The 144179-nt window shown below is 49.8% G+C and overlaps 1 long non-coding RNA gene across 1 annotated transcript; it reads right to left on the bottom strand.

The window, feature by feature from the left end:
- Nucleotides 1–47881: 47881 nt before the first annotated feature.
- Nucleotides 47882–122385, bottom strand: LOC143932970 (uncharacterized). The gene is made up of 4 exons (XR_013262986.1): nt 122315–122385; nt 118161–118209; nt 113914–114040; nt 47882–48109 (listed from the first exon to the last, which is right to left on the bottom strand). It is a non-coding gene; the product is annotated as an uncharacterized LOC143932970 (long non-coding RNA).
- Nucleotides 122386–144179: the final 21794 nt, after the last annotated feature.

Genomic DNA, 144179 nt, shown 5'->3' with positions numbered 1-144179 from the left:
AAATGGGCTAACTTTACTGGTTTTCTTTTTTTAGCACAAAACTGTTTAAAAAATAAAACTTGTTTGAAAAATTAATACTCAAATACCACACGAGATACAAAGTTGCAACCACCGCCATTGTATTCTCTAGGGTCTTTGCTAAAAAAACATGTTTGGCGACTTGATGATAAGCCAATGGGCTTGCGACTTGATATTCAGCCAATGGGCTTGCGACTTGATATTCAGCCAATGGGCTTGCGACTTGTTCGGCCAAACGGCTTGCGGCTTGAAGTTTCGGCCAATCGGCTTATGGCTTGAAGTTTCGGCCAATCGGCTTGAGGCTTGGAGTTTCGGCCAATCGGCTTGCTGCTTAAAGTTTTGGCCAATCGGCTTGCGGCTTGAGGTTTTCGGCAAATCAGCTTGCGGCTTGAAGTTTTCAGCCAATCGGCTTGCGGCTTGAAGTTTCGGCCAATCAGCTAGAGGCTTGGAGTTTCGGCCAATCGGCTTGCTGCTTAAAGTTTCGGCCAATCGGCTTGCGGCTTGAAGTTTTCGGCCAATCGGCTTGTGGCTTGAAGTTTCGGCCAATCGGCTTGCGGCTTGAAGTTTCGGCCAATCGGCTTGCGGCTTGAAGTTTCGGCCAATTGGCTTGAAGTTTCGGTCAGTCGGCTTGCGGCTTGAAGTTTCGGCCAATCAGCTTGCGACGTGACATGCTAGTTATCTATTTACTCGGCATAACTTCATCTTTCACATTATGCGAAAAAATGGGCTAACTTTACTGTTTTTTTTTTTTTTTAGCACAAAACTGTTTAAAAAGAAAAGTTGTTTGAAAAATTGATGCGCAAATACCGCACGAGATACAAAGTTGCAACGACCGCCATTGTATTCTCTAGGATCTTTGCTAAAAAAACATATGTTTGGCGACTTGATCAGCCAATTGCGACTTGAAGTTTTGGCCAATGGGCTTGCGACTTGATATTCAGCCAATGGGCTTGCGACTTGATGTTCGGCCAATGGGCTTGCGAATTGTTTGGCCAATGGGCTTGCGGCTTGAAGTTTCGGCCAATCGGCTTGCAGCTTGAAATTTCAGCCAATCGGCTAGCGGCTTGAAGTTTCGGCCAATCGGCTTGCGACTTGAAGTTTCGGCCAATCGGCTTGCGGCTTAAAGTTTCAGCCAATCGGCTTGCGGCTTGAAGTTTCGACCAATCGGCTTGAGACTTGAAGTTTCAGGCAATCGGCTTGAAGTTTCGGCCAATCGGCTTGCGACTTGAAGTTTTGGCCAATCGACTTGCGACTTGAAGTTTCAGCCAATCGGCTTGAAGTTTCGGCCAATCGGCTTGCGGCTTAAAGTTTCGGCCAATCGGCTTGCGGCTTAAAGTTTCAGCCAATCGGCTTGCGGCTTGAAGTTTCGACCAATCGGCTTGAGACTTGAAGTTTCAGGCAATCGGCTTGAAGTTTCGGCCAATCGGCTTGCGACTTGAAGTTTTGGCCAATCGACTTGCGACTTGAAGTTTCAGCCAATCGGCTTGAAGTTTCGGCCAATCGGCTTGCGGCTTAAAGTTTCGGCCAATCGGCTTGCGGCTTAAAGTTTCGGCCAATCGGCTTGCGGCTTAAAGTTTCAGCCAATCGGCATGCGACTTGAAGTTTCGGCCAATCGGCTTGCGACTTGAAGTTTCGGCCAATCGGCTTGCGGCTTGAAGTTTCCGGTAATTGGCTTGCGGCTAGAAGTTTCGGCCAATCGGCTTACGGCTTGAAGTTTCGGCCAATCGGCTTGAGGCTTGGAGTTTCAGCCAATCAGCTTGCGGCTTAAAGTTTCGGCCAATCGGATTGCGGCTTGAAGTTTCAGCCAATCGGCTTGAAGTTTCGGCCAATCGTCATGCGACTTGAAGTTTCGGCCAATCGGCTTAAAGTTTCGGCCAATCGGCTTGCGACTTGAAGTTTCGGCCAATCGGCTTGCGGCTTGAAGTTTCCGGTAATTGGCTTGCGGCTAGAAGTTTCGGCCAATCGGCTTACGGCTTGAAGTTTCGGCCAATCGGCTTGAGGCTTGGAGTTTCAGCCAATCAGCTTGCAGATTGAAGTTTCGGCCAATCGGCTTGCGGCTTAAAGTTTCGGCCAATCGGATTGCGGCTTGAAGTTTTCGGCCAATCGGCTTGCGGCTTAAAGTTTTGGCCAATCGGATTGTGGCTTGAAGTTTCAGCCAATCGGCTTGAAGTTTCGGCCAATCGTCATGCGACTTGAAGTTTCGGCCAATCGTCATGCGGCTTGAAGTTTCGGCCAATCGGCTTGTGGCTTAAAGTTTCAGCCAATCGGCTTGCGGCTTGAAGTTTCGACCAATCGGCTTGAGACTTGAAGTTTCGGCCAATCGACTTGCGACTTGAAGTTTCAGCCAATCGGCTTGAAGTTTCGGCCAATCGGCTTGCGGCTTAAAGTTTCGGCCAATCGGCTTGCGGCTTAAAGTTTCAGCCAATCGGCTTGAAGTTTCAGCCAATCGGCTTGCGGCTTGAAGTTTCGGCCAATCGGCTTGAGACTTGAAGTTTCGGCCAATCGGCTTGCGGCTTGAAGTTTCGGCCAATCGGCTTGAAGTTTCGACCAATCGGCTTGCGGCTTAAAGTTTCAGCCAATCGGCTTGCGGCTTGAAGTTTCGACCAATCGGCTTGCGACTTAAAGTTTCGGCCAATCGGCTTGCGGCTTAAAGTTTCGGCCAATCGGCTTGCGGCTTAAAGTTTCAGCCAATCGGCTTGCGGCTTGAAGTTTCGACCAATCGGCTTGAGACTTGAAGTTTCGGCCAATCGGCTTGCGGCTTGAAGTTTCGGGTAATCGACTTGCGGCTTGAAGTTTCGGCCAATCGGCTTGCGGCTTGAAGTTTTAGCCAATCGGCATGCGACTTGAAGTTTCGGCCAATCGGCTTGCGACTTAAAGTTTCGGCCAATCGGCTTGCGGCTTAAAGTTTCGGCCAATCGGCTTGTGGCTTAAAGTTTCGGCCAATCGGCTTGCGGCTTGAAGTTTTCGGCCAATCGGCTTGAGACTTGGAGTTTCGGCCAATCGACTTGCGACTTGAAGTTTCAGGTAATCTGCTCGCGGCTTGAAGTTTCGGCCAATCGGCTTGCGGCTTGAAGTTTTGGTCAGTCGGCTTGCGGCTTGAAGTTTCAGCCAATCGGCTTGAAGTTTCGACCAATCGGCTTGCGGCTTAAAGTTTCAGCCAATCGGCTTGCGGCTTGAAGTTTCGACCAATCGGCTTGCGGCTTGAAGTTTCGGGTAATCGACTTGCGGCTTGAAGTTTCGGCCAATCGGCTTGCGGCTTGAAGTTTTAGCCAATCGGCATGCGACTTGAAGTTTCGGCCAATCGGCTTGCGACTTAAAGTTTCGGCCAATCGGCTTGTGGCTTAAAGTTTCGGCCAATCGGCTTGCGGCTTGAAGTTTTCGGCCAATCGGCTTGAGACTTGAAGTTTTGGCCAATCGACTTGCGACTTGAAGTTTCGGCCAATCGGCTTGCGGCTTGAAGTTTCAGGTAATCTGCTCGCGGCTTGAAGTTTCGGCCAATCGGCTTGCGGATTGAAGTTTTGGTCAGTCGGCTTGCGGCTTGAAGTTTCAGCCAATCGGCTTGAAGTTTCGGCCAATCGGCATGCGACTTGAAGTTTCGGCCAATCGGCTTGCGGCTTAAAGTTTCAGCCAATCGGCTTGCGACTTAAAGTTTCGGCCAATCGGCTTGCGGCTTAAAGTTTCAGCCAATCGGCTTGCGGCTTGAAGTTTCAACCAATCGGCTTGAGACTTGAAGTTTCGGCCAATCGGCTTGCGGCTTGAAGTTTCGGCCAATCGGCTTGAAGTTTCGGCCAATCGGCTTGCGGCTTAAAGTTTCGGCCAATCGGCTTGCGGCTTGAAGTTTCGGCCAATCGGCTTGCGGCTTAAAGTTTCGGCCAATCGGCTTGCGGCTTGAAGTTTCGGCCAATCGGCTTGCGGCTTAAAGTTTCAGCCAATCGGCTTGCGGCTTGAAGTTTCGACCAATCGGCTTGAGACTTGAAGTTTCGGCCAATCGGCTTGCGGCTTGAAGTTTCGGCCAATCGGCTTGAAGTTTCGACCAATCGGCTTGCGGCTTAAAGTTTCAGCCAATCGGCTTGCGGCTTGAAGTTTCGACCAATCGGCTTGCGGCTTGAAGTTTCGGGTAATCGACTTGCGGCTTGAAGTTTCGGCCAATCGGCTTGCGGCTTGAAGTTTTAGCCAATCGGCATGCGACTTGAAGTTTCGGCCAATCGGCTTGCGACTTAAAGTTTCGGCCAATCGGCTTGTGGCTTAAAGTTTCGGCCAATCGGCTTGCGGCTTGAAGTTTTCGGCCAATCGGCTTGAGACTTGAAGTTTTGGCCAATCGACTTGCGACTTGAAGTTTCGGCCAATCGGCTTGCGGCTTGAAGTTTCAGGTAATCTGCTCGCGGCTTGAAGTTTCGGCCAATCGGCTTGCGGCTTGAAGTTTTGGTCAGTCGGCTTGCGGCTTGAAGTTTCAGCCAATCGGCTTGAAGTTTCGGCCAATCGGCATGCGACTTGAAGTTTCGGCCAATCGGCTTGCGGCTTAAAGTTTCAGCCAATCGGCTTGCGACTTAAAGTTTCGGCCAATCGGCTTGCGGCTTAAAGTTTCAGCCAATCGGCTTGCGGCTTGAAGTTTCAACCAATCGGCTTGAGACTTGAAGTTTCGGCCAATCGGCTTGCGGCTTGAAGTTTCGGCCAATCGGCTTGAAGTTTCGGCCAATCGGCTTGCGGCTTAAAGTTTCGGCCAATCGGCTTGCGGCTTGAAGTTTCGGCCAATCGGCTTGCGGCTTAAAGTTTCGGCCAATCGGCTTGCGGCTTGAAGTTTCGGCCAATCGGCTTGCGGCTTAAAGTTTCAGCCAATCGGATTGCGGCTTGAAGTTTCGGCCAATCGGCTTGTGACTTGAAGTTTCGGCCAATCGGCTTGCGGCTTGAAGTTTCGGCCTATCGGCTTGAGGCTTGAAGTTTCGGCCAATCGGCTTGCGGCTTAAAGTTTCAGCCAATCGGCTTGCGGCTTGAAGTTTCGACCAATCGGCTTGAGACTTGAAGTTTCGGCCAATCGACTTGCGACTTGAAGTTTCAGCCAATCGGCTTGAAGTTTCGGCCAATCGGCTTGCGGCTTAAAGTTTCGGCCAATCGGCTTGCGGCTTAAAGTTTCGGCCAATCGGCTTGCGGCTTAAAGTTTCGGCCAATCGGCTTGCGGCTTAAAGTTTCGGCCAATCGGCTTGAGACTTGAAGTTTCGGCCAATCGACTTGCGACTTGAAGTTTCGGACAATCGGCTTGCGGCTTGAAGTTTCGGGTAATCTGCTCGCGGCTTGAAGTTTCGGCCAATCGGCTTGCGGCTTGAAGTTTTGGTCAGTCGGCTTGCGGCTTGAAGTTTCAGCCAATCGGCTTGAAGTTTCGGCCAATCGGCTTGCGGCTTGAAGTTTCGGCCAATCGGCTTGCGGCTTAAAGTTTCGGCCAATCGGCTTGCGGCTTAAAGTTTCGGCCAATCGGATTGCGGCTTGAAGTTTTCTGCCAATCGGCTTGCGGCTTAAAGTTTCGGCCAATCGGCTTGCGGCTTAAAGTTTTGGCCAATCGGATTGTGGCTTGAAGTTTCGGCCAATCGGCATGCGACTTGAAGTTTCGGCCAATCGGCTTGCGGCTTAAAGTTTCAGCCAATCGGCTTGCGGCTTGAAGTTTCGACCAATCGGCTTGAGACTTGAAGTTTCGGCCAATCGACTTGCGACTTGAAGTTTCAGCCAATCGGCTTGAAGTTTCGGCCAATCGGCTTGCGGCTTAAAGTTTCGGCCAATCGGCTTGCGGCTTAAAGTTTCGGCCAATCGGCTTGCGACTTAAAGTTTCGGCCAATCGGCTTGCGGCTTAAAGTTTCGGCCAATCGGCTTGCGGCTTAAAGTTTCGGCCAATCGGCTTGCGGCTTAAAGTTTCGGCCAATCGGCTTGCGGCTTGAAGTTTCGACCAATCGGCTTGCGGCTTGAAGTTTCGGCCAATTGACTTGCGACTTGAAGTTTCGGCCAATCGGCTTGCGGCTTAAAGTTTCAGCCAATCGGCTTGCGGCTTGAAGTTTCGACCAATCGGCTTGAGACTTGAAGTTTCGGCCAATCGGCTTGCGGCTTGAAGTTTCGGGTAATCGACTTGCGGCTTGAAGTTTCGGCCAATCGGCTTGCGGCTTGAAGTTTTAGCCAATCGGCATGCGACTTGAAGTTTCGGGTAATTGGCTTGCGGCTTGAAGTTTCGGCCAATCGGCTTGCGGCTTGAAGTTTTAGCCAATCGGCATGCGACTTGAAGTTTCGGCCAATCGGCTTGCGGCTTGAAGTTTCGGGTAATCGGCTTGCGGCTAGAAGTTTCGGCCAATCGGATTGCGGCTTGAAGTTTCGGCCAATCAGCTTGCGACGTGACATGCTAGTTATCTATTTACTCGGCATAACTTCATCTTTCACATTATGCGAAAAAATGGGCTAACTTTACTGTTTTTTTTTTTTTAGCACAAAACTGTTTAAAAAGAAAAGTTGTTTGAAAAATTGATGCGCAAATACCGCACGAGATACAAAGTTGCAACGACCGCCATTGTATTCTCTAGGATCTTTGCTAAAAAAACATATGTTTGGCGACTTGATCAGCCAATTGCGACTTGAAGTTTTGGCCAATGGGCTTGCGACTTGATATTCAGCCAATGGGCTTGCGACTTGATGTTCGGCCAATGGGCTTGCGAATTGTTTGGCCAATGGGCTTGCGGCTTGAAGTTTCGGCCAATCGGCTTGCAGCTTGAAATTTCAGCCAATCGGCTAGCGGCTTGAAGTTTCGGCCAATCGGCTTGAGACTTGAAGTTTCGGCCAATCGACTTGCGACTTGAAGTTTCAGGCAATCGGCTTGAAGTTTCGGCCAATCGGCTTGCGACTTGAAGTTTCAGCCAATCGGCTTGAAGTTTCGGCCAATCGGCTTGCGGCTTAAAGTTTCGGCCAATCGGCTTGCGACTTAAAGTTTCGGCCAATCGGCTTGCGGCTTAAAGTTTCGGCCAATCGGCTTGCGGCTTAAAGTTTCAGCCAATCGGCTTGAAGTTTCGGCCAATCGGCTTGCGACTTAAAGTTTCGGCCAATCGGCTTGCGACTTAAAGTTTCGGCCAATCGGCTTGCGGCTTAAAGTTTCGGCCAATCGGCTTGCGGCTTAAAGTTTCAGCCAATCGGCTTGCGGCTTGAAGTTTCAACCAATCGGCTTGAGACTTGAAGTTTCGGCCAATCGGCTTGCGGCTTGAAGTTTCGGCCAATCGGCTTGAAGTTTCGGTCAGTCGGCTTGCGACTTAAAGTTTCGGCCAATCGGCTTGCGACTTAAAGTTTCGGCCAATCGGCTTGCGGCTTAAAGTTTCGGCCAATCGGCTTGCGGCTTGAAGTTTCGGGTTATCGACTTGCGGCTTGAAGTTTCGGCCAATCGGCTTGCGGCTTGAAGTTTTAGCCAATCGGCATGCGACTTGAAGTTTCGGCCAATCGGCTTGCGGCTTAAAGTTTCGGCCAATCGGCTTGCGGCTTGAAGTTTTCGGCCAATCGGCTTGAGACTTGAAGTTTCGGCCAATCGGCTTGCGGCTTGAAGTTTTCGGCCAATTAGCTTGCGGCTTGAAGTTTTCGGCCAATCGGCTTGCGGCTTGAAGTTTCAGCCAACCGGCTTGAAGTTTCGGCCAATCGGCTTGCGGCTTGAAGTTTCGGCCAATCGGCTTGCGGCTTAAAGTTTCGGCCAATCGGCTTGCGACTTAAAGTTTCGGCCAATCGGCTTGCGGCTTGAAGTTTCAGCCAACCGGCTTGAAGTTTCGGCCAATCGGCTTGCGGCTTGAAGTTTCGGCCAATCGGCTTGCGGCTTAAAGTTTCGGCCAATCGGCTTGCGGCTTGAAGTTTCGGCCAATCGGCTTGCGGCTTAAAGTTTCAGCCAATCGGCTTGCGGCTTGAAGTTTCGACCAATCGGCTTGAGACTTGAAGTTTCGGCCAATTGACTTGCGACTTGAAGTTTCGGCCAATCGGCTTGCGGCTTGAAGTTTCGGCCAATCGGCTTGCGGCTTGAAGTTTCGGCCAATCGGCTTGCGACTTGAAGTTTCAGCCAATCGGCTTGAAGTTTCGGCCAATCGGCTTGCGGCTTAAAGTTTCGGCCAATCGGCTTGCGACTTAAAGTTTCGGCCAATCGGCTTGCGACTTAAAGTTTCGGCCAATCGGCTTGCGGCTTAAAGTTTCGGCCAATCGGCTTGCGGCTTAAAGTTTCAGCCAATCGGCTTGAAGTTTCGGCCAATCGGCTTGCGGCTTGAAGTTTCGGCCAATCGGCTTGCGGCTTAAAGTTTCGGCCAATCGGCTTGCGGCTTAAAGTTTCAGCCAATCGGCTTGCGGCTTGAAGTTTCGACCAATCGGCTTGAGACTTGAAGTTTCGGCCAATCGACTTGCGACTTGAAGTTTCAGCCAATCGGCTTGAAGTTTCGGCCAATCGGCTTGCGGCTTAAAGTTTCGGCCAATCGGCTTGCGGCTTAAAGTTTCGGCCAATCGGATTGTGGCTTGAAGTTTCGGCCAATCGGCTTGCGGCTTGAAGTTTCGGGTAATCGACTTGCGGCTTGAAGTTTCGGCCAATCGGCTTGCGGCTTGAAGTTTTAGCCAATCGGCATGCGACTTGAAGTTTCGGCCAATCGGCTTGCGACTTGAAGTTTCGGGTAATTGGCTTGCGGCTAGAAGTTTCGGCCAATCGGATTGCGGCTTGAAGTTTCGGCCAATCGGCTTGTGACTTGAAGTTTCGGCCAATCGGCTTGCGGCTTGAAGTTTCGGCCTATCGGCTTGAGGCTTGAAGTTTCGGCCAATCGGCTTGCGGCTTAAAGTTTCAGCCAATCGGCTTGCGGCTTGAAGTTTCGACCAATCGGCTTGAGACTTGAAGTTTCGGCCAATCGACTTGCGACTTGAAGTTTCAGCCAATCGGCTTGAAGTTTCGGCCAATCGGCTTGCGGCTTAAAGTTTCGGCCAATCGGCTTGCGGCTTAAAGTTTCGGCCAATCGGCTTGCGGCTTAAAGTTTCAGCCAATCGGCTTGCGGCTTGAAGTTTCGACCAATCGGCTTGAGACTTGAAGTTTCGGCCAATCGGCTTGCGGCTTGAAGTTTCGGGTAATCGACTTGCGGCTTGAAGTTTCGGCCAATCGGCTTGCGGCTTGAAGTTTTAGCCAATCGGCATGCGACTTGAAGTTTCGGCCAATCGGCTTGCGACTTGAAGTTTCGGGTAATTGGCTTGCGGCTTGAAGTTTCGGCCAATCGGCTTGCGGCTTGAAGTTTTAGCCAATCGGCATGCGACTTGAAGTTTCGGCCAATCGGCTTGCGGCTTGAAGTTTCGGGTAATTGGCTTGCGGCTAGAAGTTTCGGCCAATCGGATTGCGGCTTGAAGTTTCGGCCAATCGGCTTGTGACTTGAAGTTTCGGCCAATCGGCTTGCGGCTTGAAGTTTCGGCCTATCGGCTTGAAGTTTCGGCCAATCGGCTTGCGGCTTGAAGTTTCGGCCAATCGGCTTGCGGCTTGAAGTTTCGGCCAATCGGCTTGCGGCTTGAAGTTTTGGCCAATCGGCTTGCAACTTGTTCGGCCAGTCAGCTTGCAACGTGACATGTTAGGTATCTATTTACTCGACATAACTTCATCTTTCACATTATGCGAAAAAAATGGGCTAACTTTACTGGTTTTCTTTTTTTAGCACAAAACTGTTTAAAAAATAAAACTTGTTTGAAAAATTAATACTCAAATACCACACGAGATACAAAGTTGCAACCACCGCCATTGTATTCTCTAGGGTCTTTGCTAAAAAAACATGTTTGGCGACTTGATGATCAGCCAATGGGCTTGCGACTTGATATTCAGCCAATGGGCTTGCGACTTGATATTCAGCCAATGGGCTTGCGACTTGTTCGGCCAATCGGCTTGCGGCTTGAAGTTTCGGCCAATCGGCTTGAGGCTTGGAGTTTCGGCCAATCGGCTTGCTGCTTAAAGTTTCGGCCAATCGGCTTGCGGCTTGAAGTTTTCGGCCAATTAGCTTGCGGCTTGAAGTTTTCGGCCAATCGGCTTGTGGCTTGAAGTTTCGGCCAATCGGCTTGCGGCTTGAAGTTTCGGGTAATCGACTTGCGGCTTGAAGTTTCGGCCAATCGGCTTGCGGCTTGAAGTTTTAGCCAATCGGCATACGACTTGAAGTTTCGGCCAATCGGCTTGCGACTTGAAGTTTCGGCCAATCGGCTTGCGGCTTGAAGTTTCGGCCAATTGGCTTGAAGTTTCGGTCAGTCGGCTTGCGGCTTGAAGTTTCGGCCAATCAGCTTGCGACGTGACATGCTAGTTATCTATTTACTCGGCATAACTTCATCTTTCACATTATGCGAAAAAATGGGCTAACTTTACTGTTTTTTTTTTTTTAGCACAAAACTGTTTAAAAAGAAAAGTTGTTTGAAAAATTGATGCGCAAATACCGCACGAGATACAAAGTTGCAACGACCGCCATTGTATTCTCTAGGATCTTTGCTAAAAAAACATATGTTTGGCGACTTGATCAGCCAATTGCGACTTGAAGTTTTGGCCAATGGGCTTGCGACTTGATATTCAGCCAATGGGCTTGCGACTTGATGTTCGGCCAACGGGCTTGCGAATTGTTTGGCCAATGGGCTTGCGGCTTGAAGTTTCGGCCAATCGGCTTGCAGCTTGAAATTTCAGCCAATCGGCTAGCGGCTTGAAGTTTCGGCCAATCGGCTTGAGACTTGAAGTTTCGGCCAATCGACTTGCGGCTTGAAGTTTCAGGCAATCGGCTTGAAGTTTCGGCCAATCGGCTTGGGACTTGAAGTTTCAGCCAATCGGCTTGAAGTTTCGGCCAATCGGCTTGCGGCTTAAAGTTTCGGCCAATCGGCTTGCGACTTAAAGTTTCGGCCAATCGGCTTGCGGCTTAAAGTTTCGGCCAATCGGCTTGCGGCTTAAAGTTTCAGCCAATCGGCTTGCGGCTTGAAGTTTCAACCAATCGGCTTGAGACTTGAAGTTTCGGCCAATCGGCTTGCGGCTTGAAGTTTCGGCCAATCGGCTTGAAGTTTCGGTCAGTCGGCTTGCGACTTAAAGTTTCGGCCAATCGGCTTGCGACTTAAAGTTTCGGCCAATCGGCTTGCGGCTTAAAGTTTCGGCCAATCGGCTTGCGGCTTAAAGTTTCAGCCAATCGGCTTGCGGCTTGAAGTTTCGACCAATCGGCTTGCGGCTTGAAGTTTCGGGTTATCGACTTGCGGCTTGAAGTTTCGGCCAATCGGCTTGCGGCTTGAAGTTTTAGCCAATCGGCATGCGACTTGAAGTTTCGGCCAATCGGCTTGCGGCTTAAAGTTTCGGCCAATCGGCTTGCGGCTTGAAGTTTTCGGCCAATCGGCTTGAGACTTGAAGTTTCGGCCAATCGTCTTGCGGCTTGAAGTTTTCGGCCAATTAGCTTGCGGCTTGAAGTTTTCGGCCAATCGGCTTGCGGCTTGAAGTTTCAGCCAATCGGCTTGAAGTTTCGGCCAATCGGCTTGCGGCTTGAAGTTTCGGCCAATCGGCTTGCGGCTTAAAGTTTCGGCCAATCGGCTTGCGGCTTAAAGTTTCGGCCAATCGGCTTGCGACTTAAAGTTTCGGCCAATCGGCTTGCGACTTAAAGTTTCGGCCAATCGGCTTGCGGCTTAAAGTTTCGACCAATCGGCTTGAGACTTGAAGTTTCGGCCAATTGACTTGCGACTTGAAGTTTCGGCCAATCGGCTTGCGGCTTAAAGTTTCAGCCAATCGGCTTGCGGCTTGAAGTTTCGACCAATCGGCTTGAGACTTGAAGTTTCGGCCAATCGGCTTGCGGCTTGAAGTTTCGGCCAATCGGCTTGCGGCTTGAAGTTTCGGCCAATCGACTTGTGACTTGAAGTTTCAGCCAATCGGCTTGAAGTTTCGGCCAATCGGCTTGCGGCTTAAAGTTTCGGCCAATCGGCTTGCGACTTAAAGTTTCGGCCAATCGGCTTGCGACTTAAAGTTTCGGCCAATCGGCTTGCGGCTTAAAGTTTCGGCCAATCGGCTTGCGGCTTAACGTTTCAGCCAATCGGCTTGAAGTTTCGGCCAATCGGCTTGCGGCTTGAAGTTTCGGCCAATCGGCTTGCGGCTTAAAGTTTCGGCCAATCGGCTTGCGGCTTAAAGTTTCGGCCAATCGGATTGCGGCTTGAAGTTTTCTGCCAATCGGCTTGCGGCTTAAAGTTTCGGCCAATCGGCTTGCGGCTTAAAGTTTTGGCCAATCGGATTGTGGCTTGAAGTTTCAGCCAATCGGCTTGAAGTTTCGGCCAATCGGCATGCGACTTGAAGTTTCGGCCAATCGGCTTGCGGCTTAAAGTTTCGGCCAATCGGCTTGCGGCTTAAAGTTTCAGCCAATCGGCTTGCGGCTTGAAGTTTCGACCAATCGGCTTGAGACTTGAAGTTTCGGCCAATCGACTTGCGACTTGAAGTTTCAGCCAATCGGCTTGAAGTTTCGGCCAATCGGCTTGCGGCTTAAAGTTTCGGCCAATCGGCTTGCGGCTTAAAGTTTCGGCCAATCGGCTTGCGACTTAAAGTTTCGGCCAATCGGCTTGCGACTTAAAGTTTCGGCCAATCGGCTTGCGGCTTAAAGTTTCGGCCAATCGGCTTGCGGCTTAAAGTTTCGGGTAATCGACTTGCGGCTTGAAGTTTCGGCCAATCGGCTTGCGGCTTGAAGTTTTAGCCAATCGGCATGCGACTTGAAGTTTCGGCCAATCGGCTTGCGACTTGAAGTTTCGGGTAATTGGCTTGCGGCTTGAAGTTTCGGCCAATCGGCTTGCGGCTTGAAGTTTTAGCCAATCGGCTTGCGACTTAAAGTTTCGGCCAATCGGCTTGCGGCTTAAAGTTTCGGCCAATCGGCTTGCGGCTTAAAGTTTCGGGTAATCGACTTGCGGCTTGAAGTTTCGGCCAATCGGCTTGCGGCTTGAAGTTTTAGCCAATCGGCATGCAACTTGAAGTTTCGGCCAATCGGCTTGCGACTTGAAGTTTCGGGTAATTGGCTTGCGGCTTGAAGTTTCGGCCAATCGGCTTGCGGCTTGAAGTTTTAGCCAATCGGCATGCGACTTGAAGTTTCGGCCAATCGGCTTGCGGCTTGAAGTTTCGGGTAATTGGCTTGCGGCTAGAAGTTTCAGCCAATCGGATTGCGGCTTGAAGTTTCAGCCAATCGGCTTGAAGTTTCGGCCAATCGGCTTGTGACTTGAAGTTTCGGCCTATCGGCTTGAGGCTTGAAGTTTCAGCCAATCAGCTTGCAGATTGAAGTTTCGGCCAATCGGCTTGCGGCTTAAAGTTTCGGCCAATCGGATTGCGGCTAGAAGTTTTCGGCCAATCGGCATGCGGCTTAAAGTTTCGGCCAATCGGATTGCGGCTTGAAGTTTCAGCCAATCGGCTTGAAGTTTCGGCCAATCGGCTTGCGGCTTGAAGTTTCGGCCTATCGGCTTGAGGCTTGAAGTTTCAGCCAATCAGCTTGCAGATTGAAGTTTCGGCCAATCGGCTTGCGGCTTGAAGTTTTGGCCAATCGGCTTGCAACTTGTTCGGCCAGTCAGCTTGCAACGTGACATGTTAGGTATCTATTTACTCGACATAACTTCATCTTTCACATTATGCGAAAAAAATGGGCTAACTTTACTGGTTTTCTTTTTTTAGCACAAAACTGTTTAAAAAATAAAACTTGTTTGAAAAATTAATACTCAAATACCACACGAGATACAAAGTTGCAACCACCGCCATTGTATTCTCTAGGGTCTTTGCTAAAAAAACATGTTTGGCGACTTGATGATCAGCCAATGGGCTTGCGACTTGATATTCAGCCAATGGGCTTGCGACTTGATATTCAGCCAATGGGCTTGCGACTTGTTCGGCCAAACGGCTTGCGGCTTGAAGTTTCGGCCAATCGGCTTATGGCTTGAAGTTTCGGCCAATCGGCTTGAGGCTTGGAGTTTCGGCCAATCGGCTTGCTGCTTAAAGTTTTGGCCAATCGGCTTGCGGCTTGAGGTTTTCGGCAAATCAGCTTGCGGCTTGAAGTTTTCGGCCAATCGGCTTGCGGCTTGAAGTTTTCGGCCAATTAGCTTGCGGCTTAAAGTTTCGGCCAATCGGCTTGAGGCTTGGAGTTTCGGCCAATCGGCTTGCGGCTTGAAGTTTTCGGCCAATTGGCTTGCGGCTTGAAGTTTTCGGCCAATTAGCTTGCGGCTTGAAGTTTTCGGCCAATCGGCTTGTGGCTTGAAGTTTCAGCCAATCGGCTTGCGGCTTGAAGTTTCGACCAATCGGCTTGAGACTTGAAGTTTCGGCCAATCGACTTGCGACTTGAAGTTTCGGCCAATCGGCTTGCGGCTTAAAGTTTCAGCCAATCGGCTTGCGGCTTGAAGTTTCGACCAATCGGCTTGAGACTTGAAGTTTCGGCCAATCGGCTTGCGGCTTGAAGTTTCGGGTAATCGACTTGCGGCTTGAAGTTTCGGCCAATCGGCATACGACTTGAAGTTTCGGCCAATCGGCTTGCGACTTGAAGTTTCGGCCAATCGGCTTGCGACTTGAAGTTTCGGCCAATCGGCTTGCGGCTTGAAGTTTCGGCCAATTGGCTTGAAGTTTCGGTCAGTCGGCTTGCGGCTTGAAGTTTCGGCCAATCAGCTTGCGACGTGACATGCTAGTTATCTATTTACTCGGCATAACTTCATCTTTCACATTATGCGAAAAAATGGGCTAACTTTACTGTTTTTTTTTTTTTTAGCACAAAACTGTTTAAAAAGAAAAGTTGTTTGAAAAATTGATGCGCAAATACCGCACGAGATACAAAGTTGCAACGACCGCCATTGTATTCTCTAGGATCTTTGCTAAAAAAACATATGTTTGGCGACTTGATCAGCCAATTGCGACTTGAAGTTTTGGCCAATGGGCTTGCGGCTTAAAGTTTCGGCCAATCGGCTTGCGGCTTAAAGTTTCGGGTAATCGACTTGCGGCTTGAAGTTTCGGCCAATCGGCTTGCGGCTTGAAGTTTTAGCCAATCGGCATGCGACTTGAAGTTTCGGCCAATCGGCTTGCGACTTGAAGTTTCGGGTAATTGGCTTGCGGCTTGAAGTTTCGGCCAATCGGCTTGCGGCTTGAAGTTTTAGCCAATCGGCATGCGACTTGAAGTTTCGGCCAATCGGCTTGCGGCTTGAAGTTTCGGGTAATTGGCTTGCGGCTAGAAGTTTCGGCCAATCGGCTTATGGCTTGAAGTTTCGGCCAATCGGCTTGAGGCTTGGAGTTTCAGCCAATCAGCTTGCAGATTGAAGTTTCGGCCAATCGGCTTGCGGCTTAAAGTTTCGGCCAATCGGATTGCGGCTAGAAGTTTTCGGCCAATCGGCATACGGCTTAAAGTTTCGGCCAATCGGATTGCGGCTTGAAGTTTCGGCCAATCGGCTTGCGGCTTGAAGTTTCGGCCAATCGGCTTGCGACTTGAAGTTTCGGCCAATCGACTTGCGACTTGAAGTTTCAGCCAATCGGCTTGAAGTTTCGGCCAATCGGCTTGCGGCTTAAAGTTTCGGCCAATCGGCTTGCGGCTTAAAGTTTCGGCCAATCGGCTTGCGGCTTAAAGTTTCGGCCAATCGGCTTGCGGCTTGAAGTTTCGACCAATCGGCTTGAGACTTGAAGTTTCGGCCAATCGGCTTGCGACTTGAAGTTTCGGCCAATCGGCTTGCGGCTTGAAGTTTCAGCCAATCGGCTTGAAGTTTCGGCCAATCGGCTTGCGGCTTGAAGTTTCGGCCAATCGGCTTGCGGCTTAAAGTTTCGGCCAATCGGCTTGCGGCTTAAAGTTTCGGCCAATCGGATTGCGGCTTGAAGTTTTCTGCCAATCGGCTTGCGGCTTAAAGTTTCGGCCAATCGGCTTGCGGCTTAAAGTTTTGGCCAATCGGATTGTGGCTTGAAGTTTCAGCCAATCGGCTTGAAGTTTCGGCCAATCGGCATGCGACTTGAAGTTTCGGCCAATCGGCTTGCGGCTTAAAGTTTCGGCCAATCGGCTTGCGGCTTAAAGTTTCAGCCAATCGGCTTGCGGCTTGAAGTTTCGACCAATCGGCTTAAGACTTGAAGTTTCGGCCAATCGACTTGCGACTTGAAGTTTCAGCCAATCGGCTTGAAGTTTCGGCCAATCGGCTTGCGGCTTAAAGTTTCGGCCAATCGGCTTGCGGCTTAAAGTTTCGGCCAATCGACTTGCGACTTGAAGTTTCAGCCAATCAGCTTGAAGTTTCGGCCAATCGGCTTGCGGCTTAAAGTTTCGGCCAATCGGCTTGCGACTTAAAGTTTCGGCCAATCGGCTTGCGACTTAAAGTTTCGGCCAATCGGCTTGCGGCTTAAAGTTTCGGCCTATCGGCTTGAGGCTTGAAGTTTCAGCCAATCAGCTTGCAGATTGAAGTTTCGGCCAATCGGCTTGCGGCTTGAAGTTTTGGCCAATCGGCTTGCGGCTTGAAGTTTTGGCCAATCGGCTTGCAACTTGTTCGGCCAGTCAGCTTGCAACGTGACATGTTAGGTATCTATTTACTCGACATAACTTCATCTTTCACATTATGCGAAAAAAATGGGCTAACTTTACTGGTTTTCTTTTTTTAGCACAAAACTGTTTAAAAAATAAAACTTGTTTGAAAAATTAATACTCAAATACCACACGAGATACAAAGTTGCAACCACCGCCATTGTATTCTCTAGGGTCTTTGCTAAAAAAACATGTTTGGCGACTTGATGATAAGCCAATGGGCTTGCGACTTGATATTCAGCCAATGGGCTTGCGACTTGATATTCAGCCAATGGGCTTGCGACTTGTTCGGCCAAACGGCTTGCGGCTTGAAGTTTCGGCCAATCGGCTTATGGCTTGAAGTTTCGGCCAATCGGCTTGAGGCTTGGAGTTTCGGCCAATCGGCTTGCTGCTTAAAGTTTTGGCCAATCGGCTTGCGGCTTGAGGTTTTCGGCAAATCAGCTTGCGGCTTGAAGTTTTCAGCCAATCGGCTTGCGGCTTGAAGTTTCGGGTAATCGACTTGCGGCTTGAAGTTTCGGCCAATCGGCTTGCGGCTTGAAGTTTTAGCCAATCGGCATGCGACTTGAAGTTTCGGCCAATCGGCTTGCGACTTGAAGTTTCGGGTAATTGGCTTGCGGCTTGAAGTTTCGGCCAATCGGCTTGCGGCTTGAAGTTTTAGCCAATCGGCATGCGACTTGAAGTTTCGGCCAATCGGCTTGCGGCTTGAAGTTTCGGGTAATTGGCTTGCGGCTAGAAGTTTCGGCCAATCGGCTTACGGCTTGAAGTTTCGGCCAATCGGCTTGAGGCTTGGAGTTTCAGCCAATCAGCTTGCAGATTGAAGTTTCGGCCAATCGGCTTGCGGCTTAAAGTTTCGGCCAATCGGATTGCGGCTAGAAGTTTTCGGCCAATCGGCATGCGGCTTAAAGTTTCGGCCAATCGGATTGCGGCTTGAAGTTTCAGCCAATCGGCTTGAAGTTTCGGCCAATCGGCTTGTGACTTGAAGTTTCGGCCAATCGGCTTGCGGCTTGAAGTTTCGGCCTATCGGCTTGAGGCTTGAAGTTTCAGCCAATCAGCTTGCAGATTGAAGTTTCGGCCAATCGGCTTGCGGCTTGAAGTTTTGGCCAATCGGCTTGCGGCTTGAAGTTTTGGCCAATCGGCTTGCAACTTGTTCGGCCAGTCAGCTTGCAACGTGACATGTTAGGTATCTATTTACTCGACATAACTTCATCTTTCACATTATGCGAAAAAAATGGGCTAACTTTACTGGTTTTCTTTTTTTAGCACAAAACTGTTTAAAAAATAAAACTTGTTTGAAAAATTAATACTCAAATACCACACGAGATACAAAGTTGCAACCACCGCCATTGTATTCTCTAGGGTCTTTGCTAAAAAAACATGTTTGGCGACTTGATGATAAGCCAATGGGCTTGCGACTTGATATTCAGCCAATGGGCTTGCGACTTGATATTCAGCCAATGGGCTTGCGACTTGTTCGGCCAAACGGCTTGCGGCTTGAAGTTTCGGCCAATCGGCTTATGGCTTGAAGTTTCGGCCAATCGGCTTGAGGCTTGGAGTTTCGGCCAATCGGCTTGCTGCTTAAAGTTTTGGCCAATCGGCTTGCGGCTTGAGGTTTTCGGCAAATCAGCTTGCGGCTTGAAGTTTTCAGCCAATCGGCTTGTGGCTTGAAGTTTCGGCCAATCAGCTTGAGGCTTGGAGTTTCGGCCAATCGGCTTGCTGCTTAAAGTTTCGGCCAATCGGCTTGCGGCTTGAAGTTTTCGGCCAATCGGCTTGTGGCTTGAAGTTTCGGCCAATCGGCTTGCGGCTTGAAGTTTCGGCCAATCGGCTTGCGGCTTGAAGTTTCGGCCAATTGGCTTGAAGTTTCGGTCAGTCGGCTTGCGGCTTGAAGTTTCGGCCAATCAGCTTGCGACGTGACATGCTAGTTATCTATTTACTCGGCATAACTTCATCTTTCACATTATGCGAAAAAATGGGCTAACTTTACTGTTTTTTTTTTTTTTTTAGCACAAAACTGTTTAAAAAGAAAAGTTGTTTGAAAAATTGATGCGCAAATACCGCACGAGATACAAAGTTGCAACGACCGCCATTGTATTCTCTAGGATCTTTGCTAAAAAAACATATGTTTGGCGACTTGATCAGCCAATTGCGACTTGAAGTTTTGGCCAATGGGCTTGCGACTTGATATTCAGCCAATGGGCTTGCGACTTGATGTTCGGCCAATGGGCTTGCGAATTGTTTGGCCAATGGGCTTGCGGCTTGAAGTTTCGGCCAATCGGCTTGCAGCTTGAAATTTCAGCCAATCGGCTAGCGGCTTGAAGTTTCGGCCAATCGGCTTGCGACTTGAAGTTTCGGCCAATCGGCTTGCGGCTTAAAGTTTCAGCCAATCGGCTTGCGGCTTGAAGTTTCGACCAATCGGCTTGAGACTTGAAGTTTCAGGCAATCGGCTTGAAGTTTCGGCCAATCGGCTTGCGACTTGAAGTTTTGGCCAATCGACTTGCGACTTGAAGTTTCAGCCAATCGGCTTGAAGTTTCGGCCAATCGGCTTGCGGCTTAAAGTTTCGGCCAATCGGCTTGCGGCTTAAAGTTTCAGCCAATCGGCTTGCGGCTTGAAGTTTCGACCAATCGGCTTGAGACTTGAAGTTTCAGGCAATCGGCTTGAAGTTTCGGCCAATCGGCTTGCGACTTGAAGTTTTGGCCAATCGACTTGCGACTTGAAGTTTCAGCCAATCGGCTTGAAGTTTCGGCCAATCGGCTTGCGGCTTAAAGTTTCGGCCAATCGGCTTGCGGCTTAAAGTTTCGGCCAATCGGCTTGCGGCTTAAAGTTTCAGCCAATCGGCATGCGACTTGAAGTTTCGGCCAATCGGCTTGCGACTTGAAGTTTCGGCCAATCGGCTTGCGGCTTGAAGTTTCCGGTAATTGGCTTGCGGCTAGAAGTTTCGGCCAATCGGCTTACGGCTTGAAGTTTCGGCCAATCGGCTTGAGGCTTGGAGTTTCAGCCAATCAGCTTGCGGCTTAAAGTTTCGGCCAATCGGATTGCGGCTTGAAGTTTCAGCCAATCGGCTTGAAGTTTCGGCCAATCGTCATGCGACTTGAAGTTTCGGCCAATCGGCTTAAAGTTTCGGCCAATCGGCTTGCGACTTGAAGTTTCGGCCAATCGGCTTGCGGCTTGAAGTTTCCGGTAATTGGCTTGCGGCTAGAAGTTTCGGCCAATCGGCTTACGGCTTGAAGTTTCGGCCAATCGGCTTGAGGCTTGGAGTTTCAGCCAATCAGCTTGCAGATTGAAGTTTCGGCCAATCGGCTTGCGGCTTAAAGTTTCGGCCAATCGGATTGCGGCTTGAAGTTTTCGGCCAATCGGCTTGCGGCTTAAAGTTTTGGCCAATCGGATTGTGGCTTGAAGTTTCAGCCAATCGGCTTGAAGTTTCGGCCAATCGTCATGCGACTTGAAGTTTCGGCCAATCGTCATGCGGCTTGAAGTTTCGGCCAATCGGCTTGTGGCTTAAAGTTTCAGCCAATCGGCTTGCGGCTTGAAGTTTCGACCAATCGGCTTGAGACTTGAAGTTTCGGCCAATCGACTTGCGACTTGAAGTTTCAGCCAATCGGCTTGAAGTTTCGGCCAATCGGCTTGCGGCTTAAAGTTTCGGCCAATCGGCTTGCGGCTTAAAGTTTCAGCCAATCGGCTTGAAGTTTCGGCCAATCGGCTTGCGGCTTAAAGTTTCAGCCAATCGGCTTGCGGCTTGAAGTTTCGGCCAATCGGCTTGAGACTTGAAGTTTCGGCCAATCGGCTTGCGGCTTGAAGTTTCGGCCAATCGGCTTGAAGTTTCGACCAATCGGCTTGCGACTTAAAGTTTCGGCCAATCGGCTTGCGGCTTAAAGTTTCGGCCAATCGGCTTGCGGCTTAAAGTTTCAGCCAATCGGCTTGCGGCTTGAAGTTTCGACCAATCGGCTTGAGACTTGAAGTTTCGGCCAATCGGCTTGCGGCTTGAAGTTTCGGGTAATCGACTTGCGGCTTGAAGTTTCGGCCAATCGGCTTGCGGCTTGAAGTTTTAGCCAATCGGCATGCGACTTGAAGTTTCGGCCAATCGGCTTGCGACTTAAAGTTTCGGCCAATCGGCTTGCGGCTTAAAGTTTCGGCCAATCGGCTTGTGGCTTAAAGTTTCGGCCAATCGGCTTGCGGCTTGAAGTTTTCGGCCAATCGGCTTGAGACTTGGAGTTTCGGCCAATCGACTTGCGACTTGAAGTTTCAGGTAATCTGCTCGCGGCTTGAAGTTTCGGCCAATCGGCTTGCGGCTTGAAGTTTTGGTCAGTCGGCTTGCGGCTTGAAGTTTCAGCCAATCGGCTTGAAGTTTCGGCCAATCGGCTTGTGACTTGAAGTTTCGGCCAATCGGCTTGCGGCTTGAAGTTTCGGCCTATCGGCTTGAGGCTTGAAGTTTCAGCCAATCAGCTTGCAGATTGAAGTTTCGGCCAATCGGCTTGCGGCTTGAAGTTTTGGCCAATCGGCTTGCAACTTGTTCGGCCAGTCAGCTTGCAACGTGACATGTTAGGTATCTATTTACTCGACATAACTTCATCTTTCACATTATGCGAAAAAAATGGGCTAACTTTACTGGTTTTCTTTTTTTAGCACAAAACTGTTTAAAAAATAAAACTTGTTTGAAAAATTAATACTCAAATACCACACGAGATACAAAGTTGCAACCACCGCCATTGTATTCTCTAGGGTCTTTGCTAAAAAAACATGTTTGGCGACTTGATGATCAGCCAATGGGCTTGCGACTTGATATTCAGCCAATGGGCTTGCGACTTGATATTCAGCCAATGGGCTTGCGACTTGTTCGGCCAAACGGCTTGCGGCTTGAAGTTTCAGCCAATCGGCTTATGGCTTGAAGTTTCGGCCAATCGGCTTGAGGCTTGGAGTTTCGGCCAATCGGCTTGCTGCTTAAAGTTTTGGCCAATCGGCTTGCGGCTTGAGGTTTTCGGCAAATCAGCTTGCGGCTTGAAGTTTTCGGCCAATCGGCTTGCGGCTTGAAGTTTTCGGCCAATTAGCTTGCGGCTTGAAGTTTTCGGCCAATCGGCTTGTGGCTTGAAGTTTCGGCCAATCGGCTTGCTGCTTAAAGTTTCGGCCAATCGGCTTGCGGCTTGAAGTTTTCGGCCAATTAGCTTGTGGCTTGAAGTTTTCGGCCAATCGGCTTGTGGCTTGAAGTTTCAGCCAATCGGCTTGCGGCTTGAAGTTTCGACCAATCGGCTTGAGACTTGAAGTTTCGGCCAATCGACTTGCGACTTGAAGTTTCGGCCAATCGGCTTGCGGCTTAAAGTTTCAGCCAATCGGCTTGCGGCTTGAAGTTTCGACCAATCGGCTTGAGACTTGAAGTTTCGGCCAATCGGCTTGCGGCTTGAAGTTTCGGGTAATCGACTTGCGGCTTGAAGTTTCGGCCAATCGGCTTGCGGCTTGAAGTTTTAGCCAATCGGCATACGACTTGAAGTTTCGGCCAATCGGCTTGCGACTTGAAGTTTCGGCCAATCGGCTTGCGGCTTGAAGTTTCGGCCAATTGGCTTGAAGTTTCGGTCAGTCGGCTTGCGGCTTGAAGTTTCGGCCAATCAGCTTGCGACGTGACATGCTAGTTATCTATTTACTCGGCATAACTTCATCTTTCACATTATGCGAAAAAATGGGCTAACTTTACTGTTTTTTTTTTTTTTAGCACAAAACTGTTTAAAAAGAAAAGTTGTTTGAAAAATTGATGCGCAAATACCGCACGAGATACAAAGTTGCAACGACCGCCATTGTATTCTCTAGGATCTTTGCTAAAAAAACATATGTTTGGCGACTTGATCAGCCAATTGCGACTTGAAGTTTTGGCCAATGGGCTTGCGACTTGATATTCAGCCAATGGGCTTGCGACTTGATGTTCGGCCAATGGGCTTGCGAATTGTTTGGCCAATGGGCTTGCGGCTTGAAGTTTCGGCCAATCGGCTTGCAGCTTGAAATTTCAGCCAATCGGCTAGCGGCTTGAAGTTTCGGCCAATCGGCTTGAGACTTGAAGTTTCGGCCAATCGACTTGCGACTTGAAGTTTCAGGCAATCGGCTTGAAGTTTCGGCCAATCGGCTTGCGACTTGAAGTTTCGGCCAATCGACTTGCGACTTGAAGTTTCAGCCAATCGGCTTGAAGTTTCGGCCAATCGGCTTGCGGCTTAAAGTTTCGGCCAATCGGCTTGCGACTTAAAGTTTCGGCCAATCGGCTTGCGGCTTAAAGTTTCGGCCAATCGGCTTGCGGCTTAAAGTTTCAGCCAATCGGCTTGCGGCTTGAAGTTTCGACCAATCGGCTTGAGACTTGAAGTTTCGGCCAATCGGCTTGCGGCTTGAAGTTTCGGGTTATCGACTTGCGGCTTGAAGTTTCGGCCAATCGGCTTGCGGCTTGAAGTTTTAGCCAATCGGCATGCGACTTGAAGTTTCGGCCAATCGGCTTGCGACTTAAAGTTTCGGCCAATCGGCTTGCGGCTTAAAGTTTCGGCCAATCGGCTTGCGGCTTGAAGTTTTCGGCCAATTAGCTTGCGGCTTGAAGTTTTCGGCCAATCGGCTTGCGGCTTGAAGTTTCGGCCAATCGGATTGCGGCTTGAAGTTTTCTGCCAATCGGCTTGCGGCTTAAAGTTTCGGCCAATCGGCTTGCGGCTTGAAGTTTTAGCCAATCGGCATGCGACTTGAAGTTTCGGCCAATCGGCTTGCGACTTGAAGTTTCGGGTAATCGGCTTGCGGCTTAAAGTTTTGGCCAATCGGATTGTGGCTTGAAGTTTCAGCCAATCGGCTTGAAGTTTCGGCCAATCGGCATGCGACTTGAAGTTTCGGCCAATCGGCTTGCGGCTTAAAGTTTCGGCCAATCGGCTTGCGGCTTAAAGTTTCAGCCAATCGGCTTGCGGCTTGAAGTTTCGACCAACCGGCTTGAGACTTGAAGTTTCGGCCAATCGACTTGCGACTTGAAGTTTCAGCCAATCGGCTTGAAGTTTCGGCCAATCGGCTTGCGGCTTAAAGTTTCGGCCAATCGGCTTGCGGCTTAAAGTTTCGGCCAATCGGCTTGCGACTTAAAGTTTCGGCCAATCGGCTTGCGACTTAAAGTTTCGGCCAATCGGCTTGCGGCTTAAAGTTTCGGCCAATCGGCTTGCGGCTTAAAGTTTCAGCCAATCGGCTTGCGGCTTGAAGTTTCGACCAATCGGCTTGAGACTTGAAGTTTCGGCCAATTGACTTGCGACTTGAAGTTTCGGCCAATCGGCTTGCGGCTTAAAGTTTCAGCCAATCGGCTTGCGGCTTGAAGTTTCGACCAATCGGCATGCGACTTGAAGTTTCGGCCAATCGGCTTGCGGCTTGAAGTTTCGGGTAATTGGCTTGCGGCTAGAAGTTTCGGCCAATCGGCTTACGGCTTGAAGTTTCGGCCAATCGGCTTGAGGCTTGGAGTTTCAGCCAATCAGCTTGCAGATTGAAGTTTCGGCCAATCGGCTTGCGGCTTAAAGTTTCGGCCAATCGGATTGCGGCTAGAAGTTTTCGGCCAATCGGCATGCGGCTTAAAGTTTCGGCCAATCGGATTGCGGCTTGAAGTTTCAGCCAATCGGCTTGAAGTTTCGGCCAATCGGCTTGTGACTTGAAGTTTTGGCCAATCGGCTTGCGGCTTGAAGTTTCGGCCTATCGGCTTGAGGCTTGAAGTTTCAGCCAATCAGCTTGCAGATTGAAGTTTCGGCCAATCGGCTTGCGGCTTGAAGTTTTGGCCAATCGGCTTTCGGCTTGAAGTTTTGGCCAATCGGCTTGCAACTTGTTCGGCCAGTCAGCTTGCAACGTGACATGTTAGGTATCTATTTACTCGACATAACTTCATCTTTCACATTATGCGAAAAAAATGGGCTAACTTTACTGGTTTTCTTTTTTTAGCACAAAACTGTTTAAAAAATAAAACTTGTTTGAAAAATTAATACTCAAATACAACACGAGATACAAAGTTGCAACCACCGCCATTGTATTCTCTAGGGTCTTTGCTAAAAAAACATGTTTGGCGACTTGATGATAAGCCAATGGGCTTGCGACTTGATATTCAGCCAATGGGCTTGCGACTTGATATTCAGCCAATGGGCTTGCGACTTGTTCGGCCAAACGGCTTGCGGCTTGAAGTTTCGGCCAATCGGCTTATGGCTTGAAGTTTCGGCCAATCGGCTTGAGGCTTGGAGTTTCGGCCAATCGGCTTGCTGCTTAAAGTTTTGGCCAATCGGCTTGCGGCTTGAGGTTTTCGGCAAATCAGCTTGCGGCTTGAAGTTTTCAGCCAATCGGCTTGCGGCTTGAAGTTTCGGCCAATCAGCTTGAGGCTTGGAGTTTCGGCCAATCGGCTTGCTGCTTAAAGTTTCGGCCAATCGGCTTGCGGCTTGAAGTTTTCGGCCAATCGGCTTGTGGCTTGAAGTTTCGGCCAATCGGCTTGCGGCTTGAAGTTTCGGCCAATCGGCTTGCGGCTTGAAGTTTCGGCCAATTGGCTTGAAGTTTCGGTCAGTCGGCTTGCGGCTTGAAGTTTCGGCCAATCAGCTTGCGACGTGACATGCTAGTTATCTATTTACTCGGCATAACTTCATCTTTCACATTATGCGAAAAAATGGGCTAACTTTACTGTTTTTTTTTTTTTTAGCACAAAACTGTTTAAAAAGAAAAGTTGTTTGAAAAATTGATGCGCAAATACCGCACGAGATACAAAGTTGCAACGACCGCCATTGTATTCTCTAGGATCTTTGCTAAAAAAACATATGTTTGGCGACTTGATCAGCCAATTGCGACTTGAAGTTTTGGCCAATGGGCTTGCGACTTGATATTCAGCCAATGGGCTTGCGACTTGATGTTCGGCCAATGGGCTTGCGAATTGTTTGGCCAATGGGCTTGCGGCTTGAAGTTTCGGCCAATCGGCTTGCAGCTTGAAATTTCAGCCAATCGGCTAGCGGCTTGAAGTTTCGACCAATCGGCTTGAGACTTGAAGTTTCAGGCAATCGGCTTGAAGTTTCGGCCAATCGGCTTGCGACTTGAAGTTTTGGCCAATCGACTTGCGACTTGAAGTTTCAGCCAATCGGCTTGAAGTTTCGGCCAATCGGCTTGCGGCTTAAAGTTTCGGCCAATCGGCTTGCGGCTTAAAGTTTCGGCCAATCGGCTTGCGGCTTAAAGTTTCAGCCAATCGGCTTGCGGCTTGAAGTTTCGACCAATCGGCTTGAGACTTGAAGTTTCGGCCAATCGGCTTGCGGCTTGAAGTTTCGGGTAATCGACTTGCGGCTTGAAGTTTCGGCCAATCGGCTTGCGGCTTGAAGTTTTAGCCAATCGGCTTGCAGATTGAAGTTTCGGCCAATCGGCTTGCGGCTTAAAGTTTCGGCCAATCGGCTTGCGGCTTAAAGTTTTGGCCAATCGGATTGTGGCTTGAAGTTTCAGCCAATCGGCTTGAAGTTTCGGCCAATCGTCATGCGACTTGAAGTTTCGGCCAATCGGCTTGCGGCTTAAAGTTTCGGCCAATCGGCTTGTGGCTTAAAGTTTCAGCCAATCGGCTTGCGGCTTGAAGTTTCGACCAATCGGCTTGAGACTTGAAGTTTCGGCCAATCGACTTGCGACTTGAAGTTTCGGCCAATCGGCTTGCGGCTTAAAGTTTCGGCCAATCGGCTTGCGGCTTAAAGTTTCAGCCAATCGGCTTGAAGTTTCGGCCAATCGGCTTGCGGCTTAAAGTTTCAGCCAATCGGCTTGCGGCTTGAAGTTTCGGCCAATCGGCTTGAGACTTGAAGTTTCGGCCAATCGGCTTGCGGCTTGAAGTTTCGGCCAATCGGCTTGAAGTTTCGACCAATCGGCTTGCGGCTTGAAGTTTCGGCCAATCGGCTTGCGGCTTAAAGTTTCGGCCAATCGGCTTGCGGCTTAAAGTTTCGGCCAATCGGCTTGCGGCTTAAAGTTTCAGCCAATCGGCTTGCGGCTTGAAGTTTCGACCAATCAGCTTGAGACTTGAAGTTTCGGCCAATCGGCTTGCGGCTTGAAGTTTCGGGTAATCGACTTGCGGCTTGAAGTTTCGGCCAATCGGCTTGCGGCTTGAAGTTTTAGCCAATCGGCATGCGACTTAAAGTTTCGGCCAATCGGCTTGCGGCTTAAAGTTTCGGCCAATCGGCTTGTGGCTTAAAGTTTCGGCCAATCGGCTTGCGGCTTGAAGTTTTCGGCCAATCGGCTTGAGACTTGGAGTTTCGGCCAATCGGATTGCGGCTTGAAGTTTTCGGCCAATCGGCTTGCGGCTTAAAGTTTTGGCCAATCGGATTGTGGCTTGAAGTTTCAGCCAATCGGCTTGAAGTTTCGGCCAATCGTCATGCGACTTGAAGTTTCGGCCAATCGTCATGCGGCTTGAAGTTTCGGCCAATCGGCTTGTGGCTTAAAGTTTCAGCCAATCGGCTTGCGGCTTGAAGTTTCGACCAATCGGCTTGAGACTTGAAGTTTCGGCCAATCGACTTGCGACTTGAAGTTTCAGCCAATCGGCTTGAAGTTTCGGCCAATCGGCTTGCGGCTTAAAGTTTCGGCCAATCGGCTTGCGGCTTAAAGTTTCAGCCAATCGGCTTGAAGTTTCGGCCAATCGGCTTGCGGCTTAAAGTTTCAGCCAATCGGCTTGCGGCTTGAAGTTTCGGCCAATCGGCTTGAGACTTGAAGTTTCGGCCAATCGGCTTGCGGCTTGAAGTTTCGGCCAATCGGCTTGAAGTTTCGACCAATCGGCTTGCGACTTAAAGTTTCGGCCAATCGGCTTGCGGCTTAAAGTTTCGGCCAATCGGCTTGCGGCTTAAAGTTTCAGCCAATCGGCTTGCGGCTTGAAGTTTCGACCAATCGGCTTGAGACTTGAAGTTTCGGCCAATCGGCTTGCGGCTTGAAGTTTCGGGTAATCGACTTGCGGCTTGAAGTTTCGGCCAATCGGCTTGCGGCTTGAAGTTTTAGCCAATCGGCATGCGACTTGAAGTTTCGGCCAATCGGCTTGCGACTTAAAGTTTCGGCCAATCGGCTTGCGGCTTAAAGTTTCGGCCAATCGGCTTGTGGCTTAAAGTTTCGGCCAATCGGCTTGCGGCTTGAAGTTTTCGGCCAATCGGCTTGAGACTTGGAGTTTCGGCCAATCGACTTGCGACTTGAAGTTTCAGGTAATCTGCTCGCGGCTTGAAGTTTCGGCCAATCGGCTTGCGGCTTGAAGTTTTGGTCAGTCGGCTTGCGGCTTGAAGTTTCAGCCAATCGGCTTGAAGTTTCGGCCAATCGGCTTGTGACTTGAAGTTTCGGCCAATCGGCTTGCGGCTTGAAGTTTCGGCCTATCGGCTTGAGGCTTGAAGTTTCAGCCAATCAGCTTGCAGATTGAAGTTTCGGCCAATCGGCTTGCGGCTTGAAGTTTTGGCCAATCGGCTTGCAACTTGTTCGGCCAGTCAGCTTGCAACGTGACATGTTAGGTATCTATTTACTCGACATAACTTCATCTTTCACATTATGCGAAAAAAATGGGCTAACTTTACTGGTTTTCTTTTTTTAGCACAAAACTGTTTAAAAAATAAAACTTGTTTGAAAAATTAATACTCAAATACCACACGAGATACAAAGTTGCAACCACCGCCATTGTATTCTCTAGGGTCTTTGCTAAAAAAACATGTTTGGCGACTTGATGATCAGCCAATGGGCTTGCGACTTGATATTCAGCCAATGGGCTTGCGACTTGATATTCAGCCAATGGGCTTGCGACTTGTTCGGCCAAACGGCTTGCGGCTTGAAGTTTCAGCCAATCGGCTTATGGCTTGAAGTTTCGGCCAATCGGCTTGAGGCTTGGAGTTTCGGCCAATCGGCTTGCTGCTTAAAGTTTTGGCCAATCGGCTTGCGGCTTGAGGTTTTCGGCAAATCAGCTTGCGGCTTGAAGTTTTCGGCCAATCGGCTTGCGGCTTGAAGTTTTCGGCCAATTAGCTTGCGGCTTGAAGTTTTCGGCCAATCGGCTTGTGGCTTGAAGTTTCGGCCAATCGGCTTGCTGCTTAAAGTTTCGGCCAATCGGCTTGCGGCTTGAAGTTTTCGGCCAATTAGCTTGTGGCTTGAAGTTTTCGGCCAATCGGCTTGTGGCTTGAAGTTTCAGCCAATCGGCTTGCGGCTTGAAGTTTCGACCAATCGGCTTGAGACTTGAAGTTTCGGCCAATCGACTTGCGACTTGAAGTTTCGGCCAATCGGCTTGCGGCTTAAAGTTTCAGCCAATCGGCTTGCGGCTTGAAGTTTCGACCAATCGGCTTGAGACTTGAAGTTTCGGCCAATCGGCTTGCGGCTTGAAGTTTCGGGTAATCGACTTGCGGCTTGAAGTTTCGGCCAATCGGCTTGCGGCTTGAAGTTTTAGCCAATCGGCATACGACTTGAAGTTTCGGCCAATCGGCTTGCGACTTGAAGTTTCGGCCAATCGGCTTGCGGCTTGAAGTTTCGGCCAATTGGCTTGAAGTTTCGGTCAGTCGGCTTGCGGCTTGAAGTTTCGGCCAATCAGCTTGCGACGTGACATGCTAGTTATCTATTTACTCGGCATAACTTCATCTTTCACATTATGCGAAAAAATGGGCTAACTTTACTGTTTTTTTTTTTTTTAGCACAAAACTGTTTAAAAAGAAAAGTTGTTTGAAAAATTGATGCGCAAATACCGCACGAGATACAAAGTTGCAACGACCGCCATTGTATTCTCTAGGATCTTTGCTAAAAAAACATATGTTTGGCGACTTGATCAGCCAATTGCGACTTGAAGTTTTGGCCAATGGGCTTGCGACTTGATATTCAGCCAATGGGCTTGCGACTTGATGTTCGGCCAATGGGCTTGCGAATTGTTTGGCCAATGGGCTTGCGGCTTGAAGTTTCGGCCAATCGGCTTGCAGCTTGAAATTTCAGCCAATCGGCTAGCGGCTTGAAGTTTCGGCCAATCGGCTTGAGACTTGAAGTTTCGGCCAATCGACTTGCGACTTGAAGTTTCAGGCAATCGGCTTGAAGTTTCGGCCAATCGGCTTGCGACTTGAAGTTTCGGCCAATCGACTTGCGACTTGAAGTTTCAGCCAATCGGCTTGAAGTTTCGGCCAATCGGCTTGCGGCTTAAAGTTTCGGCCAATCGGCTTGCGACTTAAAGTTTCGGCCAATCGGCTTGCGGCTTAAAGTTTCGGCCAATCGGCTTGCGGCTTAAAGTTTCAGCCAATCGGCTTGCGGCTTGAAGTTTCGACCAATCGGCTTGAGACTTGAAGTTTCGGCCAATCGGCTTGCGGCTTGAAGTTTCGGGTTATCGACTTGCGGCTTGAAGTTTCGGCCAATCGGCTTGCGGCTTGAAGTTTTAGCCAATCGGCATGCGACTTGAAGTTTCGGCCAATCGGCTTGCGACTTAAAGTTTCGGCCAATCGGCTTGCGGCTTAAAGTTTCGGCCAATCGGCTTGCGGCTTGAAGTTTTCGGCCAATTAGCTTGCGGCTTGAAGTTTTCGGCCAATCGGCTTGCGGCTTGAAGTTTCGGCCAATCGGATTGCGGCTTGAAGTTTTCTGCCAATCGGCTTGCGGCTTAAAGTTTCGGCCAATCGGCTTGCGGCTTGAAGTTTTAGCCAATCGGCATGCGACTTGAAGTTTCGGCCAATCGGCTTGCGACTTGAAGTTTCGGGTAATCGGCTTGCGGCTTAAAGTTTTGGCCAATCGGATTGTGGCTTGAAGTTTCAGCCAATCGGCTTGAAGTTTCGGCCAATCGGCATGCGACTTGAAGTTTCGGCCAATCGGCTTGCGGCTTAAAGTTTCGGCCAATCGGCTTGCGGCTTAAAGTTTCAGCCAATCGGCTTGCGGCTTGAAGTTTCGACCAACCGGCTTGAGACTTGAAGTTTCGGCCAATCGACTTGCGACTTGAAGTTTCAGCCAATCGGCTTGAAGTTTCGGCCAATCGGCTTGCGGCTTAAAGTTTCGGCCAATCGGCTTGCGGCTTAAAGTTTCGGCCAATCGGCTTGCGACTTAAAGTTTCGGCCAATCGGCTTGCGACTTAAAGTTTCGGCCAATCGGCTTGCGGCTTAAAGTTTCGGCCAATCGGCTTGCGGCTTAAAGTTTCAGCCAATCGGCTTGCGGCTTGAAGTTTCGACCAATCGGCTTGAGACTTGAAGTTTCGGCCAATTGACTTGCGACTTGAAGTTTCGGCCAATCGGCTTGCGGCTTAAAGTTTCAGCCAATCGGCTTGCGGCTTGAAGTTTCGACCAATCGGCATGCGACTTGAAGTTTCGGCCAATCGGCTTGCGGCTTGAAGTTTCGGGTAATTGGCTTGCGGCTAGAAGTTTCGGCCAATCGGCTTACGGCTTGAAGTTTCGGCCAATCGGCTTGAGGCTTGGAGTTTCAGCCAATCAGCTTGCAGATTGAAGTTTCGGCCAATCGGCTTGCGGCTTAAAGTTTCGGCCAATCGGATTGCGGCTAGAAGTTTTCGGCCAATCGGCATGCGGCTTAAAGTTTCGGCCAATCGGATTGCGGCTTGAAGTTTCAGCCAATCGGCTTGAAGTTTCGGCCAATCGGCTTGTGACTTGAAGTTTTGGCCAATCGGCTTGCGGCTTGAAGTTTCGGCCTATCGGCTTGAGGCTTGAAGTTTCAGCCAATCAGCTTGCAGATTGAAGTTTCGGCCAATCGGCTTGCGGCTTGAAGTTTTGGCCAATCGGCTTTCGGCTTGAAGTTTTGGCCAATCGGCTTGCAACTTGTTCGGCCAGTCAGCTTGCAACGTGACATGTTAGGTATCTATTTACTCGACATAACTTCATCTTTCACATTATGCGAAAAAAATGGGCTAACTTTACTGGTTTTCTTTTTTTAGCACAAAACTGTTTAAAAAATAAAACTTGTTTGAAAAATTAATACTCAAATACAACACGAGATACAAAGTTGCAACCACCGCCATTGTATTCTCTAGGGTCTTTGCTAAAAAAACATGTTTGGCGACTTGATGATAAGCCAATGGGCTTGCGACTTGATATTCAGCCAATGGGCTTGCGACTTGATATTCAGCCAATGGGCTTGCGACTTGTTCGGCCAAACGGCTTGCGGCTTGAAGTTTCGGCCAATCGGCTTATGGCTTGAAGTTTCGGCCAATCGGCTTGAGGCTTGGAGTTTCGGCCAATCGGCTTGCTGCTTAAAGTTTTGGCCAATCGGCTTGCGGCTTGAGGTTTTCGGCAAATCAGCTTGCGGCTTGAAGTTTTCAGCCAATCGGCTTGCGGCTTGAAGTTTCGGCCAATCAGCTTGAGGCTTGGAGTTTCGGCCAATCGGCTTGCTGCTTAAAGTTTCGGCCAATCGGCTTGCGGCTTGAAGTTTTCGGCCAATCGGCTTGTGGCTTGAAGTTTCGGCCAATCGGCTTGCGGCTTGAAGTTTCGGCCAATCGGCTTGCGGCTTGAAGTTTCGGCCAATTGGCTTGAAGTTTCGGTCAGTCGGCTTGCGGCTTGAAGTTTCGGCCAATCAGCTTGCGACGTGACATGCTAGTTATCTATTTACTCGGCATAACTTCATCTTTCACATTATGCGAAAAAATGGGCTAACTTTACTGTTTTTTTTTTTTTTAGCACAAAACTGTTTAAAAAGAAAAGTTGTTTGAAAAATTGATGCGCAAATACCGCACGAGATACAAAGTTGCAACGACCGCCATTGTATTCTCTAGGATCTTTGCTAAAAAAACATATGTTTGGCGACTTGATCAGCCAATTGCGACTTGAAGTTTTGGCCAATGGGCTTGCGACTTGATATTCAGCCAATGGGCTTGCGACTTGATGTTCGGCCAATGGGCTTGCGAATTGTTTGGCCAATGGGCTTGCGGCTTGAAGTTTCGGCCAATCGGCTTGCAGCTTGAAATTTCAGCCAATCGGCTAGCGGCTTGAAGTTTCGACCAATCGGCTTGAGACTTGAAGTTTCAGGCAATCGGCTTGAAGTTTCGGCCAATCGGCTTGCGACTTGAAGTTTTGGCCAATCGACTTGCGACTTGAAGTTTCAGCCAATCGGCTTGAAGTTTCGGCCAATCGGCTTGCGGCTTAAAGTTTCGGCCAATCGGCTTGCGGCTTAAAGTTTCGGCCAATCGGCTTGCGGCTTAAAGTTTCAGCCAATCGGCTTGCGGCTTGAAGTTTCGACCAATCGGCTTGAGACTTGAAGTTTCGGCCAATCGGCTTGCGGCTTGAAGTTTCGGGTAATCGACTTGCGGCTTGAAGTTTCGGCCAATCGGCTTGCGGCTTGAAGTTTTAGCCAATCGGCTTGCAGATTGAAGTTTCGGCCAATCGGCTTGCGGCTTAAAGTTTCGGCCAATCGGCTTGCGGCTTAAAGTTTTGGCCAATCGGATTGTGGCTTGAAGTTTCAGCCAATCGGCTTGAAGTTTCGGCCAATCGTCATGCGACTTGAAGTTTCGGCCAATCGGCTTGCGGCTTAAAGTTTCGGCCAATCGGCTTGTGGCTTAAAGTTTCAGCCAATCGGCTTGCGGCTTGAAGTTTCGACCAATCGGCTTGAGACTTGAAGTTTCGGCCAATCGACTTGCGACTTGAAGTTTCGGCCAATCGGCTTGCGGCTTAAAGTTTCGGCCAATCGGCTTGCGGCTTAAAGTTTCAGCCAATCGGCTTGAAGTTTCGGCCAATCGGCTTGCGGCTTAAAGTTTCAGCCAATCGGCTTGCGGCTTGAAGTTTCGGCCAATCGGCTTGAGACTTGAAGTTTCGGCCAATCGGCTTGCGGCTTGAAGTTTCGGCCAATCGGCTTGAAGTTTCGACCAATCGGCTTGCGGCTTGAAGTTTCGGCCAATCGGCTTGCGGCTTAAAGTTTCGGCCAATCGGCTTGCGGCTTAAAGTTTCGGCCAATCGGCTTGCGGCTTAAAGTTTCAGCCAATCGGCTTGCGGCTTGAAGTTTCGACCAATCAGCTTGAGACTTGAAGTTTCGGCCAATCGGCTTGCGGCTTGAAGTTTCGGGTAATCGACTTGCGGCTTGAAGTTTCGGCCAATCGGCTTGCGGCTTGAAGTTTTAGCCAATCGGCATGCGACTTAAAGTTTCGGCCAATCGGCTTGCGGCTTAAAGTTTCGGCCAATCGGCTTGTGGCTTAAAGTTTCGGCCAATCGGCTTGCGGCTTGAAGTTTTCGGCCAATCGGCTTGAGACTTGGAGTTTCGGCCAATCGACTTGCGACTTGAAGTTTCAGGTAATCTGCTCGCGGCTTGAAGTTTCGGCCAATCGGCTTGCGGCTTGAAGTTTTGGTCAGTCGGCTTGCGGCTTGAAGTTTCAGCCAATCGGCTTGAAGTTTCGGCCAATCGGCTTGCGGCTTGAAGTTTCGGCCAATCGGCTTGCGGCTTAAAGTTTCGGCCAATCGGCTTGCGGCTTGAAGTTTCGGGTTATCGACTTGCGGCTTGAAGTTTCGGCCAATCGGCTTGCGGCTTGAAGTTTTAGCCAATCGGCATGCGACTTGAAGTTTCGGCCAATCGGCTTGCGACTTAAAGTTTCGGCCAATCGGCTTGCGGCTTAAAGTTTCGGGCAATCGGCTTGTGGCTTAAAGTTTCGGCCAATCGGCTTGCGGCTTGAAGTTTTCGGCCAATCGGCTTGAGACTTGAAGTTTCGGCCAATCGACTTGCGACTTGAAGTTTCGGACAATCGGCTTGCGGCTTGAAGTTTCGGGTAATCTGCTCGCGGCTTGAAGTTTCGGCCAATCGGCTTGCGGCTTGAAGTTTTGGTCAGTCGGCTTGCGGCTTGAAGTTTCAGCCAATCGGCTTGAAGTTTCGGCCAATCGGCTTGCGGCTTGAAGTTTCGGCCAATCGGCTTGCGGCTTAAAGTTTCGGCCAATCGGCTTGCGGCTTAAAGTTTCGGCCAATCGGATTGCGGCTTGAAGTTTTCTGCCAATCGGCTTGCGGCTTAAAGTTTCGGCCAATCGGCTTGCGGCTTAAAGTTTTGGCCAATCGGATTGTGGCTTGAAGTTTCGGCCAATCGGCATGCGACTTGAAGTTTCGGCCAATCGGCTTGCGGCTTAAAGTTTCGGCCAATCGGCTTGCGGCTTAAAGTTTCAGCCAATCGGCTTGCGGCTTGAAGTTTCGACCAATCGGCTTGAGACTTGAAGTTTCGGCCAATCGACTTGCGACTTGAAGTTTCAGCCAATCGGCTTGAAGTTTCGGCCAATCGGCTTGCGGCTTAAAGTTTCGGCCAATCGGCTTGCGGCTTAAAGTTTCGGCCAATCGGCTTGCGGCTTAAAGTTTCAGCCAATCGGCTTGCGGCTTGAAGTTTCGACCAATCGGCTTGAGACTTGAAGTTTCGGCCAATCGGCTTGCGGCTTGAAGTTTCGGGTAATCGACTTGCGGCTTGAAGTTTCGGCCAATCGGCTTGCGGCTTGAAGTTTTAGCCAATCGGCTTGCGGCTTGAAGTTTTAGCCAATCGGCATGCGACTTGAAGTTTCGGCCAATCGGCTTGCGACTTGAAGTTTCGGGTAATTGGCTTGCGGCTTGAAGTTTCGGCCAATCGGCTTGCGGCTTGAAGTTTTAGCCAATCGGCATGCGACTTGAAGTTTCGGCCAATCGGCTTGCGGCTTGAAGTTTCGGGTAATTGGCTTGCGGCTAGAAGTTTCGGCCAATCGGCTTGAGGCTTGGAGTTTCAGCCAATCGGCTTGCGGCTTGAAGTTTCGGGTAATTGGCTTGCGGCTAGAAGTTTCGGCCAATCGGCTTGCGGCTTAAAGTTTCGGCCAATCGGATTGCGGCTTGAAGTTTTCGGCCAATCGGCATGCGGCTTAAAGTTTCGGCCAATCGGATTGCGGCTTGAAGTTTCAGCCAATCGGCTTGAAGTTTCGGCCAATCGGCTTGTGACTTGAAGTTTCGGCCAATCGGCTTGCGGCTTGAAGTTTCGGCCAATCGGCTTGCGGCTTGAAGTTTCGACCAATCGGCTTGAGACTTGAAGTTTCGGCCAATCGACTTGCGACTTGAAGTTTCGGCCAATCGACTTGCGACTTGAAGTTTCAGCCAATCGGCTTGAAGTTTCGGCCAATCGGCTTGCGGCTTAAAGTTTCGGCCAATCGGCTTGCGGCTTAAAGTTTCTGGCCCATCGGCTTGCGACTTAAAGTTTCGGCCAATCGGCTTGAGACTTGAAGTTTCGGCCAATCGGCTTGCGGCTTGAAGTTTCGACCAATCGGCTTGAGACTTGAAGTTTCGGCCAATCGACTTGCGACTTGAAGTTTCGGCCAATCGGATTGCGGCTTGAAGTTTCAGCCAATCGGCTTGAAGTTTCGGCCAATCGGCTTGTGACTTGAAGTTTCGGCCAATCGGCTTGCGGCTTGAAGTTTCGGCCAATCGGCTTGCGGCTTGAAGTTTTGGCCAATCGGCTTGCGGCTTGAAGTTTTGGCCAATCGGCTTGCGACTTGTTCGGCCAGTCAGCTTGCAACGTGACATGTTAGGTATCTGTTTACTCGACATAACTTCATCTTTCACATTATGCGAAAAAAATGGGCTAACTTTACTGGTTTTCTTTTTTTAGCACAAAACTGTTTAAAAAATAAAACTTGTTTGAAAAATTAATACTCAAATACCACACGAGATACAAAGTTGCAACCACCGCCATTGTATTCTCTAGGGTCTTTGCTAAAAAAACATGTTTGGCGACTTGATGATCAGCCAATGGGCTTGCGACTTGATATTCAGCCAATGGGCTTGCGACTTGATATTCAGCCAATGGGCTTGCGACTTGTTCGGCCAAACGGCTTGCGGCTTGAAGTTTCGGCCAATCGGCTTATGGCTTGAAGTTTCGGCCAATCGGCTTGAGGCTTGGAGTTTCGGCCAATCGGCTTGCTGCTTAAAGTTTTGGCCAATTGGCTTGCGGCTTGAGGTTTTCGGCAAATCAGCTTGCGGCTTGAAGTTTTCAGCCAATCGGCTTGCGGCTTGAAGTTTCGGCCAATCGGCTTGAGGCTTGGAGTTTCGGCCAATCGGCTTGCTGCTTAAAGTTTCGGCCAATCGGCTTGCGGCTTGAAGTTTTCGGCCAATTAGCTTGCGGCTTGAAGTTTTCGGCCAATCGGCTTGCGGCTTGAAGTTTCGGCCAATCGTCTTGCGGCTTGAAGTTTCGGCCAATCGGCTTGCGGCTTGAAGTTTCGGCCAATCGGCTTGCGGCTTGAAGTTTCGGCCAATTGGCTTGAAGTTTCGGCCAATCGGCTTGCAGCTTGAAATTTCAGCCAATCGGCTAGCGGCTTGAAGTTTCGGCCAATCGGCTTGCGACTTGAAGTTTCGGCCAATCGGCTTGCGACTTGAAGTTTCGGCCAATCGGCTTGCGGCTTAAAGTTTCAGCCAATCGGCTTGCGGCTTGAAGTTTCGACCAATCGGCTTGAGACTTGAAGTTTCGGCCAATCGACTTGCGACTTGAAGTTTCAGGCAATCGGCTTGAAGTTTCGGCCAATCGGCTTGCGACTTGAAGTTTCGGCCAATCGACTTGCGACTTGAAGTTTCAGCCAATCGGCTTGAAGTTTCGGCCAATCGGCTTGCGGCTTAAAGTTTCGGCCAATTGGCTTGCGGCTTAAAGTTTCGGCCAATCGGCTTGCGGCTTGGAGTTTCAGCCAATCAGCTTGCAGATTGAAGTTTCGGCCAATCGGCTTGCGGCTTAAAGTTTCGGCCAATCGGATTGCGGCTTGAAGTTTTCAGCCAATCGGCTTGCGGCTTAAAGTTTTGGCCAATCGGATTGTGGCTTGAAGTTTCAGCCAATCGGCTTGAAGTTTCGGCCAATCGGCATGCGACTTGAAGTTTCGGCCAATCGGCTTGCGGCTTAAAATTTCGGCCAATCGGCTTGCGGCTTAAAGTTTCAGCCAATCGGCTTGAAGTTTCGACCAATCGGCTTGAGACTTGAAGTTTCGGCCAATCGACTTGCGACTTGAAGTTTCAGCCAATCGGCTTGAAGTTTCGGCCAATCGGCTTGTGGCTTGAAGTTTCGGCCAATCGGCTTGTGGCTTAAAGTTTCGGCCAATCGGCTTGCGGCTTAAAGTTTCAGCCAATCGGCTTGCGGCTTGAAGTTTCGACCAATCGGCTTGAGACTTGAAGTTTCGGCCAATCGGCTTGCGGCTTGAAGTTTCGGGTAATCGACTTGCGGCTTGAAGTTTCGGCCAATCGGCTTGCGACTTGAAGTTTCGGCCAATCGGCTTGCGACTTGAAGTTTCGGCCAATCGGCTTGCGGCTTGAAGTTTCCGGTAATCGGCTTGCGGCTAGAAGTTTCGGCCAATCGGCTTACGGCTTGAAGTTTCGGCCAATCGGCTTGCGGCTTAAAGTTTCGGCCAATCGGCTTGCGGCTTAAAGTTTCGGCCAATCGGCTTGCGGCTTAAAGTTTCGGCCAATCGGCTTGCGGCTTAAAGTCGAGTAAATAGATACCTAACATGTCACGTTGCAAGCTGACTGGCCGAACAAGTCGCAAGCCGATTGGCCAAAACTTCAAGCCGCAAGCCGATTGGCCAAAACTTCAAGCCGCAAGCCGATTGGCCGAAACTTCAATCTGCAAGCTGATTGGCTGAAACTCCAAGCCTCAAGCCGATTGGTCGAAACTTCAAGCCGCAAGCCGATTGGCTGAAACTTTAAGCCGCAAGCCGATTGGCCGAAACTTTAAGCCGCAAGCCGATTGGCCGAAACTTTAAGTCTCAAGCCGATTGGCCGAAACTTTAAGTCGCAAGCCGATTGGCCGAAACTTTAAGCCGCAAGCCGATTGGCCGAAACTTTAAGCCGCAAGCCGATTGGCCGAAACTTCAAGCCGATTGGCTGAAACTTCGGCATGCGAAAATCGGCATGCGACTTGAAGTTTCGGCCAATCGGCTTGCGGCTTAAAGTTTCGGCCAATCGGCTTGCGGCTTAAAGTTTCAGCCAATCGGCTTGAAGTTTCGACCAATCGGCTTGAGACTTGAAGTTTCGGCCAATCGACTTGTGACTTGAAGTTTCAGCCAATCGGCTTGAAGTTTCGGCCAATCGGCTTGCGGCTTAAAGTTTCGGCCAATCGGCTTGCGACTTAAAGTTTCGGCCAATCGGCTTGCGACTTAAAGTTTCGGCCAATCGGCTTGCGGCTTAAAGTTTCGGCCAATCGGCTTGCGGCTTAAAGTTTCAGCCAATCGGCTTGCCGCTTGAAGTTTCGGCCAATCGGCTTGCGACTTGAAGTTTCGGCCAATCGGCTTGCGGCTTAAAGTTTCAGCCAATCGGCTTGCGGCTTGAAGTTTCGACCAATCGGCTTGAGGCTTGAAGTTTCGGCCAATCGGCTTGCGGCTTGAAGTTTCGGGTAATCGACTTGCGGCTTGAAGTTTCGGCCAATCGGCTTGCGGCTTAAAGTTTCGGCCAATCGGCTTGCGGCTTAAAGTTTCAGCCAATCGGCTTGCCGCTTGAAGTTTCGACCAATCGGCTTGAGACTTGAAGTTTCAGCCAATCGACTTGCGACTTGAAGTTTCGGCCAATCGGCTTGCGGCTTGAAGTTTTAGCCAATCGGCATGTGACTTGAAGTTTCGGCCAATCGGCTTGCGACTTGAAGTTTCGGGTAATTGGCTTGCGGCTTGAAGTTTTAGCCAATCGGCTTGAAGTTTCGGCCAATCGGCTTGTGACTTGAAGTTTCGGCCAATCGGCTTGCGGCTTGAAGTTTCGGCGTATCGGCTTGAGGCTTGAAGTTTCAGCCAATCAGCTTGCAGATTGAAGTTTCGGCCAATCGGCTTGCGGCTTGAAGTTTCGGCCAATCGGCTTGCGGCTTGAAGTTTCGGCCAATCGGCTTGCGGCTTGAAGTTTTGGCCAATCGGCTTGCGGCTTGAAGTTTTGGCCAATCGGCTTGCGACTTGTTCGGCCAGTCAGCTTGCAACGTGACATGTTAGGTATCTATTTACTCGACATAACTTCATCTTTCACATTATGCGAAAAAAATGGGCTAACTTTACTGGTTTTCTTTTTTTAGCACAAAACTGTTTAAAAAATAAAACTTGTTTGAAAAATTAATACTCAAATACCACACGAGATACAAAGTTGCAACCACCGCCATTGTATTCTCTAGGGTCTTTGCTAAAAAAACATGTTTGGCGACTTGATGATCAGCCAATGGGCTTGCGACTTGATATTCAGCCAATGGGCTTGCGACTTGATATTCAGCCAATGGGCTTGCGACTTGTTCGGCCAAACGGCTTGCGGCTTGAAGTTTCGGCCAATCGGCTTATGGCTTGAAGTTTCGGCCAATCGGCTTGAGGCTTGGAGTTTCGGCCAATCGGCTTGCTGCTTAAAGTTTTGGCCAATCGGCTTGCGGCTTGAGGTTTTCGGCAAATCAGCTTGCGGCTTGAAGTTTTCAGCCAATCGGCTTGCGGCTTGAAGTTTCGGCCAATCGGCTTGAGGCTTGGAGTTTCGGCCAATCGGCTTGCTGCTTAAAGTTTCGGCCAATCGGCTTGCGGCTTGAAGTTTTCGGCCAATCAGCTTGCGGCTTGAAGTTTTCGGCCAATCGGCTTGTGGCTTGAAGTTTCGGCCAATCGGCTTGCGGCTTGAAGTTTCGGCCAATCGGCTTGCGGCTTGAAGTTTCGGCCAACTGGCTTGAAGTTTCGGCCAATCAGCTTGCGACGTGACATGCTAGTTATCTATTTACTCGGCATAACTTCATCTTTCACATTATGCGAAAAAATGGGCTAACTTTACTGTTTTTTTTTTTTTAGCACAAAACTGTTTAAAAAGAAAAGTTGTTTGAAAAATTGATGCGCAAATACCGCACGAGATACAAAGTTGCAACGACCGCCATTGTATTCTCTAGGATCTTTGCTAAAAAAACATATGTTTGGCGACTTGATCAGCCAATTGCGACTTGAAGTTTTGGCCAATGGGCTTGCGACTTGATATTCAGCCAATGGGCTTGCGACTTGATGTTCGGCCAATGGGCTTGCGAATTGTTTGGCCAATGGGCTTGCGGCTTGAAGTTTCGGCCAATCAGCTTGCAAGCTTGAAATTTCAGCCAATCGGCTAGCGGCTTGAAGTTTCGGCCAATCGGCTTGCGACTTGAAGTTTCGGCCAATCGGCTTGCGGCTTGAAGTTTCGACCAATCGGCTTGAGACTTGAAGTTTCGGCCAATCGACTTGCGACTTGAAGTTTCAGGCAATCGGCTTGAAGTTTCGGCCAATCGGCTTGCGACTTGAAGTTTCAGCCAATCGGCTTGAAGTTTCGGCCAATCGGCTTGCGGCTTAAAGTTTCGGCCAATCGGCTTGCGACTTAAAGTTTCGGCCAATCAGCTTGCGACTTAAAGTTTCGGCCAATCGGCTTGCGGCTTAAAGTTTCGGCCAATCGGCTTGCGGCTTAAAGTTTCAGCCAATCGGCTTGCGGCTTGAAGTTTCGACCAATCGGCTTGAGACTTGAAGTTTCGGCCAATCGGCTTGCGGCTTGAAGTTTCGGGTAATCGACTTGCGGCTTGAAGTTTTAGCCAATCGGCATGCGACTTGAAGTTTCGGCCAATCGGCTTGCGACTTAAAGTTTCGGCCAATCGGCTTGCGGCTTAAAGTTTCGGCCAATCGGCTTGTGGCTTAAAGTTTCGGCCAATCGGCTTGCGGCTTGAAGTTTCGGCCAATCGGCTTGAGACTTGAAGTTTCGGCCAATCGGCTTGCGGCTTGAAGTTTCGGGTAATCTGCTCGCGGCTTGAAGTTTCGGCCAATCGGCTTGCGGCTTGAAGTTTTGGTCAGTCGGCTTGCGGCTTGAAGTTTCAGCCAATCGGCTTGAAGTTTCGGCCAATCGGCTTGCGGCTTGAAGTTTCGGCCAATCGGCTTGCGGCTTAAAGTTTCGGCCAATCGGCTTGCGGCTTAAAGTTTTGGCCAATCGGATTGTGGCTTGAAGTTTCGGCCAATCGACTTGCGACTTGAAGTTTCAGCCAATCGGCTTGAAGTTTCAGCCAATCGGCTTGCGGCTTGAAGTTTCGGCCAATCGGCTTGCGGCTTAAAGTTTCGGCCAATCGGCTTGCGGCTTAAAGTTTCGGCCAATCGGCTTGCGGCTTAAAGTTTCGGCCAATCGGCTTGCGGCTTAAAGTTTCGGCCAATCGGCTTGCGGCTTAAAGTTTCAGCCAATCGGCTTGCGGCTTGAAGTTTCGACCAATCGGCTTGAGACTTGAAGTTTCGGCCAATTGACTTGCGACTTGAAGTTTCGGCCAATCGGCTTGCGGCTTAAAGTTTCAGCCAATCGGCTTGCGGCTTGAAGTTTCGACCAATCGGCTTGCGGCTTGAAGTTTCGACCAATCGGCTTGAGACTTGAAGTTTCGGCCAATCGGCTTGCGGCTTGAAGTTTCGGGTAATCGACTTGCGGCTTGAAGTTTCGGCCAATCGGCTTGCGGCTTGAAGTTTTAGCCAATCGGCATGCGACTTGAAGTTTCGGCCAATCGGCTTGAGACTTGAAGTTTCGGCCAATCGGCTTGCGGCTTGAAGTTTCGGGTAATCGACTTGCGACTTGAAGTTTCGGCCAATCGGCTTGCGGCTTAAAGTTTCGGCCAATCGGCTTGCGGCTTAAAGTTTTGGCCAATCGGATTGCGGCTTGAAGTTTCAGCCAATCGGCTTGAAGTTTCGGCCAATCGGCTTGCGGCTTAAAGTTTCGGCCAATCGGCTTGCGGCTTAAAGTTTCGGCCAATCGGCTTGCGACTTAAAGTTTCGGCCAATCGGCTTGCGACTTAAAGTTTCGGCCAATCGGCTTGCGGCTTAAAGTTTCGGCCAATCGGCTTGCGGCTTAAAGTTTCGGCCAATCGGCTTGCGGCTTAAAGTTTCAGCCAATCGGCTTGCCGCTTGAAGTTTCAACCAATCGGCTTGAGACTTGAAGTTTCAGCCAATCGACTTGCGACTTGAAGTTTCGGCCAATCGGCTTGCGGCTTAAAGTTTCAGCCAATCGGCTTGCGGCTTGAAGTTTCGACCAATCGGCTTGAGACTTGAAGTTTCGGCCAATCGGCTTGCGGCTTGAAGTTTCGGGTAATCGACTTGCGGCTTGAAGTTTCGGCCAATCGGCTTGCGGCTTGAAGTTTCGGCCAATCGGCTTGCGGCTTGAAGTTTTAGCCAATCGGCATGTGACTTGAAGTTTCGGCCAATCGGCTTGCGACTTGAAGTTTCGGGTAATTGGCTTGCGGCTTGAAGTTTTAGCCAATCGGCTTGCGGCTTGAAGTTTCGACCAATCGGCTTGAGACTTGAAGTTTCGGCCAATCGACTTGCGACTTGAAGTTTCAGCCAATCGGCTTGAAGTTTCGGCCAATCGGCTTGCGGCTTAAAGTTTCGGCCAATCGGCTTGCGGCTTAAAGTTTCGGCCAATCGGCTTGCGGCTTAAAGTTTCGGCCAATCGGCTTGCGACTTAAAGTTTCGGCCAATCGGCTTGCGGCTTAAAGTTTCGGCCAATCGGCTTGCGGCTTAAAGTTTCAGCCAATCGGCTTGCGGCTTGAAGTTTCGACCAATCGGCTTGAGACTTGAAGTTTCGGCCAATCGACTTGCGACTTGAAGTTTCGGGTAATTGGCTTGCGGCTTGAAGTTTCGGCCAATCGGCATGCGACTTGAAGTTTCGGCCAATCGGCTTGCGACTTGAAGTTTCGGCCAATCGGCTTGCGGCTTAAAGTTTTGGCCGATCGGATTGCGACTTGAAGTTTCGGCCGATCGGCTTGCGACTTAAAGTTTCGGCCAATCGGCTTGCGGCTTAAAGTTTCGGCCAATCGGCTTGCGGCTTAAAGTTTCAGCCAATCGGCTTGCGGCTTGAAGTTTCGGCCAATCGGCTTGCGGCTTAAAGTTTCGGCCAATCGGCTTGCGGCTTAAAGTTTCGGCCAATCGGCTTGTGGCTTGAAGTTTCGACCAATCGGCTTGAGACTTGAAGTTTCGGCCAATTGACTTGCGACTTGAAGTTTCGGCCAATCGGCTTGCGGCTTGAAGTTTTAGCCAATCGGCATGCGACTTGAAGTTTCGGCCAATCGGCTTGAGACTTGAAGTTTCGGCCAATCGGCTTGCGGCTTGAAGTTTCGGGTAATCGACTTGCGGCTTGAAGTTTCGGCCAATCGGCTTGCGGCTTGAAGTTTTAGCCAATCGGCATGCGACTTGAAGTTTCGGCCAATCGGCTTGCGACTTGAAGTTTCGGCCAATCGGCTTGCGGCTTGAAGTTTCGGGTAATTGGCTTGCGGCTAGAAGTTTCGGCCAATCGGCTTGCGGCTTAAAGTTTCGGCCAATCGGCTTGCGGCTTAAAGTTTCGGCCAATCGGATTGCGGCTTGAAGTTTTCTGCCAATCGGCTTGCGGCTTAAAGTTTCGGCCAATCGGCTTGCGGCTTAAAGTTTTGGCCAATCGGATTGTGGCTTGAAGTTTCAGCCAATCGGCTTGAAGTTTCGGCCAATCGGCATGCGACTTGAAGTTTCGGCCAATCGGCTTGCGGCTTAAAGTTTCGGCCAATCGGCTTGCGGCTTAAAGTTTCAGCCAATCGGCTTGCGGCTTGAAGTTTCGACCAATCGGCTTGAGACTTGAAGTTTCAGCCAATCGACTTGCGACTTGAAGTTTCAGCCAATCGGCTTGAAGTTTCGGCCAATCGGCTTGCGGCTTAAAGTTTCGGCCAATCGGCTTGCGACTTAAAGTTTCGGCCAATCGGCTTGCGACTTAAAGTTTCGGCCAATCGGCTTGAGGCTTGAAGTTTCAGCCAATCAGCTTGCAGATTGAAGTTTCGGCCAATCAGCTTGCGGCTTGAAGTTTTGGCCAATCGGCTTGCGGCTTGAAGTTTTGGCCAATCGGCTTGCGACTTGTTCGGCCAGTCAGCTTGCAACGTGACATGTTAGGTATCTATTTACTCGACATAACTTCATCTTTCACATTATGCGAAAAAAATGGGCTAACTTTACTGGTTTTCTTTTTTTAGCACAAAACTGTTTAAAAAATAAAACTTGTTTGAAAAATTAATACTCAAATACCACACGAGATACAAAGTTGCAACCACCGCCATTGTATTCTCTAGGGTCTTTGCTAAAAAAACATGTTTGGCGACTTGATGATCAGCCAATGGGCTTGCGACTTGATATTCAGCCAATGGGCTTGCGACTTGATATTCAGCCAATGGGCTTGCGACTTGATATTCAGCCAATGGGCTTGCGACTTGTTCGGCCAAACGGCTTGCGGCTTGAAGTTTCGGCCAATCGGCTTATGGCTTGAAGTTTCGGCCAATCGGCTTGAGGCTTGGAGTTTCGGCCAATCGGCTTGCTGCTTAAAGTTTTGGCCAATCGGCTTGCGGCTTGAGGTTTTCGGCAAATCAGCTTGCGGCTTGAAGTTTTCAGCCAATCGGCTTGCGGCTTGAAGTTTCGGCCAATCGGCTTGAGGCTTGGAGTTTCGGCCAATCGGCTTGCTGCTTAAAGTTTCGGCCAATCGGCTTGCGGCTTGAAGTTTTCGGCCAATTAGCTTGCGGCTTGAAGTTTTCGGCCAATCGGCTTGTGGCTTGAAGTTTCGGCCAATCGGCTTGCGGCTTGAAGTTTCGGCCAATCGGCTTGAAGTTTCGGCCAATTGGCTTGAAGTTTCGGTCAGTCGGCTGCCGGCTTGAAGTTTCGGCCAATCAGCTTGCGACGTGACATGCTAGTTATCTATTTACTCGGCATAACTTCATCTTTCACATTATGCGAAAAAATGGGCTAACTTTACTGTTTTTTTTTTTTTTAGCACAAAACTGTTTAAAAAGAAAAGTTGTTTGAAAAATTGATGCGCAAATACCGCACGAGATACAAAGTTGCAACGACCGCCATTGTATTCTCTAGGATCTTTGCTAAAAAAACATATGTTTGGCGACTTGATCAGCCAATTGCGACTTGAAGTTTTGGCCAATGGGCTTGCGACTTGATATTCAGCCAATGGGCTTGCGACTTGATGTTCGGCCAATGGGCTTGCGAATTGTTTGGCCAATGGGCTTGCGAATTGTTTGGCCAATGGGCTTGCGGCTTGAAGTTTCGGCCAATCGGCTTGCAGCTTGAAATTTCAGCCAATCGGCTAGCGGCTTGAAGTTTCGGCCAATCGGCTTGCGACTTGAAGTTTCGGCCAATCGGCTTGCGGCTTAAAGTTTCAGCCAATCGGCTTGCGGCTTGAAGTTTCGACCAATCGGCTTGAGACTTGAAGTTTCGGCCAATCGACTTGCGACTTGAAGTTTCAGCCAATCGGCTTGAAGTTTCGACCAATCGGCTTGAGACTTGAAGTTTCGGCCAATCGGCTTGCGGCTTGAAGTTTTAGCCAATCGGCTTGCGACTTGAAGTTTCGGCCAATCGGCTTGCGGCTTGAAGTTTCCGGTTATTGGCTTGCGGCTAGAAGTTTCGGCCAATCGGCTTACGGCTTGAAGTTTCGGCCAATCGGCTTGAGGCTTGGAGTTTCAGCCAATCAGCTTGCAGATTGAAGTTTCGGCCAATCGGCTTGCGGCTTAAAGTTTCGGCCAATCGGATTGCGGCTTGAAGTTTTCGGCCAATCGGCTTGCGGCTTAAAGTTTTGGCCAATCGGATTGTGGCTTGAAGTTTCAGCCAATCGGCTTGAAGTTTCGGCCAATCGGCATGCGACTTGAAGTTTCGGCCAATCGGCTTGCGGCTTAAAGTTTCGGCCAATCGGCTTGCGGCTTAAAGTTTCAGCCAATCGGCTTGCGGCTTGAAGTTTCGACCAATCGGCTTGAGACTTGAAGTTTCGGCCAATCGACTTGCGACTTGAAGTTTCAGCCAATCGGCTTGAAGTTTCGGCCAATCGGCTTGCGGCTTAAAGTTTCGGCCAATCGGCTTGCGGCTTAAAGTTTCGGCCAATCGGCTTGCGACTTGAAGTTTCGGCCAATCGGCTTGCGGCTTAAAGTTTCAGCCAATCGGCTTGCGGCTTGAAGTTTCGACCAATCGGCTTGAGACTTGAAGTTTCGGCCAATCGGCTTGCGGCTTGAAGTTTCGGGTAATCAACTTGCGGCTTGAAGTTTCGGCCAATCGGCTTGCGGCTTGAAGTTTTAGCCAATCGGCATGCGACTTGAAGTTTCGGCCAATCGGCTTGCGACTTGAAGTTTCGGCCAATCGGCTTGCGGCTTGAAGTTTCCGGTAATTGGCTTGCGGCTAGAAGTTTCGGCCAATCGGCTTGCGGCTTGAAGTTTCGGCCAATCGGCTTGCGGCTTGAAGTTTCGGCCAATTGGCTTGAAGTTTCGGTCAGTCGGCTTGCGGCTTGAAGTTTCGGCCAATCAGCTTGCGACGTGACATGCTAGTTATCTATTTACTCGGCATAACTTCATCTTTCACATTATGCGAAAAAATGGGCTAACTTTACTGTTTTTTTTTTTTTTAGCACAAAACTGTTTAAAAAGAAAAGTTGTTTGAAAAATTGATGCGCAAATACCGCACGAGATACAAAGTTGCAACGACCGCCATTGTATTCTCTAGGATCTTTGCTAAAAAAACATATGTTTGGCGACTTGATCAGCCAATTGCGACTTGAAGTTTTGGCCAATGGGCTTGCGACTTGATATTCAGCCAATGGGCTTGCGACTTGATGTTCGGCCAATGGGCTTGCGAATTGTTTGGCCAATGGGCTTGCGGCTTGAAGTTTCGGCCAATCGGCTTGCAGCTTGAAATTTCAGCCAATCGGCTAGCGGCTTGAAGTTTCGGCCAATCGGCTTGCGACTTGAAGTTTCGGCCAATCGGCTTGCGGCTTAAAGTTTCAGCCAATCGGCTTGCGGCTTGAAGTTTCGACCAATCGGCTTGAGACTTGAAGTTTCGGCCAATCGACTTGCGACTTGAAGTTTCAGGCAATCGGCTTGAAGTTTCGGCCAATCGGCTTGCGACTTGAAGTTTCGGCCAATCGACTTGCGACTTGAAGTTTCAGCCAATCGGCTTGAAGTTTCGGCCAATCGGCTTGCGGCTTAAAGTTTCGGCCAATCGGCTTGCGGCTTAAAGTTTCGGCCAATCGGCTTGCGGCTTAAAGTTTCAGCCAATCGGCTTGCGGCTTGAAGTTTCGACCAATCGGCTTGAGACTAGAAGTTTCGGCCAATCGGCTTGCGGCTTGAAGTTTCGGGTAATCGACTTGCTGCTTGAAGTTTCGGCCAATCGGCTTGCGACTTGAAGTTTCGGCCAATCGGCTTGCGACTTGAAGTTTCGGCCAATCGGCTTGCGGCTTGAAGTTTCCGGTAATTGGCTTGCGGCTTGAAGTTTCGGCCAATCGGCTTGAGGCTTGGAGTTTCAGCCAATCAGCTTGCAGATTGAAGTTTCGGCCAATCGGCTTGCGGCTTAAAGTTTCGGCCAATCGGATTGCGGCTTGAAGTTTTCGGCCAATCGGCTTGCGGCTTAAAGTTTTGGCCAGAACCACAGTGAGTAGTGGGTGAGAATATGTTGGGGGCTTTGAAAAAGGGGCAAAGCCCCGAAACATATATGCCCTTTGGAGTTCTGGCTTGTAGCACAGAGATAAGAAGGGAGCTCACATGGACACCGACAGAGGCATGGTGGCCCCGTTCACCTCCATTCAGCTCAGTGATCTTTGATAACTAGGAAAGCAGCAAGCCACACCTCATGTGTGGATGGAGGAATCTTACTTATTTCAATCTTTGAAATATATAAAATAAGAAAACTTTACACAACTAAGAAAACTGTCAACTATTCAAACTAATCTCACAATCATTCTCACCTAATTTGAACAGTGACCTCTTCATTCACTATTTCAACGGAGCTCTGGTCTGCAAAAAAAGGTAACACATTAAAGAAGAATTAAAATGTAACGTTAATCAAAAAATTAAGTCCTAAATAATGCAATAAGCACGTCTTAAACTACGGGAGATGGTTCCTCAGTGCTTTGTCCTACCAATGCTCATCCCAGGTCAGCAAGCACTTTTACCATTATGTCAAAATAAATTAAGACATTACGCCATCCATCGTTTGCACAGAAAGACTTTGGGAAACCAGCAGTGGAGGCTTTTTCTTCCTGAACTAAAAGCCAAAGCCCTGCATTAAAGTGATTCTAAAAGAGTTGCGATAAAAAAATAAATAAATAAATAAATAAAAGCAGGGAGCAGATACCTGTCAAATTCAGGAATTTGCTCCCACTTCCGGGCATAGATCGCTGCACTTTCTGCTGCAAGCTACGCCATGTCCTGCAAGAGTGAAGCCGCCAACGTATTTTTTTTTCCCAGGTGGAACTCCGCTTTAAAGTGGTAGTAAACCCGCTAATTTTTATTTTATTTTTAACACCTGCAAAGCAAAAGGCATAATGAGCTAGTATGCACCGCATACTAGCTCATTATGAAATACTTACCTTAGAACGAGGCCCCGACATCTGGCCCGATCCACGCCGAGGGAGCTGACATGCTCCCTCAGCGTTTCTTCCGGGTATCGCGGCTCCAGCGCTGTGAGTGGCCAGAGCCGCGATATCGTCACTCCCATGCATGCGCGCTGGAGATTTCATTCCGGCCGGTCGGCCACTGCCAGATTTTCAGGCCGAGAATCCCCTTGTGCGCATGCGCCGCTGCAGTCAGCGGCGCATACCGAGGGGAATATCTCCTAAACCGTACAGGTTTAGGAGATGTTTTTTTTTACCTACAGGTAAGCCTTATTATAGGCTTTCCTGTAGGTAAAAGTTAAAAAAATGAGTATACAACCACTTTAAGCATCTCTATAAAATGGAGCCTCACTAAGACACTGTTTTCTGAGCTGGATATAGAGCTTTAAAGGTGAATTTATCAGGTGACCACATTTCTAGTGTCAAAATAAAGAAACTAAATAAAGGGCTAACTGTACAAGCTTGTAAACCCTTACCTATGCTAAAGAACTAAATTCTTGTTGCTGCAAGGGAGACTGAACATCACCTTCACTAAGCAAAGTATGCCAAGGCACCCCAGACCTTGCCTCTTCTTGCTACAACAAAACTACATCACATGAATGTGTCAATAATGCTCACATGACTGAAGATTTAAGTGAGCAAGTGGCACACACTGCTTAGTCATAAGGTACTTTTTTTCTGCTCCTGGGCAACCCTCTGATTCCAGGCCCACACCTTACATAAGTTCTTGACTTTTGTCTGTAGTGATTGATGAGCTCCGTCCACCTCAGATATAATCTCTCTGCTGTTCAAAGATCCAATATAAGCACCTTGACTATAAAGGCTTCCACATGTAGGCTGGCAAGACCGGGCTTATTATTAGCACCAGGCTGTAGGTATAGCCTGGGATTTAGGCACTTCCAAGGCTCTAAGAAAACTAGTTGAAGTGAAATCTAAGTGCCATCTCCACAAGGTGCCCGCACATGTGTCAGTATTATTAGTTTGAAGACCTAAAGTGTTCACTATATCATTGTAAAGCACAGCTGTTGTGGAACTTTAGACCTGGTTATAAGTAGCACAGTGAGTCAAAGATAAACAGAAAGTGTTGTGCATAAATGATCCAATAGTATCATCACTGCTGCAGCAGCAGGGCCGATATCAGGGGTTACAGGCAGTTCTACTATAAGGGGCCCGAGAGTCCTAAGGGGCCCCACTAGCCAGGCCCGCTGCCCGTTCATCAAGACATGACATTAATCTGTCATGCACTGGCCGGGCCCCTGCAGGCCGTCCGATATTGAGGAGAGAGAAGCCTCCAACGCCTTTCACTAGCAACCCCCGCCCCCCCCCCCATTCGCACGCAATGGAAGGAGAACGGCGCTTACTAGTCTGAGCCCACCACCGCCTTTCACGAGCAGACCAGGCCCGCCATCAGTGTGCGGGGGCAGTAGGAGGGCCCCATGGAGGAAAAGGTCAGGGCAGAGGAGCCTGCAGCGCCTGGGCTCCTGCAGCTGTGGCCCATAGAGCCTGGTGGAGATGGGGCACAGGGTCAGCTATCCCTCCTGGTACTGCTGGACAGGTGAGAGATGGGAGGACTGGTGCGTCCCAAGGTGTGTGTGACACTGCCCCCCCCACCTGTCCTGCTGTCCCCTATCTGTGACACCTACCCTCCTGTCCCGCTGACCTCCTCCCATGACACCTCCTCCTCCAGTTCCGCTGTCCCCTACCTGTCCTGCTGCACCCTTTTTATCCGGCTGCCCCCTTTTCTGTGACATTTCCCCCTCCTGTCTCTCTGCCCCCCTCCTAACACACTGGCCCCCACCTGTCCCACTGCTCCCTTCCTGTCCCACTTCCCCCCTCCTGTGGTAGGAGAAGATGGGACTGGAGAAGGAAGAGGACATGGGATGGATGAATTGGGACTGGAGGTGGAATGGGATGGAGGAGGAAGAGGACATGGGATGGAGGAGATGGGAATGGAGGAGGAGGATGAGGATATGGGATGGAGGAGATGGGACTGGAGGAGGATGAGGATATGGGATGGAGGAGATGGGACTGGAGGTGGAATGGGATGGAGGAGGAAGAGGACATGGGATGGAGGAGATGGGAATGGAGGAGGATGAGGATATGGGATGGAGAAGATGGGACTGGAGGAGGATGAGGATATGGGATGGAGGAGATGGGACTGGAGGAGGATGAGGATATGGGATGGAGGAGATGGGATTGCAGACAAAGGAGGACATGGAATGGCCAGTGGGCGAATTTGGTGGTACAGCCAAGGGGGAGACTCTGGGGAATGTTGGTGGTTAGGCCCGGGGGGGCAGGCCTAAAGCTGTGTAAGGGGCCCAAAAATGTCTGATGGCTGCCCTGTGCAGCAGTTCCCTGCACCCACTCGGGTCCCTATTTTCATCTGGCACAATAGAGATTCTTTTCTTTCTGTGTCTCTTCTGAGACGGTGTCTTTGGCATCAGTTGTGGCACAGCAGTGAAGTCATTGTTGGCAAAGTAGACAGCTGAAAATATTATGCAGACAATAAAGCCACTGATTGCAACAACCTGCACAAATCAGGACAATCGACACAAAAAACACGTTTATTGAACGGACATGTGGAAAAGGGACGGGACTGTTGCTGTACAGAAGAGAAGTGAGTTTTGCAGGACATTTCCATCAGTGTTTGAATTACAATGAAGATGTAGACAACTTGGCCATAATAAAAACATTTGCAGCTTGAGAGGTTATGTGATAAGTTGCTGATCTGCTATACTCACTTGCTGAACATCTTCCTGGCTGCCTCCTCTATCTCCATCGCACATACCATGTGCTTGCTGTCCAGATGCCGCACAAAATCTTCTGTTTTGTGGGCACATACTGGCAGAAGACGTCACACAACTGCGCAATTGGAACTTATAGTAACGCAGAGCCGTATCGAAAAAAATGGCCTGGTCATGGGGTGGCGGGTAAATCTTCTGGGGCTGAAGAGGTTAATCTTGGTTTCATGTTCTGTTCTATGACTGAGGATAATTTTTAATGACATTCTTGTAATGATAAGGTATAGATCTACATGGATGGGAGAAGCTTTATTCTGGAGAAAGACAGACAGTGCCGAGCACAGAAATCGTCTCTTATCACACAGAACAATCTAGTAGTGTGACCTCCATGTGTTATAGTGAGCCCTGAGCTCTGAGAGAGGAGCAGAGAGGGAAGGTCTGTGGTAAGTTGTCCCCCCTCCCTCCTTCTAGTACCTACTGATAAGTGAGAAATATCTTCTTCTTCCTCCCTCCAGTCATGTGACAAGGGCATAGAATGAGTGAGAACGGGCACAGCCTTCCCTCACTTCACTTCACAGCGGCGCTCTCTATTGTCACCTGCAGGCTGGAGGGAGAAGAAAGCAGAATTCTCTCTCCAGCTATCTGTCTTCTCCCGTTAGTACATCGGGGCTGAGCGGTGCACACAGCCCGCACATGCCCTGTGCGGCGGGGGGGGGGGGGCGGTTTACTCTGATTGGCGGAGGGGGCGGGGGACGCGCTTACGCTGATTGGCGCAGGGGACAGGCGGATAACGATCATACCAGGCACGCGCCAGCTGACCGGCGCCATTTTCTTCTGTGTATTGAAGGCGTCTTATCGGCTCTCGTCACAGAAGAGGAACAGCGCCATACAGTGGATTTTTTGGAGATTACAGGCACAACTTTTTCATCGGAGATATAGTAAGTGTCATTAGCAGTGATGTCACCTTAGTAGTGAGATCGGGTCCAGTGTCGGGATGTGTGGGGGGGTGGGGAGAATAGAGAAGGGGAGCGGCTTGTACTGTAATGATCTTTCAGTGTTTTCTCTCCTCCTTTCTAATCCTGAGGATTCACACAGCATCAGAGCTGCCATTAGAGATCACAGGGGCCCCCAACACCCCACTGACAGGGGCCCCCAACACCCCACTGACAGGGGCCCCCAACACACCACTGACAGGGGAAGGAGGTGACAGGAGGAGCTGGTAGTGTCTGGTGGTGGCAGAAGGAGGTGGTGATGGTGGTAGAAGGTGAGGGGGTAGGAGGTGAGGGGGCAGGAGGAGTTTGTGGCAGGAGCTGGTGGGGTCAGGAGGAGCTGATGGTGGCAAGAGGAGTTTATGGCAGGAGCTTGTGATGGTGGCAGGAGCTGGAGGGGGCAGGAGGAGCTTGTGGCAGGAGCTGGTGATGATGGCAGGAGCTGGTGGGGGCAGGAAGTGCCAGGAGCTGGAGGGGGCAGGTGGTGACAGGAGGAGCTGGAGGTGGCAGGAGAAGCTGGTGATGGTGGCACTAGCTGATGGGGGCAGGAGGAGCATGTGACAGGAGCTGGTGGTGGCAGGAGGAGCTTTTTCCGGAGCTGGTGATGTTGGTAGGAGCTGGAGGGGGCTGGTGGTGGCAGGAAGTGATGGGGCAGGAGCTGGTGTGGCAGGAGGAGCTTGCGGCAAGAGGTGATGGTGGTGGCAGGAGCTGGTTGGGGAAGGAGGTGACAGGAGGAGCTGGTAGTGTCTGATGGTGGCAGGAGGTGAGGGGGCAGGAGGAGATGGTGAACAAAATATGATGGACTATTTTTATATTGAACCTTAAAGAGGAAGTAAACCCTGATGAGTTTACTTCCTCTTTCATTCCCTGCAAAGTAAAAGCATAATGGACTACTATGCATCGCATAGTAGTCCATTATGTGTCACTTACCTGACACAGGAGCCAGCGAAGTCACCGCTGTCCCCTGTAGTCCGGCGCATCCATCTTCACGGTGGGGTCTCGCAGCTCCGCCGCTGTCATTCGGCGCAGCCACGATGACGTCACTTGTGCGCATGCGCACGGGAGCCGACACGCGCGGCAGCTCCGTTGTTGAAAATGCCGCGCTCAGTGCGCCTGCGCGCCGCCGTCGACGGCGCATGCGCTGTCGACAGCGATGCCTCTATTTGGGCAAATATCTCCTAAACCGTATAGGTTTAGGAGATATTTCTTGGACCTACAGATAAGCCTTAACCACTTCCCGACCGCCGCACGACGATGTACGTCGACAGAATGGCACGGGCAGGCATACGGGCGTACATGTACGTCCCTGCCTTCCCGCGGGTCGGGGGCCCGATCGGGCCCCCGCCCGGTGCCTGCGGCGGTCGGTATTCGTTCGGGAGCGATCCGAGATGAGGGGGCGGCCATTCATTCATGGCCACCCCCTCGCGATCGCTCCCGACGAATAGAAATCCTTCGTGACATCACTTCCTCTCCTGTAATGTAAACACAGGAGAGGAAGTGATGTAATCTCTCCTCCGTGTCGGTATTTTTCGTTCCGACACCGAGGAGAGAGGATCGGTGAGTTGCACCAACACGACACTTCACAGTAGAACATGCCAGGCACACTCACACCCCCCCGATCACCCCCCCCAATTACCCCTGACCCCCAGTCACAGTAACACCAATGTCATTTTTTTTTTTTGCATTGGTGTCATTTGTGACTGTAATAGCTGTTAGGGCAGTTAGGGTTAGCCCCCTTTAGTTCTAATGTACCCCCCTAACCCCCCCAATAAAGGTTTAACCCCGTGATCACCCCCCGTCGCCAGTGTCACTAAGGCTGGGTTCACATTGCAGCGGTTTATGAGAACGAATGTGATTCGCACCGCACTGCAGTGCAAATCATATCCGATCTCTGTGCGATTCGAGTTCAGCCATACAGATAGTATGGCTGAATTCGCATTGCACCCGCCGCACCCGCCGCAAATTCGCACGGGACCCTTTTTTTGGTCCGCAGCAGAATCGGATCGCATGGGTGTTCACTAACATTTGGGGGTGTCATTAACATTTCACTGACACTCCCAGCAGTTTGCATAGGGCAGTGTGAACTGCCGCCGGGAGGCATGCGATGCGGGAACCCGCCGCGGATTCGTGGCGTTCCCGCATCGCTCCAGTGTGAACCCAGCCTAATAAGCGATCATTTTTCTGATCGCTGTATTAGTGTCACAGGTGACGCTAGTTAGGCAGGTAGGTATTTAGGTTCGCTGCAGCTTTTTATAGCGCCAGGGACCCCCATATACTACCGCATAAAACCCCCTGATTGCCCCCTAGTTAACACTTTCACCAGTGATCACCATATAACTGTTACAGGTGACGCTGGTTGGTTAGTTATTTTTTTATAGTTTCAGGGCACCCGCCATTTATTACCTAATAAAGGTTTAACCCCCTGATCAACCGGCGGGTGTCATTTGTGACTGTAATAACTGTTAGGGCAGTTAGGGTTAGCCCCCTTTAGTTCTAAGGTACCCCCCTAACCCCCCAATAAAGGTTTAACCCCGTGATCACCCCCCATCGCCAGTGTCACTAAGGCTGGGTTCACATTGCAGCGGTTTATGAGAACGGATGTGATTCGCACCGCACTGCAGTGCAAATCACATCCGATCTCTGTGCGATTCGAGTTCAGCCATACAGATAGTATGGCTGAATTCGTGTCGCACCCGCCGCAAACTCGCACGGGACCCTTTTTTTGGTCCGCAGCAGAATCGGATCGCATGGGTGTTCACACCATGCGATCCGAGTTTGCAGATCGCACTGCGATATGCGAACTGAACCGGGGGGTGTCATTAACATTTCACTGACACTCCCAGCAGTTCGCATAGGGCAGTGTGAACTGCCGCCGGGAGGCATGCGATGCGGGAACCCGCCGCGGATTCGTGGCGTTCCCGCATCGCTCCAGTGTGAACCCAGCCTAATAAGCGATCATTTTTCTGATCGCTGTATTAGTGTCACAGGTGACGCTAGTTAGGCAGGTAGGTATTTAGGTTCGCCGCAGCTTTTTATAGCGCCAGGGACCCCCATATACTGCCGCATAAAGCCCCCTGATTGCCCCCTAGTTAACCCTTTCACCAGTGATCACCATATAACTGTTACAGGTGACGCTGGTTGGTTAGTTATTTTTTTATAGTTTCAGGGCACCCGCCATTTATTACCTAGTCTCACTAGTGTACCCCTAAATTTAGGGGTGTCTACTTTCCAAAATGGGGTCATTTGGGGGGGGGGGGTTGTGCCATCTTGGCATTTTATGGCCTTCAAAACTGTAACGCCCTTAGAAAGCCTGAAGGCGGTGCTTGGTTTTCGGGGCCCCGTACGCGGCTAGGCTCCCAAAAAGTCCCACATATGTGGTATCCCCGTACTCAGGAGAAGCAGCAGAATTTATTCTGGGGTGTCATTTCACATATGCCCATGGCATGCGTGAGCAATATATCATTTAGTGACAACTTTGTGAAAAAAAAAAAAAATAATAAAGTTTGTAATTTTCCCGCAACTTGTGGCAAAATATAAAATATTCCATGGACTCAACATGCCTCTCAGCAAATAGCTTGGGGTGTCTACTTTCTAAAATGGGGTCATTTGTGGGGTTTTGTGCCATCTTGGCATTTTATGGCCTTCAAAACTGTAATAGGTAGTGAGGAGTGAAGTCAAATATTTACGCCCTTAGAAAACCTGAAGGCGGTTCTTGGTTTTCGGGGCCCCGTACGCGGCTAGGCTCCCAAAAAATCCCACACATGTGGTATCCCCGTACTCAGGAGAAGCAGCAGAATTTATTTTGGGGTGTCATTTCACATATGCCCATAGCATGTGTGAGCAATATATCATTTAGTGACAACTTTGTGTAAAAAAAAAAAAATTTTTTTTTTTGTCATTATTCAATCGCTTGAGGCAAAAAAATAATATAATATTCAATGGCCTCAACATGCCACTTATCAATTTCCTTAGGGGGTCTACTTTCCAAAATGGGGTCATTTGGGGGGGTTTTGTACTGCCCTGCCATTTTAGCACCTCAAGAAATGAGATAAGCAGTCGTAAACTAAAAGCTGCGTAAATTCAAGAAAACGTACCTTAGTTTGTAGATGTGACAACTTTTGCGCAAACCAATAAATATACAATTATTGACTTTTTTTTTACCAAAGACATGTGGCTGAATACATTTTGGCCTAAATGTATGACTAAAATTGAGTTTATTGGATTTTTCTAATAACAAAAAGTAGAAAATATCATTTTTTTTCAAAATTTGCGGTCTTTTTACGTTTATATCGCAAAAAATAAAAATCGCAGAGGCAATCAAATACCATCAAAAGAAAGCTCTATTTGTGGGAAGAAAAGGACGCAAATTTTGTTTGGGTACAACATTGCATGACCGCGCAATTACCAAATAAAGCAGCGCAGTGCCAAATTGTAAAAAGACCTCTGGTCATTGACCAGCAAAATGGTCCGGTCTGAAAGTGGTTAATCTAGGCTTACCTGTAGGTCAAAGTGTGTTGTAAGGGTTTACAACCACTTTAAATTGCATTGCTATTCAGATAGTGTACTTGTTTGTAACCTAAATACTGAAATTTGCAATTAAAACTGTAATTTTGTAACTTTTTTAAAATGCTAGTAAAAATTTGGCTTTGCCAGTAAATTTTGGGTGTCGTGCCAGTAAATTTCAATCTGGTAGGTTGGCAACACTGGCACACACTACCCAATGGGGCACAGGGATCCCCACCTGGGGGCACCCACACTACCAAGTGGGGGCACAGAAATCCCTGATGGGGGCACACACTATCCAGTAGGGGCACAGAGATCCCCCACCAGGGGGCACACACTACCCAATGGGGGCACAGAGATCCCTGCCAGGAGGGCACATACTACCCATTGGAAGCACAGTTCCCCCTTTACATGTGAATCCACAGAGTTCTCTTACACTGTAAGGGGGGGACTCTGCAGACTCTGATATAAGGGAGAACTCTGGGGACTCTAACATAAGGGATGCTCTGGGAACCCTGATTTAAGGGGGAACACTGAGTACTCTGATGCACGGTGAGGACTCTGGTGTAAAGGGGAACTGTGATATAGAGGGTGCTCTGAGAGCCCTGATTTACCTCAGTGTACTCACTCAGCCGCTTGATCGTTCTTATGGGTGGTGAGAGGGGACATCCCCCCCTCCCGCCACCCTCCGGTGCTTCTACCGACTTACCGCTGTGGAGAACAGATCCGCCAGGCCCGGATGTTTACCATAGAGATTTCCGGCGGACCAGATGGTCGCCAGAGTCTATGATTGTTTAGAGGCTGGGCACGATGTTATGACATCACGCCCAGCCTCTGCATTTAAACAGCGCCGCCTCGGCTGGGAAGCTGAGATCGTTTTATTGACCCCATATCTCATTGTAAAGAGGACCGCTCATGCCATATTCCTATTACATGGGATGTTTACATTCCTTGTAATATGAATAAAAGTGATCAAAAATGTTTTTTTTTTTTTTTTTAAGTGTCAAACTAAAAAATGTAAAGTAAAATTAACAAAATAGAAAAAAGTTAAAGTGCCCCTGTCCCCGTGTGCTCGCACGCAGAAGTGAATGCATACGCAAGTCCCGCCCACATATGAAAACGGTGTTAAAACCACCCATGTGAGGTGTCACAGCGAACGCTAGAGCGAAAGTAATAATTCTAGCGATAGACCTCCTTTGTAACTCAAATATTTAAAGCGTCGCCTATGGGAATTTTAAAGTACCGAGGTTTGGCACCATTCCACGAGCGTGTGCAATTTTGAAGCATGACATGTTAGGTATCTATTTACTCGGCATAACTTCATCTTTCATATTATGCAAAACAAAATGGGCTAACTTTAATGTTGTGCTTTTTTAAAGCATGAAACTATATTTTTTTTTCCAAAAAAAACACGTTTGATAAATACTGTGTGAGATAAAAAGTTGCAATGACCGCCATTGTATTCTCTATGATCTCTGCTAAAAAAAAATCTATAATGTTTGGGGATTCTATGTAATTTTCTAGAAAAAAAATGATGACTTTTATATGAAGGAGAGAAATGTCAGAATTGGCCTGGGTGGCAAGGGGTTAAAGGAGAAGTACAGCCAAAGCTCGTTTTGCACTCCTGTGACACGTCACAGAAGTCAATCCAGGAACCCGTGTCATCACAACAATGGAAGTTGGGATCCACCAGGTCCCTGGACCAACACCCAGATCAGCTTCTCAGTGAGCCGCTGAAAGCCTGAGCCGACCACTCCACCCCCTCCACAGCCCAGTGATCCAGAGAGTGAGGAGGAGGCAGAGCAGAGAGCGGTGACTGACAGTCTGAAGCTCTCTGCTCACTGAGAACCAAGGGATCAACAGTTTTTGATTGCTCAGTTCTCCATGTAGAGTGGCCGGGGGACAGATGCAGCATTCACCTAGGTAAGTATGATACTGGGAAAAACTCCCAGCATACGGAACAAGAGAAGTGGTACTGTGCAGAAAAAGAATAAGAATAACACAAACAGAATAAAAACAGATACTGAGAATTATGCCCAGCATACCCAGCCATTAAAATGACCATAGTACAGTTTAATTATATGTAAAATCTATGAAATGATATAAAATGTATTTGGCTACAGTGTTACATGGCCGAGGTATTCCCAGTCAAAGTTTTCATACTAGAAAAGTGGCAGTTGGTATGAGGTGTGTGATGCCACAGTGGGCTGCAAACCGGTTCAAACCGGACTTCAGTTGTTTCAAAACATTTCTGCACTGGGAGCTGACCGGGTCATATCGTCAGATTGTGTCTCCTGGGATTATTAGCTTTTTTATTCAAATATATTGCTATTGTACTATTATTGTATATATTAGTATTATTAGTATTTAACAAATTTTGTTTTTTCCAGGCACACCGGCATCAATCACCACCACCATGCCACGAGCTTCACGCCGTCCATCCCGTGGAAGGTGATCCCGTCAGGAGGGAGAAGAGTCTCCAGTTGCTCACTGGACAAGAGGACAACTTCGGAGGAGACGGGAGGAGGCAGAAAACAACCGGAGCCGTTCCCCCGGAGACAGAGCTGCAGAACACCGCCCAGCACCACCGAGACCACCGGCAGTGGAGCAGCCTACCTGTTCCATTTGCCTCGGTGAGTACAATGCAGGGACCACCAGAACATTACCATGTGCTCACAGTTTCCATTCTGTTTGTATTTACAGATGGCTTCTACAAACACCAACTTGTCCTCTGTGCCGAGCACCGACTTCCCCATACCAAGACCCTGCCTTCCAGATTCATCAGTGGGCGAGGCTTCGTAGAAATCTGGGCATCCAAATGTTTATCCACTAATGTACCACCTTTCTCTTATTACAGGCCTCAAAAACAGCATGGGGTAACGTACAGTATACCAATATGTATGTTTTTTTTTTATATTTCCTGCATATAAATGTGATGAAATAATGGACCAGCAGGTAATATCAACAATATAGTAGATTGTGTAATACAATGAAAACTATAAAATGCAGCGCTGTGAAAAGAAAATTTTAGTGAAACTGGTGGGAGACTGGCACCAAAAATGCCGACAGGTAGATGTCCCTACATGGGAAGGCGATCACCAGCTGGAATGGTCTGCGGTACTCCCGATAGCATCCAGTCAGGGTTTAAAATTATGAAAAAAACAAGAAAAGAAAAAGGGCCTCCACACAGTGCATGAATCCAAGTGAAAAAGATTTTTGTTTTATTTAAAAAATAAATAAAAATGTACAATCACCAATCATGATGGGTACATAAAGAGATCACATAAAAAATGGTGTGGTAACGACAGCATAATAGGCTAGCAACCTGAAAAAAAAAGGGCATATGCCCCAGTAGATGGAATATTGTCCGAAATATGTTGGGTTGCTGGCCCATTGTGCTCTCGTTACCACACCATTTTTTATGTGATCACTTTATGTACCCATCATGATTGGTGATTGTACATTTTTATTTAAAATCTTGCATGAATCCAAGTGAAAAAAGATTTCTGTTTTATTTAAAAAATAAATAAAAATGTACAATCACCAATCATGATGGGTACATATATAGCAACAGTTGAACTGTCCTGTGGTCTCGGCCGCAACATCTACAGCGGCCCATCGATTCCCGAGCCCGCCATCAATGTACACTGTCACATACTGCCTGTGCAAGAGCTGGGCAGCGGGCTCCCTCTGACTGGCTGAATGAGTTATGTGCGTGGGCACTCGAGTCTGTGATTGGCCTGGTGGAGCTGGTAAGTGGTCACATGTGGTGGCGGGCTGGACTTGGGGTGATCGCAGCCGCCCGGAGTCCCACCTTCCTGCCTGGCACACTGTGTTTCTCCTAACTGAGGTGAGGTTTCTCTGCAATCCGCTCTTCCACCCGCCCGTCTGTCAGCCCGCCCCTCTCTGTCAGCAACCCCCCCTCTATCAGTCCCCCTCTCTCTTAGCAACCCCCCTGTCAGCCCCCTTCTGTCAGCCCACCCCTCTCTATAAGCCACCCCCCTCTGTCAGCAACCCCCCCCCTATCAGTCCCCTCTCTGTCAGCAACCCTCCCCTTCTGTCAGCCCCCCTCTCTCTCAGCCACCCCCGTCTGCCCCCTTCTGTCCGCCCACCCCTCTTTATAAGCCACCCCCCTCTGTCAGCAACCCCTCCTCTATCAGTCCCCTCTCTGTCAGCAACCCTCCCCTTCTGTCAGCCCCCCTCTTTCTCAGCAACCCTCCTGTCAGCCCCCCCCTCTGTCAGCGCCCCCTCTCTGTCAGCATCCCCCCTCTGTCAGCCCCCCTCTATGTCAGCAACCCCCTGTCAGCCCCCATCTGTCAGCCCACCCCTCTCTGTAAGCCACCCTCCTCTGTCAGGAACCCCCCTCTATCAGCAACCCCCCTGTCAGCCCGCCCCTCTCTATAAGCCATCCCCATCTGTCAGCCCGCCCTTCTCTGTAAGCCGCCCCCCTCTCCCTCAGCAACGCCCCCTTATGTCAGCCCCCTTCTCTGTAAGCCACCCCCCTCTGTTAGCCCGCCCCTCTCTATAAGCCACCCCATCTGTCAGCCCACTACCTTCTCTGTCAGCAGCCCCCCTCTCTGTCAGCAGCCCCCCTCTCTGTCAGAAGCCCCCCTCTCTGTCAGCAACCCCCCTCTCTGTCAGCAACCCCCCTCTGTCAGCCCCCCTCTGTCAGCCCCCCCTCGGTCAACAACCCCCCCATCAGACCCCTTCTGTCAGCCCGCCCCTCTCTGTAAGCCACCCTCCTCTATCAGTCCCCCTCTCTGTAAGCAACCCCCCTGTCAGCCCCCTTCTGTCAGCCCACCCCTCTTTGTAAGCCACCCCCTCTGTCAGCCCGCCCCTCTCTATAAGCCATCCCCATCTGTCAGCCCGCCCTTCTCTGTAAGCCACCCCCTCTGTCAGTAATCCCCCCATCAGTCCCCCTCTCTCTCAGCAACCCCCGTCAACCCCCTTCTGTCAGCCTGCCCCTCTCTATAAGCCACCTCCATCTGTCAGCCCGCTCCCTTCTATGTCAGCAGCCCCCCCCCCCTCTGTTAGAAACCCCCCTCTGTCAGCAACCCCCCCATCAGCCCCCTCTCTGTCAGCAACCCTCCCCTTCTGTCAGCCCTCTCTCTATCAGCAACCCCCCTTCTCTGTAAGCCACCCCCTCCTCTGTCAGCTAACCCCTCCCCTCTGTCAGCTACCCCCTCTTCTGTCAGCTACCCTCCTCCTATGTCAGCTACCCCCTCCTCTGTCAGCTACCCCCCTCCTCTGTGAACTATCTGACCCCCCCCGTCAGCTTACCCCCAAACAGCATGCAAAACCCCCCTTTCTTCCCCGCTCCAGTGGGGCTAATGTCCTGCAGCTGGGTCACACTGCACTCTCTATCTGTGCAGTTTCTCTCTCCCACCCAGCCGCCGGCGACAATGCAACCAGACACTTTCAGGAGAAAGCATGGTATTACAGACTCCGCCCCTAACAGGTTCACACACATCTTTGCAGCGGCTCCTGGAAGGTAAGGTTTTTTGTCTCGCTGTAATGGAGGTATCTATTGAGGGGGCACTGGATTGCTTTGCATTTTTTTGGGCTTTTTTTGTAATTAAAAAGGTGCTTGAAAGGGTTGTAGAATGCACAGTGCCACATTGTGAAAAGTTTATATGGGGTTGGGTTCAGTAGAGCTGATTCAGGTTTTTGGATGGAGGTCCACTGCTCTACTGACACCGTCCTCTGCTCTACTGACACCGTCCTCTGCCCTACTGACACCGTCCTCTGCCCTACTGACACCGTCCTCTGCCCTACTGACACCGTCCTCTGCCCTACTGACACCATCCTCTGCCCTACTGACACCGTCCACTGCCCTACTGACAACGTCCACTGCCCTACGGACACCGTCCACTGCCCTACTGACACCGTCCACTGCTCTACTGACACCGTCCACTGCCCTACTGACACCGTCCACTGCCCTACTGACACCGTCCACTGCCCTACTGACACCGTCCACTGCCCTACTGACACCGTCCACTTCTCTGACACTGTCCACTTCTCTACTGACACCGTCCTCTGCCCTACTGACACCATCCACTTCTCTACTGACACCGTCCACTTCTCTACTGACACCGTCCACTTCCCTACCGACACCGTCCACTGCCCTACCGACACCGTCCACTGCTCTACCGACACCGTCCACTGCCCTACCGACACCGTCCACTTCTCTACTGACACCGTCCACTGCCCTACCGACACCGTCCACTGCTCTACCGACACCGTCCACTGCCCTACTGACACCGTCCACTTCTCTACTGGCACCGTCCACTTCTCTACTGGCACCGTCCACTTCTCTACTGACACCGTCCACTTCTCTACTGATACCGTCCACTTCTCTACTGACACCTTCCACTTCTCTACTGACACCGTCCACTTCTCTACTGACACCGTCCACTTCTCTACTGACACCGTCCACTTCTCTACTGACACCGTCCACTGCTCTACTGACACTGTCCACTGGCACCGTCCACTGCTCTACTGGCACTGTCCACTGCTCTACTGACACTGTCCTCTGCCCTACTGACACCGTCCACTTCTCATATTACTACTCATATTTTAACTGACATTTCTTTTATTAATCAAATCATATTTTATGGGTACATGAATGCTTTTGTTTTATTTAACCACGTGCCTTTAAGTCCTCCACCCCACTGTTAATGCAATTTGGCCACAGCCACTGTTCACCGTAGCACACCTCATTACTACTCTCTATGGGTAACCCAAAAGGTGTCCCAGGTATTTTACAATGCTGTAGCGTGTACTACAAAAAAATTGCCGTGCACCGCAAAAGTGTTCGGGTTTGGCTTGAAGAAAAGGTGGCAACCCTATCTACAATAGAGATGCTGCGGCGTCGCCCACCCCCGCTGCCAGTGTCTATGGAAGGTGGGCGGCACTGCAGTTCAAACTGAAAGGTGTGGCAACGGCGGTGTCTGGAGGATCTGTCAGGGGTCAGTCTCAGTTTGGAGGATGTCAGAGGGGGCCAGTCTGGAGGATGTCAGAGGGGGCCAGTCTGGAGGATGTCAGAGGGGGCCAGTCTCAGTCTGGAGGATCTGTCGGGGGCCAGTCTCAGTCTGGAGGATGTCAGAGGGGGCCAGTCTCAGTCTGGAGGATGTCAGAGGTGGTCAGTCTCAGTCTGGAGGATCTGTCGGGGGCCAGTCTCAGTCTGGAGGATGTCAGAGGGGGCCAGTCTCAGTCTGGAGGATCTGTCGGGGGCCAGTCTCAGTCTGGAGGGTGTCAGAGGGGGCCAGTCTCAGTCTGGAGGGTGTCAGAGGGGGCCAGTCTCAGTCTGGAGGGTGTCAGAGGGGGCCAGTCCGGATGTCAGAGGGGCACCAGATGTTGAGGACTGATGGGGACACCAGATGTAAGGAGGAATGATGGGGACACCAGATGTAAGGAGGGGCTCCGCTGATGGAGACACAGATGTGAGGAAGGCTGCTCTGATGGGGCACCTGATTGCATCTGGTGGCAGGCAATGTGGCTAGTGACGCACTCATGGCTCCCACTGATTCTGCATTATGGTGAGTTGAATGATTTCATTTTATATTACAATGTAATAATAGAAATAATGCGCTTCAATCATCCTGACACCATAACAATCATGGTGCTGGGATGATTGAAGCGCTAACACCAGGTATTTGGAGTATCTTTATCTGCTGATTGTCAAACTCTGGAAAACACACATTGCTATTGTGGTGTAGGATCGAGGGCTGCTGTCTCTCCATCCCTCCCCCCTTTCCCTCTCCATCCCGCATTCATCTCAGACTATAACCACACCCCTTCGAGCCACGCCCACTATTTTTACGTAAACCACGCCCATATTTTCGCTGTGCACTGCATTTTCACCTTTTCCTATGCCACGCCCATATCCGCATGCCCACCCCCTAATTATAATACAACTCTGTCTACTGCCAAAAAAGTGTCCCGAAATTATTATTTTTTTTACAATGTTGCCAACTATGCATGGGGCACATAGATAACAACTGTGTGACTGGCGTTCTTCCAGTGCAGAAAATGCCAATCATCGTATTATGTGTGTCACAGAGCTTCTTCACACCGTGTCCGTTTACTGCAGGGATGTCTTTATTATTGATTGGACCCTGGGTAAAAAATTTCTTGGGCCCCCCCCACCCCCATGCAATTTCACTCTCCACCTGCTCTGAGACATACAATAAAGAGCAGCTAGACTTAAAGTCAGTTTACCGTATCAGATCAGGCAGCAATTGCGATTGGTTGCCAGTGGTTACAGCATATCATTACTGCTTAATGACTGGTTGCTAGAGGTTACAGCACACATTACAGGTCACTGATTAGTTGCTAGAGCTTACAGCAAATGATTTCTGCTTGTTAATTGGTTTCTAGAGATTACTGTACAGTAATACTGCTCACTGGATGGTTGCTAGAGGTTACAGCACATCATCTCCTCACTGCAGGGGACCATGATATACATATGACTGATACCTTTATTTACTTATCAATGCCGCTAGCCACAGCTATTTACTTAGTAATGCCGCCACTTTTACATGTAAACACAGGGTCTGTAGGTGAGTCATCTGTACACAACAATAGGGCAAAGCTGGGCAGCATTAGTAGCAGCACTTCACACTGAGATATCGGGACACAGCACAGGACTAAAACTTCAGGGGAAGTTTTAAACTGAGAAAGGGAATTTAAACTGAGATATTTGGCAAGTATGGGGCAGCTGCTTTGGGCCCCACAACAATGCCAGGACCCAGGGCATCTGCCCCTTTTGCCCTGCCTCAAAGTGGTTCTGCACCTTTAAAAAAAATATTAAAAGCCAGCAGCTACAAATATTGCAGCTGCTGACTTTTAATAAATTGACACACCTGTCCCAGGGTCCAGCGATGTCAGCGGTAGATGACGAGCAATCGCTCATCTCTCTGCTGCCCCCGCCACCATCCTCTGTCAGGGAATCGGGAAGTGAAGCATTGAGGCTTCACTGCCTGGTTCCCTACTGCGCATGCGCGAGTCGCGCTGCGTGTCTCTGCTGGTCCCCGCTGTGTCCTGGGAACTGTGTGTTTCCCAGAACACAACAGGGGGGGGCATCTGCGGCGGTCTGTCCCGGAAGTAGGTGCAGATACCTGGATTATCCAGGTAACTGCACCCCCCTCACCCCTGAAAGGTGCCGATTGTGGCACCGGAGGGGGGGAGGGATCAGATGAGCGGAACTTCCACTTCAGGGTGGAGGACCGCTTTAAAGACGGCCCTGGTTTAGTGCACAAAAACACACATGTATGGTGTGAACATAGAATACAATAGTTTCCGATGGGTCCTGCTGTATTATACATGTGTGGAGGTGTGCAGCAAAATGCAGATCAATGGACATGATGTGAATAAGCTCTTCTTTAGTATTACAGAACTGGACGGTGCTCATGGGATACCCTTCAGTATAATGGAAGGACTTCTCACTGCCACTGCTGGAAGAATGAAGATATGCAACTTTCTTAAGTGGGGAAACAGGAAAATGTGTGAAAAGAACACGGCTTTGTGATTTTTTTTTTTATGAAAATAAAACTATTTAAAGTAATACTAAAGTCTCAATTTTTTGTTATACTTACCTGCTCTGTGGAATGGTTTTGCACACAGCAGCCCCATCCTCCTCCTCTCTGGTCCCCCACAGGCTCTCCTGGCCCCTCCTTCCTGCTGAGTGCCCCCACAGCAAGCAGCTTTCTATGGGGGCACCCGAGCTGCTGCTCTGTGTGTCCATTCAGACAAGGAGCCGCTATTCAGCCCCACACAATCTCCTCATTGACTTTGATTGACAGCAGTGGGAGCCAATGGCGCCACGCTGCTGTCTCAGCCAATGAGGATGGAGAGTCCCAGGCAGCCGGGACTCTCCTGCCACATCGCTGGATCGAGATGGGCTCAGGTTAGTATTAGGGGGGCTGCTGCACAAAGAAGGATTTTTATCTTAATGCATAGAATGCATTAAAATAAAAATCTTCTGACTTTACCATCACTTTAAGCCTGATTTGTTTATATGCAATGGTCAGCAGTGATAGATTCCTCCATCTGCACTGCTAGCAAGGTGAGATTTATAGACCACGTAAAGTGATTGTAAACCTCAGATATGAAATATGAATAAAGCACATCCATCTATAGTGTGTACTTGTCTAAGTTAATCAACATAATCAATCAACATTATTTTTAATCCTCATGCTGCTAGTCTTAGTAAATAGAAAAGTATACCATATTTACTTGTTTTAAAATTTGTATTTTTTTACCATTTCTTCAGTTACTTCCTGGTTTCTTGCCTTGGCAAATAATGTCGGAGTCTTCGGGAGGGGAGGAGGGTTTTTCTCAACTAAGCACACACTCCTGCATGCAGGCCTGAGCTAAAGGCAGATGGAATCCAGGAAGAAAATGTTACATGAATCATTGCCCTTGCTCAAGATGGTGAGGGGCTGAAATGCTAGGGGGGTGTTTTTCAAAGTGATATATGTGAAAATAGATAGAGACATGGATGGATGGATGGATGGATGGATGGGGGAGTTTGCTTTGAATATTAAAAATGTATTAAACAGTCTTTTTGTTTTAGTGTAAAGATTGGTACAGTGCTCCCCTAAATGGTAAATAAACTGTATATACCTTATGTGGGCAGGGCCGTCTTTAATATTGATTGGACCCTGGGCAAAACTTTTCTTGGGCCCCCACCCCCCATGCAGTTTTACTCTCCACCTGCTCTGAGACATACAATAAATAGCAGCTAGACTCAAAATCTGTTTACTGAATCAGATCAGGCAGCTATTGCGATTGGTTGCCAGAGGTTACAGTGTATCATTACCGCTCACTGACTGGTTGCTAGAGGTTACAGCACACATTACAGCTCACTGATTAGTTGCTACAGGTTACAGCACATGATTTCTGCTTGTTGAGATTACTGTACAGTAATACTGCTCACTGACTCATTGCTAGAGTTTACAGCACATCATCTCCTCACTCCAGGGGTCATGCTATACATATGGATGCCGCCTTTATTTACATATCTATGCAGCTATTTACATATGAATGCTGGTTATTTACATGTAAACACAGGGTCTGCAGGTGAGTCATCTGTACACAACAATAGGGCAGAGCTGGGCAGCATTAGTAGCAACACTTCACACTGAGATATCAGGACACAGCAAGAGACAAGGAAATTTAAACTTGGATAGTTGGCAAGTATGAGGCAGCTGCTTTGGGCCCCACAACAATGAAAGGGCCCAGGGCAGCTGCCCCTTTTACCCTGCCTTAAAAACGGCCCTGTATGTGTGAACCTTCTGTGATGGGCAGCAATACAATAAATCAATCAACATAATAAAGAAAGTAATGACAAAAATGAAAAAGAATATTAGAAATGCAATTCATTTAACCACTTTAAGACCGGGCCTCTTTTTATGCCCCGTACACACGGTCGAAAATTCCGATGGGACAATTCAGATCGGATTATGTTGTTGGGAAATCCGATCGCGTGTGGGCTCTAGCTGGCTTTTTCCATCGGAACTTCCGACGGAAAAAATTTGAGAGCAGGACCTAAAATTTTCCAACAACAAAATCCGGTCTGACTTTTTCCGATCAAGTGTATAGAATTCCAATGCACAAAGTGCCACGCATGCTCTGAATAAATTTGGGGATGAAAGCTATTGGCTACTGGCCTCTACGTAGTCCCATCATACACATTGTACGTCACCTCGTTCAGAACGATCGGATTTTCCTACAACTTTGTGTGACCGTGTGTATGCAAGACTAGTTTCGGCCAAAATCCTTCTGAAAAAATCTGATGGATTTTTTTTGGTCGAAATGTCCGACCGTGTGTACAGGGCCTTAGATGTGGTGTTTACAAGTTAAAAGCACTTTTTATTTGCTAGAAAATTACTTAGAACCCCCAAACATTATAAATTTTTTTTCTAACATCCTAGAGAATAAAATGGCGGTCGTTGCAATACTCTCCATAGGCGACATTTAAAAAATTCTACCGGTTTTATTTTGCGTTACAGAGAAGTTCTAGGGCTAGCATTATTGCTCTCGCTCTACCGATCGTGGCGATACCTCACATGTGTGGTTTGAACAATTTTTTTTTTCTTATTTATTTTACCTTTTACTTTCTATTTTTACACTGTTTAAAAAAAAATAAAAAAAAATGTGTCACTTTTATTCCTATTACTAGGAATATAAACATCCCTTGTGATAGAAAAAAAAGCATGACAGGGCCTCTTAAAGCGGTTCTCCACCCTAAAGGGGAAGTTCCGCTAATCTGATCCCTCCCCCCTCCGGTGCCACAATCGGCACCTTTCAGGGGGGAGTGGGGTGCAGTTACCTGGATAATCCAGGTATCTGCACCCACTTCCAGGATAGACCGCCACATACCCGCGCAGATGTCCGGCCCCCGACCCCCCCCCCCCCCCGTTGTGTTCTGGGAAACACACAGTTCCCAGGACACAGCGGGGACCAGTACAGACGCACAGCGCGACTCGCGCATGTGCAGTAGGGAACGGGGCAGTGAAGCCGCAACGCTTCACTTCCCGAATCCCAGACAGAGGATGGCGGCGGGGGCAGCAGAGAGACGAGCGATCGCTCGTCATCTGCTGCCGACATCGCTGGACACTGGGACAGGTAAGTGTCAATTTATTAAAAGTCAGCAGCTGCAATATTAGTAGCTGCTAGCTTTTAATATTTTTTTTTTAGGTGCAGAACCACTTTAAATATGAAATCTGGGGTCAAAATACCTCAGATCTCATATTTACACTAAAATGCAATAAAAAAATAATAATTTTGTCATTTAAAAAAATAAAATGGCCCTTTAAGAGCTATGGGCGGAAGTGAAGTTATGATGTCCCTCCGCTCCCTGCAGTGTCATGGAGATGGGTGGGATGGCCATCTTCCTCTCACTCGTCTCCATGTCAGGCTAGGGGACAGGCGCGATCGCTTCTGCCGCTGCCAACGGCTCCTGTAAGCGGCGGAGGGCACAGGATCATGGTGGGAGGGGGGAGTTCCCTCTCCCGCCATAGATAAAAGTAATCTTGCAGCAAATCCGCCACAGAGACCCCTTTTATCTTGTACCAGACCACCGGCCGAACACAGGGATACCAGGGTTATGGTGGCTAGATGTTGCCGTACCAACATAGTTGCCAACTGTCTCGAATTTCCTGGGACATTCCCGGGATTAATACATTTGTCCCAAATTAATTTTGTCCCAGGAAATGTCCCGGTAAATTCGGTTTGTCCCGGGAAATTGAATTTGCAGTTTTTTTGCCGCCGGCCGCTAGAGGTCGGCGGGCGGCGGAGACAATGTCTCCGCCAGCCGCCGTTTTTAAGAAGACCAGAAGCTGGTCTTCAATAGAGAACCTGTGGTGCCGCCCACCCCCACTGCCAGTGTGTGTGTAATGTGCAGTGGGCGGCGCCACAGTTCAAAGTTAATCTCCGTGCGGCGTGGCAACGTGAAGGACCGTATGTCGGGGGCCAGTCTGCGAATGGGATGGCAGAGGGGGCAGTCTGTGGATGGGATGTCAAGTCAGAGGGGGGGCAGTCTGTGGATGGGATGTCATGTCAGAGGGGGGCCAGTCTGTGGATGGGATGTCATGTCAGAGGGGGGCCAGTCTGTGGATGGGATGTCATGTCAGAGGGGGGCCAGTCTGTGGATGGGATGTCATGTCAGAGGGAGCTAGTCTGTGGATGGGATGTCATGTCAGAGGGGGCCAGTCCGTGGATGAGATTTCATGTCAGGGGGGCGTGGCTTGGCGCGCGGAAGGAATGGCTGCCTGAAAGAGGAGCTCCTGGAGACCCGCGGCCTTTTCGCAGATTCCCTGGCCACAAACACGCCGCAACATGCACAGATCGGCTCGCCTTCACTCCGGCTCCCGTTCCCGACGGCAGTCTACCCCGTCTCAGCCCCGCAGTATACAAGACCTCTTTCAGTCTCAGGCTCGCTCCGGCCGAGGCACACCGCGCAAGATGGCGCAGGCACGAGGCGATGAGGAGGACATGAGCGACGGCTCGCAGTGTGCTACAGAGGACCTGGTAAGCGGGATGGGGAACCCTGACCACCCTCTCACACTTGGGGACATGACCTCTATTGCCTCAGACATCAAAAATACCCTCTTTTCAGCGATCACGGATCTGAAAGCTGACCTGCTGTCCCTAACTGAAAAGATGTCCTCCCTGGAAAGAACCGAGCACAAGAGAGATAAAGCAGTGCATAGGCTGGAAGCGACGGCAGCTGCACATACTGCTCATTTGATTTCAATCAACCGCCATTTGGAGGACCTAGATAATAGGGGGAGACGATGCAATATCAGGGTGAGGGGGGTCCCCGAGTCGGTGGGTCCTGATCAACTCCCATCTGCCTTACGCTCCATTTTCAATAATCTGCTGGAGAACCCTGCTGACACCCCTATTGATTTTGTTCGAGCACACAGGGCCTTGAGAGCAAAACCCTCAGACGCTGCACCACCCAGGGATATAATATGCTGCCTTCAGAGTTTTCCTTTGAAGGAGGAAATTCTAAATCAAGCAAGAAAGAACGACAGGACCATGTTCAATGACTGTGAGCTCACGCTTTACCAGGACCTGTCTCCAATAACTTTGCAAAATAGAAGGGCCCTGCGCCCTTTACTGGAGGTGTTACGTGAGAGAGGGGTGGTTTATAAATGGCGCTTCCCCTTCGCATTGCAGGCGACCTTACATGGGAAACAACTGATGCTACGCCTGCCCGCAGAGCTCCCGGACTTTTGTGCTAGTTTGAACATCCCTTGCATGACTTTACCTGACTGGTATGCCGAGTTCAATCCCCCACCAGTGGATGACAGCCCGAGTTGCTCTCCTCTCTCCTCACCAGCGAAACCCCCGCAGAAGAAGAGCAGGAGCGGGAAGCAGGCCCCAGCTATGGGGGGCCACCCATCACACTCCGATCGTCAATCCAGGCTTCGCGACAACGCTTGAAGATCGTGGGTGTTCCTCCTGGATAGCAGTCTCCTGGGCTTGCACCCCTTTTTTCCTTTGAACTGTTTTTGTGTTTTCTTTTTGGTTCCTTTCCTTTTTTTCCTTTTTTTTTTTTTTTTGGGTCCCATATCAGGACATTATGGGCCTTGCTTTAGTTTGTGTCTTTGCTGGGACTCTCTGGGGTGGAGGTCTTCTATTGGTTCCTAATGAGTATACCGCCCCAGCTATGGGATCTGTCCTCTGGGGATACATTGGGTCTGTAAGTGTCCTCCTCCCCCCCTTCCACGCTACACCTGTTGGATTTACCCCGGTTAATAATTCCTGGCCAGGGAATATATTTGTGCTTTGACTTCATGCTCCTTTTAGGCCTGCGGGTCTCCCTTATGGCGACTCTAGGTTTCTTGTTTGATACGTTAGTTTTATTTTTGGGTGTGCGAGTTTATCTGCTTTTTATATTATAATAGCTTTCCTCATAGCGTTTTGCACACCTTCCCCCTTTGGCGAAGTTCCTCCCACGATCCCCACAAAAAAGGGCGGAGTTGTGCTGACGGTGGTGACATATCCACCACCTCCTGCCCTACTAATAGCTTGCAGTATAAGATACTGTAGGCAGATACTGTTTTTTTTTTGTTTGTTAAACCTTTCCGTTGTGCAACCCTCATACCCTCTTATATTCTCACTCACATTTTCTTGCTTACCTCTAGCCTATTGTCTTTTCTCTCCTGTTTCTCTCCTTATCTTACCCCCTTTCCCCTCTCTTTTCTTCTTTTCTTTGTTTTGCAGAGTGGGCCCTCGGAAGAGTGTTCTGACATCTTCGACATGGCATACTCCTCGCTGGGCCGTAGCCCTACCTTGATCTCCCACAATGTTCAAGGCCTCAACATGCCGGAAAAACGCACTGCCGTCCTTAGAGAGTTGAGCAGGGTAAGGCCCATGTTTGTATATTTGCAGGAGACACATTTCAGGGGTGATCAAATTCCCAAATTGTCCAACAAAACCTTTCCACAGGTCTATCATTCCACGAACCCTATAGCCAAGACAAAAGGGGTGTCGATCCTCCTACATAGGAGTGCGGGCTTTGTAGTGACACATCAGTTGCCTGACCCGGAGGGTAGGTTTTTATTTTTGAAAGGCTCCTGGGGTAACACGCCTTTAACGTTGGCGAATGTTTATTTCCCCAATAAAGGGCATGTTGCGTTCTGCAATCGAATCATTGAGGAGCTTAAAAGCTTTGCCTCGGGATGCATTATCCTGGGTGGGGATTTTAATGTCCCGCTCAATCCCCTGCAGGACACATCCGATGGCAAATCTTGCTTGACATACCGCATACTGAAACGGATCAAACACCTTTTGCACTCCTTGACCTTGACTGACGCGTGGCGCACGCTTCGCCCGTCAGACAGGGACTATACGTGCTACTCGGCACCTCATGACAAATACACTCGCATTGATTACACCTTCATCACACAGAGGGACCTATTAGACCTACAAGACGCCCATATAGGCCTCCAGACCATCTCGGATCACGCACCTATTTCACTCACAATGACACGCCCTGACCTGAGACCCAAGTCTTGTATGTGGAGACTGAATCCCTCCTTGTTGACTGATGCCGACTTGCTCCCTTCCTTGACGGAAGCCTTGCGCAACTATTTCCTAGAGAATGAGACAGAGGAACTGTCCCCCCTAACCATTTGGGAAGCGCACAAGTGTGTGATGAGGGGGGTGTTCATTAGAGCGGGAGCGGCCCGGAAAAGAGCAGCGGAACTACAGATTCAATCGTTGACCTCCAGGGTGGCGCGGTTAGAAACCCAACACAAACGGTCCCTTGATGCCTTGAAGGCCCAGGAGCTAATTCAGGCTAGACTAGAGCTGCGTAGCTTCCTGGAGATCAGGAGCAAACGCATCCTTTTTCTTAAAAAGAAAGTGTACTACGAGCACGGGGATAAGGGAGGGAAATTCTTAGCCAGGGCCCTGAAGGAAGCTTCCCTAACCAACAACATCTTGGCAGTAAGGTTGGGAGATGGTACCCTGTCACATCGCACGGACAAAATCGCCGAAAGTTTCCGCCAATACTACACTAAGCTCTACAACACGCCCCCACAACACAAGCCTGGCACGCTGAGTGGTGACCGGAGTCAAATTATACGGGATTATCTAGAGCAGAGCGGTATGCCCACGTTATCCCCTGATGATGCGGAATCCCTAGAAGGTCCCATCACGTCCGCGGAGCTGTTGGCTACTATTAAAGGTCTTAAACCGGGGAAGAGCCCCGGACCTGATGGGCTTACTGCACATTACTATAAAGTGTTCTCGGCCTTGCTAGAACAACCGCTCTTGAAAACTTTTAACTTCCTTAGAAATCCGCATCACCTCCCCGCTTCGTTCCTAAGCGCGCATATAACTGTGATTCCGAAATCGGGTAAGGACCCCACCGAATGTTCTAGTTATCGCCCGATCTCGTTGTTGAATTTGGACTTAAAAATCATGTCAAAGATAATTGCGAACCGGTTACGTCTTTTTCTTCCCCACTTAATTGGTCCCGAACAGGCCAGCTTCATGCCGGGGAGGGAATCCAGGGACAACGTGACCAAAGCACTGAATATGATCCACCATTGCCACGGGAGCGGTCTGGAAGGCTTTCTCCTATCTACGGATGCGGAGAAAGCCTTCGATAGGGTGGCCTGGGACTACCTGTTTGCAACTTGTCAGCACATAGGTCTACGCCCGGGAATGCTCTCCTGGATTTCCTCCCTGTACCAGAACCCGACAGCACGCTTAAAAGTCAATGGAACCCTGTCTGGGCCGGTGGTAATCCACAATGGGACGAGACAGGGATGTCCATTATCCCCCTTATTGTTTATCCTCACCCTGGAACCATTTATACGCACAGTCAACAACTCTCCTTCAATTACGGGATTCCCCATTGGACATGAGAGCTTCAAAATTGCAGCATACGCGGACGATTTGTTATTTTTTTTAACTCGCCCGCACACTACCATTCCCAACCTACTGATGGCTTTCACCGTGTATGGATACATCTCCCATCTTAAGATAAACTACAGTAAGTCGGAGGCGATGAACTTGTCACTTGCGACGGAGGCTTTGGCGCAAGCGCAAACTAATAACTCTTTTCAGTGGGTTTCGGGCGCGTTAAAATACCTAGGCATTAGACTCACCCCCCAGATACACCTTATATACGACCACAACTTTCGACCCATGCTGCGACAGATAGACACTGACCTGCGTAGATGGTCTTTGGGTTTTTTCTCTTGGTTTGGCAGGGCTGCCATAATAAAGATGGTCACTTTACCACGTTTGCTTTACCTCTTCCACACTTTGCCCATTTCAATTCCAGCCTCTTTTTTTAAGCAGTTGCAATCTATTTTATGGAAATTTCTATGGGCCCACAAACGCCCACGCATCAGTCTTTATTTACTGATGAAACCCAAATCAGAGGGTGGGGTGGGATTCCCGAATTTTAAACTTTATTACTATGCTACGCACCTAGCCCGAATTATAGACTGGAATTGTCATGCAGCAAGCAAGGATTGGGTAAGAGTGGAGGAGAGTGTTTCTAAGACTCCCCTGCGCTTTTCCCCCTGGATACCAAGGGACAAGTGCCCTGCCGACTTGATCCAACACCCTCTTATTGGAGCCACACTGAGGGTCTTGCATAAGCTTATCGCCGGACACAATTTCACGTCCTCCCCGGGCCCCCTCACACCCCTGCTACACAACCCGGATTTCCCTCCTGGGATGGACTCAAATAGATTTATGTTGGATGCTACCACCCCTCTCCTGGCTACGCACTTGACTCGGCAGGGGCGGGTTCTCTCATTTGAGGACTTGGGGGATGTTTTGCCCTCTGGGACGCTGTCGTTCTGGAACTACCGGCAGGTTTGCCATTACATGTTGGCACCCGACAGAAGACAGGCTGTCCTGAGGGAGCTCTTACCTTTTGAGTCAGTTTGTCTCCGGGGTGATCCGGTTGAGAAAACGACCTCCTTTATGTACACGTGTCTCCAGCAGCTTGACCACACTGAGGCCTCCAGGTTCAGGGAGAGCTGGGAGAGGTTACTTCAAACCTCTTTCACTGATACACAATGGCGGAACGCATGTATTCTAGCCCATAAATGTACAGTCAGCACTAGACTGCAAGAAAATTCGTACAAATTACTCTCTCAGTGGTATGCTACACCGGTTAAGGTGAAACGCTGGTATCCGACTTCGTCTGACTTGTGCTGGCGGTGTGGGGAGGCGAAAGGAGACATGCTACATATCTGGTGGAGTTGCCCCCGAATAGCAGATTTCTGGAGTCAGGTCCGAGGTCTAATATCTCACATAACAGACACTAAAATTAAACTCACTCCGGGCTGTTGTCTCCTGCACATATCTAACGTTTCTTTGGGCAAATATAATAGATCTTTAACAAAATATTTACTGATCGCAGCTAAAGCTTTGGTGCCTAAATATTGGAAACTCTCGACTACCCCCACTATCCGAGAATGGGTGCACTCAGTTAATCATATTTATGCCATGGAAGAGATGTTGGCTACCGCTAAGGACTCCGCTGAAAAATTCCACATTACATGGTCTCCCTGGGTCCAGTTCAAATACTCCGCGGCTTTTGAGAGTTTGACTAGTGTCTAAAGGCGGAACTCCCCCCCCGGATATATGGCGGATTGGGGTGATGGGGTCCCGGGTTGGGCCGGCCTGGCGGGGATGTGTTACAGGACATCTGAAGCTCTGCATACTCACTCTGTTTCTCCTTTCTTTTCCTCTTCTTTCTCTTTCTTTTTCCTTCTTCTCCCCTTTTACCCTATACTTCTCCTTTGAACTTCAGCTTGCTTCCTTTTCTTTCCCTTAACATGAGGAGTTGTTGTTTGTTTTTCACACTGAAGGGTGCATAGGGCTCTATTTGGGCCCGTCACTTAATTTTCATGTCACTTTTAAATTGCGTACTTTGTTGTTATGGATAAGTACTTTGCATATTATAGCCTGTAATTTTTTTTTATGCTGGTTTGTTCGCCTGCTGACACAGGCTCCTTTTCTATGTATTCGCTGACTCTGTTACCACATTGTGACATTTGCTTAATAAAACTTATTATTGTAAAAGAGATGTCATGTCAGAGGGGGGCAGTCTGTGGATGGGATGTCAGAGGGGACCAGTCTGTGGATGGGATGTCAGAGGGGGCCAGTCTGTGGATGGGATGTCATGTCAGAGGGGGGGCAGTCTGTGGATGGGATGTCATGTCAGAAGGGGGGCAGTCTGTGGATGGGATGGGATGTCAGAGGGGGGCAGTCTGTGGATGGGATGTCATGTCAGAGGGGGCCAGTCTGTGGATGGGATGTCATGTCAGAGGGGGCCAGTCCGTGGATGGGATGTCATGTCAGAGGGGGGCTAGTCTGTGAATGGGATGTCATGTCAGAGGGGGCCAGTCTGTGGATGGGATGTCATGTCAGAGGGGGCCAGTCCGTGGATGAGATGTCATGTCAGAGGAGGGCAGTCTGTGGATGGGATGTCAGAGGGGGCCAGTCTGTGGATGGGATGTCATGTCAGAGGGGGCCAGTCCTTGGATGGGATGTCATGTCAGAGGGGGGCAGCAGTCTATGGATGGGATGTCATGTCAGAGGGGGGGGCAGTCTGCGGATGGGATGTCATGTCAGAGGGGGGCAGCAGTCTGTGGATGGGATGTCATGTCAGAGGGGGCCAGTCTGCGGATGGGATGTCATGTCAGAGGGGGGCAGCAGTCTATGGATGGGATGTCATGTCAGAGGGGGGGCAGTCTGTGGATGGGATGTCATGTCAGAGGGGGGCCAGTCTGTGGATGGGATGTCATGTCAGAGGGAGGCTAGTCTGTGGATGGGATGTCATGTCAGTGGGGGCCAGTCTGTGGATGGAATGTCATGTCAGAGGGGGCCAGTCTGTGGATGGGATGTCATGTCAGAGGGGGCCAGTCCGTGGATGAGATGTCATGTCAGAGGGGGCCAGTCCGTGGATGGGATGGGATGTCCGAGGGGGCCAGTCTGTGGATGGGATGTCAGAGGGGGCCAGTCTGTGGATAGGATGTCAGAGGGGGCCAGTCTGTGGATGAGATGTCAGAGGAGGCCAGTCTGTGGATGGGATGTCAGTCTGTGGATGGGATGTCAGAGAGGGCCAGTCTGTGGATGGGATGTCAGAGAGGGCCAGTCTGTGGATGGGATGTCAGAGAGGGCCAGTCTGTGGATGGGATGTCAGAGGAGGCCAGTCTGTGGATGTCAGAGGGGCCCAGTCTGTGGATGTCAGAGGGGCCCAGTCTGTGGATGTCAGAGGGGCCCAGTCTGTGGATGTCAGAGGGGCCCAGTCTGTGGATGTCAGAGGGGCCCAGTCTGTGGATGTCAGCGGGGGCGCCAGTGAGTCTGGATGTCAGAGGGGCACAGTCAGAGTCTGGATGTCAGAGGGGCACCAGATGTTAGGAGGGGCTCCGCTGATGAACACCAGATGTGAGGAAGGCTGCTCTGATGGGGCACCTGATGGCATCTGGTGGCAGGCAACGTGGCTAGTGACGCGCTCAGGGCTCCCACTGATTCTGCATTATGGTGAGTTGAATGATTTCATTTCATATTACAATGTAATAATAGAAATAATGCGCTTCAATCATCCTGACACCATAACAATCATGGCGCTGAATGATTGAAGCGCTAACACCAGGTATTTGGAGTATCTTTATCTGCTGATTGTCAAACTCTGGAAAACACACATTGCTATTGTGGTGTAGGATCGGGGGCTGCTGTCTCTCCATCCCTCCCCCCTTTCCCTCTCCATCCCTCCCCCCTTTCCCTCTCCATCCCGCATTCATCTCAGACGCTAACCACACAGTTCAAAGTTAATCTCCGTGCGGCGTGGCAACGTGAAGGACGGTATGTCAGGGGCCAGTCTGCGAATGGGATGGCAGAGGGGGCAGTCTGTGGATGGGATGTCAAGTCAGAGGGGGGGCAGTCTGTGGATGGGATGTCATGTCAGAGGGGGGCCAGTCTGTGGATGGGATGTCATGTCAGAGGGGGCCAGTCTGTGGATGGGATGTCATGTCAGAGGGAGCTAGTCTGTGGATGGGATGTCATGTCAGAGGGGGCCAGTCCGTGGATGAGATGTCATGTCAGAGGGGGGCAGTCTGTGGATGGGATGTCAGAGGGGACCAGTCTGTGGATGGGATGTCAGAGGGGGCCAGTCTGTGGATGGGATATCATGTCAGAGGGGAGGCAGTCTGTGGATGGGATGTCATGTCAGAAGGGGGGCAGTCTGTGGATGGGATGGGATGTCAGAGGGGGGCAGTCTGTGGATGGGATGTCAGAGGGGGCCAGTCTGTGGATGGGATGTCATGTCAGAGGGGGCCAGTCCGTGGATGGGATGTCATGTCAGAGGGGGGCTAGTCTGTGGATGGGATGTCATGTCAGAGGGGGCCAGTCTGTGGATGGGATGTCATGTCAGAGGGGGCCAGTCCGTGGATGAGATGTCATGTCAGAGGAGGGCAGTCTGTGGATGGGATGTCAGAGGGGGCCAGTCTGTGGATGGGATGTCATGTCAGAGGGGGCCAGTCCTTGGATGGGATGTCATGTCAGAGGGGGCCAGTCTGCGGATGGGATGTCATGTCAGAGGGGGGCAGCAGTCTGTGGATGGGATGTCAGAGGGGGCCAGTCTGCAGATGGGATGTCATGTCAGAGGGGGCAGCAGTCTATGGATGGGATGTCATGTCAGAGGGGGGGCAGTCTGTGGATGGGATGTCATGTCAGAGGGGGGCCAGTCTGTGGATGGGATGTCATGTCAGAGGGAGGCTAGTCTGTGGATGGGATGTCATGTCAGTGGGGGCCAGTCTGTGGATGGAATGTCATGTCAGAGGGGGCCAGTCTGTGGATGGGATGTCATGTCAGAGGGGGCCAGTCCGTGGATGAGATGTCATGTCAGAGGGGGCCAGTCCGTGGATGGGATGGGATGTCCGAGGGGGCCAGTCTGTGGATGGGATGTCAGAGGGAGCCAGTCTGTGGATAGGATGTCAGAGGGGGCCAGTCTGTGGATGAGATGTCAGAGGAGGCCAGTCTGTGGATGGGATGTCAGTCTGTGGATGGGATGTCAGAGAGGGCCAGTCTGTGGATGGGATGTCAGAGAGGGCCAGTCTGTGGATGGGATGTCAGAGGAGGCCAGTCTGTGGATGTCAGAGGGGCCCAGTCTGTGGATGTCAGAGGGGCCCAGTCTGTGGATGTCAGAGGGGCCCAGTCTGTGGATGTCAGAGGGGCCCAGTCTGTGGATGTCAGAGGGGCCCAGTCTGTGGATGTCAGAGGGGGCGCCAGTGAGTCTGGATGTCAGAGGGGCACAGTCAGAGTCTGGATGTCAGAGGGGCACCAGATGTTAGGAGGGGCTCCGCTGATGAACACCAGATGTGAGGAAGGCTGCTCTGATGGGGCACCTGATGGCATCTGGTGGCAGGCAACGTGGCTAGTGACGCGCTCAGGGCTCCCACTGATTCTGCATTATGGTGAGTTGAATGATTTCATTTCATATTACAATGTAATAATAGAAATAATGCGCTTCAATCATCCTGACACCATAACAATCATGGCGCTGAATGATTGAAGCGCTAACACCAGGTATTTGGAGTATCTTTATCTGCTGATTGTCAAACTCTGGAAAACACACATTGCTATTGTGGTGAAGGATCGGGGGCTGCTGTCTCTCCATCCCTCCCCCCTTTCCCTCTCCATCCCTCCCCCCTTTCCCTCTCCATCCCGCATTCATCTCAGACGCTAACCACACCCCTTTGAGCCACGCCCCATGTAAGACATGCCCACTATTTTACGTAAACCACGCCCATAGTTTGCCACCGCTGGCGCAGCGCGCCACATTTTATCCTTTTCCTATGCCACGCCTATAACCGCGTGCCCCTCCCCCTAATTATGACACAACTCTGCCTACTACCAAAAAAGTGTCCCGATTTTTTTTTTTTTACAATGTTGGCAACTATGTAACAACTATATCCGTCCCCAAAGTAGGGACGTACATCGGCATGCAGCGATCCAGAAGTGGTTAAGTGAAGTCACTCAAACTGTCACTTTAAATAAAAAATACTCCTAATAACATTACAATAGAACATCACTGTGATGATAGAGGCCATGGCCCATATAAAGCAGACATCTCAAGTCTCCCGCAAACCGCAGGAGCCTCCCGTATTTGGCTGCGGGCTCCCAGATACCCGCGAGTGCAGGGCGATCGCCTGGCTGTGCCTGTCACTTAGCCACAGACAGACGGAGCAGCCTGATTGGCTGAATGGAGTACGGCCGCTCTGTCTGTGGCTGAGTGACAGTTGGATGTAAGGTGCTATGAGCTGAGGCAGAGGGGGGGACAGTCCATACTGCTGTCCCCAGTCTGCTTTGACTGCTGCATGGGCACGGGTACTTTTTTTCGCCCCGGTCAATTCAGCAGGGAAGGAGGGGGGTGGGCGGAGGCAGTGGTGTTCTAATGAAGGGGCGGGGGGTGTGCGCCGCATCTGGGTGACACCTATGGGCAGCGGCATCGCACGATCTGCACCCCCCACTGATCTGTGTCCCTCCCTCCCCGAAACGTTTCCCCTGGCTCTCGGCTCAGATCGGTACACCGCCCCTCCAGCCCTCTGCACTGCAGCTCCTCCCACACTACTGTACACAGGATGGGTGAGGGAGTCCGTGGAGGGACACGCCGCTGTGCATATCCCACGTGTTCTGAGGTCTGAACAGTGTATTACACAGTGAACAAAGTTCATATATCTACTGTATATACATCTAATACATAAAAAGTGCACTGTGTATTCTAAAAGGGGGATAATGGTCAAGAGACACGCAAAGATCAAGGACACAATTACTAATTGTGTTATATATACATAGATTATCTATATGAAATAATGATACTCACGGAGATGTGAAAAAAAAAACACACACACACAGATAGAACATAATGCCGCATACACTCGATCAGAATTTGGGCCAGCAAAAGACCGATGAGAGCTTTTCATTGGAAAATGCAACCGTGTGTATGCTCCATCGGAATTTAGCTGGCTGAATTCCCGCCAGCAAAAATTTGATAGCATGTTCTCAATTTTCCTGGTGGAAAACCTTTTTATCGGAAATTCCGATCGTGTGTATGCAATTCCAACAAGCAAAAACTCACGCATGCTCAGATTCAACTACAAGATGGAAGCTATTGGCTACTAGGTATTGAACTTCCTTTTTCTAGACTTGTCGTACGTGTTGTACGTCATCGCGTTCTTGCTGGTCGGAATTTGGTGTGACCATGTGTAGGCAAGACAGTTTGAGCGGAATTCCGTCAGGAAAACCATCAGAGCTTTTTCCGACGACAATTCTGATCGTGCGTACGTGGCATAAGGGTCCAGATTCCAGACTTAAGGGAGACCATAAGGGTCTCCTGTAAATATTAAGATATATTAGGCAAGTAGCAAAAAGATATGATCTTACCAAAACAAAAATACTATAAAAAAAATGGGATGATAACTGGCTCTGTATAAAAAGACAGTGAGGGTACACTGGAATATGGCTCCAATACTTATATACACGCTATATTACCAGTTTTGGGATGCCTGCCTTTTCACACACATTAACTTTAATGGCATCCCATTCTTAGTCTTTAGGGTTCAATATTTAGTTGGCCCACCCTTTGCAGCTATAACAGCTTAACTCTTTTTGGAAGTCTGTCCACAAGGTTTAGGAGTGTGTCTATAAGAATCGTAGCGGTACCCCCAAGAGGGCTGCTAATAGACTCTATAACCCACTGATTACCTTGACTCTGCAAATTCTCCCTTACCTCTGACACCCTGGGTTCCATCATGTCTCCAGCTGTGCTAGTAAATAGAGACTCACACAGTATTAAAGGGGTTGTAAAGGTACATATTTTTTCACCTTAATGTATCCTTCGCATTAAGGTGAAAAAACACCTGGCAGTCACCGATCCCCTAGCCCCCCCCCCATTTTACTTACCTGAACCCCTTCATTCAGTCAGCAGGGACGCGCTGGCTCCTTCTCCATGGGCTCCTGGCTCTTGATTGGATAGATTGATAGCAGAACAGCCATTGGCTCCCACTGCTGTCAATCAAATCCAATGATGCGGGCGCCGTGGGGCGGGGCTGAGTCCGGCATTCTGAGTCTATAGATGCAAATGCTGGACTCGGGAGTGCTCCCGCGAGGTAACCCCATCGGGGAAGAGCTTCTCCGAGGTAGTTATCAGATGTGGGGAGGAGCCGCGAGAGCTGCTGGGTGACCCCAGAAGAGCAGATTCCGGGCAACTCTGTGCAAAACGAACTGCACAGTAGAGGTACGTATAACATGTTTGTTATTTTGTAAAAAAAAATTACCCTTACAATCTCTTTAAGGAAACAGTTCAAATATGTTTACTGTATTATCAAAACACAGGATTATATATACAGTATCTCACGATATATACACCCCTCACGTTTTTGTAAAATTTTTATTATATCTTTTCATGTGACAACACTGAAGAAATGACACTTTGCTATAATGTAAAGTAGTGAGTGTACAGCTTGTATAACAATGTAAATTTGCTGTCCCCTTAAAATAACTCAACACACAGCCATTAATGTCTAAACTGCTGGCAACAAAAGTGAGTACACCCTTAAGTGAAAATGTCCAAATTGGGCCCAAAGTCTCAATATTTTGTGTGGCCAAAATTATTTTCCAGCACAACCTTAACCCTCTTGGGCATAGAGTTCACCAAAGCTTCACAGGTTGCCAATGGAGTCCTCTTCCACTCCTCCATGATGACATTGTGGAGCTACTGGATATAAGAGACCTTGCACTCCTCAACCTTCCATCACCTTTACCCTCAGCTTCTTAGTAAGGCGGTGGTTGTCTTGGAGGTGTGTTTGGGGTCGTTAGCAAGTTGGAATACTGCCCTGTGGCCCTGTCTCTGAAGGGAGAGGATCGTGCACTGCTTCAGTATGTCACAGTACATGTTGGCATTCATGGTTTCCTCAATGAACTGTAGCTCCCCAGTGCCGGCCGCACTCATGCAGCCCCAGAACATGACACTCCCACCACCATGCTTGACTGTAGGCAAGAAACACTTGTCTTTGTACTCATCATCTGGTTGCCGCCACACACGCTTGACACCATCTGAACCAAATAAGTTTATCTTGGTCTCATCAGACCACAGGACATAGTTCCACTAATCCATGTCTTTAGTCTATTTGTCTTCAGCAAACTGCAGGCTTTCTTGTGCATCATCTTTAGAAGAGGCTTCCTTCTGGGACGTCAGCCATGCAGACCAATTTGATGCAGTGTGCAGCGTATGGTGTGAGCACTGACAGGCTGACACCCCACCCCTTCACCCTCTGCAGCAATGCTGGCAGCACTCATATGTCTATTTTCAAAAGACAACCTCTGGATATGATGCTAAGCATGTGCACTCAACTTCTTTGGTTGACCATTGGGAGGCCTGTTATGAGCGGAATCTGCCCTGGTAAACGGCTGTATGGTCTTGGCCACCGTGCTACAGCTCAGTTTCAGGGTCTTGACAATCTTCTTATAGCCTAGGCTATCTTATATAGAGCAACAATTATTTTTTTCAGATCCTAAGAGAGTTCTTTGCCATGAGGTGATATGTTCAACTTCCAGTGATCAGAGAGTGATAACACCATATTTAACACACCTGCTCCCCATTCACACTGATACCTTGTAACACTAACGAGTCACATGACACCAGGGAGGACAAAATGGCTAATTGGACCCAATTTGCACATTTTCACTTGGGGGTGTACTCACTTTTGTTACCAGTGGTTTTAGACATTAATGACTGTGTGTTGGGTTATTTTGAGCAAATTTACACTGTTATAAAACCTGTACACTCACTACTTTACATTGTAGCAAAGTGGTGTAAAGTCCTCTTAGTTGTGAATGTACACAAATATTAACTCAAACATAGAAACCTATGTGAAAGGGTTAACAGGAGAGTAGACACCTGACACTAAGGGGATCATTTACGAAAGGCAAATCCACTTTGCACTACAAGTGCACTTGGAAGTGCAGTTGCTCTAAATCTGAGGGGTAGATCTGAAATGAGTGGAAGCTCTGCTAATTTTATCATCCAATCATGTGCAAGCTAAAATGCTGTTTTTTATTTTCCTTGCATGTCCCCCTCGGATCTACAGCGACTTTACTTCCAAGTGCACTTTCAAGTGCAAAGAGGATTGTCCTTTAGAAGATAACCCCCTATATTTTATGTGTCAGATCTCTCCCTTCTGCCTCCAGAACTCATGCACAATGTGGATAAATAGTATAAACAATATTATATTCAATAGGCTGGCTCCCTTTAGCAGTTCAATGCAATTAGAGCAGATGAGGGGAGAAAATGATAAAAAGGGTGAGAAAGCGTATTCCTTGAAAAGCAGATATCTTCAGCTAGCCTCTTTATGTTGTAACTAATGTAATCCAAAATGGCAAGGTGTAGCAAGGTTAGCAAAGCTGTGATTTATCCTGGTTATATTATAACTGCCTTCTTTTATGATCCTAAAGATGTCATCTGATGTGGCTACTGAAATCATTATGCATTGGGTAGGGATGAGCCGAACACCCCCCGGTTCGGTTCGCACCAGAACTTTCGAACGGATCCCAAATTCGTACGAATGTTAGAACCCCATTGAAGTCTATGGGACTCGAACGTTCGAAATTAAAAGTGCTAATTTTAACGGCTAATATGCAAGATACTGTCCTAAAAAGGGTTTGGGGACCTGGCTCCTGCCCCAGGGGACATGGGTCAATGCCTAAAATGTTTTTAAAAATGGCCGTTTTGGCGGGAGCACTAATTTTAATGACGATTAAAGTGAAAAAAAAAAAGTGAAATATTCCTTTAAATATGGTGCCTGGGGGGTGTCTGTAGGATGCCTGTGAAGTGCCACGTGTTTCCCGTGTTTAGAACAGTCCCTGCACAAAATGACATTAAACGGAAATAACACCATTTAAAACTGCTTGCGGTTTTAATGTTATATCTGGTTCCTGCAATATGGTTGAAAATCATTGAGAAAAATGGCATGGGTAGCCCTCCCTGCCCATTACCAGCCTATTTGGGTCTTGTACGCATATTAAGGGGAACCCTGTACCCATATTTAAAAAAAGGAAATGCGTGTGGCCCCCAGGCCCTATATACTCAGAACAGCAGTATACAGGCGGTGCAAACAAGACAGGGACTGTGTAGGTTTGTTGTGTTAAGTTGAATCTGTTTGTAATTTTCAACTGGTACATTTTTAAAGTGTAGCTCCAGTCAAAAAAACTATTTTTAAGCTTTTTGGAAAACATAGGGAAGGGTTATCACCCCTGTATAATTTGTTTTGTCGTCCATCTTTTTTCATCTCACTTGCTGTTGTCTCCTTCCGTTTGCAAGTAGGAGATGTTTGTAAGTTGGATGTTTGAAAGTAGGGGCCTGCCCTATATGCTCTGCAGAAATGGCGGAACAAGGTGTTGGTTTTGCCACAACATTGTAAGCCCTCAAAGTGACTCTTGGTGGGCGCTGGAGCGCCCTGCTGTGAACGATTATATCAAGAATTGTAATTACCGGTACATGCCATTGTTGAACAGTGGTAGAAAAATTGACCTTTGGTGGTTGTGGTGCTGGTGCCACAACACTATAAGTCCTCACCGTTACTCTGGGTGGGCACAGGAAGGGGCCCTCCTGTGAAATATTATATCAAGAATTGTAATTACATGTCCCTGTTAAACAGGGGCAGAAAAATTGGGCCTTAGGCACTGGTGCTGGTGCCACCACACTGCAACCTCTGCCATATACTCTAGTTTTATTGCAGGAATTAGCCCTGCTGCAAAGCATTGCATCAAAAATTGTAATTAAACGCCCCTGTTAAACAGGGGCAGAAAAATTGGGCCTTAGGCACTGGTGCTGGTGCCACCACACTGCAACCTTTGCCATATACTCTAGTTTTATTGCAGGAATTAGCCCTGCTGCAAAGCATTGCATCAAAAATTGTAATTAAACGCCCCTGTTAAACAGGGGCAGAAAAATTGGGCCTTAGGCACTGGTGCTGGTGCCACCACACTGCAACCTCTCCCATATACTCTTGTTTGATTGCAGGAATTAGCTCTGCTGCAAAGCATTGCATCAAAAATTGTACTTAAACGCCCCTGTTAAACAGGGGCAGAAAAAATGGGCTGATGGCATCAACCAGAACCAGAAATGTTCTTCCAACATATCAGCGGAGGAGGAAGAGGATAGACAATCAACGTAACAGGACAGTCACTCAGCATCAGCATAGGCAGTCTTGAAGGGATGTGATATTTCAAAAAAAATTATTCTGTTACATCAGCTTCAGGTGCTTGGTAGCTGTGGGTGATCCAAGACTGATTAATCTTGATGAAGGTCAGTCGATCAACTGATTCAGTGGACAGGCGCACCCTGTGATCGGTAACAAAGCCACCAGCAGCACTGAAGGTGCGTTCCGAAAGAACGCTGGATGCAGGACAGGCCAGTAGCTCAATTGCATACTGTGCAAGCTCTGGCCAGTGATCCATCCTCAAGACCCAGTAAGCCAGAGGATTTTCGGTGGGAAAGGTGTCCAAGTCTGACCTTGCCCCTAGGTATTCCTGCACCATGTAAATCAGACGCTGGTGATGGGTGCTGGAACCGATCATACCTTGGGGCTGCGGACTAAAAAATTGTCTGAAAGCATCAGTCAGACGGCCACCTTCTCCACCGCTCCTTCTGACCGATGCCTCAGCAACACGTTGTCCAAGACCAGGAGTTTGTAACCTCCCAGTCTCTGGGAACGCGTTGCACAGACCTTTCTGCAAGGCCTCCCGGAGATGTCTCATCCTCTGCTCCCTCTGCGATGGCAAGATAAGGGCGGTAACCTTACCCTTGTACCGTGGATCAAGGAGAGTGGCCAGACAGTAATGGTTCCTCTCCTTGATCCGAAGAATACGAGGATCCTTCCGCAGGCTTTGCAGGATCAGGGAGGCCATGCAGCGTAGGTTAGCTGAGGCATTCGGTCCGGAGTCCTCTGGGTCACTAAGGACAACATGATCCGCAGCTACCTCCTCCCAGCCACGTACAAGTCCACGTGTTTCTTGGGACTGTAAATCATCCCTACAAGACTGCTGCTGCTGATGCTGAGTGCCAGCCTCCACCTCCATGCTGACACAATCATCCTCCTCCTCCTCTTCCTCCTCCTCATCCTCTTCCTGTGTGATGGGTGGCACAGCAGGAACACTGTCTGGATAAAGGGGGCCTTAAGAGGCAAGGAAGTCCTCCTCTTCCTGCCTCTGTTCTGCCTCAAGTGCCCTGTCCATTATTCCACGCAGCGTATGCTCCAAGAGGTGGACAAGAGGTACAGTGTCACTGATGCATGCACTGTCACTGCTCACCATCCTTGTGGCCTCCTCAAACGGTGACAGGACAGTGCATGCATCCCTGATCATGCCCTACTGGCGTGGTGAGAAAAAACCGAGCTCCCCTGACCCTGTCCTGGTGCCGTAGTCGCACAGGTACTCATTGATGGCCCTCTGCTGCGTGTGCAGCCGCTGCAGCATGGCCAACGTTGAGTTCCATCTGGTGGGCATGTCACATATAAGGCGGTTCTTGGGCAGGTTCAACTCCTTTTGGAGCTCAGCCAGCCGAGCACAGGCATTAAATGATCGGCGGAAATGCACATAGACTTTCCTGGCCTGCTTCAGGACATCCTGTAAGCCGTGGTACCTGCCCAAGAACCGCTGCACCACCAGGTTAAGGACGTGAGCTACACAGGGCACATGGGTCAGTTGTCCCTGTCGGAGGGCGGAGAGGAGTTTGGTGCCATTGTCGCAAACCACCATTCCTGGCTTAAGCTGGCGTGGCGTCAACCACCTCTCGGCCTGCCCCTGCAGAGCTGACAAAACATCCGCCCCAGTGTGGCTCCTGTCCCCCAAACAAACCAGCGCAAGCATGGCATGGCATCGTTTTGCCTGCGTACTTGCGTAGCCCCTGGAACGCCTACGGAGCACCGCTGGTTCTGAGGACAGAGAACTGGAAGAGGCCATGGAGGAAGAAGAAGAGGAGCGGGTGGAGGAGAGAGGTGTGTCACAACCAATAGTAGCATTTTGGAGGCGTGGTGGCGGAACAACCTCCAACACTACTGCACCTTGTCCTGCATCCTTCCCAGCTGCCAGAAGAGTGACCCAATGGGCCGTGAAAGACAGGTAACGTCCCTGTCCATGCCTGCTGGACCATGAGTCAGCGGTAATATGCACCTTACCGCTGACCGCCCTGTCCAGCGAGGCAAGGACATTGCCTTCCACATGCCGGTAGAGAGCCGGAATCGCCTTCCGTGAGAAAAAGTGGCGTTTGGGGACCTGCCACTGAGGAACCGCACATTGTACAAACTCACGGAAGGGGGCCGAGTCTACCAACTGAAAAGGCAGCAGTTGAAGTGCTAGCAATTTAGCCAAGCTAGCATTCAACCGCTGGGCATGTGGATGGCTGGGAGTGAACTTCTTTCGCCGGTCCAGCAGCTGGGGCAGGGACATTTGCCTGCTATAATCGGACGTGGGTGTACCGCTAGCAGAGTTCCCGGAAGCACTTGGCTGTGACACACCTAATTCTACACCTTCATTCCTCTCAGAGCAGGTTTCAGAGAGGACTGAAGGTCTAGTGGGGTTGGAGATGCCAGCTGATAAGGAGCAAGGAGAGGTCCGCTTTGTTCTTTGGTGTGGGTCTTTGAGGTACGCTTGCCAACGAGCTGCATGGCAGGTCAACATATGTCTGGTCAAGCATGTGGTGCCCAAGCGGCTGATGTTTTGGCCACGTGAGATACGCTTGAGACATATGTTGCAAATAGCAGCGGTGCGATCTGATGCACTCGTCTCAAAAAAGGCCCACACCAAAGAACTTTTAGAATAACGCGCAGAGGCAGCGCTCTGCACAGGCGGAGCTCTGCGGTGTGATTCAGTCGGTGTGCTGCCCCTAAGCTGGCCCCCGGAGGGCATCCTGCCTCGTTGGACATGTGCCTCCTCCTCCTCCTCTTCTCTCCTTCCAGGCACCCACGTGGAGTCAGTGCCCTAATCATCCCCTCCCTCTTCATCGCTGTAGCAAACCTGGCAGTATGCTGCAGCTTGTGGAACATGACTGCCAGATTGCTGTCCTTCTTGAGCATCCCCTCTCTCTGCGCTCACGCTACTGCCTTCCTCTAGCTGAGTGTCATCATCAGAGCCCACAAAACACTGGGCATCCTCCTGGAGCATGTACCCAACACTGTGCTCAAAGAGTTCAGGAGACTCCTCAGGAGGACGTGGTGGGTCTAGGGAAGGAGTCACTGATGATGACATTGAGAGGAGGGAAGACGATGCGTTGGCAGCTGCTTTGCTAGTACCCTGAGCCTGGGTGAGAGAGGATGAGGAGGATGAAGAGGGCTTGGTCATCCACTCTACCAAGTCGTTGGCATGTTGCGGCTCAACATGTCCAGCTGCCGAAAAGAAGGACAAGCGTGTCCCATGGCCACGTGCTGATGACAATGCATCGCGTCCACGACCAGCACTGTTGTCTCTAGACACAGAGCCTGCTTGCCCTCTTTTATCGGCTCGCGCCTGTCTGCCTCTCCTTGCTGGCCTTCCAGACATGGTAATGGCCTGAAGGGAGTTGGGTAAAAAAGCAGTTGGGTAGTGTATATTGTGCTAGAGGCACACAACACCCACTAACTCCTGCAGATGCCTTTATTATAGAACACCAGAGATAAAGGGGTATATACAGATGTATACTGTGCTGTGCTGGAGGCACACACAACTTCCAATAACTCCTGCAGATGGCAAGTGGGCTCAAATAGAGAAGAGCTATGTAGGTGGATATAGCGGTATGTACTGGGTACAGAGCACGCAGACAGCACGCACTATCTCCCAACACTACTGACTGCAAGCTCTATTATAAAAGATAGATCACTAGCTATATAGGTTAGGTGAATATAGCGGTGTATACTGCGGTCAGGGCACACAGACAATAACCTCTACACAACAGCAAGATCGAAAATCGTCCGAAAACGATCGGTGTGTACTGTGTTGAAGGTACACAGAACACCCACTAACTCCTGCAGATGCCTTTATTATAGAACACCAGAGATAAAGGGGTATATACAGATGTATACTGTGCTGTGCTGGAGGCACACACAACTTCCAATAACTCCTGCAGATGGCAAGTGGGCTCAAATAGAGAAGAGCTATGTAGGTGGATATAGCGGTATGTACTGGGTACAGCGCACGCAGACAACACGCACTATCTCCTAACACTACTGACTGCAAGCTCTATTATAAAAGATAGATATATCGCTAGCAATATAGGTGAGGTGAATATAGCGGTGTATACTGCGGTCAGGGCACGCAGACAATAACCACTACACAACAGCAAGATCGAAAATCGGCCGAAAACGATCGGTGTGTACTGTGTTGAAGGTACACAGAACACCCACTGCTTCAGACGCCAACATACTACACAAGGCCGCCACGCTGGCGGCCTTATATAGTGTGGGGCGTGCACTACACAGCCTGAGCTATGATTGGCCACAGGCATCCTGCCTGTGGCCAATCATGGCTCTCCTCGCTGCTGGCGCTGCGATTGGCCAAGCATGCGGGGTCACAGTGCATGCTTGGCCAATCATGAGCCAGCAATGCACTGCGCCATCGCAGTGCATTGTGGGGCGTGAGCGCCACACGAATTTGGCGCGAACGGACCAAAATGTTCGGACTTCGCCGAACGGACGAACAGCCGATGTTCGAGTCGAACGTATGTTCGAATCGAACACGAAGCTCATCCCTATTTGTGTACATGTGTTTTTATGCATATATGCACGTGTTTGTATGTGTGTGTGTTTACATGTGTGTGTTTGTGTTACTTTTAATCCTGATCCCCCTTCCTGTACTGCTTTTTTACGGCTTTTTCATAATAGCAGCCAGGACTGTCACTCCTCTGAACAGCAATCCATGTTCAGATTGCCTTTCAGAGGCATTTGAGAGGCGGTAAAGAGGTAATATGTTGCCTTCTTACCACCGGTTTTAACCCCTTAAATGCAGCATCACCACAACGCAACCACATGCAATGCACACAGTTGCGAGGTGGTTGCAGTGTAGCCCCATTCACCTGGAGGTATACTTCCAGCCTTGCCCACATCATTTATACAGCTGCTGCCTTTGCAGCTAAAGGGGGAGCTGTTGGGGGTGGTAAAAACAGCTTTACTGCATTTACGTCTGTTTGGCTGTGTGTAGCACGTAGCACGTCCCATGCATTTCAATAGGTTGCCCTATCTGCAGGGAAAGAAGCCCCTGATCCATTTTTTTTAATTGCACTGCACCAAGAACACCCCGCGTTTGCCAATGTGTAGGGTACTATTAAGAATTAATGGCAACCTTAATCACTTCAGCCCCGGAAGGTTTCACCCCTATAATGACTAGGCCATAGAGCACTACATCAATTTAACTGACAATTGCGCGGTCATGTGACGCTGTATCCAAACAAAATTGATGTCCTTATTTTACCACAAACAGAGATTTCTTTTGGTGGTATCTGATCACCTCTGCTGATTTTCTTTTTTGGGCTATAAACAAAAAAATACCGACAATTTTGAAAAAAAAATACTTTTTTTTACTTTCTGTTATAAGATACATCCAATAAAAATTAAAAAAAAATCTAATTTCTTCATTGGTTGAGGCCAATATGTAGTCTGCTACATATGTTTGGTAAAAAAATCACAATAAGCATATATTGATTGGTTTGCGCAAAAGTTATCGCATCTACAAACTATGGGATAGATTTATGGCATTTATATTTTTTACTAGTAATGGTGGCGATCAGCAATTTTTTTCAGGACAGCGACATTGCGACGGAAAAATTTGACACTAAGTGACACTTTTGGGGGCCAGTGACACTAATATATTGATCAGTGCTAAAAAAATGCACTGTCACTGTATACATTACACTGGCAAGGAACAGGTTGATACCAGGGGCGGTCAAAGTGCTCCTAGGGAGTGAATTCTAACTGTGTGGGGGATGGACTGATTGGAGGAACACAAACACAAAATCTCTCTCTTGTTTACATAGGCAGACTGCTGTTCTGCCTCTCCAGTGAATGATCGGCAGGATTTGGCAGCCATTGTGGCTGCTGGACCAGTTGATTGTGTCTAATCACAGCGGGAGTGGGTCGCTGGCAGCGCGCCCCAATCCCCGAAGCGGAAGCAACATACAGGTACTTTGTTTCGTGCAGCTGGGGCCACCCTGCCATGGTAAATGTGCGGTGGGGGGTCCGGACGCAGTTAAAGCAGGGTTCCACCCTAAATTGGAACTTCCGCTGATCGGAACCCTCCACCCCTCCGGTGTCAGAGTTGCCACCTTTCAGGGGGGAGGGAGGTGCAGATACCTGTCTAAGACAGGTATTTGCACCCACTTCTGGGCATAGACTCCCACGGGAGTCTATGCCTCTTCCTGTCCCTCCGCGCTGTCTGCTGGGACACACACGGGTCCCAGAGACAGCGCGGACCATTCCTAGTATGCTGCGCAACTCACGCATGCGCAGTAGGGAACCGGGAAGTGAAGCCGCAATGCTTCACTTCCCGATTCCCTCACTTAGAGTGGCGGCGGCAGCAGCCGAGAGCCGAGCGATCGTTCGGCCTCGGCTGCCGACATCGCTGGATCCAGGGACAGGTGAGTGTCTATTTATTAAAAGTCAGCAGCTGCAGTATTTGTAGCTGCTGGCTTTTAATATTTTTTTTTACAGTGAAATCCCTCTTTAAGGAAAAAAAAAAAACAGGTTTATTCATTCACAGAGTTCTGTGAATGTGAAAACTTCAAGTATCAAGTGCCTTTGAAGCTGTCATCTTGTAGTCCTCAATGAACTACCATGGCGTTGTTGAGCGCTCTGGTAGTCCATTGATTCTTCCTGTCATGTGAAAAAGCCTGCCTGTACGATGTATAGGGCAGACAGCTTACACTGACCGTCTGTAGGAGTCATGCATGGTGCAATGCTTTCCAGGCTTCTATAAAGAATAAAAAAATAAAATGGTAAATGCACTTTTGTTACCTACAAAAAAAGTGCACTTATTTTTTTAATAGTGAACTTATCCTTTAAATTTCACAATGTTGAATCTATATAGTAAAACATGCAGTACCTCCAGACAATGTATTGTATAGGTAAATAGTCACTGAAGGTACACCTGGGTAAATGGTTACTAGGGAGGAAAAGAATTATAGGTAGCAATTCCTCAACCAGGCCACCAAAACTGTCACCCCAATAGTAATCAATAAAGTGTGAGGGGTGTTCCTCTGAATCAGTAAACAGCATATAAAAAAGTAGGACAAATTCCAAAGAGATTCTTCAAAGAGAAACAAAATATTTTATTAAACAATTCCACATAAGCACTGGCGACAATGAAAAATATTACCTCCACCACAATCATTAAAATGAGATCACGTTGACCACGGTGTCCCATCAATATTGCCCCATCATATTCCTCTATTATAAATCCTTAGTAGATGGTGTGGCTGTGCTGTCCCCCGGGTTCTATAATCAGAGCTAAGATGTCCCAGCCGCCTCCCCCACTGCTCATCACTGTGCAGAAGCTTTGGTAACCATGGCAACAAAAGCCTGTCAGTTAGAGGAGCACCAGGAGATTTGAAAAAAAAAAAAAAAGGTTTCCATGACAACACTGCTGCACTATGATGTCACTGGCTGCTCTCATATAAGAAACAGCTCAGCAGGGTTCCTGCCAGTTGCTTTGTTGACTCTGAACGGTTAACACGAGCTTCTTTCTCTAGCGAGTTTTTTCTTGTAATCTGATCAGATTTTATCCGATTTCATTACAATTTAATTCTCACCCATTTAAAGCGTGTTTCATTATTCTTCATAATGAACAGATTTAACCTTAAAAAGGTTGTTTCTCAAAATAACACCAAAGAGAAACCCACCATTGGAAGACCACCTATGGAAGGAGATATCAGTTTCCATCCTGCAGATATCTCAAGCAAGAAGCCCAAAAGAATGCAGAGAAGGATACTACGGGCTCTTATGCGCGGCTGCTTCAGAGCCGTTATTGGATGCTTTCATGCCGGCGTTAAAGTCAATGGCCAACAGCAGAAAACAGAAGACCTGAATGGTAAGTCCTTTTTTTATTAAGGTTTTTAGTTACAATCAACACAAGACATACACACAACCCATGTACGTATTGTACAATCATAATAAACACACATTTATAAGCAATATTTAAGAAAAAGAAAAGAAAAAAAAAAAAAGACCTCATAACATTGTATACTACTAATATCTTAATCTCCCAACCCCATCATTCAAGTTTTTACACCGCTATATTTAGAGGTTCATATATATCTGGTGTAATAAATGGTCAATACATCATCACGACTATATCTGTCCTCAAACCCCTTGTGCCACTCTACATAATTGATGGTTGTGAGCAGGGGCGGACTGACAACTCATGGGGCCCCTGGGCAATAGGGGATCATGGGGCCCCCTTTGTCTCCACCCACCCACACACAAGCCACACCCTCACAAAGCACCACGTATATATTGCACTGCTACATTACATGCATTGGTCACATAATTTATCTACTGTATGTTCAAAATAAATGTTTAAAGAGTTAAGAAAAATAAACTCACATTAACCATGTACATTTACTGCGGGGCTGCATCTCCTGTGAGCAGAATCACGTACAGGTACTTGATTCTGCACTTGCGGGTCTGCGCGCTGTTTGATTGGACACACCGAGAGCTAATCAGCGCGTCTGGTGGGCCCCGCCCGATCGTTTCCAACAGAGGCAGAATAGTGGTCTGCCGATGTAAACAAATCCCCAGAGAGCCTCCCCCACTTACACCAGGATCCCCAGAGAGCCCCCTCCTTACATCGGGTCCCCAGAGAGCCCCCGACCCCCTTACGTCAGGCTCCCCAGAGAGCCCCCTCTTTACATAAGGGTCCCCAGAGAGCCCCCTCCTTACATCAGGGTCCCCAGAGAGCCCCCTCTTTACATAAGGGTCCCCAGAGAGCCCTCTCCTTACAACAGGGTCCCCAGAGAGCCCCCTCCTTACATCAGGGTCCACATTGAGCCCCCTCATTACATCAGGGTCCCCAGAGAGCCCCCAACCCCCCCTTACATAAGGGTCCCCAGAGAGCCCCCTCTTTACATCAGGGTCCCCAGACAGCCCCCGACCCCCCTTACATAAGGGTCCCCAGAGAGCCCCCTCTTTATATCCTGGTTCCCAGAGAGCCCCCTCTTTACATCCTGGTCCCCAGAGAGCCCCCGACCCCCCCTTACATCAGTGTCCCCAGAGAACCCCTGACCCCCCTTATGTCAGGGTCCCCAGAGAGCCCCTTCCTTACATAAGGGTCCCTAGAGAGCCCCCTCTTTACATCCTGGTCTCCAGAGAGCCCCCTCCTTACATCAGGGTCCTCAGAGAGCCCCCGACCCCCCCTATGTCAGTGTCCCCAGAGAGCCCCCGACCCCCCTTACGTCAGGGTCCCCAGAGAGCCCCCTCCTTACATAAGGGTCTCCAGAGAGCCCCCTCTTTACATCAGGGTCCCCAGAGAGCCCCCGACCCCCCCCTTTACATCAGGGTCCCCAGAGAGCCCCCTCCTTACATAAGGGTCCCCAGAGTCCCCTCTTTACCTCCTGGTCCCCAGAGAGCACCCTTACATCAGGGTCCTCAGAGAGCCCCCTTACATCAGGGTCCCCAGAGAGACCCCCATAGATCTGGGTTCCCAGAGAGACCCCCCCATTGATCCGGGTCCCCAGAGAGCCCCCCATACATCAGAGTCCCCAAATATCCCCCCATACATCAGGGTCCCAAGAAAGCCCCCATACATCAGGGTCCCCAGAAAGCCCACCACCCCCCATACATCAAGGTCCACAGAGATCCCCCTCCCCCATACATCAGGGTCCTATGTAGATATATTTATTTTTCTCTAAGCACCATATCATTTGTTTGCATTTTCCATTCGCCTAATGTAGGAGGATGTGGAGACATCCCTTAATTAGGCTATAAAGAGAGTCCTTACTATCAGTATATGAGTGTTTTCCAGGGTCCTAGATTCATCTATCATACTTAAGGGGCATACCCCAGGTTCTTCCATCAATTCTGACTTAAAGTGGAGGTCCCGCAATTTTTTTTTTAAAGTCAGCAGCTACAAATACTGCATCTACTGCCTTTTAAAATATAGACACTTACCTGTCCAGGGCGCCCGTGATGTCGGCACCCGTGATGTCGGCACCCGAAGCCGATCTGTCGCTTGGCTCTCGGGTGCTGCCACCGCCATCATCGGTAAAGGAATCAGGAAATGAAGCCTTGTACAATCCCAGTTCCCTACTGCTCAAGCGTGAGTTGCGCTGCGCAATCCGGATGGTCCCTGCTGTCTCTGGGATCCGTGCATTTCACAGTAGACGGGGGGGGGGGGGGAGGGTGAACAGGCGTAGACTCCAACGAGAGTCTATGCCCAGAAATGGGTGCAAATACCTGTATTATACAGTTCCATTTTTATGTAAAGACAGTTAGCAGTAGAAATAACCCCTTCCCAATACTGATGGAGTTTAGGACATCTCCATAACATGTCTTAAATTAGCCAGCGCCATATTACATCTAGGACAAAGAGGGGTATCTTTACGCTGCCATGTGATAGGTCCTGTGTGAAATGAATAGTTGGGTTCATTTCTGTGTGGAGGATAAAGAGACCATGGGCAGTGCGGACAATGCCACCTCCCAATGATCATCCCTTATGGGACTTAGATCCCTTTCCCACTGTCTCTTTGAAGGTTCAATTTTGATTGCAACTCTGTAGTCATATATGTCAATCTTTTGATTTAATTTCCAACAATCCACATGTACACACTACTGGGAAGTCCATACACATGCAGATGGATGGTTATAGATCTCTTATTAGCACCATCTCCCTGTGAATTTGTATTTTCTGAAAACCAGAAGATTACTTAACGGTGCCCCAAAGAAAACATGAAATAGTCCCCTCTGTTCCCTGCTGAATTGACAAAAAATAATGGATTGTCTGAACAGCCTTAGGGCTCATTTAAGCATGTTGTGCCCTCTGAACAGCAATCCACATCCAGGTCGCTCTTCAGAGTCCATTTGACAGGTGGTAAGAAGGTGTTATATTGCCTCCTCACCACTTGTTTAAACACGACAACGTTACCGTATATACTCGAGTATAGGCCGACCCGAGTATAAGCCGAGGCCCCCAATTTAATCCCAAAAAACTGGGAAACCTATTGACTCGTGTATAAGCCGAGGGTGAGATATGCCTGTCCATCCCGGTGTGTGTGTCCATCCATCCATCCATCCCTGTGTGTGTGTGTGTCCATCCATCCCTGTGTGTGTGTGTCCATCCATCCATCCATCCATCCCTGTGTGTGTGTCCATCCATCCATCCATCCCTGTGTGTGTGTGTGTCCATCCATCCATCCATCCCTGTGTGTGTGTCCATCCATCCATCCATCCCTGTGTGTGTGTGTGTGTCCATCCGTGTGTGTGTGTGTGTGTGTGTGTGTGTGTGTGGCCTTGTGTGTCCAGCCTACCTGTGTCCTGAGCCTCCGTCCGGTCCCGAGCCTCCGTCCGGTCCCGTCCCGTCCCGAGCCTCCGTCCGGTCCCGTCCCGTCCCGAGCCTCCGTCCGGTCCCGTCCCGAGCCTCCGTCCGGTCCCGTCCCGTCCCGTCCCGAGACTCCGTCCGGTCCCGTCCCGTCCCGAGCCGAGCCTCCGTCCGGTCCCGTCCCAGGATCACCGCTCTTCGTCGGCGCCCATTCCCCTGTTCAAATGCCGCGCCTCCCTGTCTGTGATAGGCGGAACACAATTTCCCAGCAGCCTGTGTTCCGCCTATCACGGACATCGTCTCATCCTCGTCCGTAGTACGAGGATGAGACGATGTCGGTGATAGGCGGAACACAGGCTGCTGGGAAATTCAGTGTTCCGCCTATCACAGGCGAAGGCGGAGCCGGAGGCGCGGCTTTTGAATTATAGAATGGCCGCTGTCTGTCTGCTCGACACGCTGATCGAGCAGGCAGACAGCGATGACTCGAGTATAAGCCGAGGGGGGCACTTTCAGCCTCAAAAAAGAGGCTGAAAATCTCGGCTTATACTCGAGTATATACGGTATATAAACATTTTAGATCCCTGTATGTGTGCTGTACAGGTTTTAAAATCCTTATACTTTTAGGAAAATGTTGTCACACCCCAATTTCTTCACAGAGCACACAATCTCCTTTTTCTTTACTGGCTGAATGTGAGCTGTCAGGCAGGCCCAGGCCCTGGCCCTTATAGGTGGAGGGGGCCCAGTCATGCAAGCTGTACGGGGCCCCATTTCTAACAGCGGCCCTGAGTGTGGGGGCGAATGGCACTGAATGCAGACAGTGCATATCATATTAGGAGAAGTAGCTGCGTGTGTTCTAATCATTTTCAATAGACTGCCTGCATGCAGCACCTGGAAGTTACAGATGTTGCAAAAACGGCCCGTTCATGCTATATGGGCCTCATCACCCTTGTAAACAAGTCCATACAGACAGACAAAACTAATACAAATAAAACAGCGATAATTAATTATCCATGAGCATTTTAATATGCACTATGCAGGGCCGGACTGGCCTACCAGGATACCGGGAAATTTCCCGGTGGGCCGGCTGCCTGGTTGTTCGTGGGGCCGCTGTGAGGGCAGCGGCGCCTGAAAAAATATGGCCGTGGGGCCGGGCTGACATGAAACTGAGCAGGCACCAGCGCTGTTCCGAAGCTGGCCGTGCTCGGGCTGAGCCCGTACACGCTCGTCAATTTTCGTAAAGGAGGGCTCATGCGCAGTTACACGATGGGAGGCGCCATTTTTAAAAGTAAAGCAGAGCTCAGTGAGGTCTCGTCTGATGGCGTGTGCCTCTTCTTACGTCCCACCCGCAGCTTATGACCTCCTGAACGCCCCCCCTCCCCCTGCAGCCTCCGACCTTCTGTCCGCCCCCCTCCCCCATGCAGCATCTGACCTCCTGTCCGCCCCCCTCCCTCATGCAGCATCTGACCTCCTGTCCGACCCCCATCCCCCATGCAGCATCTGACCTCCTGTCTGCCCCCACTCCCCCTGCAGCCTCTGACCTCCTGTCTGCCCCCCATGCAGCCTCTGACCTCCTGTCCGACCCCCCAGCAGCCTCTGACCTCCTGTCTGCCCCCATGCAGCATCTGACCTCCTGTCCACCCCCCTGCATTATCTGACCTCCTGTCTGCCCCCACTCCCCCCTGCAGCCTCTGATCTCCTGTCTGCCCCTCCGCAGCATCTGACCTCCTGTCCGCCCCTCCTGCAGCCTCTGACCTCCTGTCTGGCCCCATGAAGCCACTGACCTCCTGTCCAGCCCCCGCAGCCTCTGGACTCCTGTCCACCCCCCCGCAGCCTCTGGCCTCCTGTCCGCCCCCCCCCCCACCCCGCAGCCTCTGGCCTCCTGTTCGCCCCCCCGCAGCCTCTGGCCTCCTGTCCGCCCCCCCGCAGCCTCTGGCCTCCTGTCCGCCCCCTCCCCGCAGCCTCTGACCTCCTGTCCGCCCCCCGCAGCCTCTGACCTCCTGTCAGCCCCCCTCCCCCTGCAGCCTCTGACCTCCTGTTCGCCCCCCTGCAGCATCTGACCTCCTGTCCGCCCCACCCGCAGCCCTGACTTCTCCTGTCGTCCCCTGCGCAGCCTCTGACTTCCCCTGTCGTCCCTTCCGCAGCCTCTGACTTCCCCTGTCGTCCCCTCCGAAGCCTCTGACTTCCCCTGTTCTCCCCTCCGCAGCCTCTGACTTCCCCTGTCGTCCCCTCCGCAGCCTCTGACTTCCCCTGTCGTCCCCTCCGCAGCCTCTGACTTCCCCTTTCGTCCCCTCCGCAGCCTCTGACTTCCCCTGTCGTCCCCTCCGCAGCCTCTGACTTCCCCTGTCATCCCCTCCGCAGCCTCTTACTTGCCCTGTCCTCCCTTCTGCAGCCTCTGACCTCCTGTCCTCCCCCCTGCAGCCTCTGACCTCCTGTCTCCCCCCCTGCAGCTTCTGACCTCCTGTCCCCCCCGCAGCTTCTGACCTCCTGTCTCCCCCTCTGCAACCTCTGATCTCCTGTCTGCCCCCATCCCCCCTGCAGCCTCTGACCTCCCATGTCCCCCCTCCTCCGCAGCCTCTGACCTCCCCTGTCCCCCTCTCTGCAGCCTCTGACCTCCCCTGTCCCCACCTCTGCAGCCTCTGACCTCCCCTGTCCCCACCTCTGCAGCCTCTGACCTCCCCTGTCCCCCCCCTGCAGCCTCTGACCTCCCCTGTCCCCCCCTCTGCAGCCTCTGACCTCCCCCGTCCCCCCTCTGCAGCCTCTGACTTCCCCTGTGCCCCCCTCTGCAGCCTCTGACCTCCCCTGTTCCCCCCTCTGCAGCCTCTGACCTACCCTCTCCCCCCTCTGACCTCCCCTGTTCCCCCCAACCACAGCCTCTGACCTCCTCTGTTCCCCCCTCTGCAGCCTCTGACCTCCCCTGTTCCCCCCTCTGCAGCCTCTGACCTCCCCTGTCCCCCCTCCTCCACAGCCTCTGACCTCCCGTCCCCCCATGCAGCATCTGACCACCTGTCCGCCCCCTGCATCATCTGACCTCCTGTCTGCCCCATCCCCCTGCAGCATCTGACCTCCTGTCCGCCCCCTCCCTCATGCAGAATCTGACCTCCTGTCCGCCCCCCTCCCCCATGCAGCATCTGACTTCCTGTCCGCCCCCCCTCCCCCTGCAGCCTCTGACCTCCTGTCTGCCCCCATCCCCCCTGCAGCCTCTGACCTCCCATGTCCCCCCTCCTCCGCAGCCTCTGACCTCCCCTGTCCCCCTCTGCAGCCTCTGACCTCCCCTGTCCCCCCTCTGCAGCTTCTGACCTCCCCTGTTTCCCCCAACCACAGCCTCTGACCTCCCCTGTTCCCCCCCAACCACAGCCTCTGACCTCCCCTGTTCCCCCCTCTGCAGCCTCTGACCTCCCCTGTCCCCCCCTCTGCAGCCTCTGACCTCCCCTGTTCCCCCCCTCCGCAGCATCTGACCTCCCCTGTTCCCCCCCTCCACAGCATCTGACCTCCCCTGTTTCCCCCTCCGCAGCCTCTGACCTCCCCTGTCGTCCCCTCTGCAGCCTCTGACCTCCCCTGTCGTCCCCTTCACAGCCTCTGACCTCCCCTGTTGTCCCCTTCACAGCCTCTGACCTCCCCTGTCGTCCCCTCCGCAGCCTCTGACCTCCACTGTCGTCCCCTCCGCAGCCTCTGACCTCCCCTTTCGTCCCCTCCGCAGCCTCTGACCTCCCCTGTCGTCCCCTCCGCAGCCTCTGACCTCCCCTGTCGTCCCCTCCGCAGCCTCTGACCTTCCCTGTCGTCCCCTCCGCAGCCTCTGACCTTCCCTGTCGTCCCCTCCGCAGCCTCTGACCTCCCCTGTCTTCCCCTCCGCAGCCTCTGACCTCCCGTCATCCCCTCCGCAGCCTCAGACCTCCCATGTCGTCCCCTCCGCAGCCATTGACCTCCCCATACCATCTGCAGCCTCTGACCTTCCCTGGAGAGGAGTCAAGAGTGGAAATGCCGCCAGGGGGGTCATGGGAGAAGTCAGACATGTATGGACTGTGGAGAGGAAATGATGGGATAAAACCAGAGCCACGAGCTGAACCGACTGACTGAGCCCTGCACGGTGCACCTGAGAGGAGGTCAGTGAAAGCACCGCCAGGCCAGCCTGGGGGGGGGGGGCAATGCAATATTGTAAGGGGGCACTGATATAAAGGTTTCCCCCTTATATCAGTAAACCCTCTTATCTTAGTGTTTTCTTTCTTTCTGGTCATCAGAGTCCTCCCCACATTCCCAGAGTTCCCCTTTACATCATAGTCTGCAGGATTCCACCTTACAGTGCAAGGGGTGACTCTGATGTAAAGGGCAATGCTGCAGACCCTGATGTAAGTGAGAACTCTAAAGGGGAATGCAGTGGACTCTGATATAAGTGGGGTCTCTGGTCACCAGTGCCCCCTTTTTATATCAGAGTTCCCGCTTAGATCGTGATCTGCAATGTTCCCCTTTATGTCAGAGTTCCCTTGCACTGTAAAGGGGGAATCCTCCTGATGTAAGGGGGAACTCTGTGCTGGGTTATATTAATCTGACCTTCATGTAAATGGAGAAATTTGGTTTTTGACTTTTGTTTAACTTAAACACATTGCTAATAGCATTAGCTACATGTTTATAGGGTAAATATTGATATTTGTACTGAAAACTGCCATTTTTGGCACCTTTTTTTTTGCAGTGTCAGTAAAAAATGTGCCAGTAAGGCCCCTTTCACACTGAGGCACTTTGCCGGCGCTAGAGTGCTAAAAATAGCGCCTGCAAAGCTTCCTCAAACAGCCGCTGCTGTCTCTCCAGTGTGAAAACCCGAGTGCTTTCACACTGGAGCGGTGCGCTTGCAGGACGCTGAAAAATGTCCTGCAAGCCGCATCTTCGGAGCGCTGTAGGAGCGGTGTATTTACCGTTCCTAAAGCGCCCCTTCCCATTGAAAACAATGGGGCAGCGCTCCAAACCCACCTGCAAAGCGTCGTTGCAGCAGTGCTTTGCGGGCGGTTTTAACCCTTTTTCAGGCGCTAGCGGGGTTTAAAACTGCCCCGCTAGTGGCCAAAAAGCACTGCTAAAACGATGGTAAAGCGCCGCTAAATATAGCGCCGCTTTACTGCCAGTGCGCCCAGCACCTCAGTGTGAAAGTAGCCTAAATGCCATGATTTTTTGCAAGTAAACAATTGGTGCTGTTTGTAAATTCCACGTCTCTCTTATCTATATATAATACACTCTTCAAATGTGCTTTAAAATGTATGGTTTTCCCTTTTGTGAACAAGAAAATAATGACGTTATGCTGTTGGGCTGGTATAATAATGCTCTGGGGCTGGTATGAAATTATTTCCAGGGCTGGTTTTTATTCTCAGTCCGGCCCTGGCATTATGCCTTTAACCTAAGTGCTGTAATTAAAAGTGTCTGTGTTCCTAAAGCCGGCCATAGACAGTTCGTATCTCGGCCAGTTCAGCAGGGACCAGCCGAGATTCTATCCATGTATGCGCAGGCTGATTACGGGCTGGGTACAACCAGCCTGTCTGGTTTTTCATGTGATTATTGCCAGCCAGTGGGCTGGGATGAGTGGCAGGCAACCAGCATTTTTATACAAAGGCCAACAATAGTCATCCTGGTGTCCCTGTCATATCACGTTTATTCATTGTCTCTGGTACAAGAGTTTTGAACTTTTCTCTCTATAACTTGATGTTGTACAAAGAAAAATATATGAAATGTAGATGAAGGTGCTAAATCTAATTCCTCTTTTTTTTATTGAAGATGTATGCACTATTTACTGCAGACAAGGCTCACATGGCAGGCCTGTTGACCAACACATTGAGACGCCGCCATCAAGTGACATTGAAATTAAGACTCCACCAGAATGCGGCCTAGACATGGCCACTCCACCAGAGTGCGACCTGGACATGGCCACTCCACCAGAGTGCGGCCTGGACATGGCCACTCCACCAGAGTGCGGCCTGGACATGGCCACTCCACCAGAGTGCGGCCTGGACATGGCCACTCCACCAGAGTGCGGCCTGGACATGGCCACTCCACCAGAGTGCGGCCTGGACATGGCCACTCCACCAGAGTGCGACCTGGACATGGCCACTCCACCAGAGTGCGACCTGGACATGGCCACTCCACCAGAGTGCGACCTGGACATGGCCACTCCACCAGAGTGCGACCTGGACATGGCCACTCCACCAGAGTGCGACCTGGACATGGCCACTCCACCAGAGTGCGACCTGGACATGGCCACTCCCCCAGAGTGCGACCTGGACATGGCCACTCCCCCAGAGTGCGACCTGGACATGGCCACTCCACCAGAGTGCGACCTTGACATGGCCACTCCACCAGAGTGCGACCTTGACATGGCCACTCCACCAGAGTGCGACCTTGACATGGCCACTCCACCAGAGTGCGACCTTGACATGGCCACTCCACCAGAGTGCGACCTTGACATGGCCACTCCACCAGAGTGCGACCTTGACATGGCCACTCCACCAGAGTGCGACCTTGACATGGCCACTCCACCAGAGTGCGACCTTGACATGGCCACTCCACCAGAGTGCGACCTTGACATGGCCACTCCACCAGAGTGCGACCTTGACATGGCCACTCCACCAGAGTGCGACCTTGACATGGCCACTCCACCAGAGTGCAACCTTGACATGGCCACTCCACCAGAGTGCGACCTTGACATGGCCACTCCACCAGAGTGTGACCTAGACATGACCACTCCATCAGAGTGTGACTTCCACAAGGATACTCCACCAGAGTGTGACTTCCATAGGGAGACTCCACCAGAGTGTGACTTCCATAGGGAGACTCCACCAGAGTGTGACTTCCACAGGGAGACTCCACCAGAGTGTGACTTCCACAGGGAGACTCCACCAGAGTGTGACTTCCACAGGGAGACTCCACCAGAGTGTGACTTCCACAGGGAGACTCCACCAGAGTGTGAATTCCACAGGGAGACTCCACCAGAGTGTGAATTCCACAGGGAGACTCCACCAGAGAATCCACTAGAATGTGACGTTCACATTCAGAACCCACCAGAATGTGACGTTCACGTTAAGACTACACCGGAAAGCGGCATTCACATTGTTAATCCACCAGAATGTGGCATTCACGTCGTGACTTCACCAGAATGTGACGCTCAAGATGAGACTCCACAAAAATGCCAGCGGAACCTTGGGAACATCTCCTCCGGTGAAGATGGGGGCAAAGTTCCAGCAAAGAATAGGAAGATATTGGTGGTAGGGGACTCAATCATTAGAAGGACAAAGAGGGAAATCTGTCACAAAGACAGTTATTACCGAACAGTATGTTGTTTACCAGGTGCTCGTGTTCGAGACATTATCCATCAGATGGACAGATTGTTGGATGGGGCTGGGGAGAGCCCAGCTGTCATGATACATATTGGTACTAACGAAAAAGTTGGAGGAAATTGGGGCACCCTAAAAAATGATTTCAGGAACTTAGGGGCTATATTGAAGAAAAGGACCTCCAAGGCAATATTTTCAGAAATACTGCCCGTACCTCGAGCCAACCAATGGAGGCAGCAGGAGCTTAGGGATCTTAACAACTGGCTGAGGTACTATTGCAGGGAGGAGGGGTTTGGCTTCATGGAGAACTGGGCTGACTTTTCAGCCGGTTACCATCTTTATTGCAGTGATGGATTGCACTTAAATGGAAGAGGTGCAGCTTTTTTGGGAAGGAAGATGGCCAAAATGTTGGAAGAAATTTTGGTTGACGCTCCACCAGAATGTAAAGTTCACATTGAGAACCCACCAGAATGTGACTCTCACACTGAGACTCACCCAGAATGTGACGTTCACGTTGAAACTACACCTGAAAGCGGCGTTCACATTGTTTCTCCACCAGAATGTGGCATTCACGTTGTGACTTTACCAGAAAGTGACGCTCAAGATGAGACTCCACAAAAATGCCAGAGGAACCTTGGGAACATCTCCTCCAGTGAAGATGGGGGCAAAGTTCCAGCAAAGAATAGGAAGATATTGGTGGTAGGGGACTCAATCATTAGAAAGACAAAGAGGGAAATCTGCCACAAAGACAGTTATTACCGAACAGTATGTTGTTTACCAGGTGCTCGTGTTCGAGACATTATCCATCAGATGGACAGATTGTTGGATGGGGCTGAGGAGAGCCCAGCTGTCATGATACATATTGGTACTAACGAAAAAGTTAGAGGAAATTGGGACACCCTAACAAATGATTTCAGGAACTTAGGGGCTATATTGAAGAAAAGGACCTCCAAGGCAATATTTTCAGAAATACTGCCCGTACCTCGAGCCAAACCATGGAGGCAGCAGGAGCTTAGGGATCTTAACAACTGGCTGAGGTACTATTGCAGGGAGGAGGGGTTTGGCTTCATGGAGAACTGGGCTGACTTTTCAGCCGGTTACCATCTTTATTGCAGTGATGGATTGCACTTAAATGGAAGAGGTGCAGCTTTTTTGGGAAGGAAGATGGCCAAAATGTTGGAAGAAATTTTGGTTGACGCTCCACCAGAATGTAAAGTTCACATTGAGAACCCACCAGAATGTGACTCTCACACTGAGACTCACCCAGAATGTGACGTTCACGTTGAGACTACACCTGAAAGCGGCGTTCACATTGTTTCTCCACCAGAATGTGGCATTCACGTTGTGACTTTACCAGAAAGTGACGCTCAAGATGAGACTCCACAAAAATGCCAGAGGAACCTTGGGAACATCTCCTCCAGTGAAGATGGGGGCAAAGTTCCAGCAAAGAATAGGAAGATATTGGTGGTAGGGGACTCAATCATTAGAAAGACAAAGAGGGAAATCTGCCAAAAAGACAGTTATTACCGAACAGTATGTTGTTTACCAGGTGCTCGTGTTCGAGACATTATCCATCAGATGGACAGATTGTTGGATGGGGCTGAGGAGAGCCCAGCTGTCATGATACATATTGGTACTAACGAAAAAGTTAGAGGAAATTGGGACACCCTAACAAATGATTTCAGGAACTTAGGGGCTATATTGAAGAAAAGGACCTCCAAGGCAATATTTTCAGAAATACTGCCCGTACCTCGAGCCAAACCATGGAGGCAGCAGGAGCTTAGGGATCTTAACAACTGGCTGAGGAACTATTGCAGGGAGGAGGGGTTTGGCTTCATGGAGAACTGGGCTGACTTTTCAGCCGGTTACCATTTTTATTGCAGTGATGGATTGCACTTAAATGGAAGAGGTGCAGCTTTTTTGGGAAGGAAGATGGCCAAAATGCTGGAAGAAATTTTAAACTAGGAGATGATGAGGAAAAGGGATCAGAGAATGATTTTCTAGTGAACATGAGGGAGAAGATCTTCAAGTCGAGCCATCATCACCAGAGTCCAGATGTCATTACTCTCTAAAAAGATTCTCATCAGCACCTATCTTCAAAAGAGCAATACCTTCAGCTATCTTCACCCAACAAGAGTGCCATATTATCAGGGCCAGGACAAGGGGTGGGCAGGAGGGGCGGCTGCCCTGGGCACTGTGGTATCATGGGCGGTGGGGAGCACCACAAGGAAATAGGGGGAGGGGATTTGTGTTGGAAAGGGGGATTTGGGGGGCAACAGGAATTATTGTTCTAGGAGGGGAAATTTGGGGGGTATGCTAAAATTTAGGGGGAGAAGGAATGGGGGAAGAAGATTTGTGCTAGGAAGGATGATTTGCAGTGGAGTTATTGGGAGGAGTAATCTTAGGGGTAGATAATTTGTGCTAGGAGGAGTGATTTTTTTTTGGGGGGGGGCACTTGAATTGGGGGGATTTGGGGGGTGGGGGGGTAAGATTTGTGCTGGGATGAGGGGGAATTTATGCTTAGGGGGGGTGAAAAAGATTAGTGCTCAGTTTTTTTTGTGGGGGGGTTTTGATGACGCATAATGCCCATACACCTTGGGGGCGGCGGGTGTAGTTGGGCATGTTTGCCCTGGGCTCTGGATGACCTTGTCCTGTCACTGCATATTATCTTTTCTACATAGTCCAAGTTTTGTGTGTGGGAACAGAATGTTACAAGACTCAATGGAAAGTCTGAGGAATCCTGCCAGGGACCAGGTATATATGTACCAACACAGGCTCCTACACTGATGGCGGCTGCCACTCCAGTAACTGGAGGGCCTTCCCATCAGCCCTCTATTTCCCTTTCTGCAGCTTCTGGATCACCAACTATCAAGTATAAGTAGTATCAGCATGTTTTTGAGGTGTGTGTTGGTCCGGCTATGAGGGGAGGTTGGAGGCCGGTATGTTTTTTTTTTTTTTTTAGCATTTTATGTTTTTAATATATTAACAGACATTACTGTATAAATGACTTTGCCAGTGGTGGACGTTAGGCAACTAAAAGGAAATAAAACATACAAACATGTTCATACAACTTCCTTGGCATCATTATTACTAACTTGCTCACTGCAGGGAATATCACAACAAATGTGTTGGCCTCCCTTATTGCGGAGGCCGGTATGTTTTTGAGCCGTGTGTTACACCGGCTATGAGGGGAGGTTGGAAATCTTTTTGTCTTCAGAGGTCGGAGGAGTCTTTCCAGCTTTATTTAGGCTTTTTCTGCTGGAGAAATGAGAACTCTTCTCACCAATAAGGTCCTTTATGGAGAAGTTCAAGGCCTCACTCACACGGGGTGTAGGAATCTGTACCCTGTGTGGGGCTGTATTTACCCCAAAAAGGACATCCATGCGGGTGCAGTTGTGCGGACGCACCCTGGGTGCATTTCGGGGCCTTGCACCAGCACCCACACAGATGCCACATTGGGTACAGCTGCTGCACCCCAGTTGACAGCAATGGGACTGCCTACACGGGATGCTGGGAACACCTGTGCATCCCCATTCTGATAAACACGGCCCTCCCATGGGGTATGGCTTCATACCCTCCATGTGAATAAGACGGAAGTATGAACGGAATCATTAGCTCCTTTGTGTTGCTAATTTGGGGACCACTGAACTCCCCCCCTCCCAGCTCCTCCAGTTACCATGGGCCTCTTGGCTGCTTCTCTGATTAATGCTCTCCTTGCCTGGCCTGTCAGTTTAGGTGGACGGCCATGTCTTGGTAGATCTGCAGTTATGCCATACTGTTTACATTTCCGGATGATGAATTAAACAGTGCTCCGCAAGATGTTCAAAGCTTGGCATTTTTTTTTTTTTTTTTATAACCCAACCCCGTTTTAAATGTCTCCACAACTTTATCCCTGACCTTTCTGGTGTGTTCCTTGGCCTTCATGATGCCGTCTGTTCACAAAGGTTCTCTAACAAGCCTCTGAGGGCTTTGCAGAACAGCTGTATTTATACTGAGATTACAGCAGCTACCTAAACCAAACAACCAGTTTCCCCAGGAAGTAGTAGAGAAGTTAATATTGCAGTCCAGCAACAGGTTTTATTTGCCCACCACCTTTACTACATAAGGTTCTGATGAAACTGCACTGAGGCTCTGCAACATTACACTTTAAAGTGAACTCTGCTTTGCCCATGCAGGTTACGTGAACAACCGTTTTCTTCCCTCACTTGCCACCCGCCGGCCATCATATGACAGCCAGGCGGTGCGGCTCTTGTTCTGGGAGTGCTTCATATGATGGCCTCCCATTTAAACAGGGAATGCGCACGATCATGCGCACGCATCCCTGTTCCTTCGGTGGCGGCGTGTCACTGAGACACCGCTCGCCACTGAGGAGGGGTGTACAGCCATTTGACATGGCCGTTTACCACGTGATCAGCCGTGATGAAGTCACAGCCGATCACAAGTGGTACCGCCCCACTTTGCACAGCTCATGCACGCGATCGGAAACACGCTGCCCATGCACGTCGGTGGCGGCATGTTCCCAGGATCACTGCTCTTTACCGACGGTGGTAAACAGCCATTGGCTGGCGGCGGCATGTGATTGGCTGTGATCCTTTCACAGCCAATCACTAAATGTAAACAAACCGCGGTAACGAGATGTTACCGGGTTCTCCTCCTCACACACCAATCGTGTGTGAGGAGATTGCGGTAACATCTCGTTACTGCCTACAGTGTACACCAACACACACTGATTGCCCCCCACACCTGTCACAGTCCACCAGAGTACCCGAGTACCTGTCCCCAGGCCATCAGAGTACCTGAGTACCTGTGGTGGTGAAGCACTCGGTCCGTGTTCCTATTAAACACTTTGGGTGGAGATAGAAGCATTATCAAGAAAATCTTAAACACTGAAGAGACTGTTTACATTTATGCACTATATTTATGCACAAAGCACTTTTTCTTACAGGAGATAATAAAGCACTTGTAATATTAATGGTATATTGGAGCATATTGTGGTTTATACTGTTTGTGGTATATAGAAAGCAACAAACAGTTTTTTTCACACATTTTTTACACTGTTGAAACTATTTATTGTGGATGATTTTTTTCACAGCATCCCTATATAATTTTGGGGGCTTGAGCACTTTAGTTGTTTGTGGTCTGTGTAAGATTTCTTTATTTATTTGTTGACGCCAGTGCAGGAGTTGGGGGTCTGGTCAACAGACACAAACTGCAGTGGTACCATCACATATGTATATTTTTCCTTTTTTTTCTGGTTTTATAATTTGTAAAAGTGGTGGTTTAGTTGGTAGTGATATTAATGTATTTGAAACACATGGTCTAGACTTCTTGGAAGTAAGGCATTATTATAGGAAATAAAGTTAGCGCAACCCTGATCATACGCACATATTCATTAGATTGACTCACATAGTGATATCTCTATATTAGGTTGCAGCAAACAGATATATTTTACATTTTCTTGTCCCTAGTGCGCCGGTATTTTTACTATTTTTTGTTAAAACACATGCATGTTCACCTTAAAGCAGAGTTCCACCCAAAAGTGGAAGTTCCGCTTTATGCACTCCTCGCCCCTTACATGCCACAAATGGCATGCAATTTTTTTTGGGGGGGGTTGGGTACCTATAAACACACCTTCTTGACAGGTACTTCCTGTCCCACTTCTTCCTTCCGTGTGCCTAGGCGATGCCCCCTCTCCCCCTAGGTGGCCCCTCCCTCGCTGCAATCTTCTGAGACACGTCACAGGTCCCACAAGATTTCCTGGCCACTAGGAGAGCTCAGAGCAACTCGCGCATTCGCAGAGTATGCCTGGCTGTGAAACCGCAAGCTGTCACAGCCGGGTGCCCACAGTTGCAATGACAGCACCGCGGAGAGGAGGGGGAGAGGAGTGAGGCTTGCGGCGGCCGCATTGCTGGAACGTGGGACAGGTGAGTGTTTTGTTAAAAGTCAGCAGCTACACTTCTTGTAGCTGCTGACTTTTAATAAACTGAAAAATGAGTGGAACGGTTTTGTTCTTTTATGTACTTGCAATGCTTTTATAGGGATAACATTTAGAGAACTGTGTTTGTATTGCAGAGATATATTTTATATGTTTCTGTTTGTTTTTCTCAGACATACACTTGAAGTATCTTCTGACCTTTGGTATAAAATATCCATTCAGCTGAACATCTTTAATGGGTGCATGAGCAACTCCTATTGACACAACTGAGGCAAAGCCCTGGATTTCCTGTAGAACAGCCTGTGTGTACGGCATCTTTACTTTGTCATCATAGTCAAGGTTGTCTCTGTCTCCTCTATTTCTTCTCTATATTTCTCTGAAAGAGCATCTACAGTTTTATACTCATACTGAAAATATAATAAAATAAAACTGAAGGCAGCTTAGGTTTGTATTATTCAAAAAAATATATTGAATTGCAGGTGACAGAAAGTGAAAGCACCTGATTGGTGGGTTGTAACTGACAATACAGATACTTCTAGAACAAAGCTACTAGATAATAAGAGATATAAAGAAGGAAACCATTATCAGAAGACTTTACCCCGAATGTCCGGATAGGTTATCATGTAAAGCAGACTCCATTCCAGAGTGGCAGAGGTAGTTTCCGTCCCAGAAAGAAAGATCTCCCACACATGAATAGGTTCTCAGCATCAAAGGTTGAATTGTGACCAATCGGGGAAGTCTGCAAAATCTCCACTTACCATTCCTCGCTGTGGGGTTATCTGAGATAAACCTAATCACCCTTCACGGTGGGCTCCAAAACCTTCAGGAACAGGGGAACCTAGAGGTTACCCACAATCCTGGACCTGCAACAGCACCCTGCCAGTAAAACTTTGTGGCCCTACTACCAAAAAGTACTGGATCCCAGGGTCCAGCTCTCTAAAAAGACAAACATTCGCAAGCAAAATCTTGTTTCTTCAAACACGAGGCCCAGGTACCATTCCTTTGGCCCATGAAAGGACACTCTAAACGGATCCGGTCAGCATGGCTAGTCCCAGCAAGGAAGCTTCCAGTGGAGCTTAGCACAGCAGATCTTTACTCGTGACCAACACCTTAGACACTGGGGAAAAAACTGAGGACTCCCAGTAGTGGGAGGGGTTATATAGGGAGTGCAATTCTTGCCTTAGGGTGTGCCAGTGTCCATCACCTATCAGTGGCCCTATAACCCGCATAGTAACTACTATGGCTCTGTGTCCCCTGATGTATGAAAAGAAAAGCAGATTTCAACTTTTGTAGACTGTTCATTTTACAGAAATCTTAAAAGCTGAACTTCAGTCATAGAAATAGAAAGTGCTTTCTACAGCAGGTGTGCTGCCTTACTGGGAATAAAGTGCCCAGTGCAGGGGGAAGCAGGGTGACATTTCAGCTCTAGAGATTACTTTTTTCATCACTGCAGCTTGCTGTTAAACTGAGTAACCTAGAAAAGCATTGCTTTGTCTGGGGGGTCCCTCTGCAACAAACTACAGCCAGTCTTTCCCTACTCATTGTGTGTGAGCATCTGTCTTCAGTAGCCCAGAGTTCAGCATAACCACTTGTTTAACGGGCACTTTCACCCACTTCCTGACCAGGCCAACATTTTAAGCTTTCAGCACTGTCGCACTTTGACAACTGCACAGGCATGCAGCATTATACCCATGTGACATTTTTATCTCCCCCCCACACTAGAGCTTTCTTTTAAAGGTATTTAGTCACCACAAGGTTTTATTTTTTGCTAAACAAATGAAAGAGCAAACATTTTGAAAATCACTGATCGGTTCCCTGATTAGTGTAGCTGTCCCCTTTCACACTTGTCGGTCACTGGCTCTCCTTAAAAATGAATGCTGATTACTGGGAAGTGTGCTTATGTCTTGATCAGCCGTGTATGGACACAGCTGATCATGTGGTAAAGGGCCACTGTGATTGGCGATCACAGAGCACGCTGGGTGAGCACTGCAGCGGGCAACGATCTTGAGGACGTCAACAGAAGCCCTCCTAGAACTAAACGACAGCACTGTAGCCGTCATTCTGCTATAGCACGGTCGGCAAGTGGTTAGAGGTTATAGTGTCATAGATTATCTATTTTAATTCCAATTCCTATGGAGATCACCTGTCAAGAATGTCACCAAGATTTAAAAAGTTAATAGTAATCCTACCACCATTTGATGTCGATGACTGTCGCGTTGGCATCCTTTGTGGCTTAGAGTCTGTTGGGTTGCTAATAGGAGTCATTTTACAAGTGCGCACCCAAAGAGAAGGCCTGGGGCTCTCAGCAGAAGGAGCCTAAAGAATAGACAAATTTGTTATAGACAATTTATAGGGATACGCAATAGAAAGTTATTCTACTTTAGACTAAGTCTTGTCATCAATTATATACAGTGCCATAAGAAAGGTATTCAAACCGCTTGAAATTTTTACTTTGTCATGTTTCAACCAAAAAAACTTAAATTGGGATTTTATGTGATAGACCAACACAAAGTGGGACATAATTAGGGGTGCAACGGATCAAAAAAACTCACGGATCGGATCATTTTTAGGATCAGAAAATAGTAATTGAATTTGCAGAAACCTGTGAAAATTCCACCGCCATATAGTCCCCACTGTAATATCCACAATCTCCCCCACTGTAATATTGGCTGAGCGTGGCAGGGTACGGCTGGGTACGGCAGAGCATGGCTGCGTAAGGCAGAGCATGGCTGCGTAAGGCAGAGCATGGCTGGGTACGGCAGAGCATGGCTGGGTACGGCAGAGCATGGCTGGGTACGGCAGAGTATTGCAGAGTAAGGCTGGGTATGTCAGAGTATCGGCAGGGTATGGCTGGGTATGGCAGAGTATTGGCAGAAGATGGCAGAGTAGTGGCAGGGGATGGCAGAGTATTGGCAGGGGATGGCTGGGTATGGCAGAGTATTGGCAGGGTATGGCAGAGTATTGGCAGGGTATGGCAGAATATTAGCAGGGTATGGCAGAATATTGGCAGGGTATTGGCAGGGTATTGCAGAGTAGGCTGTCAAAGAGCAGCGCTGTGGGCACTACAGATGCAGCCCACAGTGCTGCATCCATCCGACCTCTCCCCTTCCACTGTACAGATCAGTACAGAGAGGGGAGAGAGGAACCGGTGTCATGTCATGATTTGGTTTGTTTATAAGTGATCGCTCGCTCCGTCATTTGACGGAGCAATCACATTGTAAACGGCCTGGGTGAATAAAGATGGCTGCCGCTTCAGACCTAGGCCGAAGCCGCGGCCTTCCCTGAGACCGTGACCGGGGAGCGCGCCGCGGATCACGGCGTGTGCCGATCCGAGCGGGGTGACCCGTTTGGATCACGGATCGGTGACGATCCGTTGCACCCCTAGACATAATTGTGAAGTGGAAGGAACACGATAAAAATGGTTTTTAACTTTTAACTTTTTTTTTTACTGATACCTCCAACTAAAATCTAGTCTTGCCTTCAGACGTCACCTAATTAATAAACAGTCCACCTGTGTGCAATTTAATCTCAGCATAAATGCAGCTGTTCTGTGAAGCCCTCAGAGGTTGGTTAGAGAATCTTAGTGAACAAACAGCATCATGAAGGCCAAGAAAAAGCCATAAGAAGTCTTGTTTGCGAGAAGTCATGTGGGGGACACAGAAAACATGTGAAAGATGGTGCTCTGGTCAGGAGACCAAAATTAAATTTTTTGGCCTAAAAGCAAAACGTTATGTGTGGCGGAAAACTAACACTGCACATCACCCTGAAAACAGCATCCCCACCGTGAAATATGGTGGTGGCAGCATCATGTTGTAGGAATGCTTTTCTTCAGCAGGGACAGGGAAGCTGGTCAGAGCCAGATACAGGGCAATCTTATAAGAAAACCTGTTAAGAGTCTACAAAAGACTTGACTGAGGCAGTGGTTCACCTTCCAGCAGAACAACTACCCTAAACCTACAGCCAGAGTTACAATAGAATGGTTTAGATCAAAGCATATACATGTGTTAGAATGACCCAAAGTCCAGACCTAAATCCAATTGATAATCTGTGGCAAGACTTGAACATTGCTGTTCACAGATGCTCTCCATCCAATCTGACAGAGCTTGAGCTATTTTGCAAAGAATGGGCAAAAAGGTCACTCTAGATGTGCAAAGCTGGTAGAGACATTCTCAAAGACTTGCAGCGAAAGGTGGTTCTACAAACTATTAATTCAGGGGGGCTGAATTAAAATCACGTTGGCCACCATTTATCATTTTACTTCTACTTTACAATTATGTGCCATTTTGTGTTGTTTTATCACAGTAAAATACATTTACGTTTTTGGTTGTAACATAACAAAATGTGGAAAATTTCAAGGGGATGAATACTTTTTCAAGGCACTGTATACACCAATGGCTGCCAACCTAGCATTCTGGAACCACTTAATTTCATTCTGCAAGCCACTCATGTTGACCTCTGCTTCACATGCAGTACAGCAGGGGTGCCCAACCAGTGGCCCGCGGAGCCCTCTGATGTGGCCCGCGACCTCCTGCTCTGGGATGGCTGGTTGGCAAGCCCAGATTGCAGGTTCTCGACCCGGCATCCCAGAGCATCAGTGTTGTGAATGAAGCCGGTGGTAGTGGAAGCAAGCGGTTGTGTAGCAGAGCCATATAAGACGATGCTTCCTGTATAGCGCCACATCCTGTCACAGACAGAGTGATACCAAATGCACTCTTTCTGGAACAGCAACAGCTGGTGATACCCGAATTGAAGACTATTATTAAAGGTATGTTTAATACTATAATCTGCAGTGGTTACTGGACTGCTTTCAAACTGCACTGAGCCATAGACCTCTGTTATTTCCTATGGGTTTGGTGCGCTTTCAGAAAGTACACAACACCTGCAGGATATAATAGAATTCTATGGCAAAGTGCAGCTAACCCCAAGAAAAGCCAGAGGTGCACTGCTCTGGGTAGACCACAGCACATCAGTGTGAAAGCAGCCTTAGGCCCCTTTCACATGATTGGTCCAACCCAATCAGACCCTCCATTCACCTCTATGGAGTGGAAATTGTAAACAGACTTGTGTCCGTTTACATCTGCATACCTTCAATCCGATCCACTAAAAGAAAAGAAAAACAGAAGGTGATCTGTCCCCTTCCATCTGGGTGGATCGGAGGGCCCATAGAGTAGAGTGGACTGTGTCCGCTCTGCATATGCGGAGTGTACATGGACCTGTCATCCTCCCACTCCGCTCATTGTGGCCGTGACTGGTTACCAAGTCACTTAAGTGGCCCTTGCTCTTCAAAAGGTTGGCCATCCCTGCAGTACAGTCTGCAGGATTAACAGCAGCCTGATTAAGTTCTAAAGGGGCACAGAATGAGTAGAAAAAAACACCACATATTACTACAAATAATCAATTCTAGTTAAAAGGACAAACAAGCAATTTGTTTCTTATCTCCTCAGCAGGTTCTGCAGCTTCGGCCCTGCAGATTTAACAAACAAATTTAAGTCTGAAAAATCTAGCACCAGTCATTATACCACTTAGGATTTCCATTAATTTTTAAACACAACCATTATATACATGTATATATGCATACTAGTTGCAAGTACAATTCTTAACATGGTCACACAACCAATGAAGTCACCCAGAGGAGCAACGGATTCAAATGCAACTGGTGATAAGTATATCATAAAAAGAGTAATTAAGAGAAACAATAGCTAAGGCACTGGTCTAATAAAATTGTAACTTTTTTTTTTTTTTTTTAAACAACCCATATCCAAACTTACACTAAGGTACTGAGGACGCAGCTCCTAAAGCCCCATACACACTATCAGATTGTCTGCTGATTTTTGTCATCAGATTTACCAAAACCATGTAGTAGAAGGGCCTACCTGATTGCATACACATTGAAACTCCTAATGTTTGACCTCATATTATATGGTTTTGGTAAATCTGAAGGAAAAACTCAGCAGAAAATCTGATAGTGTGTATGGGGCTTTAGACAGGGTGATCACTAACTAGGACACAGGGTATCGAAGATCACTGAACTGAATGGAGGTGAGCCGGGCTCGCCACTCACCATGCCACTATTGGCATCTTTGTGAGCTCCCTCCGTCTCTGCGCTGCAAGCCAGAACCACAGTGAGTAGTGGGTGAGAATATGTTGGGGGCTTTGAAAAAGGGGCAAAGCCCCGAAACATATATGCCCTTTGGAGTTCTGGCTTGTAGCACAGAGATAAGAAGGGAGCTCACATGGACACCGACAGAGGCATGGTGGCCCCGTTCACCTCCATTCAGCTCAGTGATCTTTGATAACTAGGAAAGCAGCAAGCCACACCTCATGTGTGGATGGAGGAATCTTACTTATTTCAATCTTTGAAATATATAAAATAAGAAAACTTTACACAACTAAGAAAACTGTCAACTATTCAAACTAATCTCACAATCATTCTCACCTAATTTGAACAGTGACCTCTTCATTCACTATTTCAACGGAGCTCTGGTCTGCAAAAAAAGGTAACACATTAAAGAAGAATTAAAATGTAACGTTAATCAAAAAATTAAGTCCTAAATAATGCAATAAGCACGTCTTAAACTACGGGAGATGGTTCCTCGGTGCTTTGTCCTACCAATGCTCATCCCAGGTCAGCAAGCACTTTTACCATTATGTCAAAATAAATTAAGACATTACGCCATCCATCGTTTGCACAGAAAGACTTTGGGAAACCAGCAGTGGAGGCTTTTTCTTCCTGAACTAAAAGCCAAAGCCCTGCATTAAAGTGATTCTAAAAGAGTTGCGATAAAAAAAAAAATAAATAAATAAATAAAAGCAGGGAGCAGATACCTGTCAAATTCAGGAATTTGCTCCCACTTCCGGGCATAGATCGCTGCACTTTCTGCTGCAAGCTACGCCATGTCCTGCAAGAGTGAAGCCGCCAATGTATTTTTTTTTCCCAGGTGGAACTCCGCTTTAAAGTGGTAGTAAACCCGCTAATTTTTTTTTTTTTTTTTTAACACCTGCAAAGCAAAAGGCATAATGAGCTAGTATGCACCGCATACTAGCTCATTATGAAATACTTACCTTAGAACGAGGCCCCGACATCTGGGCCGATCCACGCCGAGGGAGCTGACATGCTCCCTCGGCGTTTCTTCCGGGTATCGCGGCTCCAGCGCTGTGAGTGGCCGGAGCCGCGATATCGTCACTCCCATGCATGCGCGCTGGAGATTTCATTCCGGCCGGTCGGCCACTGCCAGATTTTCAGGCCGAGAATCCCCTTGTGCGCATGCGCCGCTGCAGTCAGCGGCGCATAGCGAGGGGAATATCTCCTAAACCGTACAGGTTTAGGAGATGTTTTTTTTTACCTACAGGTAAGCCTTATTATAGGCTTTCCTGTAGGTAAAAGTTAAAAAAATGAGTATACAACCACTTTAAGCATCTCTATAAAATGGAGCCTCACTAAGACACTGTTTTCTGAGCTGGGTATAGAGCTTTAAAAGTGAATTTATCAGGTGACCACATTTCTAGTGTCAAAATAAAGAAACTAAATAAAGGGCTAACTGTACAAGCTTGTAAACCCTTACCTATGCTAAAGAACTAAATTCTTGTTGCTGCAAGGGAGACTGAACATCACCTTCACTAAGCAAAGTATGCCAAGGCACCCCAGACCTTGCCTCTTCTTGCTACAACAAAACTACATCACATGAATGTGTCAATAATGCTCACATGACTGAAGATTTAAGTGAGCAAGTGGCACACACTGCTTAGTCATAAGGTACTTTTTTTCTGCTCCTGGGCAACCCTCTGATTCCAGGCCCACACCTTACATAAGTTCTTGACTTTTGTCTGTAGTGATTGATGAGCTCCGTCCACCTCAGATATAATCTCTCTGCTGTTCAAAGATCCAATATAAGCACCTTGACTATAAAGGCTTCCACATGTAGGCTGGCAAGACCGGGCTTATTATTAGCACCAGGCTGTAGGTATAGCCTGGGATTTAGGCACTTCCAAGGCTCTAAGAAAACTAGTTGAAGTGAAATCTAAGTGCCATCTCCACAAGGTGCCCGCACATGTGTCAGTATTATTAGTTTGAAGACCTAAAGTGTTCACTATATCATTGTAACGCACAGCTGTTGTGGAACTTTAGACCTGGTTAGAAGTAGCACAGTGAGTCAAAGATAAACAGAAAGTGTTGTGCATAAATGATCCAATAGTATCATCACTGCTGCAGCAGCAGGGCCGATATCAGGGGTTACAGGCAGTTCTACTATAAGGGGCCCGAGCGTCCTAAGGGGCCCCACTAGCCAGGCCCGCTGCCCCACTAGCCAGGCCCGCTGCCCGTTCATCAAGACATGACATTAATCTGTCATGCACTGGCCGGGCCCCTGTAGGCCGTCCGATATTGAGAAGGAGAGAGAAGCCTCCAACGCCTTTCACTAGCAACCCCCGCCCCCCCCCCCATTCGCACGCAATGGAAGGAGAACGGCGCTTACTAGTCTGAGCCCACCACCGCCTTTCACGAGCAGACCAGGCCCGCCGTCAGTGTGCGGGGGCAGTAGGAGGGCCCCATGGAGGAAAAGGTCAGGGAGGAGGAGCCTGCAGCGCCTGGGCTCCTGCAGCTGTGGCCCGTAGAGCCTGGTGGAGATGGGACACAGGGTCAGCTATCCCTCCTGGTACTGCTGGACAGGTGAGAGATGGGAGGACTGGTGCGTCCCAAGGTGTGTGTGACACTGCCCCCCCACCTGTCCTGCTGTCCCCTATCTGTGACACTGCCCCTCCTGTCCCGCTGACCTCCTCCCATGACACCTCCTCCTCCAGTTCCGCTGTCCCCTACCTGTCCTGCTGCACCCTTTTTATCCGGCTGCCCCCTTTTCTGTGACATTTCCCCCTCCTGTCTCTCTGCCCCCCTCCTAACACACTGGCCCCCACCTGTCCCACTGTTACCTTCCTGTCCCACTTCCCCCTCCTGTGGTAGGAGAAGATGGGACTGGAGAAGGAAGAGGACATGGGATGGATAAATTGGGACTGGAGGTGGAATGGGATGGAGGAGGAAGAGGACATGGGATGGAGGAGATGGGAATGGAGGAGGAGGATATGGGATGGAGGAGATGGGACTGGAGGAGGATGAGGATATGGGATGGAGGAGGAATGGGATGGAGGAGGAAGAGGACATGGGATGGAGGAGATGGGAATGGAGGAGGATGAGGATATGGGATGGAGGAGATGGGACTGGAGGAGGATGAGGATATGGGATGGAGGCGATGGGACTGGAGGAGGATGAGGATATGGGATGGAGGCGATGGGACTGGAGGAGGATGAGGATATGGGATGGAGGAGATGGGACTGGAGGAGGATGAGGATATGGGATGGAGGAGATGGGACTGGAGGTGGAATGGGATGGAGGAGGAAGAGGACATGGGATGGAGGAGATGGGAATGGAGGAGGATGAGGATATGGGATGGAGAAGATGGGACTGGAGGAGGATGAGGATATGGGATGGAGGAGATGGGACTGGAGGAGGATGAGGATATGGGATGGAGGAGATGGGACTGGAGGAGGATGAGGATATGGGATGGAGGAGATGGGATTGCAGACAAAGGAGGACATGGAATGGCCAGTGGGCGAATTTGGTGGTACAGCCAAGGGGGAGACTCTGGGGAATGTTGGTGGTTAGGCCCGGGGGGGCCAGGCCTAAAGCTGTGTAAAGGGCCCAAAAATGTCTGATGGCTGCCCTGTGCAGCAGTTCCCTGCACCCACTCGGGTCCCTATTTTCATCTGGCACAATAGAGATTCTTTTCTTTCTGTGTCTCTTCTGAGACGGTGTCTTTGGCATCAGTTGTGGCTCAGCAGTGAAGTCATTGTTGGCAAAGTAGACAGCTGAAAATATTATGCAGACAATAAAGCCACTGATTGCAACAACCTGCACAAATCAGGAAAATCGACACAAAAAACACGTTTATTGAACGGACATGTGGAAAAGGGACGGGACTGTTGCTGTACAGAAGAGAAGTGAGTTTTGCAGGACATTTCCATCAGTGTTTGAATTACAATGAAGATGTAGACAACTTGGCCATAATAAAAACATTTGCAGCTTGAGAGGTTATGTGATAAGTTGCTGATCTGCTATACTCACTTGCTGAATATCTTCCTGGCTGCCTCCTCTATCTCCATCGCACATACCATTAGCTTGCTGTCCAGATGCCGCACAAAATCTTCTGTTTTGTGGGCACATACTGGCAGAAGACGTCACACAACTGCGCAATTGTAACTTATAGTAACGCAGAGCCGTATCGCAAAAAATGGCCTGGTCATGGGGGGTAAATCTTCTGGGGAGGTTAATCTTGGTTTCATGTTCTGTTCTATGACTGAGGATCATTTTTAATGACATTCTTGTAATGATAAGGTATAGATCTACATGGATGGGAGAAGCTTTATTCTGGAGAAAGACAGACAGTGCAGAGCATAGAATTCGTCTCTTATCACACAGAACAATCTAGTAGTGTGACCTCCATGTGTTATAGTGAGCCCTGAGCTCTGAGAGGGGGGGGGCTGTGTGAGGAGCAGAGAGGGAAGGTCTGAGGTAAGTTGTCCCCTCTCCCTCCTTCTACGTACCCCCTGAGAAATATCTTTCTTCTTCCTCCCTCCAGTCATGTGACAAGGGCATAGAATGAGTGAGAACGGCACAGCCTTCCCTCACTGCACAGCGGAGATCTCTATTGCCACCTGCAGACTGGAGGGAGAAGAAATCCGAATTCACTCTCCAGCTATCTGTCTTCTGTCCGTACATCAGGGCTGAGCGGTGTCACAGCCTGCGCATGCCCTGTGCGTCGGGGGGGCGGGTTTACTCTGATTGGCGGAGGGGGCGGGGAGGTGCGATACTCTGATTGGCGGAGAGGGCGGGGACGCGCTTACGCTGATTGGCGGAGGGGACAGGCGGATAACGCTCATAACAGGCAAGCGCCAGCCGACCGGCGCCATTTTCTTCTGTGTCTTGAAGGCGGCTTATCGGCTCTCATCACAGCAGAGGAACAGCGCCATACAGCGGATTTTTGGGAGATTACAGGCAGAGCTTTTTCATCGGAGATATAGTAAGTGTCATTATCAGTGATGTCACCTTAGTAGTGAGATCGGGTCCAGGGTCGGGATGTGTGGGGGGGCGGGGACAATAGAGAAGGGGAGCGGCTTGTACTGTAATGATCTGTCAGTGTTTTCTCTCCTCCTTTCTGATCCGGAGGATCTATGATCCGTCGGTGTTTTCTCTCCTCCTTTCTGGTCTGAAGGAAGAGAAATCCCAGGCAGTGGCCCCCGATTTCCTCCATGACAGGGGCCCCCGACTTCCTCTGTGACAGAGGCCCCCGGCACCCACCGTGACAGGAGCCCCCCCCCGACACCCTCCGTGACAGGGGCCCCCCTGACACCCTCCGTGACAGGGGCCCCCCTGACACCCTCCGTGACAGGGGCCCCCCTGACACCCTCCGTGACAGGGGCCCCCGCACCCACCGTGACAGGGGCCCCCGAATTCCTCCATGACAGGGGCCCCCGAATTCCTCCATGACAGGGGCCCCCGACATCCTGAATGGCAGGGGCCCCAAACTTCCTCCATGATAAGGGCCCCCCGACACCCTCCGTGACAGAGGCCCCCGGCACCCACCGTGACAGGGGCTCCCCACACCCTCTGTGACAGGGGCCCCCGATTTCCTTTATGACAGGGCCCCCCCGAATTCCTCCATGAGGGGCCCCCCTGATTTCCTCCATGACAGGGGCCCAAACTTCCTCCATGATAAGGGCCCCCGACTTCCTACCTGACAGGGGCCCCCGACTTCCTACCTGACAGGGGCCCCCGACTTCCTACCTGACAGGGGCCCCCGACTTCCTACCTGACAGGCCCCCGACTTCCTCCGTGACAGGGGCCCCCGACTTCCTCCGTGACAGGGGCCCCCGACTTCCTCCGTGACAGGGGCCCCCGACTTCCTCCGTGACAGGGGCCCCCGACTTCCTCCGTGACAGGGGCCCCCGACTTCCTCCGTGACAGGGGCCCCCGACACCCTCCATGACAGGGGCCCCCGACACCCTCCATGACAGGGGACCCTGACACCCTTCATGACAGGGGCCCCCCATTTCCTACCTGACAGGAGCCCCCGACACCCTGCGTGACAGGGGCCCCCTGTCTTCCTCTGTGACAGGAGCCCCCTGTCTTCCTCTGTGACAGGGGCCCCTGATACTCCCCGTGACAGGGGCCCCTGGCACCCTCCGTGACAGGAGCCCCCGACACCCTCCGTGACAGGTGCCCTCCCCGACACCCTCCGTGACAGGTGCCCTCCCCGACACCCTCCTTGACAGGTGCCCTCCCCGACACCCTCCTTGACAGGTGCCCTCCCCGACACCCTCCTTGACAGGTGCCCTCCCCGACACCCTCCGTGACAGGTGCCCTCCCCGACACCCTCCGTGACAGGTGCCCTCCCCGACACCCTCCGTGACAGGTGCCCTCCCCGACACCCTCCTTGACAGGTGCCCTCCCCGACACCCTCCTTGACAGGTGCCCTCCCCGACACCCTCCTTGACAGGTGCCCTCCCCGACACCCTCCTTGACAGGTGCCCTCCCCGACACCCTCCTTGACAGGTGCCCTCCCCGACACCCTCCGTGACAGGTGCCCTCCCCGACACCCTCCGTGACAAGTGCCCTCCCCGACACCCTCCGTGACAGGTGCCCCCCCCGACACCCTCCGTGACAGGTGCCCCCCCCGACACCCTCCGTGACAGGTGCCCCCCCGACACCCTCCGTGACAGGTGCCCCCCCCGACACCCTCCGTGACAGGTGCCCCCCCCGACACCCTCCGTGACAGGTGCCCCCCCCGACACCCTCCGTGACAGGTGCCCCCCCCGACACCCTCCGTGACAGGTGCCCCCCTGACACCCTCCGTGACAGGTGCCCCCCTGACACCCACTGTGACAGGGGCCCCGATTTCCTCCATGACAGGGGCCCCCCGATTTCCTCCATGACAGGGGCCCCCCGAATTCCTCCATGACAGGGGCCCCCTGATTTCCTCCATGATAGGGACCCCCCGACTTCCTCCATGACAGGAGCCCCTGACACCCTGAATGGCAGGGGCCCCAAACTTCCTCCATGATAAGGGCCCCCGACACTCTCCGTGACAGGGGCCCCCCGACTTCCTCCGTGACAGGGGCCCCCCGACTTCCTCCGTGACAGGGGCCCCCCGACTTCCTCCGTGACAGGGGCCCCCCGACTTCCTCCGTGACAGGGGCCCCCGACACCCTCCATGACAGGGGCCCCCGATTTCCTACCTGACAGGAGCCCCGGACACCCTGCGTGATAGGGGCCCCCTGTCATGCTCTGTGACAGGGGCCCCCTGTCATGCTCTGTGACAGGGGCCCCCTGTCATGCTCTGTGACAGGGGCCCCCTGTCATGCTCTGTGACAGGGGCCCCCTGACTTCCTCTGTGACAGGGGCCCCCTGACTTCCTCTGTGACAGGGGCCCCCTGACTTCCTCTGTGACAGGGGCCCCTGACTTCCTCTGTGACAGGGGCCCCCGGCACCCTCCGTGACAGGGGCCCCCTGACTTCCTCTGTGACAGGGGCCCCCTGACTTCCTCCGTGACAGGAGCCCCCGGCACCCTCCATGACAGGGGCCCCCGACTTCCTCCGTGACAGGGGCCCCCGACTTCCTCCGTGACAGGGGCCCCCGACTTCCTCCGTGACAGGGGCCCCCGACTTCCTCCGTGACAGGGGCCCCCGACTTCCTCCGTGACAGGGGCCCCCGACTTCCTCCATGACAGGGGCCCCCGACTTCCTCCATGACAGGGGCCCCCGACTTCCTACTTGACAGGGCCCCCCGACTTCCTCCATGGCGGGGGCCCTCCCGACTTCCTCCCTGACGGGGGCCTCCCGACTTCCTATCCCAAAGAGATATATACAAATGTAGCACTAACCCCCAAAGGAGCTGCTGGTTAGATTGGGCTACACCTGACCCCACCCCCTCTGACGCTGGTGAGGAAAGCTATGGGGTTCCCCAGTGACGTATGGGTGATCCCGCCCCCCTCTGATGTAACACAGGTTTCCGTTACATCAGAGGGGACGGGGTCACCCATACGTCATTAGGGAATCCCTGGCTCCCCTCACCAGCGTCAGAGGGGGCGGGGTCAGGTGACGGGAGGCCCCGCCATCATAATATAAGAAACGTCAGCGCTGGGATCCCCGCAGTGTTTCCACAGTGGAGACAGAAGACGGATGTATGGACAGCTGGACTGAGAGATCCCCCGTCTCTGGATATGATCATCCATCGCTGGATAGCAAGAGTGGATTAGCACCGCTGGAATCTTTTTTTTATTTTTTAATAAAGAAATTTTTCAAAAGTGTGTTTGTCTTATTTAACCATTTGTACACTTTCTTTGTGAAATGGTAGGCCCTTACCATTTCAAACAGGGGGGGCCGGGATCTGGTGGTCCCCTTGTTAAAGGGGGCTTCCAGATTCTGATAAGCCCCCTGCCTGCAGACCCCCACAACCACCGCTCAGGGTTGTGGGGATGAGGCCATTCTCCACATCAACATGGGGACATGGTGCTTTGAGGGGTCACAGACTCCCAATGTTGAGGGCATGTGGCCTCCGCTCCCTCCACAGCCGAGCGCTCCAATGAGTGAGGAGGGGGGCAGAGCAGAGAGCTGTGACTGACAGTCTGCAGCTCTCTGCTCATGGAGTTGTGAGAACCGAGCAATCAACAGTGTTTGATCGCTTGGTTCTCAGTGTAGAGGCGCTGGGGGACAGATACGGCATCCACCTAGGTAAGTACGATACTGGAAAAAACATCTATCAGTGGTACCATCTATCAGTGGTACCTATCAGGGCCCATCAGTGCCCCTTTATCTGTGCCCATCAGTACCGACTTATCTGTCCCCATCAGTGCCACCTTATCAGTGCCGCCTTAACTGTGCCTATCGGTACCCACCAGTGCCCCCTCATCAGTACATATCAATGAAGGAGAAAAATGACCTGTTTGCTAAATTTTATAACAAACTTTTAAAGTGGTTGTATACTTACCTGTAGGTTAAAAAAAATATCTCCTAAACCTGTACGGTTTAGGAGATATTCCCCTCGGTATGCACCGCTGACTGCAGCGTCGCATGTGCACAAGGGGATTCTCGGCTGTAAAATCCGGCAGTGGCCGACCGGCCAGAAAGAAATCTCCTGTGCGCATGAGCGGGAGTGACGATATGAGTGGCCAGAGCCCCGATACCCGGAAGAAACACTGAGGGAGCATGTCAGCTCCCTCGGCGTGGATCGGGCCAGATGTCGGGGCCTCGTTCTAAGGTATTTCATAATGAGCTAGTATGCGGTGCATACTAGCTCATTATCAGGGCTGGACTGGGACAAAAATTTGGCCCTGGACTTCATCCAGACCGGCCCACTTTAAAACACACACAAAAACAGTATATAAACTATACACAATTGCGCAAAAAAAATAAGTGGTAACCAGTGGTCAGCCATTAATGCATCAGTGACCAGCGGCAGTACATTCATTCATCATCAGTGATCATGACCAGCAGTGATAGTACATTAATTCATCAGTGACCATGACCAGTGGCCGCAAATTCATTCATCAGTGACCGTGACCAGTGGCAGTAAATAATCAATTAATGTGACCAGGGGCATTAAATTATTAATCAGTTACCGTGGCAGTGGCATTAACCACTTGCTTACTGGGCACTTAAACACCCTTCCTGCCCAGACCAATTTTCAGCTTTCGGTGCTCTCACACTTTGAATGACAATTACTCAGTCATACAACACTGTACTCAAATGAATTTTTTGTCCTTTTTTTCCCACAAATAGAGCTTTCTTTTGGTGGTTTGTGTACTGGTGGCCTATCTCACTTCTTGTGACCCGAACAAGTCAGGAAAGTACAAATACCCCCCAAATGACCCCTTTTTGGAAAGTAGACATTCCAAGGTATTTAGTGAGAGGCATAGTGAGCTTTTTGATGTTGTCATTTTTTTTCCCACAATTCTTTGCAAAATTAAGATTTTTCCTTTTTTTTTTCTCCACAAAATTGTCATTGTAATAGGTTATTTTTCGCGCAGGGCATGTGTATACCACAAATGACACCCCCAAAAAAATTCTGCTACTCCTCCTGAGTATTACAATACCACATGTGTGGGACTTTTTCACAGCCTGGCCACATAGAGAGGCCCAACATGCAGGGAGCGCCATCATGTGTTCTAGGAACATAAATTACACATCTAACTTGTTGACTACTTATTACACTTTTGAAATACCAGGACAATGACACGTGACACTGATGACAGATGGCACTGATACGTGGCAATGATGACACTTATACGTGGCACTGATGACAGATGGCACTAATACGTGGCACTGATGACACGTGGCACTAATACGTGGCACTGATGACAGATGGCACTAATACGTGCCACAGATGACAGATGGCACTAATACGTGGCACCGATGACGCGTGACACTGATGACAGATGCACTGATAAGTGGCATTGATGACACGTGACACTGACAACAGATGGCACGTGACACTGACAGGTGGCACTGATGACAAATGGGACTGATACGTGGCACTGATGACAGATGGCACTAATACGTGGCACTGATGACAGATGGCACTATGTGGCACTGATGACACGTGGCACTGATGACAGATGGCACTTATACGTGGCACTGGGGACAAATGGCACTGACAACAGGTGGCACTGGGGACAGATAGCACTAACAGGTGGCACTGGGGGCAGGTGGCACTGAGGGCAGGTGGCACTGGGGCAGGATGGCACTGGGGCAGGATGGCACTGGGGCAGGATGGCACTGGGGCAGGATAGCACTGGGGCAGGATTGCACTGGGGGAGGATGGCACTTTTTTTTTTTACACTGATGGCCGCTGCAGCCGTTCATCTCTCCCCTCTCACACTCTGTCTGTGTGAGGAGGGAGAGCGGCGCTGAGAGATGATCTCATATGTTTACATATGAGATCATCTCCCATTGAACACGCCGATCGCGCTTTAAACGGCCGCTGTGATTGGCCATTTACAGCGATCTGTGTTTGCCTGTCCCCGGGGGACACGGCGAACACAGAACTTCCGCGATGCGCGCCCGTGGCGGCGCGCATTGCGGAAGTAAACAGGACGTCCAGGGATGGCCACCCGGACGAAAGCGCCTGCTCTACGGCCGTCATTCGGCTATAGGGCGGGCGCGAGGTGGTTATATTATTCATCAATTACCGTGACCAGTGGCATTAAAATTATTCATCAATTACCGTGACCAGTGGCATTAAAATTATTCATCAATTACCGTGGACAGTGGCATTAAATTATTCATCAATTACCGTGACCAGTGGCATTAAAATTATTCATCAATTACCGTGACCAGTGACAATAAATTATGAATTAATTACCGGGGACAGTGACATTAAATTATTAATCAATTACCGGGACCAGTTACAATAAATTATGAATTAATTACCGTGGACAGTGACATTAAATTAATAATCAATTACCATGGACAGTGGCAGTACATTTACCCCTACCCCCTCCCCCCACCATGCTGCATATTACAGATATCACAGACACTGACAATAGCAGCCTGCATCCAGTATAGCATTTGATTAGCTTATTTAGTCCTTACTTGTTACTTGAATGACACTGGTGAGGTGATGGACTTTTCTTTGTCCCTGACCCTGTCTGTGCTGCTGTCTGGAGTCCTGGACTTGCTCCAAACAATGTTCTGGTCCCTCCTCGGCGGCGCTTTCTCCTCTTGAACGCAGTCCCAGGCCAGGCAGCTAAGCCTGGGAAGCAGCTGCTACGCTCCGACTCCTCCCATGTCCCCGGGCCGCCTCCGCCCTCCGGCCGTGAGTGACGTCACGGCGCTGGGACATGGAGGCTGCCAGCAATGTTAAGGGGAGTGAGTGGCAGCATTACGAGGGGAGGGGGTGGTACTTGTGTGGCGGCCCAGGTGCTGGAGCGGAGCCGCGGCCGGCGTAACACAAACTACTACAGAAATGGAGAGTCCAGCCGCGGCAGACAGTAGTGTACTGAGTCAGACACACTGTCTGACAACCGGCCCAGCGGCCCACTGAGCCAATCGGCCCACCGGGAATCTCCCGGTAGTCCTGATGGCCAGTACAGGCCTGCTCATTATGCCTTTTGCTTTGCAGGTGGTAAAAAAAAAAAACATTAGCGGGTTTACTACCGCTTTAAACATGTTTTTTTTATTCTTTTTTTGTTTAGCAAAAAATAAAAATGAAATGCCACCAAAAGAAATTTCTATTTGTTGGAAAAAAATGATAAAAATGTCATTTGGGTACAGTGTTGTATGACTGCGCAATTGTCATTCAAAGTGCGTGAGCGCCGAAAGCTGAAAATTGGTCTGGGCAGGAGGGGGGTTTAAGTGCCCAGTAAGCAAGTGGTTAATGACCAGGCCATTTTTTGCGATACAGCACTGCGTTACGTTAACTGACAATTGCGCGGTCGAGCGATGCTGTACTCAAATAAAACGAATGTTCTTTTTTCCCCGCACATAGAGCTTTTTTTCCTTGGTATTTGATCACCTCTGCAGTTTTTTATTTATTTTTTTGCGCAAAAAAAACAAAACAAAAAATAAAAAAAATGAAAACATTTTTTTTTTACATTCTGCTATAATACATATCCAATAAAAAAAAAAAATTTCTTCATCAATTCAGGCCAATATGTATTCAGCTACATAGTTTTGGTAAATTTTGCTCTCCAACTGCTAGGAGAGCAGCTAGACTCAAAATCAGTTTACTGCAGCAGATCAGGCAGCAATTGAGATTGGTTGCCAGAGAATACAGCACATCGTTACCACTCAATAACTGGTTGCTAGAGGAAACAGCACACATTACGGCTGCTTTGTTGCTAAAAGTTACTGCACATTACGGCTCACTGATTGGTTGCTATAGGTCAGGGATCCTCAAACTACGGCCCTCCAGCTGTTGGAGCTACGCATCCCATGAGGCATTGTAAAACTCTGACATTCACAGACATGACTAGGCATGATGGGAATTGTAGTTTCTGAACAACTGGAGGGCCGTAGTTGGACGACCCCCTGCTATTGGTTACTGTGCATCATTACCACTTAATGGTTGCTAGAGACAACAGCACATCATTAACCACTTGCCGCCCGCCCTATAGGCAATTGACGGCGGCAAAGTGGTTTCATAATCCTGACCGGACGTCATATGACGTGATCAGGCTTATGAGCCGCTGCGCGCCCCCGGGGGCGCGCATCGCGGCGATCGTTGTTGCGGGGTGTCAGTCTGACACCCGGCAACTACGATCTCGGTAAAGAGTCTCCGATGGAGACTCTTTACCATGTGATCAGCCGTGTCCAATCACGGCTGATCACAGTGTAAATGGGAAGAGCCGGTGATCGGCTTTCCCTCACTCGCGTCTGTCAGACGCGAGTAGAGGAGAGCCAATCGGCTGCTCCTCTGACAGGGGGGGTCTGTGCTGATCGATTATCAGCACAGCCCCCCCGAGGACCACCAGACCACCAGGGAAAAGGTAATAAAGGTATAATCCTCCCTAGACCACCAGGGATGCCAGTCAGCACAATGGGTGCCAATCAGTGCCCATAATGGATGCCAATCAGTGCCCACAATGGGCATCACTGATTGGCATGCATTATTGTTTGGCACTGATTGGCATCCATTACTATAGCGATGCCGCCTATGAGTGCCCACCTGTGCCGCCTATCCATGCCCACCTGTGCCGTCCATCCGTGCCACCCATCCTTGCCACCGATCCGTGCCAGCTATCGGTGCCAATTTGTGCCACCCATCAGTGTCCGTGTCGCCCATCCGTGTCGCCCATCAGTGCCGCCTATCAGTGCCGCCTATCAGTGCCACTTCATTGGTGCCACATTGGTGCCCATCAGTGCCGCCTTATCAGTGCCCATCAGTGTAGCCCCATCAGTGCCCATCAGTGAAGGTGAAAAAGTACTTATTTACAAAGTTTTGAAACTGAAACAAAAAAAAACATTTTAAAAAAAAAAAAATTGGTATTTTTTTATTTGTAGCGCAAAAAATAAAAACCGTAGAGGTGATCAAATACCACCAAAAGAAAGCTCTATTTGTGGGAAAAAAAATGATAAAAATTTCATTTGGGTACAGTGTAGCATGTCCGCGCAATTGTCATTCAAAGTGCGACAGCGCTGAAAGCTCAAAATTGGTCTGGGCAGGAAGGTGTTTAAGTGCCCTGTATTGAAGTGGTTAAAGCTCACTGCTTGGTTGTCTGTGACATCTCCAGTAGGCACTGCAGCAAGGTCTATATCCTGGCAGTGGCTCAGCAACACGTCTTCTCACTCTTCCAGTCTCCCCCACATAGTACTCGCTTGGTGGTTTTTCAGCAGCTTAGTCTCTCACGGGGGGGGGGGGGGGGGGGGGGACTGTAACTGTACTGCTGTACCGCTCACCAACTCTCCCATAACACTGCGCCATCCTGGTGAATTTTTACCTGGGCAAATCTTGTTCCCTCTACAAAAGCGGGTTGAGTTCAGGCCCCATGGACTTTGGTGAATAGGCCATTCCTTGAGACTACATGTCCCATTCATGCCCCTCAAGTCTCTTCTGATTGGCAGCTCGTTCTGCTTAGCTGGAGGGAGGGGGAAGAGGGAGCGAGCAGTGGTTAGACAGAGCTGGCTGCTGACAGGAGGGGGGGGTGGGCAGGAGGTTGCGAGCACACAGACAACCTGCAGCCGCGCCTTTTCCCTGTGATAGCACAGCAGACCCGAGACCTGTAATGCCTGTGCAGCAGTGTGAGGGGAGAGCGCTCAGCTACTCTGATATGATAGGGAGGCAGCATGGGCCCCTGTAGCTATGAGCAACCCTGGGCTCAAAGGACAGCTGCTTTGGTCCCCATAAAAATAACTGGGACCGGGGCAGCTTCCCCTTTTGCCCCACCTTAAAGACGTGCCTGACCTTACCCCGTACTCTGACTGGATCTCTTCGCACACACCTTAGCCTGCTCAGGCCACATACCTCTGGTACACTTTTCCCTGCTCATACCACACCCTGGCTTGGAGTTAGCGGAACACACTTTCACCCGGAATCTGATGGAGCCAATGCACCTCGTTAATATGTGGCCTGCAGTATACCCTTTTAATGCTGCAGAGGATGCATGAAAAAGCCCATTTAAACAGCCTTGCAAATACCACACACAATGTCTGCTGGACTGAATAGAAAATAAATAAAGACACATTAACAAAGCCATAATTGTGTTTTAATGTTTTTGTTTTTTTTAACAAATATATTATAATGGAGTCAATATCAGCAAATTGAGATATATACTGTAAATAAATGGGAAAAAAATGTCATTTTTCACACACAAGCAGTGGGGGAAAAAAAATTAAGAGAGCAAGAAAATAAAGATTAATAAACTACTACTACTACTGAAAATACTACTGGGGTAATGGGGGGGAGGGGTGTTTGAACCAAGAGTTGCACTATAAACGTTAGTCCTTTAAAAAAACTAATAAAAAAAGCAAGGTGGGGGGGAGGGGGGACGTCCATTTGTTTTGATTGAAAAAAAATCAAAAATGAATCTCCTGATGTAATAAAGAATATACAAAATCTAGAAATAATATGGCTTTAGTGCCTGCCCCAGATATTTAACCTGAATAGATCCCCAAGCAAAATACAGAATTAAAGTGTTTTGTAATATTAACCCCTTCAGATCCGCATTATAGCCGAATGATGGCTACAGTGTGGACCTACATTGCCAGGAGGCCATCAATAGACGCCCCCCCCCCCCCCCCCGCACTGTGATCACCGAGCCAATGAGTGGAGCGCGAGGAGAAAAAATAGCCAATCACTGGCTTCTGTGCAAAGGACATCAGTCCCGAAGAGGAAGATGCACAGCCATCTCATCTGCGCCCACCAGTGCCGCCTGCCAGTGCCCACAGTGGCACAAATCACAAATCAGTGCCAGCAATCAGTGCCACCTATCCATGCCCACCAGTGATGCCAATCAGTGCCACCTTGCAGTGCTGCCTATCACTGTCACCTACCAGTGCCCATCATTGCCACCCATCAGTGCCACCTATTAGTACCCCTTCTCAGTGCCCACCAGTGTCACCTATCAATGCCCTTCAGTGCCACCTCATCAGTGCCCATCAAAGCAGTTTTATCATTTGTATATCAATGAAGGAGAAAAATTTCCAGTTTTCAACATTTTATAACAAAATATATATGTATATAAGGTATATATATTATATATATTACCGTTATCATTGAAAGTAAAGAAAATCCCACATTTTGGGGTGTCCCCAGAAAAATAATTGATATGAAATTTTCCAATGGGGACACCAGTTCTGGTCACTTGGGGTTCCCCCAGGGATTCCCTAAGACCCTTTTCACACTGGGGCGTTTTTCAGGCGTTTTTCAAGCGCTTTAGCGTTAAAAAAAGCGCCTGTAAAGCGCTTGAAAGAAGCCTCATCTGCAGTCCCAATGTGAAATGTCAGCGCCCGAAAAACGCTCGTAAAGCGCCGCTTAAACTAGCAGCGCTTTACCAGCGTTTTTTGAGCGTTAATGGGGCGCTTTTAACCCCTGCTAGTGGCCAAATAAAGGGTTAAAAGCGCCCACAAAACGCTGCTGCCAATAGCGTTTTTCAGGCGTTTTTCGGGCGTTTTACAAGCGCTTCCCATTGATTTCAATGGGAAGGGGCGTTTTAGGAGCGTTGTATTCACCGCTCCAAAAGCGCTGCAAAGAAGCTGCTTGCAGGACTTTTTTTTGACGCTCTGCCAGCGCAGCGCCTTGGTGTGAAAGCACTCGGGCTTTTACATTGGGATTGCAGTTGCAGCTTCTTTCAGGCGCTTTTTTTAATGCTAAAGCTTTGTTTTAAGAAAATAAATAACGCAGTGCCATATCGCAAGAAATGGCTCGGTCATTAGGGGGGGTGGGGTAAATCTTCTGGACCTTAAGTGGTTAATGTCCGAAATATATATATATAAAAAAAAAAACATAATTCACACCACATTCAGTCCAGTGCATTTTTCCCCCAAACGCATTGGAAAGTAGGTTATATGGTCTCCAATGACATAGGTCCCCCCAATGCAGTGCCCCGGGGCTTTCCAGTTCCAGAAAAAAAAAGCGTCATTTTTGCTACACTAGAAGGCAATAAAACGCATAAAAAACTGCACTGGAATGCATCAAAAATGCACCGGACCCCAGTACAGTGAAAAACTGAGAGAAAAAGAAAAAAGCATCTGGAAGTGCATCAAACACACACCGGAACGCACCAAAAACGCATTAAACACATTCATGCAAAACACATGCGGAAGGCGTTTTTGCGGAGTGAAGCAGCCCTAAGTGTTCCTGACATCTCCTTACATATGTTATTTCCCACTTCAATCGTCTTCTCCATTGGAATATAACATGAAATGTACCTGAAGAGTAAATAAAGGAACCCGGGATGCACACCAACGTTTTTGGCCCCTCCCACATGATCGGCACGCTCTGATCTGTGCGTTTTTCAGGTGGATCTGAGCGGGCCCCCATTGACTCCTATAGGGAGACGGATGTCAGCAGAGATGTGTCCCTCGACACCCGCCTGCCATCTGTGCCGCTAAAACCAGAAGTATGGCGACACGTTCAGCCAGCCGCCTGATTGGATGTCATCTATTGCAGCTTAACGATCAGTAGATGTGGTGGCTGTATTCGTTTTCTTTTTTAAGGGCTCTTTCACATGGACGTGTCCATGTACGGACTCTGCTTTGCTCAGTAGGGATCGCTCCGTTGATCCCCGCTCAGCAGGCGGATGACAGCTCCATCTCTGTACACTGTGCAGGACGGACCTATCAGAGCTCCGCTCTCCCCTATGGGGGATGGGATGAAGATAGACTGTGGAGTTCGTCTTCATCTGATCTGCCAGATGGATGGAAAATAGGGTTTCCATCCATCTGACTTTAGCAGGTCGGATGTCGGTGGTAGGGTGACCACATTTCCAAACTGCCATTCAGGGACCCCCCCCCCCCCCCCAGCATGCACTGGTCATGTGACATCACTGGGTGGCACCGCCCCTTACCCATTTAAGAAATTTCACTTGGCTTACAATGCAGATGGTGGGTGGTCGGGCTTGAGAGCGGAGCAGGGTTTATATGCAACTTTAGTGCCTTAGATAGGCTAAAATACATGAAACAAATGCTTGTTCTAACATTGTAGCTGCAGGTAGCCACTTAGATTCAAAGAATGTAATTGTTTTTTTCAGCGTTAGGCTGACATAATTAAACAAACGCTCTTTATATCTAAGGCACTAAAGTTGCATATAAAAAAAAAAATTAAAAAATACTTTATACTACAAAAGGTCCACTGTCCATTACACTGACCTACATGACCACTACACTGACCCTTACATTGACCTACCCGATTCCTACACTTACCCTTACACCGACCTACCTGATTCCTACACTTACCCTTACACTGACCTACCTGATTCCTACACTTACCCTTACACTGACCTACCTGATTCCTACACTTACCCTTACACTGACCTACCCGATTCCTACACTTACCCTTACACTGACCTACCTGATTCCTACACTTACCCTTACACTGACCTACCTGATTCCTACACTGACCACTACACTGATCTCAATGATAAATTAATATTGTCAGTCTAAACTTACATTGGGAAGGTATAAATAATAAGTTGCCATCTGAACACTAAAGGTAAATTCACATCCCTCTAAATAGCCATATAAGAAAAAAGGCAGTGCACTAGTACCTAACACTTAAAAACACACACAAATATAAAGCCATATAAAAGTCCAAATAAGTTAGTACACAATAGAACCACAGAGCCCACACAGCAGCACAAGTATCCACGTGGGTGAAGGAAAATCTGTTATCCTTAATGGGTGACAGCGCCCTCCACCACAAGAAATGCTTATTCACATCCAAAAGGTGGACCCCTGAATCAACAGAAGGTCAAAAGCACTTGTCCCACCTTGGGGAAGATATGAATGCCTTGATACTCAGATATATTCTAGAACATGCGGGTAAACGAAGTATACTAAGTGCTTTCCGATTTGCTAAAGAAATATTAGTTTATTAAAACAAATACGTACTCACATGAAATCCTCTTGATTTAAAAGTGTATAGTAATACAGTGCCGATTGCGGGTCAGCACAGCAGGATGGCAGCGAGTGACATCATCCAGGTTAGCTGCTCCCTCCACTACACTGACCTTCCTGTCCACTACACTGACCTTCCTGTCCACTACACTGACCTACCTGTCCACTACACTGACCACTATACTCTCCACTACACTGACCTTCCTGTCCACTACACTGACCTTCCTGTCCACTACACTGACCTTCCTGTCCACTACACTGACCTTCCTGTCCACTACACTGACCTACCTGTCCACTACACTGACCACTATACTCTCCACTACACTGACCTACCTGTCCACTACACTGACCACTATACTCTCCACTACACTGACCTTCCTGTCCACTACACTGACCACTATACTCTCCACTACACTGACCTTCCTGTCCACTACACTGACCTTCCTGTCCACTACACTGACCTTCCTGTCCACTACACTGACCTACCTGTCCACTACACTGACCTACCTGTCCACTACACTGACCTACCTGTCCACTACACTGACCACTATACTCTCCACTACACTGACCTTCCTGTCCACTACACTGACCTACCTGTCCACTACACTGACCACTATACTCTCCACTACACTGACCTACCTGTCCACTACACTGACCACTATACTCTCCACTACACTGACCTTCCTGTCCACTACACTGACCTTCCTGTCCACTACACTGACCTACCTGTCCACTACACTGACCACTATACTCTCCACTACACTGACCTACCTGTCCACTACACTGACCACTATACTCTCCACTACACTGACCTTCCTGTCCACTACACTGACCACTATACTCTCCACTACACTGACCTTCCTGTCCACTACACTGACCTTCCTGTCCACTACACTGACCTTCCTGTCCACTACACTGACCTACCTGTCCACTACACTGACCTACCTGTCCACTACACTGACCACTATACTCTCCACTACACTGACCTTCCTGTCCACTACACTGACCTACCTGTCCACTACACTGACCACTATACTCTCCACTACACTGACCTTCCTGTCCACTACACTGACCACTACACTCTCCACTACACTGACCTTCCTGTCCACTACACTGACCTTCCTGTCCACTACACTGACCTTCCTGTCCACTACACTGACCTACCTGTCCACTACACTGACCACTATACTCTCCACTACACTGACCTACCTGTCCACTACACTGACCACTATACTCTCCACTACACTGACCTTCCTGTCCACTACACTGACCTTCCTGTCCACTACACTGACCTTCCTGTCCACTACACTGACCTACCTGTCCACTACACTGACCACTATACTCTCCACTACACTGACCTTCCTGTCCACTACACTGACCTTCCTGTCCACTACACTGACCTACCTGTCCACTACACTGACCACTATACTCTCCACTACACTGACCTTCCTGTCCACTACACTGACCTTCCTGTCCACTACACTGACCTTCCTGTCCACTACACTGACCACTATACTCTCCACTACACTGACCTACCTGTCCACTACACTGACCACTATACTCTCCACTACACTGACCTTCCTGTCCACTACACTGACCACTATACTCTCCACTACACTGACCTTCCTGTCCACTACACTGACCACTATACTCTCCACTACACTGACCTTCCTGTCCACTACACTGACCTTCCTGTCCACTACACTGACCTTCCTGTCCACTACACTGACCTACCTGTCCACTACACTGACCTACCTGTCCACTACACTGACCACTATACTCTCCACTACACTGACCTTCCTGTCCACTACACTGACCTACCTGTCCACTACACTGACCACTATACTCTCCACTACACTGACCTTCCTGTCCACTACACTGACCACTACACTCTCCACTACACTGACCTTCCTGTCCACTACACTGACCTTCCTGTCCACTACACTGACCTTCCTGTCCACTACACTGACCTTCCTGTCCACTACACTGACCTACCTGTCCACTACACTGACCACTATACTCTCCACTACACTGACCTACCTGTCCACTACACTGACCACTATACTCTCCACTACACTGACCTTCCTGTCCACTACACTGACCTTCCTGTCCACTACACTGACCTTCCTGTCCACTACACTGACCTACCTGTCCACTACACTGACCACTATACTCTCCACTACACTGACCTTCCTGTCCACTACACTGACCTTCCTGTCCACTACACTGACCTTCCTGTCCACTACACTGACCTACCTGTCCACTACACTGACCACTATACTCTCCACTACACTGACCTTCCTGTCCACTACACTGACCTTCCTGTCCACTACACTGACCTTCCTGTCCACTACACTGACCACTATACTCTCCACTACACTGACCTACCTGTCCACTATACTCTCCACTACACTGACCTTCCTGTCCACTACACTGACCTTCCTGTCCACTACACTGACCTACCTGTCCACTACACTGACCTACCTGTCCACTACACTGACCACTATACTCTCCACTACACTGACCTTCCTGTCCACTACACTGACCTACCTGTCCACTACACTGACCTACCTGTCCACTACACTGACCATTATACTGTCCACTACACTGACCTTCCTGTCCACTATACTGTCCACTACACTGACCTACCTGTCCACTACACTGACCACTATACTCTCCACTACACTGACCTTCCTGTCCACTACACTGACCTTCCTGTCCACTACACTGACCTTCCTGTCCACTATACTGTCTACTACACTGACCTACCTGTCCACTACACTGACCACTATACTGTCCACTACACTGACCTACCTGTCCACTACACTGACCACTATACTCTCCACTACCTGTCTACTACACTGACCTTCCTGTCCACTACACTGACCTACCTGTCCACTACACTGTCCACTACACTGACCTACCTGTCCACTACACTGACCACTATACCCTCCACTACACTGACCTACCTGTCCACTATACTGTCCACTACACTGAGCTACCTGTCCACTGTACTGACCTACCTGTCCACTGTACTGACCTACCTGTCCACTACACTGACCTACCTGTCCACTATACTGACCTACCTGTCCACCATACTGACCTACCTGTCCACCATACTGACCTACCTGTCCACCATACTGTCCACTACACTGACCTTCCTGTCCACTACACTAACCACTACACTGACCTACCTGTCCACTACACTGTCCACTACACTGACCTACTTGTCCACTACACTGTCCACTACACTGACCTACTTGTCCACTACACTGACCTTCCTGTCCACTATACTATCCACTACACTGACCTACCTGTCCACTATACTATCCACTACACTGACCTACCTGTCCACTACACTGTCCACTACACTGACCTACTTGTCCACTACACTGACCTTCCTGTCCACTATACTATCCACTACACTGACCTACCTGTCCACTATACTATCCACTACACTGACCTACTTGTCCACTACACTGACCTTCCTGTCCACTATACTATCCACTACACTGACCTACCTGTCCACTATACTGTCCACTACACTGACCTACCTGTCCACTATACTATCCACTACACTGACCTACCTGTCCACTATACTATCCACTACACTGACCTACCTGTCCACTATACTATCCACTACACTGACCTACCTGTCCACTATACTATCCACTACACTGACCTACCTGTCCACTATACTGTCCACTACACTGACCTACCTGTCCACTACACTGACCTACCTGTCCACTACACTGACCTACCTGTCCACTACACTGACCTACCTGTCCACTATACTGACCTACCTGTCCACTATACTGACCTACCTGTCCACTATACTATCCACTACACTGACCTACCTGTCCACTATACTATGCATTACACTGACCTACCTGTCCTCTACACTGAGCCACCTGACCACTATAACCTACCTGACCTCTACCCTGACCCACCTACCCACTACACTGACTTCTCTGTGCCCTGCACTGACCTACCTGACCACTACACTTCTTTCTGCACTACTCACACTGACTACTTCCCCACACCCCACACAAACATATGGCAGATTGGTGGATTTCAATCACCACTCCAGACCAGTACTCCATGCAGATCATCCATAGTCAGATGACTGCTATCCCCGCAGGCCGGGAACTCTGCCAGCGGCTGCCGTACGCTCGCCTGCACGGAGCACCGCCCCTCCCACTCACACATGGGCTGCCTGCATTGGGCGATGGCACGCAGCTGAGGAATCATGGGGGACAGGGCAGGCTGGACCACTGGAGTCGCTGGGCGGGGGGAGATCCAGTTGCTTAGGAGTCTGCCTCATTGGAGATGTGTGGAGCCTGGAAGAAGTCACTTGGGCTGCCCACCCCCACGCTACACCACTGGGCTGGCCCGACCGAATTACAACATCGACATTCCACAATCAATTAAAATTGTGAATGGCTGTATCCGTTTCATTCCGGGACACTGTATTGTCCCGGAATGAAGGTGCCCGGGACCCGGGACAGACCTGCTAATTGCGGGAATGTCCCGGGCAATCCGGGACACGTGGGCACCCTAGTCGGTGGACATGTCACCGCTGACATCCGACCCACAATAGACCTGTATGGATCCTCTGTTCAGGTCGCCCTAAAAAACTGACAGGAGGACCTGAGTGGTCCGCCCGTGTGAAAAGGACCGAAGGCTTTTCCCCTTGGTAATCTGGCCAGTAACACACCTCCTGTACTAGACTGCCCCCACTCTGGATGAAGGAGCACAGGGGGCACATCTTAGGACAGAAGCATTGTTGGTCTGGGAGAGGGGGGATTAGATGTACTAGCAGATTTACATATACTACCAAATTGGAGCCAATCTCCAGGTCACACTTTAGACTCACAAGCAGTTAGAACGACAGATTTTTTGGGATAAAGGTTTTACACAAATAAATAAAAGAGCTGATCACTGCAATCACCTATCAGTGGCACATGGTTTGGCTCAACCCTCTAACTGCTACATCTGCATGACAGCTTGTTTTGCTGATAAAAAAAGCAGACTTCTTCCAGGAGGATGACATGGAGGGGATAGAAATGTCCAGCTGAACGCATAAAATTTCACACCAACAATTCAAATATCAGCAAAAGTAATACAGGAAGTACTTATTGGGAATTGGTCATCCGATTCAGGTGGTGCTGAACACGGGGGGGGGGGGGGGGGGATAGTGAGCACTGAGGTGGGTGATGGGGGGCAGATGAGTGAATACAGGGGTGTTGATTAGGGAAGGGGGGGTGATGAGTGAACAGGTGGGGGGTGAGATAGATGAGTGAACATGGGGGGTTAGTGAGCATGGATGGGGAGGGGGTGATGGGGCAGATGAGTGAATGGTGGGTTAGTGAGCACTGAGGGAGGTAATTGGGAGAGGGGGGTGATATATGAATGAAGATGGGGAGCAGATGAGTGAACATGGAGGGGGGTGATGGAGGGGTAGATGAGTGAACACGGGGGGGTGATGGGGGGCAGATGAGTGAACAAGGAGGGGGGTGATGGAGGGGTAGATGAGTGAACACAGTTGGGTGATCCGGGGTAGATGAGTGAACACAGAGGGGGGAGTTATGAGGGGTAGATGAGTGAACACGGGGGGTGTGATGGGGGGCAGATGAGTGAACAAGGAGGTGGGTGATGGAGGGGCAGATGAGTGAACGCGGTTGGGTGATCCGGGGTAGATGAGTGAACACAGAGGGGGGAGTTATGAGGGGTAGATGTGTGAACACGGAGGGGGGAGTTATGAGGGGTAGATGAGTGAACACGGAGGGGGGAGTTATGAGGGGTAGATGAGTGAACACGGAGGGGGGAGTTATGAGGGGTAGATGAGTGAACACAGAGGGGGGAGTTATGAGGGGTAGATGAGTGAACACGGAGGGGGGAGTTATGAGGGGTAGATGAGTGAACACGGAGGGGGGAGTTATGAGGGGTAGTTGAGTGAACACAGAAGGGGGAGTTATGAGGGGTAGATGAGTGAACACGGAGGGGGGAGTTATGAGGGGTAGTTGAGTGAACACAGAAGGGGGAGTTATGAGGGGTAGATGAGTGAACACGGAGGGGGGAGTTATGAGGGGTAGATGAGTGAACACAGAAGGGGGTTGATGGGGGGTAGATGTTGTTACACCCACCAGAGTTTTGCATTTTAGACGTATTTATAACAGTAAAGTTCGTTTCTATAGTGAAATACAGGACTTAGAACGTCTGACTGCTTAGATGCTGAATTTTAAAAGCAGCGAAGTTCTGTCAGATTAGCAAACCTATGAGCTCCCGTATTTCACTGCGATTTTCAGCGACTGATGGCAAATAACCACAATTTTTATCATTTTTATTGATATTTATCGCTATTACTAACCCTTATTAGAATATTATCATTAATTTTATAGTTTTTTGCAGGTATACAGACTTTCAACAAGATGCCTCGGCCTTCACGTCCCAGATCCCGGCGAAGGCGCTCACGCCAGGACAGCGACGAGTCACCAATCGCCCACAGGACGCGATCCAGAGCCCCACATCAGCGGAGACAGGAGGCAGACCCACCCAGCAACAGGAGCCGTTCGCCGAGAGACCGCGACAGGGTGGCTGAACATCTTCCAGCACCGCCGCCGGCCATGGAGCTGCGTGGCGAGGAGCAGGTGAGATGTACAATTTGTCTTGCAGGGTATGAACCTGGAGAAGACACGGCCATTCTGACCTGCGCTCACGAGTTCCACATGGGCTGCATCCAACGTTGGATCGAGCAAAGCGCAACCTGTCCACTGTGTCGTGCTCCTATTCCCATCCCCCAGCAGGACCAGCAGGACCACGGAATCCACTTTGACATTGACATCGACGAGTGGCTCAACGACAGGTTTGAGGTTCAGCTTGATGAAAATCGTAATGTGTGGTACTTTAACGTTGAAGAGGTGTTGCTTGACTTTCAGGTTCTTGAAGAGGACGAGGAGTATGAGGTAATTGATAGGTGGTAATGTGGTAATGATCCCTATAGAGCAGGGCTCGACAAATCCCAGGCGCCAGGTCACCATTGCGACTAGAAATTGTGCCCTGGGGCCTGGGCTTTTGTCAGTGACAGGTGCCCCTACTACAGGGCAGGCTGTGGGGTCTTGACTGGGAAAGTGGAGGTGCCTTGCAGGCCTCGTAGGCCCTCCACACACAGAGCACTGTCTGGTAAAGTTATTAGCGGCAGGAGTGGGGATGGAGCAGGAAGGGAGCAATGCAACAGCCGCTGACATGGCGAGAGCTTCCTCCTCCCTTCTCCACACTCTGTTGGCAGAGCAGCGCCACGGTGTGAAACTGTATGGAGAGAGAGAGGAGCTGTCAAAATTGAGGTTGAATGTCGGGGTGG

This window comes from Lithobates pipiens, unplaced genomic scaffold (genome assembly GCF_037356315.1).
Source record: "Lithobates pipiens isolate NorthernLeopardFrog02 unplaced genomic scaffold, aLitPip1_a1.2 Scaffold_10, whole genome shotgun sequence".
In the NCBI taxonomy this organism is placed as follows: domain Eukaryota; kingdom Metazoa; phylum Chordata; class Amphibia; order Anura; family Ranidae; genus Lithobates; species Lithobates pipiens.
Note: the sequence above shows the minus strand (reverse complement) of the source record. Positions and strands in the feature narration are given on the sequence as shown.